The sequence below is a fragment of the Rhinolophus sinicus genome, linkage group LG05, assembly GCF_036562045.2.
Source record: "Rhinolophus sinicus isolate RSC01 linkage group LG05, ASM3656204v1, whole genome shotgun sequence".
Taxonomy (NCBI): domain Eukaryota; kingdom Metazoa; phylum Chordata; class Mammalia; order Chiroptera; family Rhinolophidae; genus Rhinolophus; species Rhinolophus sinicus.
In genome coordinates, this window is record NC_133755.1 from 184,272,347 (window position 1) to 184,399,208 (window position 126,862).

Genomic DNA, 126,862 nt, shown 5'->3' on the forward strand with positions numbered 1-126,862 from the left:
TGTGACAATGAGGAAGGTGGTAGGAGGCAGGAGCAGGTAAGGAGGGACACAGTCCTGTGTGTTCCTACAGGTGACACGTGCAGACTCGCACTCCACCAAACAAGGCCTCCCTCATTTCTGTCTGTCCCCCACCATCCTGCACCACCCACTGCTTGGTGATCCTGCTGCGTTGGGACCATGTGAACCCTGGGGACTTCTCGTGCGTCACTCGCCTCCCTTCCCTCCCTGGGTCGAAGGAATTTGGCTTTGAGGAACAGAAAGCCACTTCACATTGCTTTTTCATCCTAACTGAAATGCCCCAATACAGGACGTTTTCCCTTGCAAATATTCCCTTTTTAATATTGCATGTGACGACTTTTTATGCCAAAGTTTTTTCTACACTTCTAAGGGCTGAAATTCATGTCTAACAAATCCATTCTACAGCTTAGAGCACTTGTGCTGACCCTCTCCACAGAGGAGCAGCTCACACTGCAGGTGTCTGTTTGAGACCAGACGTACCTCCTTCCCTCACAATCAGGACACTGGTTGCCGCCTGAGAGCAACCTGGGAAACCCACTAGTCCCATCAGAAACATGGCAGGTCACTTCCTTAAAAGTGCGACTCCACGTCTGGCACACGCACTGCATGCAGTCTGCACTGCCACCCGCGTCCGTGGTTTCTAAACTAGGGTGTCACCTGGGTTCAGATGTCAAGCCAAGTGGCAGAAAGCCTCAGTTTCCAATTCTGTATCCAGAGCTAAGACTTCAGTACACCGTGAATGTTCCTGTAAAGTACTCAGGGCTACAAGCAGACATTTCCCTTCTATTCCAACCATTTTAAAGTTCAAGTTATCTTAAACATTTACTAACTTTTTGTTGATATTGATTTGATAAGGATAGAGGTGAAAAACAGTGCATTCACAGGCACAGACAAAGCTGTCAGAGAGGAAACTGGCAGAAGCCAGAACTGAGAAGGACGTAACATTCCAGGTCCTCACGCACACACACTTCAACCGTCAATGACCAGGGCACATTTATACACAGTTCGAGAAATCACATTGAAGGGGAGGCTTCCGGGGTTGGTTGCGCCTTGACTGAAATGGACGCTCCCCCACAGTTGCAGGCATTCTCCTCTCCTCGGGGACCCAGGCCCATGCTGTTAGTGACATAAACATCATCACTGTTCCTCTGTGTGCTCCCCAAAAGGAGGAGCCTGACACTCGTGTTGCAATCCATGTAAAAGGCCGTCTCGTGCCAGCTTCTTCAGGGACCCCACTCTGTTTCTGGTGGCTTCTTTGAGATCATAAGCTGCAGAATACAGACTCAGCAAGTGGCAGGTGTGGGCAGCAGATGTGTCCTTGAGACACAAGAAGAACGAGAAAGAGGGTGCGTTGTTTTCAAGGCTCGTTAGCAAGAAAACAAGGGCAGTAAAATGACGCAGGTCGCATGAGTGACCTAAAATGCAAATACCTGTTTATTTGAGCAAATGAATGTGATTCTAGGTGTTCAGGGAAAAACTGCTAATACTGTGTGTGGACACATTTCATCTTTAAGAAGATTGTCCCCAAAAATCATCCGAATGACAAGGCGTGGAGTCATCAGAGTGTTTGAGTCCACACCTGAGCGCCAGGCGCCACCTTCAACAGAAACACACTCTGCGTCCCGTGCATGAGGCCCGCTCACCTCACTTTTCTTGGGTTCCTTCGAAATGCTGGTCTTCACCTTGACGTTTCCAGACATGCAGCTGCTCGTCAGGAAAACAAACCGTGGCTTCCCTCCAGCTTTCTGCAAAGTTCACAGGTTGAGAAGACACCAGCTGTCCGTCGCTCTGTCTGCTGGGTGCCAAGTGCCCATCCCCACAGCACATGCTGATGTGGCCACATGACCAGGTGCTTGTTAGAATAAAACTGCAACAATGATAGAATCCACTCAGATAAAATCCACGTTTGGCTTCACGTTATGGTCCGAACCTACTGGTGACACTGATAAGCGTGAACAGCAGAATAAATCTGCTTTCGTGATCAGCGTCCTTACACACTTTTACGTGTGTCCCTCTGAGCACGTGTGTGTGCTTTCACGTGTGCTAAGAGCCCCTCTAGATCAAGCACAAAGCATGGGTGGATGTGGTGAGGACAAAAGCTGACTGGCCGTGTGCTCTCTGGCTCAGTTTCAGGGAACACAGACATTGAACAAATAAGTACGCGAATCAACTAGGCACCAGGAAAGCTGCTGGGAGGCCATCGTCACACAGGGGCAGGTGGCCCCGTCCAGGAGGTGCAGAGAGGGCTTCCAAATGGCTAGATTTTTTCAAGCACTTGGCTGCAGTGACAGCAGAGCGTCCCAGAGGCCACATGGAGGTTTTGGAACTGGGGAGGGTAGAGCGTCATGTGCCAATGGCCAGTGTGGCTAGAGATAAAGGGACAGTGAGGATGGACGACAACACAAAATGAGGCCAAAAGAGAGTCAGGAGCCAGATTACGCAAAGACCTGACAGACCAAGTTAAGGGTTTTGAGGTTTTTGGTAAAAGCAGAGTTCATAGTCACGTGGGCGCCTGGCCAGGGCGGGCAGAGCCCCGATCTGGACCAAACCACTGAGCTTCACGACCCACTTGATTTGTTGGGTTTCTGATCTGGGCATGCGTGTGCAAACAGGAAAGCTCCCAAAACGCACGGCGCTGCAGGTGCCACGCAACAGGCACAGCGGTCACTTAGGTCAGCGAGCGGTTCCTCTTACTGCTTCTGCTCATGCAATGTTTCCCAGGAGACAGTGGCCCACCGAGCCTGCCCTGAGCCCACCAGCAGCAGCAGCAGCCCTCCTTGGTCCGGCCACACCCCACTCGCCACCACGCAAATCCCAGAGGTAACATTGTCTCATCTACAATGTCAGAAATTTTCTCTAAAAGTCAAGGAATCTCTTTAGTTTTCCTGAACAATAACAACCTCTCACCTCTCAGAAATGTAACTATGCTGTAACATCATTAAAATATCCATCAGTGTTTACATTTCTGCAGTTGAAGCAAAGCATTTTCTTTAACTGCCATGTCTCTTCTGATCTATAATTCCCCCCACCCTTTCCTGCTTCGGGGTTCACAAACAAGAAATTGGCAACGCAGCTGCTGCTGTTCCCTGCTTAAAGGAAGGAGATGTGCTGGGAATAGGCCTGAAGAGAACGCAGCGACGGCCGGACCTGAGGCGCCCGGAGGGGCAGGCGGCAGACGAGGGACCCTGCCCAGACCTGGGACGATCTGAGCATCACAGTGACCATGGCACGGCCTGGGGCCCATGAGCAGTTCAGGGCTCTACACTGTACGGAAAGGGCTGCACTCATCCTTACTGGAGAGTGCCATCGATACTCACAGGAGAGAAGACGGCCTTCACAGCCTTGTGACTATGAGAATCCTTTGTACTATTCTTGCACCATTTCTGCAAGTTCACAATTACGTGTAAATGGAACGTTAAAGGGGGGGGAATCTAAGGAACAGGATGTGTGCCTCTGCGTCCTCACTGCTGTCACCGAAGTCCCAGGAATTTGGAGCCTAGGGCTGATGGGACCAAGGGGGCCGGGCCGCCCCCCTCCAGCCAGCTTGGGGTCCCCAGGGGCCAGGGCGCTGCTCAGAACTAGGAAACCCTGCGCAACAGCCCTGCTCCCGGCAGAGGACCTGAGATTTTTTTTTTTTTAATTTATTGGGGTGACAATTGTTAGTAAAGTTACATAGATTTCAGGTGTACAATTCTGTATTACATCATCTATAAATCCCATTGTGTGTTCACCACCCAGAGTCAGTTCTCCTTCCATCACCATATATTTGATCCCCTTTACCCTCATCTCCCACCCCCACCCCCCTCCCCCCTTACCCTCTGGTAACCACTAAACTATTGTCTGTGTCTATGAGTTTTTGTTTCTCATTTGTTTGTCTTGTTCTTTTGTTGTTTTTGGTTTATATTCCACATATCAGTGAAATCATATGGTTCTCTGCTTTTTCTGTCTGACTTATTTCGCTCAGCATTACACTCTCAAGATCCATCCATGTTGTCACAAATGTTCCTATATCATCTTTTCTTACCGCCGAATAGTATTCCATTGTGTATATACCACAACTTCTTTATCCATTCATCTATCGAAGGACATTTTGGTTGTTTCCATAGGACCTGTGATTTTAACTCATCGTTTTAGGTGCTGCTGTGCTTCCCCCTCGCTCCTGGTGGCACCTGGGACAGTGTGCCCACAGACTGACCATGCTGGGCACTGCCTGGCACGAGGAGTCGTAGCTGGTACTACAGTGCCCGTGTCTTTCTCTGGCTTGTCTTGAGGGGCATGCCTGGATTTCCTGCGCAAATGACAGAAACCCTGAAAGCGGAGGGACCAGCTGACGAAACGTCAGATTAAAACATCAGTGACAGAAGGGACTTGTGGAACTTCATCCAACGGAGCGCTGGGAATTCCCACGCTGCCTGTTTTAAGTCTTGGTCTGCTCCTTACGCAGTTACTTGCTTGCCCCGGATGAATGAAGCGTTTACTCCCTGATTTCACAAGAAGGCTGGAGAGATGAAAGTGAGATTACCTGTAAGAACGTTGAGGTTCTTTGTCTTCCACACAATGAACTGGACAAGAATCCCAGCATGCTCTGTATTCCTAAAAATAGATGAGCCACTTAATTTATAACCCAAGTCAGGTCACTTCTGAAAGGAAAAAGACGTTATTAGCAGGCTAACAAGTGTGAGCTGGCACAAGGTCACCCTCTGCCAGACCCTGGACAAACACTGGCGACTCCCTTGGTTGTTCTAGAACGTGCTGCGACACCCGTTCCAGGGAGCAGGGCACAGGCTGAGGACGCGGGCACTTCAGAAGCCCTGCCACTGGAGTCCTTCCCGGGGCTGACCAACCGCTGGGGTCCTTGTCTTGAGGTCAGAGGGCTCAGGGCAGACTGGGCTGTGTCCCTCACAGAAGCTCAGCAGTGTCCTGGGCTTCGCATGTGCCCTCTGCCCCCTTACCTGACGTGGTTTTGTTGGTCTCTGCGGTCCGTCATTTATACACACAGGGTGGGCGTGAGCCTGCTCAGCACCCTCGTGCCTGGCTCTCCTCCCCAGGAAGATTCCAGAATTTCTGACTGTACAATAAGGACCAGTGCAATGACCTCGTCACGGTCACTGGGGCACGTCCCTGTCTGCCTCCCTCCAACCCTGGAACTAAACCGCCTTTCCCAATATGGACCTGTCTGTGGTCTTAGAGCTGGCAGCCGGTGCCGAGCCTTTGAAGCCAGCAAACGGCACCAGCAAGGCAGTCTATTAAATGCCATCTTGTCCTCAAGCAGGAGCCAAGGTTCTTACAAATACTGCTTAATGTGTAGTGGGGTCCGGACCCAGACTGCCTACTTTCCATGTTCACTCTGCCCCCACGAGCCCGAGCCAGGAAGTCACCTTTCCAAGCCTGTTTCCTGAACTGCAACACGGGGTGATGACGACACTCCCAGGGGACTGCCACCAGGACTAATGAGACGACGCGTGGACAGAGGTTAATGTGGCACCTGGCACGTCGCAAGCACTCAGTGTTTTCTCACTACTGCGATCTATCCTGCCACAGCCATACTCGAACCGGAACACAACTAACTCTTCAGAATTATCTGGCAATAAACCCATGAGCCACCAGTGAACCAGTGTTACTACTTTGAGACAAAAGTCCTTGCCAGGGTGGCACAGGGCTCCTGGTGGGCCTCTGACCGGCTCAGAGGGAAGCTGCCAGGCTCCGAGGTTCTCGGTCACCCCTGTTCACAGGGGCCCAGCCACCCTGAAACCCGGCCTGCTTCTGAAGTTGTCCCCACGGTGACCGTGGGAGGGTCTCCGAGGGCACAGCAGCCAGGCAAGTTGCTGTTCATCAACCCAATGAAACCAGGCAGAGGCGGTAAAAATGGAAAATCAGAGGCCATGTCTGTCCTTGGGGGCCTCCTACGAGTGAGTGAGCACACCTCACCTTGTCATTCGTAATATTTATTCTGGAAAAATATTTTAAAAAGGAATTTCTTCATTAACAAAACTGTAAAAAACTCAAATAACATTTGCACAATATTCCATAAATACATTTATATACAAAAAATATAGTCACATAGACCCGAAGTGCCTTTGTACATATTTACCAAAAATTTAAATTATAAAAAATGAACATCACAAAATACTCAAGCTTTACAGATATCATGAAAAATATTTTTACAAGTCCAAAAAAATAACACACATTTTTTTCCACCTAGAAAAAAACACATTTTAGTATCAAAAAGGACGATCAAGGCAGTGTTTGTGATTCTAATTCAAGAAAGACTGGCTCATAAGAATCCAAAATATACACTTCAGACAGTGCATGCTTCTTATGCAGTAATCAAGTCCATTCATTTAAATATATATTTTTAAAAGCAACTGTCCATAGTGCAATGGAGACGTCACAAAAGGCCGTGCCACCGGCACCCTCGAACACCGCCGAGCCCGCAGCCCGCTCGTGGGCAGGCCCTGGCCAGCCGGGAAGAGACCAGCTCGCTCGGGACCCAGGTCCTCAGCAGCAGTCCGTGAGGGTCTCCCTCTTCCTTTCAGCAGCATTCGTTGGGGCATATATCCTTGGAATTTTATTTAAGAGAAACGGGAATTTTGCCATATCACTTCCACGCTACACCTAGAGGGGCCAACAGACAGAACGGGGGTCAGCTCGGCATGGAGGCAGCACGGGGACCCCTGCCGCCGCGCCCGCCGACTGACCTCAGTTGCGATGACGCACTCGTCCTTGTCCTCTGATATGACGTACACCGACTGGTACTTGGTGTCTTTTGAAGTGGAATACACGGAGTCCGGCCTTTTTCTTTCCGATGCTTCTCTACTAAAAGGACAATAAACCACAGTAAACACGTGGAACATGATTTAATAGGAAAATGACCCGAGCCTGGAGGAGGACACCCGCTGCCCAGCTGGGCCCAGCCCACGGGACCCCGAGCTGTGGGGATGCCCTCCCAGCCAGCCCCAGCACGCACCCCCTGAGTGTCGGGGTGCCAGTCTCCTCCCCTGCGGAGCCCTGCAGCTGGCACTTGGTCGCCCGCTCGCTGACGGTGGCGTCGCCCTGGAGCCCGTGCGCGAGGTTACAGTCCGTGCCTGGGTAGCGGGTCTTGAGGCCATTCTTGCTGGCGCCCTGGTCCCCGTGGAAGTCCACCTTCTTATTGGTGTTCTTGACGTGCGTGGCCCCAACGACGCTGACACAGGTGTCCTTCTCGCGCTGGCAGTTGGCCAGGTTGTTCATGGTTTCCGTCTCGCCTCGGCGGGGCTCGGCGGGGAGCCGGCCCTTGTGCAGCCGCAGCCGCACGCAGACGCCCAGAGCGGCACAGCCCAGCAGCAGCACAAGCACCAGGACCACGCCCGCGCACACGGCGGCCCAGGGCAGCGGCCCAGCCGGGCCGTCCACGTACTTCTCACTGAGGTCCACCCGCACGGAGCCCGATGGCGGCGCGGGGAGCAGGAACTGGCAGTTGGGGCCCCCGTAGCCCCGCGCGCACTCGCACAGGTAGCGGCGGTCCCTGTCGTGGCAGGTGGCCCCGTTGTGGCAGGGTGCATGCTCACACCTGCTGACTGGGGCGCTGCAGTTCCTGCCTGTGTACCCGGGGGGGCAGGTGCAGAAGAAACCGTTCACGCCATCCCGACAGGTGCCCCCATTGGCACACGGAGAGGACGCACACTCATCCATGTTGTCATCGCACTGCCTTCCCGAGAAGCCGGCTGGGCAGCGGCACAGGTAGGTGTCGCCCAGGTCCACACACTGTGCACCTGGAAACAGGACGTGAGTAGTCAGTTGCTTGTCACTCGCAAACGGACCGAGGCACCTGCTGGCTGTCTGCCACTGCATCACACACGAGACGCAAGGACAAACCAGACAGCCTGTGGCCTCACGGCAGCCGTAGTTTAAGGCGCCGAGTTCTCCCAGTGCCAGTGACCCACCAGGGAGCCTGGCCCGGCTCTGTGACTGTCAACAACAGGGCACTCGGGCTGGACGCACACTGTGCAGACGCTGGGCCTGCATCACGGCCCCCGCATAGCAACCCCTCAAAGGGCCCCATTCACGGAGAAGGAAACTGAGGCTGAGGATAGGAGCCACCAAGGGAAGAGCAGGGACTGGACATAGAGAACAAGAAGGCAAGAAAGAAAGACAGAGGGGCCCACGTCCCTCCAGGGCCAAGCCCACTGAAGCGCCAGCCATGCTGCCCCTCTACAATGACTCGTCCAAGGCCACTGTCACAGACAGAGCCTGACCCTCAGGACGGTTGCCTCCTGCACACAGGGAGAGCAGGGCTGAAGGGACTCTATGCATGGAAGTTTCCTTGATCACCATGTGGAACCGTGATGCTCCAGAAGCTTCCAGGACGCTCAGGCCTGTCTGGTTCCCTGCCCTGCCCCTGTTAATTGGCTCAGGGCACCCCACCACTCCAGTGGCAGGAGGCCTGTCATGAGACTGCAGTTTCTTACACGCAGCACACCAGACGGCTGTGTTTGGGTGACAGCAGAGCTGGGCTTTCCTCCAAAACCAGAGTGGCGGGAATATCCCTTGAGTGCGGTCTACAGAAGTAGGGCCCACTCTCAGGCACTGAGGAGCCATAGGCCTTAAGCAAGTCGTGTCACCTCTGCGCCTTAGGCGTTCCCTGTAGAGCCTGAGACTAAACGCCTGCCTTTCTTGCTCCCAGGAGGTCCAAGCCCAAGGACTAAACCCGCACAGAGTTCCTGGCTGTGCAAACGGAAGGGCTCGAGGAGCCCAGGGCCTCTTGCTTGGTCTGAAACTGAGCATGCGTGCTCCTGAAGGCCCTGTCACAGCGCTGAGCACAGGAGAGCTGGCAGAGGGCCGTCCTTACCATGAGAGCAGGGAGAGGAGCTGCAGGAGTCCACTGTCTTCTCACAGTTAAAGCCGGAGAAGCCTGCCAGGCAGCGGCAGGTGTACCCGCCCTCAGGGTTGTCTGAGCACCGCCCCCCATTGAAGCAAGGGCCATCTGCACACGCCATGGCACTCAGCTCGCAGAGCCTGCCGTAGAAGCCAGGTGGGCAGGTGCAGGAGTAGCTGTTCTCAAGGTCCTGTGATGGAGAAGACCAGAAAGCTGCCAATGTTGCTCCAAGAGACCCTGGTGGTCTGTGTGCGTGCCAAACCCGCGCCCAGACTCACCACGCAGCTCCCTCCGTTCCTGCAGGGGCTGGCACTGCACTCATCAGTCTCGGCCTCGCAGTTGGCCCCCGTGTATCCAGGCCGACAGGAGCATGTGTAGCTGCCCTGGCCCGTATTGGTGCACGTGGCCCCATTTCTGCAGGGCTTGTGGTGCGTGCAATAGTTCAGGTCTGGGAGGGTGGATAAGGGAGCAGGAGGGAAGCCCAGGTCAGAGTCAGGAAGATGGCACCTCCCCGTGACAAAGCCAGGGAAGCCGAGGGCTGCGTGGAAAGGGACAGGAGGCTTACCCTGGTTGCAGAAAAGGCCCCCCCAGCCTTCCTGGCAGTTGCACTGCCAGGGCTGCTGACAGGTACCATGGAGACAGCCTGGGTACCGAATGCACTGGTCACAGTACCGGCCCTGCCAGCCCACTCTGCACCTTAGGACAGAGCAGGACAGTCAGAGGGGCATGGACATTCCTGGGTTCATGGCACATTTCCCACTCACAAGAAACCGTTCCAGCACTGCTGGCAGGAGCGCGACATTGAATCTCTGCGGGTGCTCCCATGGGCCTGACTCAGGCAGCCTTTCCAGAGGCTGCGCAGGGGATGCTCGTGTGCCACTGAGTTGGAGAACCATTGAACTAAACGCCCTCATTTCTGTGCCAGCTCTTTAACCAGCTATCCGTAAGTTCTGACAACTACGGAGCAGAGGTGAGCGACAACCTGTGACCTTATACATTTCCATGTATTTATTAAATAGAAGCGTCAGAATAACAGCCCCCGCCAGCTAGTCTTACCCAAATTTTTCAAATGATCGCCTAGAGATGCTTTACAAATGCACTAGGTGTAAAAGCTTAATGAGAAGAAGGAAAAAAGTGACTTCTGCAAACTTACTTGCATTCCCCCGGCTTGTCACAAAACCCATGCTGTTCATCACATCCTGGCAAGCAGATTGCTACAGCAAAGAGAAAGCAAAGGGTCAAGCCCCAGCACCTCCCAGGCGGCCAGGGGCCGCTGCGTGTGGCTGGGACACAGCCCAGCTGAGCTCCTGTCTGCCTGTGGCTGCCCTGTCCTGCCTGGTAACTGGACTTTACTCAGCCAGACATGGGCATTCTTCTTAACACAGCGGCTCAAGCACAAAAGAGCTCGGAAGCCCCCACCCCCACCATCCCCTTTCTTCTAAGAGAGGTCAGAAGTCCTTCCCCCTCCTCCTCCCCCACTTCCCAATTCTATGCACAAAGCTGCACCTCTTAATACCCAGAAAGTGTGTGAGTAGATAAGGGTGGACAGCTGGTCTGCAGAGGACCAGGGCAAGACAGCTGCTCTATTGTCTGTTCTCTCCCAGCAGCTGCCCCAGTGCAACAATACCGGGCCCTCAGCCCCACGCCCCCACTGCACACACACCCCTAGCGTGTACACCACGCACGCACGCACGCACGCACACACGCGCGCCCTTTCCGCCAATCGGAGCGGGCGGGGTCCCTGCTGCCTGTGCAGGGACAGAGCTAATGGGTGGCACGTGCGAGCTGGGGGCGGGGAGCGACTCCAGTGTTTGAACAAGAAGAAAAAAGTTTGAGTTTATGGCTGCCCCACGGTGAAGAAGAGGGAGGACGGTGAGGATGGGAGCAGGCTGGCGGCCGGGCCTGCTGGCTGGCTGCCTGCCCTGGTTATGAAACTCATTAACAAGCCGTTTCCACAAGTTTTAAGACAACAGAGCCACTCAGGCCAAGGCCGAGCTCCAAGTGGAGAGCTAGGCGACAACGCTGACAGTGGTGGCTCCCCTTTCCCCCCCACCCCCCCCAGGTACAGAGGGACACTGAGAAAGCGCCTCCAGGGTCCAGGGCAGGACCCAGGAGCTCCAGGGTTTGTGGGGAGCTCAGGACCCACCCAGTTTGACTGCAGGGAAATTGGACACCCAGGTGTGCAGGGCAGCAGTGAGGATGGGCAGGCCAGAGAGGCCTACTGGGGTCCAGCTGAGCCAGGGCCAGAAGCCAGCAGGGTCCTCCCAGCCCCCACCCCCGCCTGGCTTCCTGTGTCCTCAGAGCAGCTGCCAGGGCTGCCTGGACAGTAGCAGGGCAGGTAGGGCCTAGGTCACTCTGGTGAAGGTATTCCTTTCCCAGCAAGGTGCTGTGTGAGTCTGCACACAGGCAGACGGACGCAGTGCCCACAACTGGGCAGGGGGGCCCTCCCCACGTGGAACTTGCACACCCAGGCCTCCACCCCCATCCTCCTGTGTCCACAGCCCCCACGAGTGGCAACCTCACAGTGTGTGTGCATCACATGTGACATTTACAAATGCACGTGCTCTGATAAGAGGCCAAGCACACCAACTCGAGAGAGAACATTGAGCACTTTCCGCCGAGATGCCATCCCAGCAGAGAACTTGGTGTAGAGCAGCCCCACACGCACAAACTGCTCTGTCCCTCCCTTCCTTCCTCCCCTCCCACTCCCTCAGGCTTACTTCCTGACCCCTGGCCTGTCCCCAAACCCTCCCTGATTAAGAAGGACAGCTTCCCACAGCGGAAGTTGAAACATCAGCATTGACCCCAAAGGACAACTGGACGACTGGGGTCTGAGCAGGTCTCTCCAGCTCCCTAGCTTCGGTTTCCCCACCAGAATACATCCGGAGTGCTACAATCCCAGGATCCCAGCTCCTAGGATACTCCCCTGCTCACTGGGAAGTGGGTAAACCGAGGGAGGCAGCCTCCCCTCCATGGAACCCACCTTCCGTGCAGTACTGGCCTTTCCAGCCAGGGTTACAGACTTTCTCCCCTCTCTCCCCACAGGTGAAGTGGCCGAAGGCATCATCTCGGGGGCGACAGAAGACGGAGCAGCCTTCCCCATAATAGTGCTCGTCACACACGAAGCGGTAGGAATACTTGAGGTCTGTGCGGCCGCTGCTGTGCAGGTCCTGAGACCACTCCTCACCCACCGTCAGGTGCCTCTGCGTGGCCAGGCGGCTGATGAGTCTCTCGGGGTTTTCTGTAGGCAGAGGGCACTGCAGTTGGTTCTCACACAGAAGTCGGAGGCTTGGGACGTGGGCATGGGAGGAGGCGGACGCACATTACAAGAAAAGGAGGCCCGGGCCCTGGACCCTGACCCCCAGAGGGAGACGCACAATGAACGGTGCAGGAATTGGTTTCTGGGGAACTACAGAGTCAAACTCGTGCTAACTGGGGGCAGTTGACAGAGTTTCCGCGATTCCTGGCTTGTTTTTACCTGTTGCGAGGTCATCGGGAGAGTCCGTGTGCAGAGCTTCGATGATCAGAGAGAAGGTGCCCTGGGGGGAGGGGGAACACAAGATAAACTGAAAATGTTTCTTAAAGATCCAAAGCATTGGGAACGAGTCAGTGATGGCCTGGTGGCCGCACAGCTGTGTGCGCAGTACATCCTGGGGAGTGTCTCCCTACATCTGTCCCGTTTCACTTTCCTCAAGGAAATGGAAGAACTTTTAAAACAGTGATTTCCTGAAGTGTTTTTCAGCCTGTTATTACAGGATATCACCTTAAAAAAAAATAGACTGCGCGGGAGCAGGCGGGGCTGGAGGGGCTGCCATCAGTCTCCAGGGGGGCGACCAGGCTGCGAGGCTGACGGTACAGCCGGCCCATCTAGGAGCAGGGGACCAGGATCTTCCCACAGACGGGGCTCATTCCACTTGGGGGCTGGGTACAGAGGCCGGATACGGAAATGTCCCGGGTCCTCGCCTCGCTGCCTCACCCTGCCCCGGCTGTCACCCTTCTGCCGGCGAAGACTCTATGCCCAGGCCTGGCCCTCGGGCCGCAGCCTCGTAGACCGCGCGCCCACCTGCCCGGGCCCCCAGCCCCGCGCGCGCAGGGGCGGCGCTCACCGGCCAGGTGAAGCCCAACGGGAAGCGGATGGGGTTGCTGAAGGCGGGGTCGGCGCCCGCACCGTCGGGCAGGCTGAAGGAGTCGACGCCCAGCACCGGCGTGACGGCGCTGCCGTAGGTGCAGGGCGGTTCGGGGGACACGCTGGCCTGGTAGTGCTTGAGGCACACGCGGAAGAAGGTCCTGCAGGCGCACGGCGGCGGCCCTGCGCCCCCGCGGCAGCAGTTGCGATTCCCCAGCAGCCCCTTCTTGTTGACGAACTCCTGCAGCTTCAGCTCGAACACCCCCGAGCTCCAGACCTGCGGGGCAGGACGCGGCGTGAGCGCGCGGCCAGGCCGGGAGGGGCGGGGGCTTCGGGGCTCGGAGTCGTCGCTGCCGGGGTTCACTTTCGCTTGACAGTCTGCACCGCCCGTCCTGCTCTCCGCCGCCTGTGCCCCGAGCCCTGCCCCGGGCGAGGCCCGCGCTGGGTCCCCTACTTTACACCACAGGACTCCAGGGTACCCCGCTGACAGCCTACCTGGCAGCAGGGCCCCAGGGTCCCCACCTGACAACTTACCTGGCACAGCAGGGCCGAGACCACGGCGAGAGCCAGGGCGCACCGGCGGCCCATGGTGCACCACTTGACGCGCTCGCTGTCCCGGCGTCTCCCCTTTTTCTCTTCTTGAAACCGCAGGAGACGCGAGCGGGATGGATGTGCGCCAAGGAGCGTGGGCAGAAGAAGGCCGAGCTCTGCCGGGGCTGGGACGCCCAGGGCTCCTTTCTTCCAGAGTCCGTCCCAGCTCTGTCCAGGCCGAGGCTCTTTAGATCCGCCTCTCGGCGGCTGAGGGCAGCTCTGGGGATGCAAGGAACCGGGCTGGCTCCGAGAGCGCTCCTGCAGCGGCAACTTTCGGTTTTCCTCCTCTTTCTTTCAATCCACGAGTAGGTAAGGGTCGTCTGCTTCCTGGTTTTGTCTTAAGCTTCTTCGCAGGAAAAGGGGTGGGGGGAGAAAGCGGCCAGAGATATTCAGCTTAATTCCCAAATTGCTGCAGAGGCTCCTCCGAGTCCAGTTAAAAGGCGCGGTCTGGAAATCCACGGGCGCGGCGATAATCCAGGGCCGGCGGTGCGCGGACCGGGTCGGGTCACTCGGCTCCAGGAACACCTTGGGCCCTTAGTCTCTCCTGTGCCACCGCAGAAATACGTGTCGTTCCGATTCGTGTCAGCCCCCGGCCAGTGCCATCCAAGTAAACACGCGCGGAGCTGAGGCGGGTCGTGGGAGGAGGCTCTGCACGCGGCGGCGGGTGCTCCGCAGCGATCCGCCCTGCCGCCGGGTCCAGCGGGTGCGCGCCGAGGGTCTGGCTCTCGCCGGCGCCGCGCCCTTATATTCCGCCGGCCGCCCGCATGGCTAATGAGATGCAAATGAGCAGCCCCCCAATCTGGCGAGAGCTGTCACAAAGGAGCCACTTTTCCAAACCCTCCGCTCAATGGATCGCCAAATGGTCAGTGAGCTGTAAAATGTGCAACCCTCCTCCCCGCCCCCACTCCTCCCCGCCCCCGGCCCTCCCCCAGCGCCCGCCCCCAGCCCCCCCTTCCTCCCTCTCAACACAAAACGCACTCATTTACATTCCTGCAAAATGTTCACCGCAAGAATCCCCTCTGCTCCCGACGCTGGTGCCACCCCCCCTCTGCTCCCTCCCAGGCCACAGGCTCGCGGAGGCCCACTGGGACACGCGGGCGGCGCGGCGCCTCCCGCCCGCGGAGCGCAGCCGGACTTGTGCGCTGGACGCGGTCGGGGAGACTGTCCCGGCCGCGGCGCCCGCCCACCGTCTTCTCGCGTCCGTGTCCCGGGGCTTCGGGAGCTGCAGGGGGCGAAGTTAGAGGCCCGGGTCCAGTGAGCCGCCTTCTGCCCGGCAGCCTCTTCCTAAAGAGTCTGCGGGGCCGGGGGCCGATGGGATCCGGGCAGGCGCGAGCAGTGGGCAGGGTGGCGGGAGCGCAGCGGCAGTTTCGGGAAGTTTGGGAAGGTCTGACACCGACCCACCCCCGGAGAGGACGGCGACTCTGCGTCTAGGAACGCAGAGCGCGCGCGCAGGGCGGGGCCGGGGGCCGGGGGCCGGCTCGGCGCCCTCGGGAACCCGGGTGTCCCCGCTGCCGCTGGGGGTGGGGGCGGGGGGCGGGGTCCGGGTAGCGTGTCCCCCCACCCCGGAGATCCTGACGCCTTTAACTACTGCCTCCTCCCGTCCCGGGCGATTCTCGGCTACCGCCACCTTTCCTGGGTCTCTGGCCCCTCTCTCCTGGGTATTCCCCCTCGGCCTCCCTCCGCTTGGTAAAAAGTGAGTTTGGTGTGCGTCGCTCGCGTGGCTGTCATTAAGGCCGCCTGTTATTGTGCGAGGCTGATCAGTGGCTCTTTGTGCGCTCAGCTGTATGGTAATACAGACCGCACCTGCTCCGGCACAACGCCGAGAGAAAGAGCCCCCTCCGCGCGCCGCGGCCTCTGCGACAATGTCCGGCACATGTTCCAAGGACCTGCACCCGGACCCCCAGCCGCAACCTTTACACGACCATCACCTTATTAGGTTTTTACGCGTCCGTCAGAGCTAGAACTTTTGTCTTCATTTTTTAAAAAGGAAATGAGTTTATTGGGAGGATCGGGAACACACGTATCACACAATGAATTATCTAAATTGCTCTCATGCTTGCGGGCGCGAGGCGGAGTTAAGGCACAGACTCCTGCTCTAGCACCCAGCTCCGTACACACACACACACACACACACACACACACACACACACACCCCCTACGGTGGCTTTATCCGCACGGAAGGTGTCAATGTTGGAGTAGGTGTCACTTGGGTGGCTGCACAGCCCGCTGGTCACAGTGGCCTCACTGTAGGTGCTATGTCCCACTTGTCGGTGGGAACAGGCACCATCCTGGCAAAACGGGGCTTTCATTGCAGCAGATGTCAGATCACAAAGTGTCACATAATGCACAGGGAGAGGGAAAATCCTAAATGCAAGTAAAACTGCTGCAAACAGCAACCTAGAAACCACGTGGTGACATCGTCCCCCGCGGTCCTTCCAGCTGTTAGCCGGAGCCCTGATGCTCAGATCCCCAATCCCCCTAAAGTTTCGGGACCTACAGATACAGCACTCCAGGTCCCGCTCCACCCCACCTCCAACCCCCACACTGCCACCCCTGCTGCCTCATAGAGAAGCAAAGATTTAATCGGAAGTACCTTGCATTGAGGTTTCAGGCTGAGGTGAGAAAGGCAGGCTTGGACCCCACCAGGACCCCTGCTGTTTGCTTGGGAACAAATGGAGGGTTCAGAAGCTGCTGGCCCCCAGGACAGAGAGGTCCCAGCCTGGCCGCCCGTTGGGGACTTGGTGAGGACACTGCATTACCCTGGCAGCCGTGAATCCTAATTTAATCTTGCCACCTAGTGTCAGCATCCTTTTTTCACTGCATCCATGTTTCCTCTGAAAGCCAGTTTCTGAGAACTCTGCAGTCTACAGCAAGGAAACTAGGGTGTGTGTGTGTGTGTGTGTGTGTGACCGGTGGGTGGGGGTGAGGCTTCCAGGAGCAGGGAGATGGAGAGGAGGAAAGGAATGTGAGTGTTAAGATCCTCTTTGCCTCTGACACTGAGAGTAGAGTCAGTAAGAAATGAAATATCAGGAACCTTTTAATTAGAAAATGGAAGTGGAAAACGGGCTCATTTGAATGCCTGTTTAGAAAACTAGAAATAAAAAAGTTCCATGCGCAAGGGCTTAAACCTGGGGGGCGGAGGGACTTGCCTCAAATCTTTAACAAACCCCCCTCAGTATCAAGTATTTGTTAAATTGACATGGCACAGATTTCTCGATTACAGCGGCACAGTGGAACTGAAAGGCATCGTAAAATCCATCAGAATCCTGCCCAAAGCGCTCATTCTTTTCCCACTTAATTTATGCCACGCGATTCTGTATTGGGGAAGTCAAGCAGAACGCGCCTTTCTCCTCCCTCCTCCTCTCCTCCTCTCCTCCTTCTCCTCCTGCTCCTCGCCTCCTCTCCTGCTCCTGCTGCCCCCACCCCCTCCCTGTCTCCCACTCCACGGAGGTTCCTCTCCCCCTCTCCCTTTCAAAGCTGAGCTAAGGGGAGACTGTTTAACTTCAGTGTTTCTATAGGAGCCTGTTGTAGTTTAACTCCTGCACACCAGTAGCCGAGATGAACAAAGGAGAGACTCGAGGTCCAACTATTCACCCTTTCTTTGCACTTTAATTTTCATTGATTGAGAAGACAAGGGGAGCCCTTAGGGATTCAGGCTGAAGGGGGATGACACGCCTTTAGACGCCATCAGCCCCCTAGCCAGCCATCTGCTCCGAACCAAATGGCGTTTTTTCACTCCCGAACTGCATGTCTCTATACTCCCGCAACTCAGCGCTCCAAACCCCTTGAATGCAGGAGGGAGCTGAAGCCACAGGATGCTGAACAGACGGCCCTGTGCTGGCCCCCCCAATACCCCTCCCCACACACCATAAATCCTCACCTTGTTCATTAGGCAAAAGCAGGAAACTTTCTTTTAAATACTTTTTGATGTCTCCTCAAATTCACTGTACAAAGTGAGGCTCATTAGGGCTGAGAAGGTACCCAATACATCAGGCCCAGGAGTGCAGAGGGGCTGAGGGAGTCGGTGCCTGGTGGCGGTTTGTTGCTGCCTGGTATGCACAGCTCACAGCCAAATTCCCACAGTGGCGAGGGCAGGCTCGGGGCCACCGCACAACCACAGCTGGGTTCTGTGTGCTAGACACCCTGAGACGTTACCAACCATGTTGTTAGGCCACGTTATCGAGTCAAATGTGCCCATCCTCAGCAGTGTGAGCCTGCGACTGTGGTCCCCAAGTCCTGTGTCAACCCCCTTCGCCCAAAGCAAGGTCGTTCTCAAGGTGTGTGTGTGGTGCTGGCTGTGGGTGGGGGCGGAGGGTCTGGGCAGATTGCAATAAACAATGCCCAGAATAGGCTTCCGACTCTAAGCCAGCCACAGGTTCAGTTTTCTGTGTAAACAAGTCTGGAGACTTGAGTGGGGTTTGTGTTTTCATAGACCAACTGAATACTGTATACCCAACAGAGAGGTTCTCTTATTCCCAAGAAGAATTAGGGTCCTTGTTCAGAACAACAAAATAAAAAACTTCCAGGCAGCAAATCTGGTGTTGATCAAACATGCCAGCTTACTTGAAAAAAAGGCAGAGGAGGAGGAGGAGGGGGCCCTGGAGCTGATTAATTAGTATGAGCGTCACATCTCCCACCAACACACCCTCCTGCCTGTCCTCCATCAGCCACCGTTTTGGAATCTTAAAGCGGTTAACAGAGCGGAGGAATTGACGTGCTTGCTGTGAACGTAGGAAGCCAGACTCCAAGGGTGAAACGCGACGTATCTGCGATATACACATTACGGATATTTCTTTACTTCTTAAGAACCAAGACAAACGGACATTTACAAGACACACTGACCCAAAGGTATATACAGATGTGCTTGCATTTGAGCTAGGTCTGCCTCTCTGGTTGAACAAGCATTCCGTCCGGAGTCCTCCGTACATCCACAGCCGGAAGAGAAGAGGGCGGATCCGGCTTATATTTAGATACTGGGGGCTTCCCTCTGCGGGGCGCCCTCGCCCTCCCGACGGCAGCCCCACCGCGACCCCGGCCCAGCAGGTTCTAGTGAGCGGAGGGTGTGGTGACAGGAGGACAGAAACCCCGGAGAGAAGCAGTGGGCTCTGACAGCTTCTCCTAAGCCTTCCCCCCCTAACCGCACGCCGGCCGCTGGAGACCCCGTGAGTGGATGGTGGCCCGATTTCCCTGTGGGGCAGGGTCATGGCGTGTCCCATAACCTCTCGTTTTTTTCAAGGAACCAGCAGCGGTGGCAAGGGAAGGATGGAATGCCCCAACCCCATGTGGTTTATTTTGTTGTTTGCGATGCGGTACATTTGTGTCACCGCCACCTATGCGGGTGCGCGGAGTGGGAGGTGAAGGGCGCAGGTCTGCGGAACGTTGCAAAGGCATGTGCGGATTTGCATGAGAAAGGGCGGGTCGCGTGGCTCCGGCGCGGCCGGGGCAGAGGACGGCTCGGCCCCTCCTCCCGCGCCCCCACTGCTCCCTGCCCCCTACTCCTCCAGTACCTCCCCTCCCCCCGCCTCCTCCACGGCGGCCGCCGCTCCCCAAACCGCGGATCATCTGCTCGGGGCTGCGCGCCCATCTCCATGACAAAGCGCGTGTTTACCTGGCCCCGGCCCCGGCGGGCGCGCCTTTGTCCCGGATCAGATGACCGCGCAGCTGCTCCGCTGCGCGCTCCCCCCCCCCGCCCCCCAGCGGCCCCTCGGACCTTTCCAGGATAGAACGTGCCGAGCTCGGCAGGGGGCACTAGGTAGAGGCTGCTGCCGACCCAACCTTGGGCAGCGGCGCTCCGGAGGGCTTCCTGGAGGCGGTGGTGACGCTTGCTCTGAGGGGCGTCTGTGTGATGCCGGGGAGGGCCAGGTCGTCGGGGAGGTGCGGCAGATCACCCCTCGCCTCTAGGGGCCTCCGGGGGGTCGCATGCCCACGCACCCCTGAGGCTGGGGAGGGGATCCAGATTCAGCACTGTGGGCACCCGAGGGGCGGGTGCACGTACTGTCCGCGGGTGGGCAGCGGAGCCTTTGTTCACTGGCAAGGGGCGCGCCCCTGGAGCCCCAGGCCCCCGTTTAGGGACGCACGGCGGGGTCATCTGCATCAGTGTTCGGACCTTGAAATCTCAGGCCTGTGACTTTGTACGACAATGGAGGAGGAAGAGAAAGGGTGTGGAAGGGCGACGCGCGGCAGGCCTTCCCCGAGGCCTCGCTGTCCGGGATGCGCCCCACCCGGGAGGTCGCGGGCACCTGTCGCCCAGTCCCCGAGCGGCCGGTCAATCTCCCGGCCGGCCCCCCAAGGCTCTGAAACGCAGTCACCCCGGAGACGCCGCGCCCCTGGCCCTAACCCGGTGCGCGGTGCTTGGACCCCGCCCTCCCCGCGGAGTGTCCCTGCTGGACCCCAGGAGCCCCGGGTGAGGCGGAGCTTTCTACGACGCTGTCCTTTCCTGGCCTCCCCACCTCCTCTTTTCTGTGAGCGTCTGCCCGGGGAAGAACAGATGTGGGCACCTGCGGTGACAGGCTGCATATGTTCCATCCTATTCACAGGCATTCAGACGCGGCCACAATGGGCGGCCTTTGTGCGCGCACTCACTAAATAGATTAATCTGCGCTCCCCAGAGCACCGGGCTGTTTAATTTTTCACGAGCAATAACATCTGATCTAATCCTCAAATCGGCTCCCCAAAGCCTGCCCTCCCGCCCTCCTTTTTTTCTCTTTCTCCCCACCCCCTCTCCCGAAAAACGTGTGAAGCTATTCAACCTTCCACCTGTTGCCTGCTGAACTGGGCGTGGGTTCTTGCAGCATCTGATGTGGGTTGGGGCTGGGGGTGGGGTGGGTGGGTGGAGGCGACTGTGGGGGCCGCGGTTGAGCCACATGGGCAGAGCTGGGCATGTTTATCAGCAAAGTAAACACAAAGTGGGAGTGCGGCTCCCCAAATGTTGTGCAAACAAAAAACGATAATTATTAAACAGCTTCCAGAGCAGCCCAGCACACCCATCCCTTCTGTGTAAGCACCTTCAAAAATGTCCATAAAGTTCCCATTTATCTTTTTGTTTATTAAACTCTAGTGGTTTTTATAAACACTGGTCAATAGGCCACACAGCCAAAAGGTAACATAAATCTTAGATGTAAGACTTAGATTTTTTAAGCAATTTTGTTGCATGACTCTTTCATCTTAGCATCCCTTAGTCTGTTTTGATTTGTTTTCAGCCACAATGAGTTCTTTAGTGCCATTGTGGGTGTCACAATGCAGACGGACATCAGGCTGTGAATGAAGACAGAGGCAGTTTAAACAAACCCAGCTCTTTCTTCCCTTTGCGTCCATTGTAATATGAATGGGCCTTCTGCGTTTGGCTGCTAGGAGACGGGGCTTTGCAAAGCCCTGCTCCAGTAAATGGGCTGGAGAGAAAGGGACCCCAATAAACAGCCTAAGTATTGGAGAAAAACAGAGGGCACAAATTTAGGCAAATGGTTTTCACCTTCGGCTCAACATAATTTCTTCATCTCAAAATGTAAGACCTACCTTCTAACGCTGCTGCATTCCTTGCTGTTCAACAGTTTCCTTCTTGTCATTTTAACTCTTACTCCCTGCCCTCCGCCACCTCCCAGGGAACAGAATAGGGACAGCACTGGCTTACCATCAAAATTTGTTTTCAAAATGCTATTAATATTTTCTTTAAGGAAAATTGGAGCAGGGCAGGGGCTGTTTGTCATTCACTACGTACGGAGAGTTGTAAAGTGCTTTCAAAATGGACACACTGGGCTGTTGCCAGGTAAGTGGGGGTGTGCTTGGTGAGTCTGGATTTTTCAGGAACGATCACAAGCTATGAATTGTTTCAGTGGCACTTGGAACTGTTCCCGTTAACGTTGGTAGGTTAACTGAGGCAAGAAATGTAGCTGTTTTCAGGTTCTTAAGGACCCAGCGATAGTGTTTCTCAGTGGCTAGAACTAAGTCACAGGCCAGTGCTGAACCAACCACAGCCCAGCAAGCCCAGATCTCCTTCTGGAGATCATCCTTCACAACTGGGGCTAGCGTGGGTTCCAGCTGCCCCAAGCGCGTGGCGGCGAGAAGGCCCCTTCATATACTGGTTTGTTCATCCACTCACTGGTCATAGGGGCTGGAGGTCCAACATGAAATTAGAGCTGCTTTTGTAACCACAGAACCAGCTCAAACCAGTCCTATCCTGTTTCTAACAAGACCCAGAAACAAAGTCCACCCCACCTACAAATGTCACTCATGAGTGACACCTGGGAGCCCTTAACTGCTCCCCCCGCAGAACCAAAGGACCAGGATGTGACCAGGACCTGACCTGCAGAACCCTTTCTGAAGCAAAGGGCCATTGTCTAGAAGGACCCGGTGCTGAAACCCCTTAAAATCCCGCTGAACCCTGGGCTAGTGAGAGGGACCCAAGCCCTGCCTCCTGTCTCATGCCAATGGACCCCCAAATAAAAGCTTTTTTCTCAAAAGCCGATGTCCTGGTATGGGCAGTGAGCCCTTGCTCTAACACTTTCTGCCACTATGTAAATTATACAATGAGTAAAGAAGTCTTACCTGCTCTTTTATTTTCAGAAAGAGTTTGTGTGGGATTAATGTCTTCCTTAAATGCTTGAGAGAATTCATCAGTGTGTCCAACTGTGTCTGGACTTTCCTTTGTTGGAAGGTGTTTACTTGCAAATTTAATATAATAAATAAATATAGGAATACTCAGATGTTTGAGTTTTTCTTTGGTCAGGTTTGGTTATTTGTATGGCTCAAGGAATTTCTGCATCTCATCTAAAGTTGTTCAAATAGTCTCCTTTTAACCTTCGGTTTAAGTAAAACTGTGATACCCTCTTCCATCATTAGTAAGGGTAATCTGTGTCTTCTCTCTTTTTCTTGTGGTCAGTATCAGTTTTATTGATTTTGTCAAAGAACCAGCCTTTTGTTTCATTGGTTTTTCTCTGCTAATCTAGGCAGAAAATCAGGGCAGTCATTGGGTTTATCTCATTGTTCCCCTTCTTTCAAGGTTCTCCATCTTTCACTTCTTGTTGTCTCCTGTCTGAAAATAGTAAAACCATATATTTTTATTTAGTTTTCTAGTTGTTTAGAGTGGAAGGACGAGTTTTGTAGGAATTATTCCCTCATGGACGGAAGCTGAAACAGACTTTCAGCTGCAAGTAACAGAAAACCCTAATTCAATACTCTTAACTGTAAAGAAATTCAGTTCAGCCTTTAAATAAAATAATGAAAATATACCGTCTTCTAGAACCCATGGAATTAGGAGGTGGAGTGGTGTTACTTTTTGGCTCCACCACCCGCCAAGGCACAAGGTGCCCTCCCTCTCTCTGCTCTTCCATGCTTGGCTGGGGTCTTCAGCCATGGGTTAGCCCCCTTGCCCGGCTGCCTGACTCCTGCAGGGCCCCACGGCACAGACAGACATAGGATGGTGAGGAGAGGAAGAGGGACGTTTTCTTTCTATGTGACGCCTTTAATCAGCAGTTAAAACACTTCAGGAATATTAAATGTGAATCAAACATGTACAAGTCAGTATGTTTATATGGTTGTGGCTTTTTTCTTTCCCAAGTTTTGGATGGTGAACTATTATTATTCAAGTAAAATCTAGGGCCCATGTGGTCGCAGCATTCAAAGAAATTCGGTCCAGCATTCAAATAAAATTAAAACTGATTCCAAACAAACCTTGAAGGCTACTTAAAGGATCAGTTTGTTACCAAGAAAACTGTCCCAATGGCTGTCCTTTCCCAGAACTCATTTCACACTTCATGTTTCTGTTCTCTCACAGTAGAGGTGAAGTCTTCTCTTTAACAGTTTACTCTCCCTTAATTCCCAACTTCTCCCTACTTTCAACCTAGTTTTTCTTTTCTTCCTTTCTTACCTTCCCTATTTTTCCCTTTTATGTAAATTCTCCATCTCGTTTTTTTAGGTTTTCCCCAAACCGATACATCTGATGTGCACTGTAGGGCACGGGCAGGTCTGTGCGTGGTGCAGGAGGAGGCAGGGCAAGGGCCGGGAGCAAGCACACGTAGTTTTTATTTTCTGCTCCTGTTACACTGACTTCTACGTACAACTTGTCTTTTCGTCTCCCAGGAAAGAGATGTGGAAGTAATCTTTGGTTTCTCCTTTCCTTCATTGTAGTGTATTGTAGCCATAAAAAAATTTTAAAAGCCTTTAGGGTTTAGACAGATTTGGGTTTCAGTAACAATTGTGCCACGTACACCACTTGTACAAGTTACTTAACCAGTTTTTAAAACTTTAATTTAAAATTTTCGCTTTTATTAAGTAGTGTACTTACAGATTTTAAAATTCAAATAGTATTTCTGGATTTATAACAAAAAAATGTCAATTTCACATACCACACATCCCCACTCACACGCCCTTCCTCTCTGTTTCACTTAGTGTCTAATGCTTTGTCTTTCTTTTTCAGGTGTGTATCTTGTCTGTGGGCTTCCTCACTCTAGAAGATGAGGATTTAACTCTGCCACCTGATTTCATAGACACTGGAGGGGTCAAAGGAAAATAACTTTCCTCCCACCCTTGAGTTCTTCCTGCTAATAATCTAATTAACACGAGCCAGATTAACAGGAGAAAATGCCCAAAGTTTATTATGATGTACGCGCGGGGGTGCCATGAGACCTGACATGGCGCATTGGCAAGTTGAGGTTCATATGCCATTTTGGACAAAGGAGAAGTAGGCAGCAGTCTGGGATTTCAAAGACAAAGCAGAGGAGAAAGAGCAAACACGTGGTAAACAAATTCTTGCTGGGCCACCCAGAAACAATGGGGCACAGAGGGGAGTTCAGCAGGCAGGCTCTGCTAGCTTCCTCCCTGTCTGCCACATCCAGTAGGTATTATGCTGCTAAGGTGATGGTCTCTCCTTTAAGCAGGTTTTTCTATCTGAATTCCTTTTAAGCAGGTCAAGGGGGAGGGTCAAAGGTGCTTTGTGAGTATTTTTTGTCTTAATAACCAGCTTAAAATCAATATCCCCAAAAGCATATTTTGGACAAAATTTGGTCCCGCTCAACATGTTTATAAACACATTTAAGATCATCTCCCAGTTTCCAAAAATAGTAACGGCATCCTTTTAGAATAAATTACCATTCACTGTTTACCTTATTAAAATTATGTAATCCTAATTATTCATAGCTGAGGCACATGCTCTGATTACATTCTGTTTTTTGTACAACGTTTTGTCTTTCCTGGATTCAACAATGGCCTAAATTTATTTGCTTAATGACTTTCCTATGTGTCTATTACTTAGTCACCAAACTGCAGATCTTTTAAAATATTCAAACCCATCAGCTATTTGATGTGTAACTCTTGTTGCTGCAGACATGTATCCAGGGATCTCCTGCTCCAATCTAGGTGGTCTCTAGCTTTTGTCCTGGGACACCCCTCTTCTTTCTTACTTGGAGTCCTGCTCTCTAGGTCCCAAATATTCCTTTCTTGACTTCTTAATTTTGGAGAATATCCTCCAGTGTGTTTCTGAAATAATGTACTTGGTAGATAATATTTTTGAGCTGCATATCTGAACATATCTTTACCCTCACACTTAACTAATATTTTGATTGAGAGTAGAATTCCATGTTAAAATTATTTTCTTCAGAATTTTGAAGTTAGTGCTCTATGAATCTCAGCTTCCTGAGATTCTATTGAGAATTTCCATGTTGTTCTAATGTGATCCTTAAATGTGACCCTTTTATTTTTTCTGATGGAAACTTTTTAAGATTTTTTTTCTTTATCCCTGAAATTTTGTGATAATGTGCCTTGGCATGCCGAGCACTTGCTGTGCCCTTTTAATATGAGAACATGTCTTTTAGATCTAGGAAGTTTTCTTGAATTATTTCTTGCGTAATGTCCTCCTTTTCATTTTCTGTTCTTTCCTGTAAATTCCTATTTTTCAGATGTCAAACTTCTTAATCTTCTAATCGTCTTATGTTTTCTCTTTCTCCATCTTGTTCTGTTATCTGAGTTACCAAATTTATCTTCTGTTATCAATTTTTAAATTGAAGTTATTGCTTTCTGAATTTTCAAGAGCTTTCTTATTTTCTGAATTTTTTTTATATACCTTTCTCTTATGGGTGTAATATTATATTTAGAGACTGTAAATAATAAAGTTTTTTAGAACTGTTTTTCCCTCCTACTTCCTGTTGTTTTCCCTTTTTTTCTGCCTGCCTTCCTCAAATGTCTGTTGATCCTTGGTCATCTGTGTATATTTAGGAGAGAGGCAGAAATGCTTCTTGGAAGCTCTGTGGGATGGATGAGGACTGCCAAGTGGTAGGACTCACATTAAGGCAATTAGAAGGGTTTTGGGCAGCCGCCTCACTCCGCCTCCACTACTGTCTGTCAGTGTGAACCTCCTACTCCGGAAGTCCCAGGGTCCGCCCTACACCACCTGAGTTCCTACTTCCATCTCTTTGCTAGGCTTGCTTTCTGGAAGCCCTACCTTTTCTGATCCTGTCTCAGATCCCACCCTTCCTTCCGAGCTCATCTGGCACATTACTTGCTTACCGCCTTCTTCGTTCGCACATTATAAGCCTTACCCTGTGCTTTGCTTGTTTTCTCAATTTAATGTCTGGTTCCCCAATCACAACGTGAGCTAAAACTAGAGACCATTTCACACACTTCTTGCTGTAACCCTACGGCACCCAGCCAGTAATAGGTGCTCAGCACTGTTGATTTCACTTAGGAAAAAATATCAACAGGAAATGAAAGCCTTCTGTGTGAAATGGAGAGATTACTTCCCAAACTGTTTAATACATATGGTGTCACTTCAATTTGGTAATTCTTTTTGAGTGTTTGATCTGTCATCTGCTTTGCAAGAGACTCTGAAAGGAGCAATATTTGATCATTTTACTTCCCTGACCAAAGTCTCTTGCTCTCTGGGGCTTACAGCGGTCCTGAGGTAGGTTGTGTAAAGATGGGTTTGGGGATGCATCTTAAATAGCTTGGTACTATTAATAATTGAAGTTTGTCAATAATTTACTTAAAAAATAAATTAGATTGGTTTTCTCTTGGCTACTAAAATGCTCTCTTGGTTGTACAGAGCAGATAAGGCGTTGCAGATAAGAGGAATGGGGATTGAGAAGGCTGCCTTGTCTCCGGGCTCAAAGGAGCATGTCCTGAATGTGAATTTCACTCATCTTAAAGCAACTTCAGAAATATGGTCGCGATGGTGGCTTCGACTCCAAACTCCTTCGATAAGCCAGAGACCCAGCACGATCAGGCGATGCTGTTCAGCCAGTTTTATCGGCCTCTGCTCCCTCGTGTATACACCCAGTCACTGAAGCTCCTCCAAGGCATCTTGCTTCCTCGCTGGAACTCGGACACCCCACTGCAGAGCACGCCCGCCCCTTAGAAAACGTGGTCTCCAGAGGAATTATGACCTGCTCACGTTGGCTCCTAACCAACGGCTCCTACGGGAGAAGCGCTCCGCTCTACCCTCGGAAGCGTATCGGGGAAGCACCGTGACCTTCCAGCTTTACGGAAGAGGAAGCCCAGGGGCAGAGGTTAAACAACTTGCCCAAGGTCACACGGCCGGCGAGCGCACCCCCAGCTCGGTGCTCCCAGCGCCCGGCCACGCCCCCCGCGGACGTGGGCTCGGACGCACTGAGAGCCCTTCAGCTGGCCAGGGGCTGAGGAGGCTGGACACTCAGTGCTTGCGCAGAACCGCGGCATCAGGGGTCCCCACCTGCCCACCAATTCATCCGGCAGCGCAGGCCCCGCAGTGAACGGTGGAAGGGGCGGCGCCCCACCAGCGCGTGCTGGAAGCTGGGACGGCTTGACGCCGACCTCCGCTGCACCGCGCGGTTTCCCAGGCAACGGGCGCCGCGCCTGCGCAACTCGCTCCTCGGCGCCTGCGCGGCTCGACGCTACCCCAGCGCCTGCGTGTCTCGCTCCTCCTCCCGCAGGGCTGTGCGTCGAACGGAAGCTCCCCCAGCGGAAGCGGAAGTGCGCCGGTGGCTACGGCGGGGCCGAGGGAGGTGCGGGCGCTCCTCCGGCTGTGCTGGCGCATCTCTAGGTAGGGCCGGGCCTGCGGAGTCGGCGCCGTCCGGGTGCCTCTCTCGGCGCGTCGGCCTTGGCTCCGCTGGCTGCGCTCGCGGTTTTGCGCCGTCTCGGCCGCCCGGCCGTGAGCCCTGTGGGGGGTCTCCGGGGCCCGGGTGCGAGCCCCTGCGGCCCTGCCCGCCCTCAGCGCCGCAGTCATGCTCCTGGGCGTGGGACTCGCCCCTCCCCGCCTTTCCGCTCCCGGGCCTGTCGGTCCTGTCAGCTCCCGACCCCGCTCTGTGCTCCCTGCCCTCTACTCGGCGTCGTCCTCCCTTGACATGTTTGCGGGCTCGGGTCAGCTCGGTTGCCCTCCGCTGCCCGGCTCTTCCGTTCATCACCCAGAGAGGCGGCCGTTGACCTCTGCACTTGGCGTGTCAGAACTGTGCCGTTGCCCCCGGTCACCTCCGGCTGTCGTGCACGCAGCCCCGCGCCCAGCAAGTGCTAGGGCCTCGGAGAGAAAGAGGAAAGGGTGGGCTCGCTGCCGGCAACGAGCTCCGACAGTGACAGTGGGGTGACGGGTATCTGGGGGGTGCCTTGTCCAAGACGGCCAGGGAGTTTCTGTGCAGGAGGGGGTTTGAGCAGAGTTTGGGAGGGAAACGGGCTAGAGGCCTTTCGTTTCTGCAGAGAGAACAGTGCTCAGATGGGAGATTAGAGCCTCTGGCATATTCGGGGAGAGATGGGGCATGGCAGGAAGCTACAGAGAGTGCGGAAGGAGGGAAACTTGGAAGTGGCAGTGGAGAGAGTGGAGGTGAGTGTGATGGGAAGCAGTGGAGTGCAGGCATCCCTGTAGCCTCCGTGTTTGGTGCTGCAGCGTCTGAGCAGGTGGTCACACCCAGAGAAGCGCACAGGGGAGCAAGTCTGGAGGGCAGGCCCCTCACTGCTCATCCCCTGAATGTAGTAAGTTGTTTGCAGCAGTGCCTGGTGTCCCCTTTCGTTTTGTCCTCTGCCTGTTGTGAATCACAGCTTTCCGGCTACGTGTGCTCTCTGGCCTGCCCTGTCTGCAGCTGGCTGGTGGGAGGTGGCCACAGCCTTCTCACATCTTCTCTGTTTTGATTCCCCCCACCCCCCCACCCCATCTCAGCTCCGCCATAGTGGAAACGTTTCCTCTGACCTTGCCACTCCTTTTGTCGTTCTGCTTTCCTTACCAGTTGTGTCCATGAAAAGCACTGACAATACTGTCACCACTTGGTCATACTGTCCCATAGCTGTGTCAGGTCCCTCAGTGGTAATCTCTTCTTGACCACGTCACTTCCCAGTTTCTTGGTGTAATTTCTAACCATCTAACCTCCAGACATATGGAAGTCTCTTGCCTGCAAACCACTAACTGAGAAGACTGCAGTGGGTGACATCTGAGGACACGTGTGCTTTTTAGTATTCTCAGGTTCTACCCCACCCCTGAACCTGAGTTCTGGGTGTCATTTATGGGGCAGAATTACTGTAAAGCCGATGCAGTTCAGGCATCAGGTTCCTCACTTTCACGGGCCTCTTCCAAGTCCCTGGGAAGAACCTCAGTGGTCTTCTGTTTATAATTAGGTTTTTTGGTGTGTTTTTTTAAAGAGGGACCTTGAATCATAAGTTTCAGGCTCTACACAACTTGGATTGCTACGGAATTGGCCATTTGTCCTATCCTGCTGTTTTGGTTTTGTGTTCTTGTCCTTGAGACTCCTCCCTTCCCCACCTGGGACTCCTTGTGTGTGCTTGTTGCTGAGGCTGAGAGAGAAAATAGGAATGAATGGTGCTGTCGGATTCCTGCTGCAACCTGGTTTAGTTCGCTCTCCGGTTAGGGAGGGACATGGCAGAGACCTGCAGCTCAGCACAGGCACCTCTGCGACAATGCACGCCGTTACGTCACTGCTGGGGTGTCCCGTCCTTCAAGGAAAGGTCAATGGTCAGAAGGAAAGTCCTCTTAGTTGAGACCATAAAAGCAAGTGTTATCTCCGTGGAAACTAAGGTTATACACTGGAAATGCAGAGGAATTAATTGCCTTCTTTATTAGTTTGAAAATGAGGCAACCCTTATGCTATCAATTATTTCTATAGCACTTTTAACATGTATAAGTGACTGTTTTAACTTGCTTTTAGACATCTGTTTCTTTGAGAGGTGTGCTGTTGGAAAAGATTCAGAGATTTAAAATGTTACTTAAGGTTTAAATTATTTATATACATACAATAAGATATTTCTAAGAGATTTTATAAGTAGTTTAAAATCCACATAATTGAGAAGTAAGTCATTAGGTTATTTTTACGAATAAGGAAATTAATGATATACAAAGAGATTAAATGATTTGTCTTCAGTCGGACAGTAAATCAGGGCCATTGTGAGGCAAGAGACCCAGTTCCTGAGCACCCTTTTCTTTTAAACAAATATTACTCAGTAAGGAGGAATCCATTTAAGTCAGGGCTCACTACGGAGCTCTGACTATACCATGGGCCAAATTACATCCTTCAGCATATCTGTCTGGCTACACGCATCCACATAGGTATGCTGGGCTTTATAAACGTCAGTAGGCGTGCTGTCCCCATTAGTACTGTAGCCCAGTGAACTCAGTACGGATTTATGTAAGCTATTGTGAAGTCACTTAGAATAAAATCATTGCCAGCCATGGCAATGGGAAAGTCTTTTTGAACAGCAGAGTTTTCTGGGTAGTTTAATTTTGAGGTTTTGCTCATTAAGCACGCACATCTCCCATTTAGGATGAAATCTTTCCAAAATATATGATTTCCATGGCTTTCTTAATAGAATGTGCTGAGTGATGTAAAGTTTCTGTAATCTCAATAAAGGTTGTAAACATACTTTGCTACATTGTGATGTAAGCAGTGTCAGTGCTGTAGAAGCATAGACAGCTGTTTCCCTGTTATTTGTTTGGAGTTTTTATGTCTTTCAGCTTTTTTTGTTTATTTGTTTTCCTGTCCTTTCCGTAGGTTGGCTGTCAGCCATTTTTTCCACTGACAGGCAGTATGCCTGCCTCAAGGGCTCTTCCATACTTGCTCTGCTGTGGGCTTAGGGGTAGTTAGAACTGGATAGAGACTAGTCCATAGATGGTAAGTCAGAGCCTGAAGAAGTCTCCTGCGAGTAAATCGTTTTAGCTTTAACTCATGAGTTTCAAACTTTCTGTTGGATTCGTATCCTGAATTCTGGATAAATGAAGCAAACCTTTTTACAGGTGTGCACACATTTGCCTCCTTTGATCAGCGACAGTGTTTTCACATCATGCTTCACAGACCTAGAAGGGGTTTTGTCGCCCTGCATTGGGTGGGACAGGCCCAGGGCCCAGCGTTTTGCGTTGCTCCTTCAGTCCTGGGACTGGGGGAATCTCCAGGAAAGGTAATCTTTGGACTTAGTTCAGCATTGAGTGATCTGATCCCTCTGAAATGCAGCAGTGTCAGGTGGGCTGTGGCCCAGTGAAAGGAGCACAGGCTTTGGAGGGGGGAAGGTTCGGGTTCCAATCCCAGTGTTACTGTCACTGTTTGCCACTGTTTGCAGCCTCAGGCAGGTGGTTGAAGGCAGCACACCTGCTGGAGCGTGCCTTTTCCAGTGTTGTCTGAACAAAACTGATAAGGGGCTGTGGGACTAGAGGACCTGTTTCCTGTGTGCTTTCTGGTGAAAAAAGTAGTGGTGGTCTTTGCATAAAGTTCTGGAACAGAAAAACGTTTTAAAGTGTATAGTTTGATGTGTTTTGACATGCCATGTTTCCCCAAAAATAAGGCTGGGTCTTATATTAATTTTTGCTCCAAAAGACGCATTAGGGCTGATGTTCAGGGGATGTCATCCTGAAAAATCATGCTAGGGCTTATTTTCAGGGCAACACGGTATGTGTACACGCCCCCACATTCTCCTTTTTTGACGGCGCTGAGCCTTTGCTGCCGTCTTTAGAGATTCAGGTCTCGGACAGGACTTTGTTTTGTTCGCTGTTGTGCCCCCAACTGATGGCAGGAGGCCTGAAGCACTAGGTGAATATTTATGCAGCGGATGTGACAATGTACATCTCATGCCTTCCGTTCATTGGGATGGGGTGGGGCAGCAGAGGGTCGTCTGCCCTCCTTTGTCTTTTGCAGTAGGAAATGGGGTTCTTCCAGAACTGGAGGGGTGTTGGATAGTGGGCAGCCAGAAAACCGGCGTCCACGACAGCCCCTCGTGTATCTCGTCTTGCCTGCCTCCACACCTTCTCCACGACGTAGGCAGGGCAGTGTTTCTAAAATGCACGTTGTGAAACAACTCGAACGTCACTGGATTTCCCTTTGGATGAAGTGTAAACACGTGTGTGTGGTTTGCAAGCCCCTTTGCCGTCTGGCCCTGCCTATTGCAGCCTCATCTCCTCGCTCTTCCCTTAGAGCAGAGGTTCTAGCACACATAGGGTTTGGCTTTGTTACTTCAATTTTCCATGTTTGAGGAACACATTTATAATGTACATAAAGTTGCAGGTTAAACTATGTAATAGAACAGATACTTGAAGCATCTTAGAAACATCCATTTAATAATAAAAAAGACACTTTAGGGACTTTTAAAAAAATGCATCTCTTACTACTCTTGCTTCATGCCTCCCGCCCGGTCTCCCATTTCTACCTGACTTGCCTGCCTTTCTTGCCTTTTCATCGTCTCACTCGGACAGCTGTCGTGGATCCAGGATGTGGGCCGCGACTCCCGCTGAAGGGTCCCCACTCTCTCTGCCCTTCTCTGTCCTACTCTTCTGCCCTCGTGCTTGTTGCTTGCGGGATGTTTTCCTGCTGCAGTGTAAGCCGCTAGCGGGCAGGGCCCTGTCTGTGTTGTTCATCGCTTAGTGTCGCTGTGGTGACTGACGCGAAGCTGCTTACTGACTGAGTAGACCAAGTTTATGTTCACATAAAATTACCCTGGTATTGTTGAGGAGAAATGGATGTTAGAGTTACAGCTGTAGATGGGCAGACTATTGGACAAAAGTTACCAGGATGTGTTTTTACTTTGACTCCGCAGTTTCACGCCTCAGATTTATCCCAAGAAAACCATCCAAGATGTGATCAGAGATTTTTATACACAGATGTGATTCACATTCTTACTTCTTGGCATGCAGTATTGGAAATAGTCTAAGTACTCAACAGTAGGGTCAAATAATTCATTTTACACCCACATTGTGCGTCCGTTAAAATGACACCATACGAGGTTAACAATGATTTGGAAATATGTTCATAAAAAATTAATATACAAAATAGATCATAGAAAAGATCCCAATTTTTAAAACCAATAATAAAAAAGTATAAGTATGTACTCTAAGATATTTATTGTAGCCATTATTTTTGGAAGGTGAGATTATCAGTAGTTTTGTTCTTTGTTCTGTCTATGAATTTTCTGCAAAGAACATGGCTACCTTTTTAATCAGCAAAAAAATTTTATAAATAAATATATTCCCAATATTAAAGAGTGATCTAGCTTATGAAAATCCTTAGTAAACCCTTGCTAACATTTATATGGCTTTGTTTTAAATGTTTAGATAAATTAAGAATTTTGGCTGGTGCTGGGCAGATTTTACTAAACTTTAGGCAACTGATAAGTGTTATATGAATAAATTTATAATCTAAATGACATTGCATCACAGCAGTTTATAGAGTAGGTCTTAGGAAGCATTTTGCTGATAAGAAAGTAAGTTGCTCAGAGTTTCACTGCTAGAAAGTGGAGGTTAGAGTTTGAACTCAGCAGTTTTGTTCGAGAGATTTCCTTTTGTCGTCAGCCTGCCCAGCAGCTGCCCTTCTCCCAGCACACAGCTGGAAGAGGTGCTCCTGCCGTGTTGTGACTCTTGGTCATGGCCACACTGCCCTGCAGGCTCCTCCAGGCCATCCGGGTCTGGATTTCTAAACCCAGGCATATAAAGTACGTCGCAATAGCCACAGGCTTCATTAAAGAAGAAATTATTCTGAAACGTAGAACAGTGAGGAACACTTTATTCCAGACTGCTGCTGTGTGGAGCTAGAGGGGAGTCACCTCGAATGTCCAAAGACAGGATTTATGGCTACAGGCGGCGTGAGGGGCTGTGAGAATCAGGGTGGGGCTGTGGGTTTTGATCAGATATCGAGGGGGGGATTCTCTGAACTGACCCAGCAGGACTGCTGACACTGGCCTCTGCGGGGACCAGCTGGCCCTGAGGTCGAGGCCTCGTGGAGAATAGGGCTCAGGAGCCTGGGTGGCGTTTGCTCCAGGACGGCGTCTCTGTCAGTGTTGGATGAGTCCTGCGTGCAGGTCTCTGAAGCACGGAGACACACCCAGGTGGGCCACCCTTAATTTACTGACTTACCTGGTTGTTCGCGCGTCTGTCACAACTCAGTAGACATGGAGCAAACACTGTGCTTTGTGCTGGCGTGGGACAGACCTTTGGGATTCTGTGTCTGGGGTCCCTGTGGATTTCTCTTGGGTGGGGTCAGGGGGAGAAAAGGAGAGGAGAGTGGCCTTCAGATACCAGCATCAGGGGACCTCACCGCAGGCCCTGGCGCCGCCAGCACTACCAGTGAAAGAACAGACAATTCCCTGAGACTTGGAAATGAAGTGCGGAACAGAAAGTGGGTCTGCGTGTTTTGTCCCTGTCGTCCTGGACCGTTGTTTAACAAATTCACCCAACATTATTCAACTTTCTAATAGGATGAGCCTCTCTCTTTTCTGTTCACTCCTGCTCAGAGCCCACACACTGCGATGTTACACGTTAATCCCTAGATTTTTGTCTTGTAGACAGAGCACTTCTGTCTGATGAGGATAAACCCAAAGGTATGGTTTTGTTGCTCCGTGGACATGGAGCTGCTTGTCTCTGACTGAGAAAACTGTACTGTGGTCAACTCCAGCTGGTCAAGCCCCTGACTCAGCGTCCCCAGGCTCCCTCGTCAGTGTGTGTGTGCAGGGGTGACGGCCTGCCACCCCTGGGGCGCTGGGTGTGTGCTAAGGTGGCCACACTGCTGGTCCTGCTGGCCCTGCAAACGCTGCCTCCATGGGAAGTGTCCCCTGGCTGTCTGCGTCCTTTGTCCTTGTGTCCACACTGACTGCACGTGGCGTCTCTGACCCGTCCTGTCAGTGACAGGTAGGGTTGATAGGTTTTTGCCAAGCGAGGCATACCGCTCGCTTCATTTCTCTGTCCATGCAGAGATTGTGAATAAAGGAGCTTCTGGACTTCTGTCCACTTCCTCGTGTACTGGTGACCCAATATGTTGGGATTTGTGTGGCTGTGAGTAGAAGGAAGCCCTTCCTAGGAGCGAGGCCGCCTCCAGCACAGCACCTCCCCTGTGTGCCTGCAGCCGCTCCTTCATGAAATGTCCTGCACTGACGCTGTTGCCAAACCAGCTTGTCAGCGGCTCGAGGTCCGGACAGGACTTCTTGTATGTGTCCTTTCCCCTCATCTGGTGTCTACAGACTCGTTGATTCCTGATTTCTCTGTACAGCTGCACTGTGATGCCTCCATTTATTCACTCATTCACAAATACTGGGCCCCTTGCATGCCACGCACTGCAGGTGTTGGGGTTATGGCAGTGACATCATCTGCTCTGGAGAGGCTCATTGATTGGAGGGATTCCCAGCCTGTGCTCGGGTACTAAGATTCCTAGCGAATGAGATAGAACTTTTCTTTCTTTCTAATGAAAATTTCCTTATAATTTGCAGGTAGAGTAGATGAAATTATATATGTATGTAATTATCTTAAAAAGTACCTAAAGATAGAGAATGAAAACCTCAGTATATGTTCTCAGCAATAAAGGGCTTAAAAACAAAGAAGTGTTTAAAAAGGTAGTATCCACAAAAATGATCTGTTTAAGCATTAGTTTTCCCACATGCTAACTGCAGTAAGGCAGGGGGAGCGCTGGGCATTTCGAGGAGCTGAACTACCTGAAGGCGTCCTCTAACGTCACAAGTGCCCAAATCTTTGCCTCTCAAACTTTGCTTTGTAAACGTCATAGACGAGAACATTGTAGGTGACATCCCTGAGGTAATTTGTGATTCAAAATGTGAGAAACTGGCTGTGTGGAAGACAGGAAAAACCAGTGTGTGTTTCGTTAAAATAATGAGCTTTTCACTCCTGGGTGAGGAAGGAGGGAAAACATTGGAATAAAATCAGGCAGAGTTGAGCCTGACTTCTTGTAAAATAGATGAGAGTGTTTTGAGAATCCCAGTGTTGTCACTTGCAGTTTTAATAGAAAAATGCTTGAAACAAAAGTCCCTTTTTGTTGGTGAGGGAAGGCAGCCAACCATATGTGACAGAGCTGCCAATGGGGCCTCATTGGGGGGCGGGGCTGGAGGCAGGTTCTGTTGCGCCCAGAGCACCCAGAGCCAGTGGGCGGCTCCCAGGGCGGCTGGGGCTTGCTGGGAACCCATGCTCAGCACCCAGCCTGGGGCCCAGTGAAAGGAGTGGAGTGTCCTCAGTGCGGAAACTGAGGCAGACGCCAAGTTTTAAGGCTTGCTTTTGCTTCGCTTATCAGCAAGCCTGCTTTTTTCAAAGTGTCAACCTAGAGAGAGGTTGTGAAGTCTGAGCCTTCTGACCCCCCCTTCTTTTGTTCTTAGCGCCCCCTTTCCAAACCTGTGCCTTCTTACCTACCATGTTGGAACATCCTGCGGAGAAGTACACGCAGCCGTCAGAGGCACAGGGTCTGTGCCCAGAGGTCCGAGCGGTAGGACCACCTCGTAGTGGCGATAATCATTTTATGAAGTCCGGTTTCTGCTTCAGAACTCACATCCCTTGGTAAATGTTCCCAAGAGAAATGCACCGCTAGTAATCCCATGTTTCCCCGAAAATAAGACCAGCTCTCATATTAAGGTTTCCTCCAAAAGACACAGGGTTTATGTTCAGGGGATGTCATCCTGAAAAATCATGCTAGGGCTTCTTTTCCGATTAGGTCTTATTTTCAGGGGAACATGGTAGCTGTGCAGTGTTTGGGGTGTATGGATCTGTGCACTCTGTTAGGTTTAATAACTTAATAAGCAGGACTTCCCGAAATTTCAGCATAAACGTGCTGCATATGTCCACTCAATTTTTATATGGTTTTCATAATAATGGCTATTAAACAGATAACTTGAAATTGTGCTGATAGGGGCCACTGCCCATTAACAGGCAGTAAATTCTTAAGTGATAGATAACCCTGTGATGGTGCCTTTTCTCAATCTGGTAATTTATTTAGTTTCTTCATTTGTGAAATGCAGCTTGTAGATTTTTACCTGTCATGGCTGTTAGAAAGATGGCAGATCTTTTGTATCGAGCGCCCAGCGTGTGTGGGGGGAGCTCACTGCCGTTCGAGAGCTGTGACTGATGGCCTCTGCCCCTGAGGCATGGCTTGCTGCTCTCCGTCCTAAGCCTACGATGGACACACCATGTGTTCTTGTGTTGCTCTCTGAGTAATAAGGGTTTTTGTTTTGTTTTATCAAAGGACCCTAAGTCCTGACGACTCTTAAAGAAAACCAAAGTGAAAGGGATAAACCGTGAAAGTAATAGATGTCACTTGGGACTTTTGTGACCTTCGCAGATGTTATTACCTACTCGAACAATGTCTGATGTCACCTCTATTATATACAAGGACAGCTCACTTATTGTGAAGTACTCTGCTTAGGTTTTTTCAAATTTCGAATTCTAGCTCTGTGAACCATGTTGTATGTTTTATATTTTAGAGTGGGCAGTTTTCCATTCAAAGTCAGTTATTCCCCACCTCAGATGTTACAAATACAAACGTTTGTCATTATGAATTTTCATGTACCATGCTATGTTTGATCCGAGGTTGGGGACCCGCACTGGCAGGGGGCCGACGTAAGGTACAGGTAGATTTCCAAGTGTGCGGCTGTTCGGTGCCCACGCTGTTCAAGGGTGCACCGTAGTTTTCTTTGTAATGCCTTTATTGGGGCGTGCTTGCCATACAGTAAAGTGCACATGGTTATAATGTACAGTTTAACAAGGTGTAGCTCGTGTTCACTGAGACCATCACCATAAGCAAGGTAATGAACAGACCCATCACCTCAGAAGTTTCCACTTTGTAAATCCCGCCCTCCCACCTGCTCACACCCAGGGCACCACTGACGTACTCTCTGTCACTACAAATGAGCTCAACTCACAGTGAACTAGAATCTTTATATCAATATAACCATACAGTGTGCGCTCTTTTTTGGTCTGGCTTCTTGCGCTCTTCAAAATTAGTTTGAGAAGCATCCAGGTTGCATGTACCAGTTTATGTTTTAGGCTTTCAAAATTAACTTCTAGTTGAGTTCCTACATGGGAAATATTACTTCTTTGAAAACTGTTCATCTGGTTTTGAAATTAGTTGAGAAATCTGTTGAATAATAGTCTTTGTGAAAATCTTAAAAGATGCTACACTGTGTTGTCCTTGTGAAAATTCAAAGTTCCTCATGCGTTTTCATTGAAAACGCTTTATACTCCCGACCAGCACATCGTGTTAACATGTCACGTTGGTGACCAGGGGTTTTTTGGAAATAGAGAATAAGTATTAAGTATTGTCTTATGCTTGCTTTGTAAGGTGCCACATCTCTGCTGATAATGCCGTAATGACTACTCTATTTTCCTTTCCAGGTCCTTTCCAGGAGTGCAGTTATGGGGGTGAGAGGCTTACAGGGGTTTGTGGCGAGTACCTGCCCACAGGTATGCACCGTAGTCAATTTGAAAGAGCTGGCCGAGCGCCACCGGAGCAAGCACCCTGGCTGCATGCCCACCATCGTGGTGGACGCCATGTGCTGCCTCAGGTACTGGTACACTCCCGAGTCGTGGGTTTGCGGCGGCCAGTGGAGAGAGTACTTTGCTGCTTTGCGAGAATTTGTTAAAACCTTTGCAGCTGTTGGCATCAAGTTGATATTCTTCTTTGATGGCATGGTGGAGCAGGATAAGAGAGACGTGTGGGTGAAACGAAGACTCAAGAACAACAGGGAGATCGCCAAGGTTTTCCATTACATCAAGTCCCACAGGAAGCAGCCCGGCAGACACATGTTCTTCATCCCCTCGGGGCTGGCCATATTTACGCGGTTTGCTTTGAAGGCCTTGGGTCAGGACACTCTGTGTTCGTTACAGGAGGCCGACTATGAGGTAGCCTCCTATGGCCTCCAGAATAACTGTCTTGGGATTCTCGGAGAAGACACCGACTACTTAATTTATGATACCTGTCCCTACTTTTCAATTAGCGAGCTCTGTCTGGACAGTCTCGACACCGTCATGCTCTGTAGACAGAAGCTCTGTGAGAGTCTGGGCCTCGGCCTAGCAGACCTTCCTCTCTTGGCCTGCTTGCTTGGCAATGACATAGTCCCGGACGGCGTGTTTGAAAGCTTCCGGTACAAGTGCTTGTCTTCCTATACCTCTGTGAAGGAGAACTTGGACAAGAAAGGGAGCACTATCTCAGCTGTAGCACACCACATAGCTAAAGTTCTTCGCTTACACCAAGGTGAGAAAAAGCTAGAAGAGATGTTACCTTTGGGACCAAACAAAGCTCTTTTTTATAAAGGGGTGACATCGTATCTTTTGCCAGGACAGACATCTCCGTGGATTTTCCAAAAACCCAAAGGTATAGCAACTTTGCACAAGCAGGTGGTATCCATGAGTTCAGACCCTGAATCCAAGCAAGAAATTCCTGTGTGTACAGATCCTGACTCTAACCAAGAAAGTCCTATGTGTATAGACCCTGTATCCAACCAAGAAGTTCCTGTGTGTACAGACCCTGAAATTAAACAAGAAGACCCCATGAATATGGAGCCTGAAATCAAACAGCAAGTAACCATGGTTTCAGACACTGAAATCTTAAAGGTACGTAGACATGCCCACCAGAATCTAATATATTAGGGTTGAAAATGTACCCATCGAGGGACTGGAGTCAGTGCATCCTGCCTGTCTGCAGCGGTGAAGGCACTGTGGGGACACAGACCAGGGTTCCGGGAGTTTAGTTTCATGTGACAATCCGTGAAAACTCACATTATAAAGTATGTGTGACACTGTTACAGAAGAGAGCTCTGGGAATTTGAAGGAGAGTGATCACTGTGGGTTAAGGTGCAGACAGAAGTTCGCGGAGGAGTGGAACTGGGGCCAGACCTTAATGGGGGCCGACATTGACTTTGAACAGGCAGTGACTGGTGGTGGGGGCACGGCGGGCGCAGAGTGTGGGGTCTGTGTCACTTTGGGCACAGTGGTCAGACAGTGGACTGGAACATGGGATTTGAGGGAGGAAGTAGGGAGAAAAATTGGGAAAAGGTAGACTGCATCCAGATTGTGAAGACTATTAAATACCACACCAAGAATTTGGACTTAGTTCTGAAAGTAATGGAGAGGCCTTGAGGGGTTTTGACAGGAGGGCCATGGTTTAACCACTTCTGTGTGAGGTCCTGTGCTATGTGCTTTACATGTATTATGCCATTTAATCCTGGTGTAACAGGAAAGATACATGTCCACATCCCTCAACAAGTTCAAAAGCAAACTCATTACCCAGAAACCTGTTACTGTTCCTGGCATCGTGAGCGTCGCCGTCTTTCATCTAGTTATGTACATAAGTTACAAAGCTAGGAATTAGCTGTCCCATTTTACATAACCCATCTCTCCCAGTCTTGTTATGTTTACCTGTCGACTTCCCACTGCAGATTGAGCCGTCCTTTGTCTGGCCTGCACACTGTACCCTTGCAGTCGGTCTGTGACACATGTAGGAAGAAAGCCACATTTGCATTTCATTCTCTGAGGACCGAACACTAGTCTCTGTGGGGCCATGGCGCACCCTGACCTAGCCACTCCCACGTCTCTGCTTGCTCTGGAAAGCTGTCCTGCCCTTCTGCTAGTCTCTTCTGTCACAGCTGGGTAGTCACACCCTCAGAAGCCCGAGGACCCACCCTGTCTGTGGTGCCTGCTGGTGAGTGTGCCTGACATTTGTAGCACATGCCCGTTGGGATTTCGTGTTTGATTAATGTCTCACTGCCAAACCCCTTGTGCCTGTCACACTGTCTGTGTCATAGTAGCTGCTCCTTGGATCCTGAGTGCATATTTGTTCCTTGTCTTGCAGCTGTAGATTTGCTCGTTCGTGACTTCTTCCTCCCTCTGTACAGCTGTAAGGAGTCTGCTACCCTGAAAAGCCCTTCACCTCTCTCTGTTACATGCGTTATAGCAGATAAGCTAATTTGTTACACAGAAAATTATCGTGAAAAGTTGAATGTGATACATGCATTAGAGCTATCAGTGGTAAAGTACTGAGGAGTTGAGGAAAATGTTTGACCTTGAAGTGTATTCTTATATGCTTCAGAGAGGAAAAAGTATGTGGGTTGGAAATTGGAGGAAGGATAGACTTGGAACTCCAAGTGTTGGCAGGTGGTAGGAAACAGGGAGTGCAGCCTGGGAGAAAGGTCGGGTAGTGACAAAGAATTACAGACGCCTGAGGAGATTCCATGCTCAGAGTTGGGAAAATCAAAAGGCGTGTGGAGATGGACAGAGAAGAGCTAAATCGGGACTTTCTTAAATATTTTTAGTTCCGTTATGTAGGTTGGCTGTAGGAATAGTGGGTGTAGAAATAGATGGACCAGGAGGAGATGACCATCCAGTAATGCATCCTTATGCAGATTCTGCAATTATCCTGTTGTCCTCACGTCACCTCCTCAGCCTCATGCAGCTCTGCTGCCAGATGCACTTGTGTCCTTCTCACATGGGGACACAGGTGTGAAAGGTTAAGTCACACAGGAAGTACTTGGCAGACCCTGCAGTGTGAACCCAAGCCTTGACTGCACGTTTGACTCAGGCAGACCACACCCACCTTCCCTGTGGGTCTGGAAGCTCCTTGGCCCCCACAGGCCCAGACGGTGGGATCAGTAGTCAGAGAGCTGGAGCCAGACTGGAGGAACCTGTAAGGAGGGCTTCAGAGGTGGTGTCAAAGGTAGACCGCGAAGCCTGAAGGACAAGGTCGGGAAAGGCACACGGGCGCCCTGTGTCTGCAGATGGCCGTGTGCGGCAGCCAGCCCGGTGCTCGTAGGGAAGGAACACGGCAGCGCGGGGTGCTCCTTCCAGTCTCATCCGCCCGACGGCCCAGCTCACTCCCATCTCCCACGGGGCCTCACACGTGTCCTCTCCGGGCCCCGCTCTTGTCCTGAACCCTGGCTGGCATTCACCCACCGACGACCCACCTGTGGCCTTCGCTGTTTCAGTGGGCACCCCGGCCCATTTCCTATAAGGACAGTGCCGACAGATTGGTCAGCCCACAAGGGGCAGTGCGTGGACTGGGCAAGAACTGAGGACATAGTTTTATACTCACCGAGGAGGTATTACTGGACATCTTTGAGCACGGGTGTGGTGCCACCCGGTATGTGTTACTGCAGAGAACGAACTAGTCTAATCCCACATAAAAGACCAAAGAGCTAGAAATGGGAAAGGGCCATGGAAGCAGGCAGGGGGCGCAAACTCCAGGCCAGTTTGGCAACAAGATGAACACAGGTCAGTCTGGCTGTGGAGGTGACGGGATCCAACAGTTAGAAACACGCTAGGTCCGGCTACCGCGTGGGAGATGGGCATCGGAAGTCCCACTCCCGCGCTGCTGGAAGAGTTCCCCGCGTGTGCTCACCTCCTGCAGGTGGGAGGTGGGCTGGGCCAGCAGGGGGCAGCCCCACAGCAAAGGGGCAGGACCCTGTCGTGAGCAGACGGAAGGCCCCGGGCTGCCCCGTACCACACAGGTGACCGGCTGGGGACTGGGGCAGTTAGGTTGGCAGCGAGGGCTTGGTGGCCTTGGAGACTGATTGTACCGGGCCTGGCTGCAGCCCCCACTGCAGGGGTCTGGGAAGGTGCCTGGGGTGAAGCAGGTGGGGTCTGGGCACGCGTGGCCTGCCCCAGAAGACCGACAGTGGGTGGGCCTGTCTGCAGACGAGGGTGCCATGTGCTCACACAGTGACGTTTATTGAATTTAATTATATCTTTGAAAATAATTTTGAAGTTTCCTAAGTTCCCCTTGTTTTTCCTTAAAATTTTTTGCAAATAGCCGTATCAAATAGGTAACCAAAATTATAGCATGTGTGTATTTTGACCACACATGGGCACCCTAGAAACCAGCAATTAACCCTAGGCATACCCCACTACCTGATACCTGCCTTTCCTCCGTGGTTTACATAATGTTGGGTAAACTGAATTATTAATAGCTTTAGAATTTTGAGATGAGGTGAATAAGGGTTTTCCAAGTATGGACTGCTGTATATCTACAGCCACAGGCACAGATAAAAGGCACTAGGCGATACTGAACTAATTAATGGATTAAAATGATAGTTTAGAGAATTTGTCTGGAAACGCTTTGTACACCCAGACAAGAGTGTTACTTCTCAAATTGTGTACAGTTGCCAAAATTTAGATTTCTTGGTAGGGTAACTATAATTTATTATAACTTTCTAGATAAATTTGTCAGAATATCAACTCTCTTGAAATGAAAAGAATCCGAAATGGAAGAGGGAAAAGGAAAATAAAGTAGAAGGTGTTCTTCCTTAAAAGGATCGTAAAATACATGCCTGTCACACGTGTGGTAGGTCCTGTGTCAGAAGGGGCACATGGGAAATCGATCACGTCTGATGATCTCCAGTGGGTTAGAGTATCAAGTAATCATTCTTTAAAATCTTTTCTACAGCCTTGCAGACCTGAAAGCGGCCAGCCTGTCTGCTGTCTGGATTTAAAGAAATGTTGGCAATGGCAGACATTGTGGGAGAGCCTTGCCTTGTAATAACAGTTAGCACTGACCCTGTGCTGTGTGCCTGGCCGCGTGTTAGGTGCAGTTCATATGTTACCTCACTGAGTCCTCAATAGTGTTGTGAGGTTGGCACTTTTATTAAACCTATTTTACACATGAAGAAAGTGATTCAGACTCAAGTCTCCCATAATGAATGAACTTAACTGGAACTACTTAAGTATGTATAAATAATGAGACAGCCTGAGTCACAGAATTTTGCTATTCCACGTTATCCTAATACCACATTTTAAATGCCTTTAGCTGTGGGCTGTTTGGGTTTAAATTTTGAAAAGCAATTTTGAACAGGAATTAATTTTCTCCTGCAGTGATAAGAATGATCAGGAAAATCAAAGCTGTATGTAGGTTATGGTAGCCCTTCCGATTCTGAGTATTTAAAGAGAAAGTGGCATCAGTTTACATCGTGTCTGGTCTCCTACCATGTGCCAAGGCTGCTGACATTGCCAGGCAGAAACCTGTCAGTGTTCAGCACACGTTTCACTCAGTAGGGCAGAGACAGGTGCTTGAGTGAGCTACCGTTTCTACTCTCGGGGGTTCCATTTGGTGGGGGTCAGACAGGGTAACAGTGTTGGGTCCGTGTGAGTGGAGCGTCATGAGGCAGGGGGAGGTGAGTTCTGGGAGAGGAGGAGAGGGTTTATGGACAGGTGACACTGGGGTGAGCCTCAAAAGGAAGAGGCTTGTGACGTGGGAGGCTGGGAGGGGCTGGAAGGGACAAGTGTTGCAGAGCACAGGTGGCGGCGGGGAGGGTTGCGCCTGAGGAACCTGGAGGGTGTGCCGTGTGATCAGCCCACGGCAGTTTCTATGAGGACGCGATGGTTGTGCGGGAAAAGGGGAGGCGCTGTGAGGTGGGGTCTTGAGTGAAAATCAGGGCGAAGGATTTGTGGAGGCCGTTCAGATGCTTCGAGGACGGTAGTGATTGCCTCAGTGTGTGCCAGAAGGCAGCTTGGGTTGGAGAAGGGAGAGGTGGGGTGGGGCTCAGCTAGAGGTTTTTGTGGCTTTGTTTCTCTCAGAAGGATGAAATGACGAGACACTAGAGATCAGCTCGCCAGGTCAGCTGGGTGGTTGGAGACTGGGGGTGCGGCGGGGGGCATATTCAACTCTTGGAGCCTAGAAGCCCAGAAGAAGGGAAGCAGAAATGCCACCTCCACGTCCTGAGTTTGAGTGACAATTGTTCCGTTTCCAAGTGCCTTGAAAAACACTGGCATGTGATGTAAAGGTGTCGGCTGTTCAGTTTGCAGGCTGCGGTTTTGGTTTTGTTTTCGAGGAGAAACTCTTGTGTTTCACTGTTGAGCAGATTGCCAGGATGCGCCACGTCCAGGGGGAAAGCTACCTGGTGTACAACATCCTGACCAGTGGGGAGATCGAATGCAGCAACACCCTGGAGGACGCACTGGACCAGGCTCTGCCCAGTCAGGCCTTCGTGTACCGCCCCGTGAGACAGCGTGTCTACTCCCTCCTGCTCGGGAGCGGCCAAGGTGAGGGTCCCGGACGGCGCCATCTGGGCCAAGTTGTGACTGACTGGCCAGACCAAGGCGCATGCATCCTTTCAGGGCACAGATACAGCTAAACAGGGTTGGTTTCTCTGAAATCTGAAAGTGAGGGTACCGCTGCCGTGTGTACAAAGTTAGGTAAATGCCACAGGACGTCTCCATCTGATCAGCAAGCAGCCTGTTGGTTCCTTACAGGAAGAGTAGTTTGTTTCTATAAAATGTTATATTTTTACGTGCTTTTTAAAAAATGTGAAAACCCTCTCCTCCTGTAGGAGTGTAGGGTGTGTTTATTATTAGAAGACAGTGTCAGTTTACTCTCCCTCAAACTGTGATTTTCATAAAAGAATTGTAGAAAATCCAGTACTTCATATTTTAAATTAAAAACAGAATTTTCCTTAGGCTTTCGTAATGAAGTCTGTGCATGTTCCCGTCTGTATTCCATTGCGCAGTAGCAGCGAGTGTGTCGGGAGGACCTTTATTTAACACCACGTGTGCAGTTAGTCAGGACTATAACCCTCTGAGGGGCAGGAGAAGACGCTTTGCAGTAGGCAACTGGTGCTTACTGCGTTTAGTGACCTCTGAGGTCAGGCCTTGCTCACTGAGGCAGGCTGACTGCACCGCCATGGTCGGATGGGAGAGGGCTCGGATGAGAAATGGGTTTATATCATGAGAAAGAAGCTGATTTACAAACAGAAACGAAAGGACCTATGTAATCTACTTTGGGACCAAATATTGTCTGAATGATTTCTTTTTCTCTTTGGTCTTATGTGGCTCTGCCTGTATTCTTTCTGAACATGAATGATTGCACATTGATTAAGACTAAAAAAATACATCTTCATCATGAGAAACATTTTACATCAGAGAATAAAATTTGCCTGGAATTGTTTATAGAGCACAGCTGACCTTAGCAACTCAGGGGTAGGGGCACTGGCCCCTGATTCAGTCAGAAGCCCGTGTATAACTGCCTTCATCCTCCACACCCACTGATCCCCAACTGTGGCTCAAAATACACTGGACCCTGGAAAACGGGTTTGATCTGCGCAGGTCCACTTACTAAAACCCGGGAATAACTGGACCTCGTGCTGCTCAGTCAAATGTATTTTCTCAACTGAGGTTAAAATGCATGAGGTGCACTAACTTGAATTCCATACTTTGTTAATGCACTTTACTTCAGTCATGTAGGTGACCTCAGTAGGTAACCATAGTAACAGGAAGACTCACTCTAAGTGAACTTGTCTTCATAAGTGATCTTTCCTTTTTTTTTTCTCAACGTTTTGGTTTTGTGATGAAGTTTACAGTATTAGGATGTGAAAATAAAATGCTTCTATTGCTGGTTTATTTATGGTACTGATGAGACATATTCTACGTTGTTTGAGTGGCTTATTCTTATGTGTGTGCTTGAACGTTAAATACCCTCTACGATGGAGCATAGCCTTCCATAAATATTAGCAACATTAATAAGGCTGTTCAGGTCTTGTACCATCTCCTGTTGACTTGTCCTTGGTTCTTGAGGGAAGAGTGTTGAAATATTCAGATGTTGTTGTGATTTTTATTTATATGTTCAGTTCTGTTAGTGTTTGCTTCAAATAGTTTGGAAGTTCTGTTCTTATGTGCATGTATATTGAGGATTATGGTGTTTCTTAATGAAATGTCTCTTTTAAGAGTATGAGATGTCCCTTTGAAAAAACCTAGTAATATTTCTTGTCTTCAAGTTGGCTTTGTCAGACACCAATATAAGCACTCCAGTTTTCTTAGGTTAGTATTTACATGCTGTATCTTTTTTCTGTCCTTTCACTTTTAAACTAGTTCTTTATATTTAAAGTGCACCTCTTTTACGCAGCATGTCACCTGACAAGCACATCCTCTGATCAAAAACATCTGTCTTTCAACTGGCGTGTTTAGACCATTTACAGATAAAGTTACTATTGACATGCTTGGGTTTTACATCTTCTATTTTGCACTTCGCTCTGGTCCCCCCCCCCCCCCCCCCAATTTTATCCTCTTCTGATTTCTTTTGGATCAGTTGAAAAATTTTTAGTATTTTGTTTCATATCCTCTGTGGGATTGTTAAATTTGTTCTTTTTTTAGTGGTTGCTCTAGGGTTTATGATACTCATTTTTAAAGGATCACAACCTGCCTTCAGATAGTAGCATATTGTGTTATGTGTGATGTAAAACCTACAACAGTGCACTTTCGTTGTGTCCATTATTTTTGTTACTGTTGCTTTATGTCTCCTGCATATTTTTAAAACTTTTGGAGTTCCATAGTACATTGAGTTCCATGTCGTTGAGGCCACACAGTTTCCGCCAAAGATGACTATATAATAAAACACAATACAAAGCAGGAAATTGACACTGCAGTGCTCTTAACTAGGCTGCAGACCTTGCTCACTTCACATTCTTTCACTTGTGTGTGTGCATCGTTCTGTGCAGTTTTGTCCCATGTCAAGACGCAGCACAGCCCCTCACCACCAAGGAGCTCCCTCATACTGGCCCATTGTCCTTCCCTCTGATGACCACTTGTCTGTCCTCCATCCCTGGATTTTGGTCTGGTTCGAGACTTGCATAAATGGAAACAGATATGTTCTTTTGAGATTATGCATGTATCTTAGACTCCATAATACACAATTCTTATTTTTTCTTTAGACGAGGGGTTTGCAGGCTTTTTCTGTGATGGGCCAGATGATAATAAACATTTTAGGCTTTGAGGTCCCCCACAGTCTCTGTAACAAATACTGAGCCCTGCTGCTGGAGTGCAGACGTGGCCGCAGACGGTATGTCGGTGATGGAGTGTGGCTGTGTGCTAATACAGCTTTATCTAGTTTTCCCATGTCACCAAATTTGAATTTGATATTATCTCCCTGTATCACAGAATATTCTTTTGATAATTTTTCCAGTCATTTAAAATAATATGAAAGGCATTATTAGGTTTCAGACTGGATTAAAACGAACAGGCCACATTTGGCCCATGGGCTGTAATTTTCCAGCCCTTCCTCTAAGCAGTCAGTTGTCTTTTAAGGAATTAATAAATGAGAAAGTCCTCTACATGCTACACAATTTCTGGTGTTCTTAATTTCTTTGTTCTGAGATCCAAGCTTTTCATCTTTAGTTTCTTCATCTGAAGAACTTATTTTTACATTTCTTGTGACGCTCATTTTAGTTCCATGAGTTGTATTTCCTGAAAATATCTTTAAGAAGTGTAATTTTGCTGGATGTAGAATTTGGGGTATTTTTCTGTTCAACACTTTAAAAATGTCATTATGTAGCCTCTGGCTTGTGTTGTTTCTCATGCGATGACAGTAGTCCTTCTTACTGTTCCCCGTATGTAATGAGTGTTTTTCTCAGGCTGTCGATAAGATTTTTCTCTCGATCACTGGTTTTCAGCAGTTTGTTTAAGCTGAGCTTGGGAGTGGCTTATACTTTGTTCATTCTGCTTGGGAGTCTAGAGCTTCTCAGATCTGTGAGTTTATGTTTCCTATCAAATTTGAAAAAAAGTTGAGCGTTATTTCATCAGATACTGTTTTCTGTCTTCATCTCTCCCACCTCTCACTCTGGGCCTCCAATTACTCGTATGTGGTTTGTACCTCATCGTGTCCCTCAGGCACTGAGGCTGCTTTTAGCCTATTTTCTCTCTGTGCTTCACCTTGGGCAGTTCCTGCTGCTGTTTTCAAGTTCAGTGAGCCTTTCTTCCCTCCCGCCCCCAATCCGCTGGTAACCCACCCAGTGAAATCATCATTTCAGATACTGTTTTTTAATCTTCTGTTTCTGTCTTCCCTGTCTTCATAAGTTTTTAAATTTATCCACGGTAGCTGTTTTCAAGTCTTTCTCTACTAATTCCTTCTTTCCTGTCATTTCTGGGCCTGTGTCTGTTTATTGACTTTTCAGCTCACAATGGGTCCATATGGTCCTGCTTATGTGTTCTCATGTGCAGTATTTCATGATCGTCTGCTGGAAGGTTTTGGCTGCTATCAAGAGTATTGAGTTTTGGTCTTTCCTGCTCCTTTAGGGCTTGCCTCAAGCTTTATTGGTGGGGGTGAGGGTGGGTTCTGTAGGAACTTTGATTCGAGAGCTAGTGTGGCCCCACTCCTGAGGCCTGGCCTTCCTACACTGTCACCTGAGTGCCAGCCAAGTGTTTAATGAGGGCTCTGCACATTGGCTGCTGGGACCCTGCTGGCAGGCCCCAGTGGTTGGTCAGCAGGGCTCCCCTGTGGTCATCTTGCCCAGCCTGAGTCTTACCCTGGCTGGACGTGTAGTCCTCAGCGCACAGCGCCAGCTCTCTGGGGCTCTGCCCTGGGGTCACCGCTGCCATGACAGCCTGGCCCTGCAGGCTCTCCGACATTCTCCCTGGGCTGTGGTGCACAGTACCTCTGGGCAGAAACTTGGGGTGAAGACTGTGCAATGTGAGGGTGCATTGGCTTCAACAGTTTGTCCAGATGGCGAGTTACTGATGGTGGGTGGACAGGTGGGCAGCCCCGCCCCACGTCGGCCAGGCCCTGCAGTGCTCTTGCCCTCTAGGTGCTGACAAAGGGAAGCATTAGTGCGACTCCTGTTCCTTTCTTGGTGACGTTTTTTCTCTTGAAAAGTTTTAGATTATTCTTTATCCTTTATGTTCACAAATTTTCCTCCCCTTCATTATCTCTGTTTTCTGTTACAGGCACTGCTAAGAGATGGGTGTTGGACTTCCGGGGTTGATACTCTGTGTTGCTTCATCTTCCAATTCCTGGTTGTTTTTCCCTACATTATGGAAACATTGCTCCACTCTCTCTCTACTCTGTGGACAAATTGTCCTCTCTCCTTCCTCTGTCCATCGAGACCACTGTCCTGTTGCCCTGGGGGAGCCCACCCCTGCTCTCCTCTGCACAGTTGGTCCCTGCTGGACCCTGGGTGTGGTGAGAGCTCCGCCCTCCCCTCCTGGCTCTTGCTGTCTGCCAACCTCCGTGTGTGGCAGTCCTCGGAGCTGGGCTTGCCTCTTGTGCCTAGGCTCTCATTCACTTGTATTGCTTTAAAAACTGTCCGTATTGACCAATGCAGCATGTATTTCTCTGGCTCAGGCCATTCTTATCAATTCTGTGCATCCTGCCAACCCTTGAAAACGAACTCCTCCACGTCCCTCCTCACCCCATGTCCTATCGGACGGTACCGTGTGCTTTTCACCCTTAGGCCACCACAGCTGGTGCACGTGTTTTCACATGGTCACTGTCTGCTGGGCTGTGGCTGAGCTGGCTGGGGCTGTCCAGGTGGCATTTTACCACACTGAGGTGATCGATACATGTTTGTTGAGTGTATGTTTTAAGTGCCACTTTTCCAGGAGTTTTTGCATTTAGCGAGGCATTCCTTAGAAAACAACAAGTCTGAAGCTTGAATTTCACGTGCAGGAGGGCGAGAGATGATGGTCTCTCCAGTCTCAGCAGGTGTAACGGGCAGGAAGAGCCCGCTCATTTAAAGTGCGTGTGACATCTGAGGTGCCTTGAACTGCACAGTTTGGACTCTCAGCCCAGAGCCAGGCCATGAACCTGTGCGCTGTGGGTCACAGCCAGAGCCCCAGGCCCTGATCGATGCCTTGATACTTCAGGCCTGGTGATGTGGATGACCGTCTGATTGGACTCTCCAGTCCGTCTGCTCATGAGGCGTAGCAGGTTGGTTTCGCTCCTGCAGGCTTTCCTAGTTGACTGCATGGTGTTTGGATGGCCAGGCGTGGGGATAGCCCTGAAATCCTCCGCCCTCAGCCCGCACAGGGTGCCCATTCTCACCTCTGTGTCTGATCTGTAGTCTCCCTAATGATCATCGCAGCTTAAGTCACTGTGGAACCTTGTGAATTTGAGGAAATAGAAGAAACTCAGAAGCTGCGAAGGCAGGACCTGTGCTGTCCTTGACGCCTCAGCAGCTAACAGTGTTGGAGACAGCCCCCTGCGGCAGCCGTCCTGCTCCTGGCCACCTTCCCTCACTTTCACCCAGTGACCGTTCTGGGGCTCCCCATGGTATTGGGGAGCCTGATGGTCCCGTGACGGGGTCGTCAGCCCTGCCACTGAACAGTCGCTGACCAGTCGGTGAGGTGCCTTTGCAGAGTGCCTACTGCCACCAGCATTTTGAAATCCTTGGTGTTGACCTAAAAGGTAGCTTGTCTTCAAAAATATTCACAAGAATAGGGAGTTACTCTATTTTTAAGGGCTAAGGACACAACAATTACAGGTTAAATAGCAGGATAAAAATGTTACAGAGCCACCATATTACAAACGTATTGTTTAAAAAGTCTGGAGGGGCCGGCCCGGTGGCTCAGGCGGTTGGAGCTCCGTGCTCCTAACGCCAAAGGCTGCCGGTTCGATTCCCACATGGGCCAGTGGGCTCTCAACCACAAGGTTGCTGGTTCGATTCCTTGAGTCCCACAGGGATGGTGGGCAGCGCCCCCTGCAATTTAACAACGGCAACTGGACCTGGAGCTGTGCTGCACCCTCCACAACTAAGATTGAAAGAACAACAACTTGACTTAGGAAAAGTCCTGAAAGTACACACTGTTCCCCAATAAAATCCTGTTCCCCTCCCCCCCAAAAAAAGGGGGATCGTTACCAACCTGAAAATCGCAGTAACTGTGAGGTTAAAATCCACGGTGCTTCTCCTTTCTCTTCCCCTGCAGTGCAGCCCTCCAGACCTGTGGGAGGAGTCAGCCCTTGGGGGTTTGTGTCACGTCCAGTCCGAGGTGTGGACCGCCGCACACCCTGCTCCCAGGAAAGGGTCTTAGTTACACGCAGGAGCCTTCACAGTGGGGTCATGGGTGTCCTTTGTGCCTGGCAGGCAGGTTGGTGGTATTTCTCCGTTTTCATGTGTAAAGTCGTACGTAGTGAACGGAAGACTAGCAGACAGCTTCTGCTCGAGTGTTTCCTTTGCTTTCTGAGCTCAGCCCAGTACACTGAACGTCCCAGTGAGAAAACCAGCCTTTTCCTTCAGGAATCGCCAAACCCAGTTTCCTCTTCTGCTTTTCTTGCTGTGTAGGCATTTAAGATTATTTCCTTGTAATTCAGACAGACCAAATTATTGCAGACGTTTCTGCTATAGTTCAAAAGTGCATGCCAGGTTAAAACCTCAGCAGTGATTCATTTCCCCAGAGAATGGGCCGAGCTCTGGGATTTTCCAGCAAAATGTGTTCATTTTTATCTTAAGGAGGTCTCAGGTGACATGAACCCCTAGTTGTGGGTTTGAAGGAGCAGGGAGTTGTGACTACGTGTGTAGAAGGGATAATCTGGATTAAAAGTGGAAATGGTGCCATCTGAATATTTAGGTGTAGATGAGATGTTCCCAGACTACCAAACGTACCCTGTTTCCCCGAAAATAAGACCTAGCTGGCCCATCAGCTCTAATGCATCTTTTGGAGCAAAAATTACTATAAGACCCGGTATTACATTACATTTATTATTATTTATTATACTTATTATATTGTATCATATTATATTATACCCGGTCTTATAGTAGAATAAGACCGGGTCTTAACATTGATTTTTGCTCTAAAAGACACATTAGAGCTGATGGTCCAGCTATGTCTTATTTTCGGGGAAAACATGGTAGTCTCTGTGAATGTTGCCATTTTCTAGCCTCTGGACGCCGCTCTTCTGACCTTCCTGTGATAGTAGAAGGCATGTCGAGGTCTGTTAAGTCACCTGTCCCCACTGGTCAGTGACCTGCTCCCAGTTCCGACTTCACACCCCTTTACCTGCCTCCACCTTAGAGAAAGTACTTGTTGAAAATCCTTTCCTGCGTCCTTCCCACAGTGTCAAAGAAATCTCACTTAGGGAGGGGAAGTTCCCATCAGTAGACCTGATTGCTTTCACCTCTGGCCAGTCAGTGTCACTCCCAGAGATTAAGAGTTTCATGTCCAGACTGTGTGTCATAAACAGGGTGAGCTCTCATTCTGGGGACATAAGTCTTGTTCTGTGTCCAGATTGTGCGGTCAGCGAAACTCATCGCATGCAGGTCATTGTGCAGTGGAGGTACCAGTGCCTGAGCCGGCGGGACGGGAAGGAGGTGTGAGCCCAGTGCCTGTGTGAGACGTGGCCTCAGAGGGGGAGGGTCCAGACCATGGAAGGCCGTTTGCAAATGTGGAGGTGACAGAAGCCATGGTGAGGGCAAGAGCCTCGTGAGCTGCAGCCGTGGCTGTTGGGCCCTGGGGACGGCGTTTGGTGCACCCGCCAGAACTGTGCTCCAGACTCTGGGAGGCCCAGACATGTTCAAGTGTGTTGGTGCTTGTGCCGCAGACCCGGGGAGGATGCCGGAGGGAGAGCCAGGCAGTGGAACGGCCAAGGGCGGTTCTCCGAGGGCTGTACTTTTATTCTGGCACCGTGGGCAGCCGTTGGGGGGGGGGGTGTCTTAATTAGAGCAACCTGGCAAAATTTTTATTTACAAGACAAAACAAAACAAAACCCTGTAGCCCCAGTTTGCTTGGAGAATGACTTGGATGGACATGAGACTGAACGTGAGATGTGACCTCTGGCTGGCCCAGCAAGAGTGGTGACAGAGCCAGAAGGGGGCTGGGCAGGGTGCAGAGTTGCAGGGAGGGAGGACAGGCTGTGTGGCAGCTGAGGGAGGGGGGCGTGCGGCAGGGCTACAGGGGCTGGACAGAAAGTAGCCCGGTGGCTCCAGGGCAGGTCAACTGGGAACGTGTTCCTTCCACCTTCACCTCGCTGGGAAGCTGCAGCGCAGAGTCCAGCTGGACGTTTGCAGCAGCCAACAGCCCAGCAGCATTCAGAGCTACCGTGGTTCTCTGTTGCCGCCAGCTTTTTGAATTGTCTCACGTGATACTAGTCTCGATAGTAACATAAAATGGTGAATTTCAGGCCAGAAAGGACTGTCATGTCCTTACTTTTCCATGACTGTTTTCTGGAGCAATGTGAGGTGGGAAGCAAGGGGGGCGGGACACTGGGGATCCCCCAGGGGGGATTGTACCCCAGATTCCTGTTTCTGTACCCAGGCTATCCTGCCCCTCCCCCCACCAGGCTGCTGTTCTCATTGGAATAAACAGATGGCCCTTGATTGCAGGGTAGGGGCCAACTCTCGGATGCCCGAGGTCCCCGTCAGTGACCCTGGGTGTGGGAACTCATGTGCTTGCCGCCTTGAGCTGTCCCGGCAGAGTGGGCCCGTTACACCGTTAGGCTGCTGATGAATGTTGGTACCCACGCACATCACTGACCCTGCTGTCTCTCTCAGATGGCGCCAGCAGCTGCCCCACTGTCCGGGAGTGGTTTGTGTACTCTGGGAACCCGCTGAGGCATCCAGACCTCGTCAGGCCTCTGCCGATGAACATTCCAGGTACGACAGCCTTCGTTAGGTAAGCATTAATGCTCTACCATCTGAGACCGCCCGACAGTAGATTCACTGCGGGAACATGGTTTTTCAGAAGTGCACAGGTACTCATTTCTGTGTCAGCCCTGGGCCCAAGGGAGGGAACTTACCTGCTATGGTTCTGAGACAGCGCAGGAGAAGCCGGCAGGCAGGCTGCTGGCCGAGGCCGGACCCCAGGGTCTGACACACGCAGTAGCGGGATTGGGTTCTTGACATTCTGCTTAATGTCAGCTCTTCTTCCTGTACCAAGCTGACAACACGAGAGGGGAGATAAAGGAAAGTTATTTTAACGGGAAAAGTAAGTTTCCTTTTTATGAGCGGTATCTTGAAACATGTAATGAGAGGGAAGGAATAAGAGGTTTGTCCAAAAATCAGCTGAAGTAAATCCTTTCTTTCTTTGGGGTCGTAATATCCCTTGAAAAAGGTCAAGAATTTATGACCTTAGAGGATAGTGTGTTACATGGAGACAGTTAAAGGAGAGGGGGTCGGGTTAGAGTTTATTTTTAGTAGCCTTGTCACTGTTTCAGAGAACAAATATTTTTCTAAGATTTGGGTAGTCCGTCTTTGTAGGTGTGAAATTTTCTCGTGTGGCTGTTATTTTCCATCACACAGCCTGTAATCCACCAAAGGAGGATTAGAGCACTGCAGAGTCTCTTTGTAAATGGGATTGTGTTGGGGGAGAAGTTGATGAAAGTTACAGACTGTGTTCCCGTATTCTCTCAGTCGGTGATGTTGTGCTCGACCCTGAAAAGGTGCTTAACACAAACACAAATCCAGGTGAATTGACACTTGTTTTTACAGCAGGAAGTATTTTTAAAGGATAACCAAAATAATTTTCAGAAATGTTTTGTTATGTATGTAATTTCCATCTTGTAATGTCTTTCCGAAAATACTATGGAAAGGGACTAAATGGTTTCCTTGGTGGCTCGAATCAGTTTGTCTGTTCATCATGTGAGTGCGTGTTGAAGGCGACTTGTAGGATGTCTGGATGTCCTAGGACGTCAAGTGACCATCAGAGCGTGTGCTGCTGGGGCTCGGCGGCCGCGGGGCTGTGCGCACCAGGCTGTCCTGACTCGGCTTTGGGAGCCCGATCTGTGCGCAGAAGCCATGTTTGAAAGGGCCCGCATCCCCGCACTGGCACCCTGGGGATGTGACTTTGATGAGTGACTGCTTACGTGTATGTGAGCAGTGGCACGGACATGGCGGGGCCTCCCTGTCCATCTGCTCACCCAGACACTCCTACCAAGTTACGTGAGGAGGTTTTGAAGCCCATGGGTTTTAGATGTGATGCTACATTAGTTGGTGACCTGGCAACCAGAGCACTTGCTTATTTAGTCTGTGGTATTCTCTGAAACATCTCTGAAACATCTCCCACAGAGCTTTGGGAGAAATGTATGGGGCACGTGTGTGCGAGTGTGTGCATGTATGTGTGCCTGTGTGTGCACGTATTGTGTGCACACTTGCATGTGTGTGCCTGTGTGCACGCGCATGCATGTATATCTGGGATGGGCCCAAGAACATGCATTTCTAGCAAGTCCCCAGGTGACACTGTGGCTGTTGATCTGGTAAGAGATACAGCGAGAGAAAGTCCAGTCCAGCCCCCAGTTCCACAGCTCGCTCACCAGCCTGTGCTCCCTTCGTGTGGCCGCCTGTGCAGGCTGAGCACTGAAGCTGTCCCCTCCCGTGGGCTGCAGCCTGCCATCCTGTAAAATGGTGTCACGTCCTGCTGCAGTGGAGAAGCTGTAGGCTGGAGCCCCCTTCTTGCCCAGGCCATGTGTGTCCTGCTCACCTTTGAGGTCCACGTCTTCTTCCCGCTTCTTGCCTCCCCCTGCAGCCTGAGCCATCTTGCAGGCACAGAGCTGAGCACAGCATTCTCCTGGATAAGTTCCGTCCTTCCCAGCACTCTTAGGGAGGGGCCTTGGTACCGATACCTCCGCCCCTGGAGCTCCCCCTTTGTTGGCTGTTCCCGTGTCCCGCCCGTGGTGGCCCTGTGCCCACATTTAGTCCTCTGCTGTGAGCCTTGGCGTGCTCTGGGGCACACTCCCGCTTTGTGCCAGTGTGCTGTCCCTGAGGGCAGGTGTTAGTCTCTGGTCCCTGCCATGATGGCCGGCGTGTGGGAGTCCCTGGGGGCAGGTGCTGGGGGACAGCTGCTTGGACGTGGGGTAGACGGCAGCAGGGAGGACAGTGGGAAGCGTGCTGTCCGATGCCAATGCTGCCCCTCCCAGTCCCAGAAGAAATCTCTTCATTGAGCAAATGAGCAAGGGGATTTTAATAATTCAGACATGCTCGTATATATAAAACAAGCAAAACACGAAAAATTTTATTTTAGGAATTTTTTTGCATAATCCTTCCAGAGACGTGCTTCCCAGAGCGTGGGGCTTACAGACGACCTGTCTCCAGATCTGCAGGCACCACACCTACGTACAGAACCCAGGAATATGCATTCTGTGCAGCGGGTCCTTTGTGCACTGACGTCTGGGAGCCGCGGGTCTCGGGCTGGGAGAGCACAGTGAGGGGCGAGGTGGCCGTGGGGTGGTCGTGACCCCGCTCGCACCCAGGGCAGTGCCTGTGTGGTGATGTCTGAACAGCTCCTTAGCTACAGGGTATGGCACAGGAAGTGGGGGTGCCTCGCCCCCCTCGGCACAGGAGGGAGAGGGTTTCCATGCAGCACATACACGCTGGCCTGTGAGGGCTTCTTTGTGAACCAAGTTGCTCCATGGTGCTTACCGTCCAGTCCTAAAGCTTCAAAGCCCAAGGCTGTCAGGAAGGGAAGCAGCTCGTGTCCCTTGTTCTTTGAGGGGGTTTCTGCAGGAGGCACGTGAAACTTGCTAGTGCAAAGCATGAAGGTGACGAGACTTCTTTTCCCACCTAGGGGGGACACCTAGTTTGAATCTGCTGTGGCTGAACCAAGAGCTGGGAACTCAAGCCCTGCGCATGGACACGCTCCTGGCCTGTTTCGACCTCTTGTCCTCGCGGGAAGAGCTGCAGGCAGTCGAGATGCCCTTCCAGGCGCTGTGCTGCCTCCTGACCTACCTGTTCGTGCAGGTAACCCTGCTCCTTTTGGCCTGCCTGTCGTACGTGCTCTGGGGCGCAGCCACGGCCAGGCCCCGCGTCACCTGTGTGCGCTGCTGCTCCCATGAGCACTAACCCTCTGAAATGCTCTAACCCAGAGTCCCATGTTGGAGAGGCCTGGCTGCTGTCTGTACTGCACCCACATGTGACAGAGGCTCGGGAACCTTGCAGGTGAAGGAACCTGCTTTCGCTCTGCTTCTGCTTCCCAAGTGGTTCGTCCCCTGTCCCATCCCCTGCTCGGGTCCCCCGTCACTGCTTGGGTGCTTGTTTCTGCCCCTGGGGTCCCGGGTGAGGGTGAGACGGTCTAGCTCTGCATTCGGGCTGAACAGCCTGTCATCCCCGCCTTCCCTTCTGGGCACATGGCTGCCACTTTCCTCAGCCACAGTTGTTCATTCACCCGGCTGACAGATTTTACTAAGCACTTACCTTCACGTTCCGCCCTGAGAGTGGGTAATGGCTGCCTCCTGGGGTAACTGGAGACGCGCGTGGTGGGGCACCATCAGCACCCTGCAGAAGTGCCGGTGATGTGTCCACAAGGGTCACCGCCATCGTTGTCGTCAGTGTCCTCCTCAGCCATCAGCCACACGTGCACGCAGCTCTAGGGTCTTGTCACCAACCCTCAACGAGTGGGACAGTTGCTTTGTCATTCATTTTGCACTTAGTTTTTCTATGGAAATTGCACAAACCGAGAAAAGAGGCGCCTTGCAGCAGTTTCCCATGAACGTGGAAGTTAGTGTCTGGACCCTCAGGACGAGCAGGGCCTAACATGCCTTCCAGCCCCTTCACTCCCCTCCTAGCTTGTTGTTTTAGAATGATGTCATAACAACAGTGACAGAAAGTCCCTTGCAGCCAGTCGTCTGTTTCTTTAGCCCCTTTGGACTTTCTCTAACCCTCTCAGCCCTCGTCCGCCCTGAACGAAGTCGTGTGATTCTGATTTTCAGACGTGAGTTCACCTTACAAATTATTGGCTGTCCTTAAGAAACTTACTTCACTATAGAATTACATTTCGAGGGAACCTTACACTGACTTCCTTTGTCAGTGCCCTCTTCGCTCTGCCATTCTACAGCCAGTGCTGCATTTCCCGCGTTGTAAACGTGGGCACGTGACTCTTAGGGGTTCTGTCCCTCATGACTGGTCGCATAGGCAGTGGTGTAAACTTAGTTTTCCCTTTACTGCTTTGAGTGGAATGTTTCTTTATTTGCACCAGACTTAGCAAAGTAGGGACTAACAGGGTGGCAGGAGTGTGTGACATTTCAGTATAAAGGTGCATTTCCTTTGAGACTGTTCACAGGTACACAGGTGTACGTGTGGCCAGCATTTCCCGTGGGCAGCAGTCTCGGCGCTGAGCTGGGCCGGCTGGTGGTGGGCGCTGAGCCTGCATTGGCACTTGGGCGTGCGCCCTGCGTGGTCTATTCCACCTCGTGGTCACACAGCACAGCTCTGCTCACTCGTCATTTGTGCAGGTGGCGGTCAGCTCGGGAACCCCCTTCCCACAGAGACAGCCCAGGTTGCAGAACGTGCTGTCCTCTCCTGCCTGTGGAGCCAGCGGGAGGGACAGTGCACTTGGCGTCACCTCTAAGTGACCTTAATGGCAGGCAGCATGAAGCCGACTGCGTTGCTTTCACTTCAGGGGACACTCGTGAACTTTTCTAACTGGAAAACAGGTGGACACGGCAGCGGTGTCCCTTAGGTTAAGAAGTGAGTGTATCCTTGTTCACAGGGATAATTGTTCTCTCAGGATAAGTCTAAAAAGGTGCACTTATAAATTCTTACACTTTTATACGCTTATGCTTACACTAGATGTTTTATGTGTAAGACGGGATAAGACCACATATGTTCAGTGTACAAACCTGCACAGAAACTAAATGCTCTTGTTTCATCTGACCTCTAGTTAACAATTTTTTATTAAAGACTCATCTGAGAGGATTCTCTGGAAGGGAGAGGTTACGTCCTAGAATGTGCACGTTTTAGAAACAGTCTGGAGTGGAGCAGACCCCTTATCAGTAGTGTCCGTCTCCTGGAATTCTAAAAAGTGCGTACCCAGGACTGGCACTGGGTGTGTTGCAGATGTCACCACAGATGGCGCCCAGTCTGAGACGGGCGTCGTGTGACAGACACGACGTACGAGCCCGTGATTCTCTTCCCACGGTTGACAGTTTCACATCAGCCTCTTCGGAGCTTGCCGGTGGCGAGCGGAGTCCCCTGCCTGCGTTCCTGTGTAAACGCAGGGCACCGCGGCCGGGCTTTGGGAAGTGCTCTGCGGGTCTTGCCGCTGCAGTCCGGCACCTTTCTTCTTGTTGTGAGTGCTGCACATTTGTAGATGTTCCATTGTCCCCTGAAATAACTGTGGGTGTCGTTTCTACAAAGGGAACTGCAGTGGCTGAAGCGGTGCCGGCCGTTAGTGTGCCGCTCGGGCCCCGCGCTGCTAGTCTCTGTCTCCCCAGGGCGTACTCGGCATTCTTACTGTGGCCGTGGGGGTTTCCAGCGGCGGCACCTCAGTGGGAAAGTGCCTGGTCCTTTGAGGGGACACGCGGTGGGGAGGCAGCATCACAGTGTACCCCAGCTCTGTCTTGTTGGCTCTCGGGCCCCCTCCTTACTCGTTTACTTAAGACCTGTCTTTTTGTTTCTGTCACTTTCGTTAGAGCTTTGGATTCCACAAAGGATTGGTGGGGTCTCATGTTTCAGGGATCCCGGTTGCCTTTAAACTGATTTTCGAGGACTCAGGTGTCACCTGGGGCTGGCCGAGTGGCTATGCACCCCAGCCCTGACCACCAGCTCAGGCTACTGGTCGTGCTCTCTGTCTGCACACTCCGGAACCTCAGCTTTGGAAATTGTCCTTGACAGTGATCACCTGCCAGGCACTGGAACTTTCCACATTGCTGGAGAGGCACGAGGCTCCTCTGTCCAACGCGGCCCCGGGCAGGGTGCAGAGCTGCACCCCAGGGACTGGAGGTGGGAGATGAGGCCTCAGTCGCCTGCACTGTCCGCTTGTCTGCTGCTGGAGCTGGGAAGGCGCCGTGTGAGAGCCTGCTGGGTCCTCTTGCCCAGGGCCACAAGTGCTAACGCCGGGCTCTGCCTCTCTCCCTTCCAGGTGGACACACTGTGCCTGGAGGACCTGCATGCTTTCATCGCCCAGGCCTTGTGCCTGCAAGGAAAGTCAGCCATGCAACTTGAGGCCCTGCAGGTACTGACGTGACTGACGGACTGTCACTGTCCTGAGGGCAGCCGGCCCGACCCCGGGGGTCAGCGTTCGAGCCGGCCCTTGTTTTCTGCTCGTGGTAGCAGTGGTGTGGTCCGTCTCGCCAGCAGCTGAGTCCGAGTCCTGCCACGTTAGCGAAAGCTATAAAAGAGGACAGACCGTGCCCTCTCCGTGGCAGTGGCCACCCTACGTTGTCGTGAGCAGCTGGACCAAACCTGCTCTTGTACCAGCGCGGCCTTGTGACACGTTTGAGAGCGGGATCCTCGCTGCGTCTCGGGGTTCTGGTCATTGGAGAGAGCAGCTTATTTGGCTTCTTATAAACCTGTCGCCCACGTTAGGGGTGCGAGTGCCCCGTCCTGCCCGCTTCGCCCAGGGCCTAGTCTCCCAGGCCGTGTCGGCTCTCCGGGGTGGCAGTGTCACCCCCGGCGCCTGGCTTGCATGGGTTTTCATGTGGGAGTGTTTGGTGATGGTTATGCGCCATCTCTGGAGGCCTGCATCCGGTGCGGTGTCACTCAGACATGGCCCCGCGTGAACGCTTACCCTGACGTCACAAAGTGGCCTCGCAGGCCTCCCGCTTGCTGGCGGGTACCTTCCCAGTGATCAGCTCCTTCCAGCAAGAGTGGGACCTATGCCATTGTCGCTAACCGTTGGCTCCTTCCACGTAATGTAACGGTGTAGCTGGTTCTGCACGTGGAAATGGGCCCAGCGACCGCCAGAGTCGTGTGCAAAGTGTTTTCAAAGAGGATGGAAGCTTTTCTGCTGTTTTGTTGTTAATGGTTTTAATTTAAAAAGTAGAGTTGACATACAGTATTACACTAGCTTCAGGTGCACAGTGCAGTGGCTGAGGCTGTTGGTCACCAGTCGTCAGTCAGCCACTCGCAGCAGCTCACGCCAACCTTCAGCTGCTCACGGCAGCCCAGCTCCAGGGTGAGCTGTTGTTCACAATCTTAGCTGTAAAGGGCACAGCTCACTGGCCCTTGTGGGAATCGAACTGGCGGCCTTTGGTGTTAGGAGCAGGGCGCTTCAACCGCCTGAGTCACTGGGCTGGCCCAGAGTTTTCTGAGTTCTTTATAGATTTTTGGATATTAATCCCTTATCAGATGTATCATTAGCAATATGTTCACCCATTCAGTTGGCTGTTTTTTCATTTTGTTGATTGTTTCTTTTGCTGTGCAAAAACTTTGATTTTATGTAGTCCCAGTTGTTTATTTTTTCTTTTTTTGTCGTTGCTCAAGGAGACATATCCAAAAGAATATTGCTAAGACCAATGTCAGAGTTTCCTGCCTGTATTTTCTTTTAGGAGTTTTGTGGTTTCAGGTCTTACATTTAAGTCTTTAATCCATTTTAAGTTTATTCTTGTATCAGGTGTAAGATGGTGGTCTAGTTTCATTTTTTCCCCCATGTATTTGTCCAGTTTTCCCAGCACCGTCTATTGAAGAGACTGTTCATTCTTGCCTCATTTGTCAGATTTAATGGACCACATACACATAGGTTTATTTCTGGGCTTTGTATTCAGGTCTATTGATCTGTGTGTTTTGTTTTGTGGCAGTACCGTGCTGATTTGATTATTGTAGCTTTGTAATATAGTTGGAAATCAGGGAGCATGATACCTCCAATTTTGTTCTTCTTTCTCAAGACTGCCGTGGCTGCTCGAGGTCTTTTATGGTTCCATATAAATTTGAAGATTATTTTTTTCAAGTTCTGTGAAGAATGCCATTGGTATTTTGACATGGATTGCATTGACTCTATAGATTGCGTGGGGTAGTATGGACATTTTAACGATGTTAATTCTTCCTATCCACGAGTACGGTATGTGCTTCCATTTATTTGTATCTTTTTCAGTTTCTTTCTTCAGTGTCGTATAATTTTCCAAGTACAGGTCTTTTACCTCCTTGGTTAAATTTAATCCTAGGTAATTTTTTTTGATATTGTCGTAAATGGGATTGTTTTCTTAATTTGTCTTTCTGATAGTTCAGTATTGGTATATAAAAATGCAACCGATTTCTGAATATTAATTTTGTATCCTGCTATTTTACTGAATTTATTTATCAATTCTAATACTTTCTTTTGGTGGAATCTTTAAGCAAACTTTTTTTTTTTAAGGACACAGCTCACAGTGGCCCATGCAGGGATCGAACCAACAACCTTGGTGCTACCAGCACCATGTTCTAACCAGCTGAGCTAACCCGCCACCCCATTGCCGGGATCTTTAGCATTCTCTCTATATATGGTATCACGTCATCTGCAAATAATGAGTTTTACTTCTTCCTTTCCAATTTGGATGCCTTGTATTTCATTTTCTTGTCTGATTGCTGTGGCGATCAGAATTTCCAATACTATGTTGAATAAAGTGGTGAAAGTGGACATCCTTGTTTTGTTCCTGATCTTAGGGAAAACACTTTTAGCTTCTTACCATTCAGTATTATTTTAGCTGTGGGTTTGTTGTATATGGCCTTTATTATGCTGAGGCATGTTCCTTCTGTGCCCACTTTATGTCTATTAATACAATCACATGGTTTAAATCCTTCATTTTGTTTATGTGGTGTATCACCATAATTGATTTATTGGTATTCAACGAACCTTGCATACCAGGAATAAATCCCCCTTGATCGTGGTGTATGATCATTTTAACGTATTGCTGAATTTGGTTTGCTAATATTTTGATGAGGATTTTTGCATCAATGTTCAAAAGGGATATTGGCCTATAATTTTACTTTTTTGTGATGTCTTTATACAGTTTTAGAATTCGGGTAACAGTGGCCTCATAGAATGAGCTTGGGAGCCTTCCCTCCTCTGAAGTTTTTGGAGTGGTTTAAGAAGAATAGATATTAATTCTCCTTTGAATGTTTGGTGAAAGTCACCTGTGAATCCATCCAGTCTAAGACTTTGGTGGGAGTTTTTTGATGAATGATTCGGTTTTGTTAGTAGTAATCAGTCAGTTAAGATTTTCTGTTTCTTCATGATTCAGCCTTGGAAGACTGCATGTTTCTAGGAATTTATGCATTTCTTCTAGGTTTTCCAGTTTGTTAGTATATAGTTGTTCGTAGTATTCTCTTATAATCCTTTGTGTTTATGTGGTGTTGGTTGTCACTTCTGATTTTATTTATTTGGGTTCTCTTTTTTGATGAGTCTAACCAAAGGTTTATCAATTTTGTTTATCTTTTCAAAGAACCAGCTCTTACCTTCATTGTTCTTTTCTGATTTTTTTTTTAAGCATCTGTTTTATTTATTTGTGCTCTGCTCCTTATTATTTTCTTCCTTCTACACACTTTGGCTTTGTTCTTTTAGTAGTTCCTTTACGTGTAATGTTAGACTGTTTATTTGACATTTTTCTTGTTTCTTGAAGTTGGCCTTGAATTTCCCCCTATAATTGCTTTTGCTGTGACCCATAGATTTTGAATCATTGTGTTTCCTTTTTCATTTGTCACAAGAAATTTTTTTTATTTTCTCCTGGATTTTTCATTAACTCAATTGTTTTGTAGCATGTTATTTAGCCTCCACGTGTTTGTGTGTTTTTAATTTTTCTTATTGTTGTTTATTTCTAGTTTCATACCATTGTGATCAGAGAAGATTCTTGATATGATTTCAGTCTTATTAAATTCACTGAGACTTGTTTTGTGGCCTAACATGTGGTCTTCCTGGAAAATGTTCCATGTGCACTTGGAAAGAATGTTTATTCTGATGTTTTTAGGTGGAACGTTTTGTTAATATTTGTTAAGTCCACCTGCTCTAATGTGTCACTTAAGATCGCTGTTTTCTGGTTGATTTTCTGTCTGGATGATCTGTCTGTTGCTGTGAATGGGATGCTAAGATCCCCTCCCCTCCTACGATAGTGTCACTCTCCATCTCTCCCTTCATGTCTGTTCATACTTGCTTCATGTGCTTAGGTGCTGCAGTGCTTGGTGAGTCAGGGCCCCAGTGCTCCGTGAGTCGGGGCCCCAGTGCTAGGTGAGTCGGGGCCCAGTGCTCCGTGAGTCGGGGCCCAGTGCCCGGTGAGTCGGGGCCCAGTGCCCGGTGAGTCGGGGCCCAGTGCTCGGTGAGTCTGGGCCCCGTGCTCCGTGAGTCGGGGCCCCAGTGCTCCGTGAGTCGACCCAGTGCCCGGTGAGTCGGGGCCCAGTGCTCCGTGAGTCGGGGCCCAGTGCCCGGTGAGTCGGGGCTGCAGCACATCCTCTTGTTGGGCCCAGTGCCCGGGGAGTCGGGGCTGCAGCACATCCTCTTGTTGGGCCCGGGGAGTCGGGGCTGCAGCACATCCTCTTGTTGGGCCCAGTGCCCGGGGAGTCGGGGCTGCAGCACATCCTCTTGTTGGGCCCGGGGAGTTGGGGCTGCAGCACATCCTCTTGTTGGGCCCAGTGCCCGGTGAGTCGGGGCCCAGTGCTCCGTGAGTCGGGGCCCAGTGCTCCGTGAGTCGGGGCCCAGTGCCCGGGGAGTCGGGGCCCAGTGCCCGGGGAGTCGGGGCCCAGTGCCCGGGGAGTCGGGGCCCAGTGCTCGGTGAGTCGGGGCTGCAGCACATCCTCTTGTTGGGCCCAGTGCCCAGGGAGTCGGGGCTGCAGCACATCCTCTTGTTGGGCCCAGTGCCCGGGGAGTCGGGGCTGCAGCACATCCTCTTGTTGGGCCCAGTGCCCGGGGAGTCGGGGCTGCAGCACATCCTCTTGTTGGGCCCAGTGCCCGGGGAGTCGGGGCTGCAGCACATCCTCTTGTTGGGCCCAGTGCCCGGGGAGTCGGGGCTGCAGCACATCCTCTTGTTGGGCCCAGTGCCCGGTGAGTCGGGGCTGCAGCACATCCTCTTGTTGGGCCCAGTGCCCGGGGAGTCGGGGCTGCAGCACATCCTCTTGTTGGGCCCAGTGCCCGGGGAGTCGGGGCTGCAGCACATCCTCTTGTTGGGCCCAGTGCCCGGTGAGTCGGGGCTGCAGCACATCCTCTTGTTGGGCGCATCCCTTCGTCAGTGTCGAGCACCCTCCTGTGTCTCGTTACAGTCTTTGTTTTTAAGTGTATTTTGTCTGGTATAAGTCTTGCTACTGCAGCTTTCTTTTCATTTCCATTTGTATGAAGTATCTCTTTGAGGATGGAGGTTTTTAACTAGACGTAGTGCATAAATCCCAGGACCCCCCCAGTGGACGCCTGAAACCGTGGATGGTACCGCACCTCGTATAAACTTTTTTCCTACACATACATACTTTTCACTTAAAAGAAGTATTTTTCTTTGGCATATTCAAATTGCCAGTGTCGCTGCTCTTGGCGCTTGGGGCCATTATCAACACTAACAACCGGGACTCGCTCTTAGAACTGTGTTGTCAGGTGGTTTCATTGTGGTGCGAACGTCACAGAGGCACTTACACGTACCTCGGTAGTCTTCCCACCGCACACCTGGGCTAGATGGCACAGCCTGTTTCTCCTGGGCTACCAGCGGTGCTGCCTATCACTGCACTGAATGCTGTGGGCAGTTGTAACACGGTGGTAAGTATTTATGTATTTAACCACACCTAACGATAGAAAAGGTCCAGTAAAGATATGGTATAAACACTAAACAATGGTACACCTGTGAATGGAGCCTGCGGACTGGGAGTTGGTCTGGGTGAGGCAGTGAGTGGAGAATGGGTGTGACGGCCCAGGACATGACTGCACGTGGCTGGATATGACTGGGGACTACATCAACACTGTCCCACAGGCCCGCCCCCTGCTTCCTTCCGAAGGGTCAGACATAGGACCTGGACTGTGTCCGTGCTGCTCCATGAACGAGGATGTGTGCTCATTGATTGGCAATACAGAGAACAGACTGGCTGTGTGAGGTGTAGGTCACCATGACAGTGGCCGTCAGGAGGGAGTGACAGGTGCCTGGCGATCAGTAGGAATCAGAAACCAAGATGGAGAGATGAAGGAACAGAAGAGACGCATGGTGCTGTGGTTTGGGCTATGGCATGTTGGAGCAGCAGTTAGATGAAAGAACTTTGTGGTAGGAAGTGTGCATGAAAAAGAAGGGTGTTTAATGGGGAGTCTCAGGGACTCAGGACTCCACAGTTTGACGTTGTACATTGTTTGGGGATGGGCTGCCCTGGCTGACTGTGCACGTAACTGCCCAGTCCTGAGGAGCTGTGATGACCGGGAATCTCTTGCCACGCCCCACAGACAGTGCTGCCATCGGAGAAAACATTCCTCCTGAGCTGCACACCTTCCGTTTCTCACAGGAGTGTGTCTTCATTACAGTGTGTGTTACCGCGGTCGGATATGCAGTCCCTCATGGGCTGAAATGTCATCACACGGTGCCTGACTATAAAGTCAGGGTTACCTGAACACAAGCCTGAGACACCACGACAGTCAGTCCCAAGTGCCTAATGGGCGGAGCGTCTGCAGCGTGGGGACGCAGGACAAGGAGATGGCTCACGTCCTGGGAGGATGGAACGGGATGACATGAATTCATCTCCTTCCTCAGAGCATGACAAAGTGTTTATTGCTGGAGTTTTCCATCTAATAGTTTCCGACTGCAGTTGACCATGGGTAACTGAAACCGCATGAAGCAAATCTGTGGATAACAGGGGGATGTCTGTATTCTGATTTTAAAAAAAGCCAGCCTAATTTTATAACACACGGGTGGGCACACAGATGACAAGAGACACTAGTGCATTGAGATAGCTCACGCATGAAGAACCGAGCGTGTGACGTGTTACAGCCATTCTTTTCCGCTTGGAGCTTTGTCATGTCTCAGAGCTGGTTGTGTTTGCTGCTCACGTCTGTAACTGTCCGTGTGTGCTCAGCTTACAGCTCTGGAGGACATGCGTGTTCTCTGCTCTGTCAGCAGCTCACATTTGCTCATACAGCCCATGTGAAAACACATGGACACGTGCACATGCTTGCAGAGGAATAGATGGCATTGGTGTTGGAATCTGCACTTCAGAGGGAAAGTCATTTAAATGTGAGCTGACGGGAGTGCTGGCCTTGCCTGTGCCTTTCCGCCTTGTTATCTCTGAAATTTGAGTTTAGGTTGACTTAGCAAATAGTAGTTTTAGTCCATATAAGTACCATTTTACAAACTGCTAATAGACCCCAGTAAATGAATCTCATTAGCATGTAAACACCACCCAGTTGAGCTGTTTGCTGTTAAATATTGACTGTGAGGCTCTGAGCCGTTGGAACTGGTTTTTCTGGTTTCTGTGCCCCCATCTCCATTAGCTCTGCAGGAAGCACTCAGCTTTTCCTTGTCCTTCTTCCCAAACATCTCAAATCCTGTTTCCAAAACACATGCTGCTTTCCCATATTAATTTCACTTGTAAGACCATACCTTTTAGCCACCTGCTCCCAGGCTGTTCTCAGAGCCCCGTGTGGGGTCAGCCTTCTGCCCCGTTGACTCGCCTCCTAGGACGTCCCCTGAATTCCAGTCCTGGGGAAGAATTGTTGGAAGGTGACGTCAAAGCATCAGGGTGTCACCGTGGCACAGCCTGTGGGAGGGCTGTTTTCCACCAAGCCCCACTTGGCCTAAACTAGCCGTGTTCTGTCTGTAAGTAACTTGGAATGGGTCCCGGTCAGCACACTGTTCACAGGCCCCAGCCTCTCCGCTGCTTCCAAGATGTCTGCAGCCCTGAATCCTCCTCCATCAAACTTGTTGAGGAGAAAGGCAATGTATCGTCTAAACCATTTATTATAGTTAGAAAAATAAAGTAAGGCAAACATGGCTGAGAAATACTTTTAAACATATTCTGGGAAATAAAAATGTTGCAGCCACAACACTTTTAAGTATTATCTTCTGCCTCCCAGCCCCCAGGACGCACAGGAAAGCCCCTCTGATGTGCTGGTTCCTTCTGGGCGCAGACGCCTTGCTGGGGAGGGACCAAATGTGGCAGTTGCTGAATCTGCAGGGATGAGCCCCAGCGCCAACTTGAGCTGGTGTCCCATGTGCCATTGTGTCCCCAGCTCTCCCTGGGTTTTTACCCGCTGACAGTTACAGGAGGGAAAGAGAACCATACGTAGGAAACTGAATTCATGTCTATAAAGCTTCATGTTTTAAAAGTGCTCCTGAAGTACTGATGTCACCCCCTGTCCTGTGACCCCTAGGACTGCAGAACTGGTTGCATTTCCTCCCTGCACCCCTCAAAGGCTTGCTCCTTGGCATCCAACCCGTGTGCCGCTGTGGTTACGTGCTTGATTATTTGGGGCTGAGCAACGAGGTCAGTTGTTTGTAAATTGTGAGGGAGCAGAGTGAGTCCTGTATATTTGGGAAAAGCAGAGTGACCTGCTCTGGGACAGCTCGCTAGCACTGGTGGTTGGTTATACCAATGGAACCAGGGGGCACCGAAGACCCACCCATGTGCCATGACCTGTGCACGCAGCCTGGCGAGGGTTAGAAAGCTGCTGCTTGTGGTCTAGGCCTTTCTGCTACAGCACTGGCTGTCCCACCATGTGTGCGCCCGCTGCGTGGCTGTGGCACAAGCTGTCCCGCCGTGTGCTCGCCCGCTGCGTGGCTGTGGCACAGGCTGTCCCGCCGTGTGTGTGCCCGCTGTGTGGCTGTGACTGTAGTCTGTGCGATGTTTCCACATCACACTAGACAACTCACTGTGGACTGTCTGTATCGTACACGACACGTGGACAACAGGGTCTCACAGAGCGAAAGCCCTGTGAATTCCATTCCTTTTAGAGTGGGAGCTGGCAGATCATAGCTCTGAGCATTGTGCATTGTTCTTAACAGGTGGGGTGGGCACCTGGTGAGCTACTTTTGCTCACAGGGCAGTCCCCCGCATATGTGCAGTCAGACACTTGCCCCGTGTTCCACCGTGAGTCTGGTAAGGCAAGTAACACAGAAGACAATCATTGTCCTTGTAAACAAGCATGACACGATGAAGTAGAATCAGCACATTGCCTTGTACAGACCCTTCTGCAGAGAATACGCACGTCAGTGAAAGGTCTGGATTGTCCCAATGTCAGGTCCTGCTTTTGCTACTGTAGCAGGTAAGATGGAGGAGATTGGGTGACAAGTCCATGGGACCCTGTCTACTACCTTTGCAGCTTCCTGTGAACCATTTCCAAATAAAAAGTTTAAAAACAGACTCAAACCACCACTGTTGCCTCCCAGACAGACACTTGAGATGAAAGGACACCAAGGTGTGCAGTGACAAGGGCGGTGAAAGACATGCTGTGCCGTTACCACCTTGGGAAAGCTGGGGACGCATTGGAAGAAGTGGGCTGCGGCTGAGTTGTTACTAGAGGAAAAAGGGACCTGTTGTAATGATGGTGAGCCCACTCTGGTATGTCATGAATCTCTGAATCTAAAGGAGCACACACAGCTTCTAGAATAAATAAAACGAAATTTGACAGAGTTGAGAAGACAAGTAGTCACGTCCACATTCTTGGTGAGGTCAGCCAGCGCGGCCAGTGGGCCAGATCTGGCCGTGGCCTGGTTTTGTACAGTCTGCAAGCTAAGAATGAGCTCTTAGAATTTCAGTCAGTTTCCCACGTGTACCTGAAAACTGTCCGTAACTCGGTGTGGTTTGTCCGTGCTGATTAGACCCGGCCTTTGCCTGCGCTGTCATACTATACCCTTAGTGATGCCTGTGGGCTCATTGTCTCGGGAACGGGTAGAGGTCTCAGCTGCTTCTGTGCCGGGCCAGGGAGGACGCAGTTTATGCTTTGCTGCATAGTCTTTTTTCAAAACAACCCTTCAAAATGATACCAAGCCTACAAAGACAAGACAAGAAATGAAAATTACATGCCTTTCTGTGTCATGAAATAAATTCAAAACTTTCAGACAAAATTCTAACAAATAAACTGATAATACTGGTGACTGCAGGTTTATTATTGGAATACAACGTTGATTTAACATTTGAAAACCTATGCGATTCACATTATGAACACAATAAATGAGAAAAAGCATATGGTTTACTTAATGGATACAGAGAAAGTATTCGTTTACATTCAGCTCATGGGAAGACAGCTCAACAAACGAGGGCCAGAAGGGAACATCCTCCTTCTAAGAGTGTCTCCAGAAACCCACGGTGGGGACCAGACAGAACAGTGCACAGTGGGAGTGCGTCCAGGGGAGTGGCGGTGAATCAGGTGTCTCGGTCCAGCTCGACTGTGTGGACCCCCTTCTGCTGAACTGCACGTTCCTGCCAGAACAGAAGTCAGAAGGAAGAAATTGAAGCTGCAGGATTTGAAAGAAAGAAGGAAACTGTCAGTATTAGCAGATGACATGAATGTGTACATGGAAATCCACATCTACAGAAAAGCATTGATCACCATGCAGATTTAACGGAGCCTTGGATCAGTGAGTTGGTGGTGATGTCTTCTGACACAGGAGCAGCCCGAGGGCAGGCACAGGTCCCTGAGGAGACAGGGAGCAGGTCCAGTCTTCATGAATTAGGGTCACCTCAGCCCTGGAGCCTGTTCCGTGGTTGCTTTTCTAAATGACTGTTTGGGAGACCATTGAAGAAGCAGTGCTACACACATACGTTCAGCCTTAGACTAACTCTGGGATAATCCCAGTTCACAATCCATTTCCTAAAGTGATCGGGGTTTTTTTTATTTTAATCAGTGAAGTGAAACCTTCCTTGTAAAGGACATAGAGGGGCACTTTCCCCGATTTATTTCGGTTTTATGCATGACATTAGACACGCAACGACACCTGACAGCCGTGGTTTAGTTTCAGCAACAGATAAACTAGAGAACAGCTTGCATTGTTCTTACCTCGTTGACAGAATCGTGGCCACTTGGCTTTGTGTGTGGTCAATAAGCCAAGAATTTCGGAAGCCTGTGGCACACGAAAGGTGACGGTTCTCAGCGTGGCTGGAACCCTGTCTGGGTACGAACAGTAAGAATGTCTGACATCAGGTAGATTTGGCACAAAAAGAAGAATTTCATGTTGGGATGACCTTCCTAATTTGTAACAGTTGTCAGCCCTGTGGGATAATAAGCCATTTTATTCCCAGACGATGAATAATCATTTAAAATGGTGTGTTTAGAATACTTAGGACAGCGCGGTGCGTGTTCACAGTGCAGCGAGGCTTTCGGCACCTCCAGTGAGGCTCTTGGCATCTCTTCCTTTACTTTTAAAGAACAATTGTCAGAGGAGAATGCCCAGGCGACACCCCGGCCACACTTTTCTCCCTGAGTGCTTTGGTGTGGGGACGGGACAGGGACAGGTGCGTCTGGTGAGCAGCTTGGAGGTCGTCCACACACGGCAGGGGTGGGATGTGTGCTGTGGGCGATGGGTCACAGTGCATGGGGGCCCTGGGCCAGCCCCTGTCCCCGCGGCCTACACCCCAGCGTGTGCCGGCACGTGCACAGGTGTGTGCCCTTCACCTGTCTGTGTCTGCTTTCCAGCTCGACTGTGTGGACCCCCGAGCCGTGCAGCTGGGCGCCCTGCTGGTCCGCGGCCTCACCATGGTGGTGCTGGTCAACAGCGTATGCGGCTGGCCCTTGAGGGTCGGCGACTTCATGCCCTGGAATGTGTTCGACGGGAAGCTTTTCCACGAGAAGTACCTGCAGTCAGAGAAGGGGTGCGCCGTGGAAGTCCTCGTGGAGCAGAATGTGAGTTCTCTCAGCATCGCGCGTTCCCACCATCTCGGGTTTGAAATCTGGCTCGAAGGCAGCGTGAAACGCAGGCCTGCCTGCTGCCTTCTGGTCACTGGGCCTGGAAAAGAGCCATGCTGCTAAAACGTTCGTGGAGGGGGCACATTTACCCGGCCTTGGGTGCTGGCACAGGTCACACTCAGGCTGCTGCCCACACGCCCACACCTCTGCTCGAGACAGGACAGCCTGTTCCAAAAGCCAGAGCACACGCTCCAGCACGAGGTTTCTTCCAGAACACTCCATGGTGCCCGAGGCCCCAGATGTGCCCCCGGATGATGGAGGCCGGCAGTGCCCAGCCTGGCATAGGCCTCCCAAGCGCCATCAACCCCTGAATGAAGTGCAGCTGGCCTGCAGGTCTGCCCCTCCCCCTCAGCAATGTGACAGTTCATTACTTGGAAATGTCCCCGATGGCTGGCAGTCCAGTTGGGGACATTGCCTGCTGTTCCCTCCCTGTAAGTCCAGGCTGCGTGGTTCCTGGAAGGCCCCCCAGGGAGGCCTCGGTGGGCTTGCACGCTCGCGTGCGTGCGACAGGCTCAGGGCTCGGCCTTTAAGGGCACGCCGCTAGCTTCCAGGCAGGTAGAAAGGACTTGGCGGCTGCCGTGGTTACCTCTCTCACACAGAGCGGGCGTCGTGGGAATCTGAGTGTTGAGAATTCAGAGGCACACGGCAGCCGCAGGACAGTGACAAGGAGGAGCAGTGGTCTTCGGCTTTGGCTGGTCACCAGTGAGCTGACGGAGGTTGATAAGCCTCTGAACCACCGGTCGTGGGCCTCGTTTCCTTCCTGTCCCTAGCTCCTGACCAGGCAGACAGGACGGACTGTTCAGTAGTAAAACACAGCAGGGAGAGCGTCCCCTCCTCCATTCCATGTAGCCATTCCCACGTGACTGATACCTGACAACGAAGCATGGAAATGGTGACGTGTTACAGGCACAGGCTTCTGAGGTGAGGTCATGTGGTGTGACCTGCGTCACGTAGATCTTGATGACTTGGAGAAGTCGTTGACCTACAGAAGAGAGACGCCAGGACTCAGGACATGGTTTCCTGGGGCCTGTCGTCAGGTCCCAGTGCTGAGGGAGGGAAGCTGCCCCACCTTCACCCCGGGCGCGTGGAGAGCATGGTGCCCGCGCTGACACAAGTCTGTTTGCAGAGGTCCCGGCTCAGCACGTTTCACAGCCTCAAGTCCGTCGTGTGCAAGGCTTGCCTGAGGGAGGACAGGCACATCGTCAGCCGGCAGCAGTGGCGACCACACCACTCAGGTGGGCAGCGGGCATGACTGGCTGCTCCGTGCGGCCCATGGTCAAGAATGACGGGCTGAAGGGACCAAAGCCAGGGGGTGCCACCAGCAGCTTGTGTTTAGGTCCCTTTAGGGAGAAACCTCAGAGGGCTCATGAGTTAATTGCAAAGTTAACTCTTCTCTGGGTGCAGGCCCAGTGATGCTTGGGTAATGTTTGTTTATTTGACAGACGTCTGGGTTTATTTTTTCTCATAATAAAAGTGTATTATGAAAAATTAGACTGTGGAGAAAGTACTTGAAGAGGAAATGCAAATAACCTTTTGTTCTGTCACCCAGAGGTAACTGTCGATGGGTGATGCGTTTGGCAGTGAGTGTCTGCTTCTGTCCCACTGGGTCCCCCGTGCAGCTGTGTGTCCCCTTCTACACTGGCACTCACCCACAGCCCAGCCAAGGTCACGCTGACGGGGCCCCCACGCTCTGGCCCTCGCACCACACACACCCTGTTTGCCTAATGGCTCCCCGCTTTGAGCTTTGGTGGCTTCCATTTTTCTCATTATACAGACTGCATTTGTGTTCGTTATTTCTTTCAAATCGAGTACCGCAGTTTACAGAATTATCATCGAATCCTACAGTGATGTTGCTTGTTTCCTAAAAGCCTTTGCATCACTTCATACGTTCACCCTGTGATGAAGAGTTCTCTTTCATGTTACCCTGGACAGCATGTAAAAGTTTGTTTCTTAGCTAATTCGACAGATGAAAAGGCATACCTCATCAGTTGGCTGCATCTGTTTATCAGTGAATTAGGACCTCTTCTTTATCAGCAAATTTATTTTGATCAGTATTTCCCGGCCTCATTAAGATCTGTACCTGTAAGATTTAGGAGCAGCCCCATTTTTTTCCCGATGGAGTAAGAGAACCCACCCCAACTTCCCACCCACCACACTGTCTTCTGCAGACCTGTTTGGCATCTGCCTTGCCACCAGGTGCCAGGCGTGAGGTCCGACCACAGGGACTTGCAGGCAGTGAGGACAGCTCTTTGTCCCCAGGCCCTAGTAGGGACAGACTTCCCCCAGCCCTGTCCTTTTACTCCCTCTTAACTCTCTCCTACCAGCTGTAGATACGCAGAATGTGAGACCCCAGAGCAAAAGTTTATTCCCTGCAGAATAAATGTGCAGCTTTCCCTCCACAGTGCCTGCTCCCTGAACTGGTTGGCAGCCTGTCACTGGAGCAGTCACCCTGCAGGCTCCATCTGCAGTGGGATTGTTAAGAGAGCAGGGACACGGTGCTGGGACCTCACAGATGGCTGTTCTGAGCCAGCAGCCGGCACTGGGATTCTGATGCCTGAAGCTCCCTCTGCATTTCAGAGGGCAGGCACCCCCACTGGGCCTAAGGGGACTGCATGTGTGACAAGCCTGTAAGGACAGCATGGCTTCAGAGTTGTCATGTGTTTCCGTTTAACGCTGTAGGATGGTGACTTTTAATCTTTACAAGAAAGTATGTTTGATTGCTTTCTAACGAAGCACACTGACAGATGGGTGGGATTTGGTGATCTTGTCATATTCGAGTTAACAAAGAAAACTGTGTTTCGAGAGAGATGATGAGTCGATCTCCATGATTGGGAAACTTCCTTTTTTCCCTTGACTTCATCATTTCTTTACAAATACAGCTGATGCTGTCTGGTTCGCACCCTTTGTTTTGCAGAAGGAAAACTTAGGCCCCATGTGGTGGGTCCCCGTGAACTAGCAGGGTGCTTCTAAAAGCACATTCAGTCTGACCTCGGGAGGCCTTCTGGTGTTAAACTCCGGCACATGGGTAGAGGGGTAGGATTTAGGGCTTTAGGAGAGGGAATGTGAGAGGAAGAAAGTTGGGTATGATGCAAGCGTAGGGAATTGGGACGACAGCATCTGGGTCTGGCGCACAAAGTCCTGCACATGGGTGGCGGGTGCGTTGGTCAGGGCCCTCCTGGTGGCCAGCGGTGTGGGGCCGTCCTCTCCAGGGAGGCAGAGCCAGTCAGAACTCACCGTGAGGCCACTGCATGCAGGGGACCGAGCAGAAGGCCCGTGTCCTCAGCCTGCCCCTCCCATCGCCAGCATGGTCCCTGGGCACACATCCCAGTGCAGCCCTCACCCCCGCCCAGCCTCACTGGCATGGGCCCCTACACCTGCGTTTTGCATGGGCTTTCCCTGAAATTCAAAGACACCAGAAGTTTAAAAATGCCAGCCCAGTGCCACCTTGCTGCAGTGTTACACACAGCGTGTCGTTTGGGGTTAGGCACGCGGTAGCTTGCTGACACGCTGACCTCCTGTCCCCACAGGGCAGTGGGAGAGACAGGGATCCAGCTCCCACAGGACGAGCTCCGGGTATAGCCGGTCTGGCCAAGGACAGCACTGGAGAGACCAGGGGCCAGGTAAGAGGGCGCCAGGCCCCCCACCACCCCCAGGGTGCTGCGTGGCTCGTGTCTGCTTCCGACACAGGTTATGTGCTTGCAGGTGAATAAACAGGTGAGCCACCGATAGGTCTCGTGCCGTCCTTCGTGAAGTAGAGACAAAGCGTCTGCCTGCCCCTTGCTGATTCATTTATTTCCTGTCTGTTCAGGCATCTGCTCAAGACTGTTTTTATAATGTAATGACTGTTTTTTACCTCTGCAACCTCTAAAGTGGGTGGTCGTTTCACAAGTCGCCCACGTTGCCACGGACACCCCAGCAGCACTGTGCGTCCTGGTCTGTGTCTGAGTGCCCTTACGGCCATCATGGGGCTGGTGTCCAGGGCCTGCGTCCAGGTGTGTGCGGCCCCGCCCATCACCCAGCCGAGTGCCAAGTTGTCCTGGGATCTCAGCGCGTGTCCAGAGTCCACTGAGCAGCAGTGAGGACCAGGGCTCGTGATGAGGTTTCTGAAGTGCCACCCCTGGGGGAGAGAAGCCACATAAGTCCCCATGTGCAGTCACCTTAGGGGTCCCTCTGAAACACCAGATCAGGCCGCCAGTTGTGCCTGGAGCCCCCAGGGGTCTGAGTGACACACGTAGTGACACGCCCCGTCCTTGGCTCTAGTCACTGTCAGCATGGGCACCACTCCCACTTGATGCCAGCTGAGCCGGGGCTGCTCGTGCTGGGTCAGTAACCGAGATGAGGGCTCTGCCTTCCCCCACGTATCACGTGTATGTGCATTGTTTGAATTTGGAAGGTTGCCTGGATTACGATACAGGGAGCCAGAAAGGGACAGGGTGTGTGTGTGGACCTAGGATCTCACGGTGACACCCAGGGCCGCAGGGTCGCTGCCTCTGCCCTGAGTGTTGGGAGTGGGCACTCTGGGTGGAGTCCCATTCGACACCCTTAGTTCTCACCTGTGCTCCGCGTGTCACACGGAGGGCCCGTCGGTCACTGCTGCCCTCAGGAGTCCACGTGTGGCCAGCAGTGCCGCCGTCCAGGGCTCCCCGGTGCCTTGGGGGCCCACAGCCATGGACAGTGCTTTCATCCACCCACCAGACTGCCAACCTCTGGTTGGGCAGTGAAATTGCTTGGGGCGGCTTGGGGACCACCCCAAATTTCTCACTCTTCAAGGCTGACAGGCCTTCTTCAGGTGAACCAGAGAAAGAAAAATCTGGAGCCAAGCTCGTGGCCTGAATGGTGGAGCTGGTGGCCCCTCCCCCACCCTCCCTGGTGTTTTATGTGAGGGTCCTTGAAAAGGTGTCTGACAGGGTGACATGTGAGCACAGGCCTGAGGAGGGAGGGAGCAGCTGTGAGGCATCTGCAGGAAGGACAGGGGGCAGCAGGAGCAGGCCTGGCCTCAGGCTCTCGGAAGAACTGCCTTTCCTCCAGGGGACACGCTCCGTGGCACCACCAGCGTGCCCTGAGCTGGCAGGCCTTCATCGGGCTGTGATGAGGTACAGGGGTGTTGAGGGGATGGGCTTACAGTGCAGTGGGGCCCCAGCCTCCTGGCCAGAGGCTGAGGCTCAGAACGCCCCGCCAGCCCAGGAAAGCAGAGTGAGGGCCTGGGGACCCCAATGGAGTCTTGTAGGCCGCAGAACCCACCTGGGCTTCCTGGGTGAACAAGAAAGGCTGCCCCTAGCTGTCCTCTTGCTGTCGGTGTCCCCACGCAGGACCTGGTTGTGGTGGCAAATGGTGACCTTGGCTTCCTCCTCCCCCCTGGGTCTCAGGACGCCGGGAGAAATGAACTGATGCAGCGTCCAGCTGGGGAGGGCTGCAGGCTGCCGCTGGCACAGGCTGGGCAGGACGTGGGTTATGCCTAGCTGCACACCCATATGGACCCTGGGTCCCCTGCACACCTGCTGAATGAATCGTCTCGCATCGGGCATCTGGTCTCGGGGATCCTGCCAGCCCCAGTGCTGTGCTCTGATTCTGTTCCTTCGTGCTGAGCTCCGCCACCTTTGCCTGGGCCACGTCGGGCTGTACCTGTCAGGACCCCTGAGGTGCTGAGGTTGTCGTTACTTGTCACACTTGCTGTGCCTGAGGCAGCCTGCGACGGCTTCTGACGGGCAGACAGCGTCTTGGGCCCGTGGCCTGCCCGCCCAGAGAACACAGGCCCATTCTCACTCCTCAGCCCAGCCGTGGGGGGTTATCGGGCTCCCCACACGGCCTTCCCGAGACCCGAGAGAAAGAGTTAGTGTAGTGAGTGTTGGGTGCAACTGACAACCCTCGTTTCTTAAATCTTGTACCCTGGCATTAATCCTGACATAGCTCTTAATACTTGAAAGAGGACTGCTTCAGAGTTTTTTCTATTAAAAAGCGAACAATGTCAATTGTACCACAGTAAAGCTGTTTTTGTTTTTGTTTTTCTAATTTTATTGGGGAATATTGGGGGACAGTGTGCTTCTCCAGGGCCCATTGCCTCCAAGTCCAGTTGCCATTTCCAATCTTTAGCTGAAGGTTGCGCAGCCCACCATCCCATGTGGGAATTGAACCATGTGGGAATTTTGTTGAGAGCTCGCGCTCTAACCAACTGAGCCATCCGGCTGCCCCTCCGGAAGCTCAGCCGCAGCTCGTTGTCTTCAATCTAGCTGTGGAGGGTGCAGCTCACCGGCCCATTTGGGAATAGAACCGGCAACCCTGTTGTTCAGAGCTCGTGCTCCAACCAACTGAGCCATCCGGCTGCCCCAGTAAAACTGTTTTTTAAAAAAAATTTAAAAAGCATGCAAGCCAAAGCCTAACTGTGTGGGCTGACTGTGTCCTTCTGGCCATTGGCTGAACAGCCCAGTGAGGCCTTGTGCTCGGACACCCAGTGTCCCCAGGGCATAGCCAGCAAGCCCAGCACAGGGGACGATGTCATGAATGTCTGCTGAGTCTTCGCATAGGTGATGGCAGAGGTCATGGGGACACGTTGAAATTGGAGAAGGGAACCTGTTTTCTTTGGATCGATAGTAAATGAAGAGGTTCCTTCAAAATCTGTTGGCAGAGATTTGTGTCTGGAAATTTCTCCTCGTGTACATTTAAAAAATAGTGATTCTTCTTCCTGCTGGAGCCTAGAAGCCCACAGTCATCCCTGGTGGCCTCCCGCAGGCCCCTTCCGTGACACTCTGCTGTCGCAGCTGCGTGGCTGCTGACCTGGCAGAGGCCCAGATGCCACCTGGTTTCTCACATCCTACATGTGACTGGTCCTCAGGGCAGGTGGGGTCAGGCTGAGAGCCCTTCAGGCTGTGCTCTCGACCATCTGACGGTGAAAAGAAAGCAGTGGGCGGCCACACGTTTGGGGGTGAGCAGGCTGGACCAGGAGGACAGTGCCGAGCTGAGGGGCAGGGTGGGGCTCTGACCACGGTGCTGGGGGGTTTCAGGTTCCCGGGAGGGATGGTTCCGGGAAGTAACTGAGGCTGGGGGGCAGGATGTGTGTGTGTGTGTCTGTGAGGCTGTCACCTCGTGTGTGTGTGGTGTGTGTGTATGAGGCTGTCACCCCGTGTGTGTGAATGTGTCTAAGGCTGTCACCCCATGTGTGTGTGGGTGGTGTGTGTGTGTGTGTATGTAAGGCTGTCACCCGCAGGAGCCCAGACCTGGCCTTGCCACGGGCATGGACTGAGGAGCTGGGTCTGAGCTGCCAAGGAGACAGGAAACTCCAGCTGGGCTGTGTTCTTTCTGACTCCTTTCAGCTTCAAACAGGCCTGGGAAGAGTTAGGACCGAATCGCGAAGAAGCTGGAGCATCTGTGGCAGCAGCGAGCTGCAAGCGTGTTTTGGGGGTCAGCTGGCTCTCAGGCACAGCAGCGCACAGAACAGGGGCCTCCCGCCACTCCCGGTGACGTTTCCTCCGTGAGCTCTGGGCCCTGCACAGCCTGTTATGTTCAGCGTCATACCCCACTGCCCAGCACCGAGCACGTCACAGGCTGGGATCGCAGTGCAGGCGGGGCACACACACCATCCAGGGGGCCCCAGGGCCCGTGCCAAGCCTGGGACATACCCAGCGTTTTTCTTATAAATTTAGTACATACAAATGTAACTCCCGGTCAGCACACCTCCTTTCTGACAGACATGCTGTGCGACCCCGTTCACACCTGTAAGTGGGGCATCAGGTGCTCAGCCTGCAGTCGTTCTCACAGACGGAAGCTATGACAGCCGTGGCCGCTGCAGACACACGGGCAGGTGCTCCGGGCCTGTGCATTGTCGCCAGCGGCGCTGACCAGCAAGTCCAGGCTGGTCCTGTCTTGGGAGTCACCGAGCGGCGAGAGCAGTCAGACCCCCGGTTCTCACTTCGCTGCCAGCTAGTGATGGAGTGGAGCGGGTTTGCTGTATCCACACTCACACGTCAGCTGTTGTGACCTCCCCACAGAAACCGTTTCTCCCTCCGGCTGCTCCATTTCAGGAACAACTTGGAGCTCTAAGGGTTGTTTGCAGGCCGGGGGCCCGGCCGGACAAGCACCTTCCCCTCTTCTGTTCTGGTCACTTAAAGGCAGAAAATCCGTAACTCCTGGGCAGCTAGAGCTCGAGACTGCTCACCGCTGTGCGCGCGTTGGAAATGCAGGTCTTTGAAGGACACCCCTGCTCTGGCGGGCAGGCCAACGTCCTCACACATGGGTCACACACAGGTCAGGACGTGTCGTGTGAGTGTTAGGGCTGAGACAGTGGCCCCCAGGAGCCCTCAGGTGAAGGCTGAATTGGGGTCTGATCGATGAACGAGGGCGGAATGTGGGCGGGAGGAGCTCAGGGTCTCGAGGACGCGCGAGCACAGTCTCTGGCTCACGTGGAGAGGCATCCGTGCAAGCACTGTGGGTCGTGTAGATGTTTGCTAGTTTCAGGTGTTTCTGTATAAAATGTGTCTTGTGCACGCACACTGGTGGACACGCACACACACACACACACCTTCTGTTAGGGCTGCAACACTTTCTGGGTCAGGGAATCCACTTTCTCACTTTGAATCACCGTGAGTGGGTCATGTCATCTATACTGAGCCAGCACATGTTTTGGTGGGTTCTGTCCACCTTGGAGCAGCCCTTGCAGTATTTTTGGAGACACTGAAGCAGCCTAGTAGGACGTTGTCTCTATTTTCAGTACAGAACTAACCGGCAAAATTGTTTGTTATTGAAAAACTGAAAATGCCTCAGAGTGAGAGTTCAGTTACTGCCCCAAATGGGGACGTCCCCAGGGGCCCTCACTGCTGGTGTGAGCCTGGCTTCCTGAGGTGCTGCACATCAAAGCCTCCTGAGGTGCCAACACGGCACCCCTTCCTTCTGGGTGAGAAGTGACGTGTCACATTCCACAGTCAGTAGCTACAAACTTGCCTGTGATTTCTGCAGCTTGTCACATCCAGTGGTGATTCCCCAGAGGAGGCCGGGCTGTTGTGACAGTGCTGTGATCACCTGTGATAACAAGGGTGGGCCTGGAAACTTCATTCTGGCCATTGCTGTGACCCGGGGAGCCTCACTTCTGGGAGAGGTGTGAGCAGCAGGGACCAGGCTTTATGGGCAGAGCACCATTTGTACTTGCAGGGTGGTTCTTTCCTGACCTCCCAACGTGCCCTGTCGGCCCCAGGGAAGGGCATTCAGCCCCAGCTGGACAAAGAGCCCCGTGGTCTTTTTCGTACTTGGTGCAGTGTCCCCCTGAGCTGAGCTGTGGACGGGGAAGCTCCATTTGCAGGCCGATGGTGGCAGTGACGGTATAGGGGTGCGGCCCCGTGTAGGGGGGGAGGCTGCTGACGGGAGCAGTTCATGCACCGTGCTACCTCTGAACTAACTGCTCCCACTGTAATGGGGCAGGCAGCTCAGTGTGCTGTTCTGTGGATCTTACAGAAATGTAACTTGTTCGTTTCCCGGTCTGTTTACTGCAGGAAGCAGGCAGCACGCGCCTGAGCGGTGGAAAAGACACTCGCCCTCTTCTGGGTAAGCCCACTTCGGTGTCCAGAGTGAGTCCACGGTCAGAGGCTGCACTACACGTAACACTGACATCACACGCCAGACTTGAAAAGAATTAGACGTTAAATCTGCTAACAGGCTAAGTTCACTTGCCCCCTCCAGAGAAGTGTGGTAGAAAAAGATGAGTGGGGACATGAGACCTTGGCGTTGCCTGCTTCAGAGGGAAGTGAGGGAACCACAGTGTCTTATCTGTGAGGCGAGAGGGGCCGAGGGGACTGGCCCGGCTTTGTACAAAAAGGAAAACAGCCTTTGCAGTGGCTTTCCCCTCGGCACATTCAAAAGCTTTTGTGGCTTCTCTTCAGAGGTTGTGCCTGATGCCATGGGCACCAGCACTTGTTGCCGTCACCTGTCACCTGTGCAGAGGAGGGCTGCTTGGGTCTCCAGTCGGGGTGTCCCGACATCCGGGCCTTCCTAAGGAGAGCCAGGCTGTGTGGCTGGTGCCGTCCGACAGCTGTAGCACCCCAACAGTTGTTTCCTAGTTACAAACTCTAAGCAGAGTGAGCGTCCCAGCTCTGCCGTCTTTCAGCCCTCAGAAGTGCCTGTACAGAAAAGGAGGGAACGCTGTTCTCCTCCCCTTCCCGGAGGGAGTGAACTCTGTGTGGTGGTTCTGCCTGGGGGTCCTGACAAAGTGTGTGACTCGTGTCTTTTTCTGTCGTGTCATCCCCTCATTTGATTTTCGCCATGCTCCAGCTCAGTGTTTCTCACTGCAGTGCGCGTGCAGACAGGCCTGGGTGTGGGCAGACTGGAAGCCCGTAGGGATGGGTGAGGGGAGGGCAGAAGCGGAGTGTCCGGAAGCCTGCGTTCCACAGTCAGTAGCTACACAGCCAGAAGCCATGTTTCCACGACTGAGAAGCGTGTCTGTGGCTCTTTGTGAGCCCTGAAGACTCGATTTTAAAAAACACTTAAAATGAATCCAAGTTCAGAGTAATAATCTTTTCATGAAAGAATGTTCAGATAATCCAAGAACTGAAATTTTAAGCCCAGTAACCTCTGGGGTATTCATTCTGGAAAGACATCTAGGTTAGAAGTTGAAAGCCAGGCCCTTCCTTAGCAGGTGGCTCCCTTACGCCTGGAGAGCTGGGGTGACGACCAGGCTCCCTTCCGGGCCACACTCCAGGACTCGTGATCCCCAGCTCTCAGAGATGCTCACCCTTGTCCCCCAGAAGACGGGCCCTTTAAAACAACGTACACCCTGAACATTCATAGGCTAGACTGTACACTTGCCCGTGAATCAGCCTGACTCAGCTCAGGTACGCATAGCCCCAGGCTTCGTCTTGCCTTAAAACCCGTCCATCTAGTGTTTACCAGAAAAGGGATCTTCTCCAGATAGTTTGGGCCATTTGGATAAATCCCCACGTCCTGCAGCTCCTCCTTAAGGGCACTTAACAGGTCTTACTACTTCCCATGCGGGTCTTGTGGGACCTACAACTTTGTTTCCCAGCTTTGACATGGGTTTTTTCATTCCTCTGAGGAGTGTTTCCTGTCTAAATAGTGACATTCTATTCCTTTCATTTGAGACCACTGCTGCTTCTAAAAGTTTTGTTTCCTTGCTCCTTTTCTCATTTGTACAACTTGAAATAAATTCCTCATCCTTTAAATTATAAATCCTCCCCCCATGGAAACCATTTCCCTTCAGATATTGAAGTTCCAGCTTGTCACTAAGACCTTTGTGTTCAGTCAGCTTAACTGGGCCACTGAGATGGTATGATCTTCACGTTTAAGAAACAATTGTAGTGAACTTTTGTAATCTTGATGTTTTTTTAAGTTATCTCTGCAGTCAAGTGTTCGGATGAAATTTCCTTATATCAAGTTTAAAATGAAAATAAAATACTACTCAAAATTAAACATAATTTCACATTTCTTTGATCACTTAGAGGACATTCCCCCATCCAGTGTGCTTGATCTTTGTGAAGAAGGATGTTGAATTTTGTCACACCTTTTGCTGTGTGTGCTCAGATGATCACGACTTTTCTACTTCACGTCTTTGACGTGATGAGTCACGTTCAGTGACCTGGGCCTGCACATGTTGAACCATCCTGCTTCCCAGGGATACGTCTTCACTGATCATGTGGGATGGTCCTTTTGACGTGCTGTTGAATTCGTGTTGCTATTGTAGTATTTTGTGGAAGATTTTCGCTTCTTTGTTTATCAGGTTTATTGGCCTGTAATTTTTTTAAAGTGTCCTTGTCTGGCTTTGGTGTCAGGGTACTGCTGGCCGCGTAGTAGAATGAGTTTGGAAGTGTTTCTTCCCCTTCAGTTTTTTTGAAAGATTTTGAGAAGGTTTGGCATTAATTCTTTAAGTGGTTGGTACAATTCACCAGTTAAACCATCTGGTCCTGGAATTTTGCTTTCAGGATGTTTTTGATTTCTGATTCAAACTCCTTTCTCATTGATTGGTCTGTTCAGATTGTCTATTTCTTTGTGATTCAGTCTTGGAAGGTTGTGTTTCTAGGAATTTTTTCATTTCTTCTAGGTTATCCAATTGTTGGTGTATAATAACGTGTTTCCTCGAAAATAAGACCTAGCCAGAACATCAGCCCTAATGCATCTTTTGGAGCAAAAATTAATATAAGACCCGATCTTACATAATATAAAATATAGTATAATATAATATAATATAACATAAAACCGGGTCTTATATTAATTTTTTCTCCAGAAGACACATTAGAGCTGATGGTCCGGCTAGGTCTTATTTTCGGGGAAACACGGTATTTGATGAGTGAAAGAGAAAATTTCCTAAGAAAGGAGTAAGGAACTAAAACATCTGAACAGACCATTCACCATGGAAAACCTGAAAGGGACTCACTGCCCTTCCCCCAAGCAGAGGGCTTGACAAATAAGTTTTGCCAAACTTTGAGTAATTCCCTATTACAGAGAAGGGCCAGTCTGAGCTAGGCTGCATGGTCCTTCAGGCACAAGGAAGAACCTTGCAGAAAGGGACCTTCGTCTTCAGAGACTCTGAGGTGGCGTGAACTTGCTGTCGCAGGAGCGAGGTGGGGCACAGGCTGGGCCCGTCCTGGGAGGTGGGCTTTATTTGGGGTGCTCTCTTGGACCACTGGTAGTCCCGCGAGTGACGTATGACCTTTAGTTGTTTTCCATTCAGACTCTGGCCATGGCTGGCTCTCCACAGTAGCTTAGCCTTCAGTATGTCACTTGTGTGTTGCTCCCAATGTGACTTCTCCTATTTTAGTCCTTTGTAGGAATTTTTTCCCCCTGAACTTTTTTTTTGGTCTTCATATTCTGAAATTTCAAAAGAATTGTTTGTGTGAGGGTTTCATTTTACCATCCATTCTGCTTGGCATCGTGTGGTCCTTTGTCCATCCCCCTAAGATCTGAGGGTTTTCTTATAAGGGTTACAGGCTGGCTCCTGGAGGAACCCTTGTTACATCTAGAAGGGTCCGAGTGTGTCTTTCTTGTCCTCTTGCATGTTTTCTGTCCTTCTGTTTCAACACTGTCTCCTGCAGAAATTCCTCAGCTTGATTTCCAGCCTGCTGATTCTTTCAGAATTTGAAGTGTAGTTTCTGTCAGAGGAAACATCACTCCCTTCCCCTAGGCTGTTTTCAGCAGATTAATCCCCTCTTTCCAGAAGCACCTATTTACATTTTCAACATTTCAGATGGGTATTTGCTAATTATCTGTGTTTCTTCTGTTTTAGTAATTACCTATCAAGTTAAGGAATTTGCTCTTTTGCCCCCAGGAAGCTGGGACCCCGTTGCGTCTCCAGTCTGGGGGGCAGTGGTTTGCTCTGCGTGCTCCCTTCCCATACGGATCCAAGAAGAGATGTTGATTCTTCAGTCTGTTCAGCCTTTTCCTTGTTAGGACAGAGTGGTGACTTCAAGCTCCTTCCATGCAGAACTGGAAATCAGGAGTCCCCACAGCATTTGTTTTTTCCTAGACTTACTGACTCTTGTTTTTGCTTGTGAGTTTGATTAGTTTTCTGTGTATATTTATCATAATTCAACTTGAGATTCTCCCCCAGTTCTCCCATCTCCTTTCAGTGCATTCGTGCGATGGGCATCTCATTGGTTACACTTTCTGGTCAGTACCCCCTGCACTCACCTCGCCCGGCCCTGACTGGGTGCTCTCTCGGCCACCTCCCAGCTGTCACCCTTGTCACCACCTTCGAATCTTTACACCTCTCTCTCCTATTGGATTTCTGAATCCTGTATCTTCTTTCTTGGTTTATCCTCTTATCCTGAGAAAAAGGGCATAAATCTTTGAGGCCTTGCAGGTCGGAAAATCTTTTTATCTTTTAATTGAAAGTTTACCAAGTTACGGAATTCTAAGTTGAAAACAGTTTCTTCTAGAATTTTGTAGACTGCTCCATTGCCTCCTGGCTTCCACTGTGTCCCAGGTAAGAATCTGCTATTTTTCTGATTCTTGATCTTTTGTATGAACGTTTCTTTTTGTCTCTGGATGTTTGTAGGGTCCTCTCTGTACCTGAAATTTCATGATAGGTCCTGAGTGTCACCCATGGTGCTGGACGGTCAGTGTGGCCTCAAGTCCGGCATCAAATCACACGTGTTCTGGCAACTGACATGTGTTCTAGACAGACAGCACAGGACGCTCTCGGCTCTTTTCTGGCCCTCAGCTCTATCACCGTGCCGTGCGCTCTCGGCTTCCAGCTATCTCACCTGAGTGCACGTCCACTTGTGTATACTGAGGCTTCGCTCCCATCCTGTGTTCAGAGAGGACAGTGTGGACGTGAGGACAGTGTGGACGTTCCTCCCTCGTGAGCCACCTGCTTATTTCGCCTCTTTCCTGTAGCTCCTCTGCTCCACAGCCACATCCATCAGCCCCTCCCTTCTCCCGTCAGCAGGTGGTTCCCTCGGGTCAGCATCATGGAAGCTTCGGCGCCCATGTTCTGCCGTCGTCGGCGTGTTGCCATTCTTGCTTCAGCTCTCCATGTCTTTTCCTTTGCTGACTTAACAGATTTCACCTTGCGAAGAGAGAAACTGAGGCACATGAAATCTGAATTAAGAGTTGATTTCTGCACAAATCCATGCGATGGGGCAGCAGCAAACTGGCAGTGGTGAGGAGCGCTCCCCCGAACTACTGGCCGGAGAGGCCCTTGGGGAGGAGGCGGGAGCCCAGCAGGAGGCCTCGCGGCTGCCACCCAGGCAGCGGGCTGTTTGTGCTTGCTTGGCCCTGGGCTTTGGCTTGGGAACCTTCAGGCTTTGACAGACTGAGGTTTTCGTTTGCTTGCATAGGCTGCTGAGGCATGAAAGCCACTGACTGCAGTGTAATGGCCCCCGTGTAATTAACCTAACAACCTCTAGACTGAGCCTGCACCTCTGGCCTCAGACGAGGAAGGAAGGTGGTGGGCGTGCGCGTCTGCTTGGCAAGGCCTTAGCCGATGGGCCCCCAGGCCGGGTCCCAGCACCCCAGCCCCGCCTGTGTGCACCACCGGCCCCAGCAGGAGCTTCCAGAGGGGTCCCCACTCGGGCAGCTGGGGGCAGCCCAGCCACGCAGGCCATCACAATGGCCCTGTCCCCTGTACCCATCTGCCCCGTGGATGGTGACTCAGAGCTAATTCTCATCTTGCAGACGGAACTCTCCTTGGGCGGTTTCTGTGGTCATTTTCTTCCTTTTATTTTTCCTACTCTCTGTCACTTGTCCACTGGTTAGACTCTTCTGACGTCTTTGTGTCCTTTAGCTTTACTTTGTGGGAAATGTCCCCAATTTTATCTTCCACCTTTTCTAGTAGTTCTTTAATTTCACTGTTTTTAAATTCTGAGAACTCAGAAGGTTTCTTTTTTTATAGCAGTCGTCTTTGTTTTGCGATTGCAGCATCTTCTCTTACAACAGGGAAATTAATTGCACCAGTGATGTTTGGTTTTGTTTTCTCTTCCTCCTTCGTAGGTGGTTCTTCCAAGTTTCTTTCTCTGTGTGCTTGTTTCCATTTTGGATTTTCTTCCTCAGACGCCTGGTAACTCTTGGGCGCTCACGCGTGTGGCAGGAAGCCTGTGCCCAGCTTCAGTGCGGGTCCTTGGCGAGCTGTGGCACTGCCATCCTTCACTTTTTATCTCAGGCGGGTCCGTTTCCTTAGAGGACAGTCAGCACAGAGGGGAAGGTGACTTAAGAAAATCTGAAGAAGGTCTAAGTGACCATTTGAAACTAGGGGTGCAGGAGGCAGTGAGAAATGCCTTAGAATGACTGCGGGCTCCTGACTAGAGCTGTTAGGATTTTAGTACCATCGACTTGGGTGGGAGATTCAAGAGGCGAAGAACATGAAGCAGGCAGTAATGTTGAGGTGCGTTGCCTGAGGCGCCCAGACTTTGGAAGACTGAGGTTCAGGTTCTGCTCTGCCGCTGCTGTGGGCCTGGCCTCGGGCAGTGCACCTGGCTTCTCCATGCTCTGCCTTCTTGGACCATCACCTCCCCGAGTGACAGTAAATGATGGAATGTTTATGTACACACAGCATTTTGCAAGTACACACACAGTGAGCACACGCTGCGTCACATCCGCAGTGGTGGGAGTGGCTGTGGTCAGAGGGGCCCAGGAACGTAAGCTGAGAGTCATGGCAGGGAACCAGGACCAGATGCTGGCACCAGAGCCACACCACGTGATGTCGCAGAGCTGGCGGTAACGTGCTGAGCTGCGCAGGGAGGAGCAGTTTCCCGTTTCGTACACATGGGAATGACACGCCACGTAGGGACGACACAGACTGAGGCCACAGGGCTCAGCCCGCAATAAGCACCGGTGAGTGCGCCCAGGCCAGGCGGACGTGACCTCTGGTTTCAGCAAGTAGGTCAATAGTGACGACCACAGTGCGGCTCTCGGTAAAGGAACTCCCCAATGGCCGTGGAGACCCCTCAGCTCCTTCTGGAACTTGGCCGGACGTCCCCCAGCTTCCTTTCCAGTTGTACAGGTCAGCTGCACATACACACACATGCACAGACATGCACAAATGGGCACATGGGCGTATACACACATGAACATGCACACACACCTGTGCACACTCACACGTCCTCAGGTTTGACTGCCTCACTCACGGCACTGCAGCTGACAGGTGCCTCTCGTCTCCACAGCTCACCCTCCACATGCCCTTGTCCCTCCTCCTGGGGACTTGTCCTCAGCAGGAGGAGCAGGCGGCGTTGACACTCACGCTCCCAGGGGTGGCTTGGCTTGTGGGTGACCAGGAGACTCACGATCGCTTGTGTTCTAGGTGGTCCAGCTGATGCTCTGCAGGGACGGGACAGACAGCTGACAGCGCTTAGAAAACCCGGAGCCAAGTGTCAGGTCAACACACCCTGCTCATCTTCAGTTAACACACAGAAGGCCCTGCATTTCACGCGTGTCCAGCACCCGCTCCAGGTGTGTTCAAGCCATAAACTGGGTGTGCTGTATGTTACACTCCTTTCCACAGACGGCAGTGAGGACGCAGTAGACTTCAGGACCACGGCTTTACCGCCACACAAGGATCCTCTCCGATGTGGACGGTGGTGAATGTTGACGTCCATGGGGACGTGTTTCAGGAAGACAGTGAAGAAGCAAAGACGCCCTCCTGTGCTCGGCAGGGACCTCTGGGGGCTGGGGCCATTCTAACTCCCGGTTGGCATGACGAGCCTGGAGGAGACCTGCGTCCACATGTTGCCGACTGACACAGAGTGTCTTCTAACAGCTGTCTTTGAGTTCATTACAGTTAAGTTAAAAGTATACTTTCCCAGCAAGTTATCTTCTCTCGGGGTTGGCCCAGGCCACTGATGAACGAGGACCCTGGTAAAAGTTTACTGCTCCATGCACGTCACTAGTGTTCCTCACGTCACAGCTCTTAGGTTTGGATTCCGTGTTTAAATTTGTCAAAAATGCCACTTGGTCACGAGTTCAGAGTTTCCCACTGGAAAGTGGAAGTGACTGTTGGCGGTTGCCGTTTTGCTTCTAGGCGTTTAGCCAGCCCCTCCTCATTTCAGTGAGGCGCGTGCAGGCACCAGGTGGCTGTGTTCAGCGGCCGTGCCTGCTGGCTGCTCCAGGAGGAGCCCACTCCTGCGGCCCCGGAAGCCGCTGCACAGACAGCAGGCTGGCTTTGGCATCTCCCTTTTATGTTACGACAGTGATCTGTAATACACATTTGTGGTCTGCAGCCAAATATAAATGATTAGTCTGCTGTTACCAATGAGAAAACTGACTTCTTTGCTCCTGTTTTTTGTTTGGACCTATCGTTAAATTCCTAGAGCTGGACAGAAGCTGGGGATCTAACCTAGGCCTCAGGTACCGGGCGAGACCCAGAGAGGTCACCTGGGACTCTGGTGACACAGGTCCTGGTTCTGGCCGGTCCCTGGGCCGCCACCTCCTGCTTTGTGCCCTGGTGTCGTCATCTTCATTCGCTGGGTTTGCTTCAGCTCAGGGTTTCTCAGGTGTGAGTCGTGTACACCCGTGAAAGGAAAAACAAGTGGTGGTTTTTTGCCCATGTGGATTTATTGTTGTTACTCTGCTATTACAATATGTACAAACATGCATTGATTCCTTATGCTAGCACGTTCTTAGTACAACTTTCAGTCCCAGACGTCATGTACGTGAAATGAAAAGTCATGAAACAGTGTTGGGATCACAGTCCACACGAGGTCTCAGCTCAGTGGACTGACCAGCGGTCTGTGCTTTGGATGGGGCAGTGGCTGCAGTGCCAGCCCACAAAGGGACACACGAGGCCTTGAGGGCAGCCCAGCGTGTGGGTGATGTGGGACAGGGCACCGGCCACAGCCCCCTCTCGGGACCCTCCCTGTCCCTCTCACCCTGTGGTGACGGGAGTCCACAGCCACGGGCCCCTTTCTTGAACCAGCAGGGCATGTGGTGTGGCACCTGCGCGCTCCGTGCATGGCCGCCCCACACGGCGAGTCTTCTCTGGGTACTTGGTTTCTAGAGGGACTCCCACCTTCCCGTGTTGTTGGAATTTTTGCAACAAGGATAACTCCATGTGTTGTGTAACTGAAAGTAAAATGGGTGGCCAGTGACAGTGCTCATGTCTCATGTAACGTGCATTTTTTTAGAGCACTAATCTCTAGGATTTAATAAGTCACATTTTCTTTAGGTTTTAGCACCTACGAGGTTGGCTATTTCATTTTTTCCATCCTTTGAACTTTTTAAAATTTCAAGCTCTTTCAGGCACCTCCCACAATTTAGGAAGGAAAATAAGTAGGGAGGCACCAGTATGTCCTGATTGTCACATAAAAGAAAACAATGCAAAAGGAGAACAAAGTGTCTGTCGTGTGGGTGGCGGGCCCATCCTCCATTGCACGCTGTTGACATACCAGCGTGTTGTTTGTGCTTATTTATTTCCCCTGTTGAGTGCACTGCGCCTTGTGTGTTGTCCGGCTTCCCTACCATGGAGTCGTATCTGCTTCGGGAAGAGACGGCTGCTGCTGCGCTTACCGCACTGTCCTCAGCGGAAAGAGGACCCTGTGCAGTGACCTGGGAAGCTGCACCTCTGGGAGGACAGGGGCCCGGCATGCTCGGTGTCGGGGAGCCCCCCCGGGCTCTGGCGTCTGTAATCCCTTCTTCGATGGCAAGTTAAGCACCTGTGGTGCCTGTGTCAGGCTGCTGCCTCAGTTTCTTGAGCGGACGCTGCCACGTGCCTCTTCTCCCTTGGCGCACATCTCCCGAGTGCTCTTGGTGACACATTCAGAAAAGCCAGGATGGCAGCTCGCTTTGCCAAACTAACCGTGGGATTTAGTCAAATGATGGCAGAATCGGCCAGCAGTTGGCAAACATTTTAGTTGCTTTTTTGCCCTCATGCTGAGCCAAGTGCACAGGAAGGCACTAGATTATTAGAAGCATCACCCATCCAAATCCCTCTCAGCCTCGGGTACCGTCCCAGGGCTTTTCCCCAGTGAGCCTCCCTGTCACCTGCCACTGGGCCTCACCTGCCTGCAGAAGCAGCCCTGGGGGGGGCGGGGGAGCAGTGAAAGCCAGCTGACTTTGGTAGTGCCAGCTCTGTTAAATGTCAGATAAAAATGAAGGCAGCTTTACCTTCTCTATTTGATGAGCCAACTGAACTAGAAAGAACAGCAGCAGCAGCCTGATCCTTAGGTCTTTGTGATTTCCCCAAAAAACCTCTGCCTGGGGAGGCAGAGGCGACGAGAGCCCGCAGTGCTGTGGATTCTTCCCGGAGGTCGGTGTCCAGACACGCAGAAACGCTGGCATTTTCCCAGCGACCCTTCAGGCACCCAGCTGAGCATGTTAGTCTCCCAGGTTAGAACTGCAGAGTAAGGGTGACACAGCCCCGCCTGTGACTTGAAAGGCACGAGCGCTCACGGGCCACTAACCGTAGCTGCACATTTGGCACATTTAGCCTTAATCTGTGATGGAGTGACCTCATTAAGGGCCATTGAATATTAGTAAAGTTTTTAATAAAACTGAATAAAGTAATGCAGGAAAGAAATCTCTTCCAGGAAGATTTGTTGACTATTGGTTTTCTCGCTGGCTTTTTCTAGTTTCATTGTCTTCTAATCCCATTTTATGAGACAAATTTAGTACCAAGAGGGAACCTGTCCAAGATTTGTTTCTTGGCATTCATTCAGCCTCTTCATCAACCTTGGCATTAACATCTGATTTAGAAGTTTGTGTAAAATGGCTTGAATTATACTCTTCTTGATCCCTGTAGCTGTTAAAATACAGGGAAAGCAGATAATTCTATTAAGTTAAGCCACCAATCTGTCTATTGAATCAAACGCTTCAAGCCACAGCTCTTATCCAAATCAAGATAAAAGCCTGTCAAGTGCGAAGAGATACCAAAGAGTCTGAGCCACAGAAATAAGGCTTGTGGATTCATTCTCCAGCCAGTTCCATCCATGTGTCCCAGAGAGCTCTGTGACAAACCACTGTGTGGTTGAGTGAAGGGGACACGTGAGTTCAGTGTGAAAGGGAAATTGTCTAATAACATCACAGTTGACCCTAGAAGAAGCCAGTTCTGAGGAGCAGTGGCTGAAGGAATAATTACTCAGCAATACTCTTTATGTCCTAAAGCAGCGTCACCATTTTATAGTTAATAGAATTTTGTTCCATTCTGAAAAGGTTTTACCCAAGAGTCATACTCTTTTTTTCCCCCCCTCAGAAACACTCTTCCTTTGCTGTTTTCTGGGATTTAGCCTGTTTCCGTCTAACAATCTGGCCTTCTTGCCAAGTCTTGAAGCTGATTTAAGATAGAATTTATCAGGATGGTGTGAAGTGAGTTCAGCTCTTGGCGCCTCATAAAAATGTTCACAGCACATTATCATGAGCTAGTGGTTGAACTAAATATTTCTGAGCTTGTGTAGGTAAATGTCGTCAAAACTCCTCGTTATGTTTGGGTACTGAAGGATTTATAAGAAGCCTCAGATCGTTTATACAATAAACCACCCTTGCAGTTGTGGATTCTAAAGGCAGAAATTACACGTTCGTAGAAAATGTGGCTCTTACTCAATTCAGGTTATCTCTTCGGATCACTTCTCATTCTTTAACACTTAAAAATTATTAAAGACTCCAGGTTACTGTATTGAAACTTAAAAATGAAGGAAAAACTCGTTTTTTGAAAAGTACGCCAACTATCATGCTAACTTATACAAATAGCCCCATATTTTTTTAAAAAAGAGTGAGAAGACAGTACTGTTTCACACATTAGCAGATCTAGTTACTGTCTGGTTTTGTAGGACAGCTGGACCCTCGCGTGCTTCCACATTCACTGGTGGAAAGTGCTGTTTCGCTGACGTGAGGAAACGCAGCTCTGCCCACCTGGCTGGAGGGCGCGGCCCCCAGCAGCCTTTTCGGGGACCTGCGCCTGTTCCCCGGTCGCCCCCTGGGAACCCACAGCTGCGCTTCTCCGATTGCACGTGGGACCTGTGTCAGGTCGCTGCCCCTCCGCACTGGGCATGGGTTTGCTCCTATGTACCATTTGTAACGTGCGGTTGTCCTCTGGGATACACTGGTGCAGAGTCATCTTCTACCTGGCATTTAACAGCAGCAGGACATCGCCACCCGTCTCACCGAGGAACCTGGGAAGCCTGGAGTCGCTGTGGCCCATGGAAGGGCCCCAAACCCTAATTTTCCTTGACAGCTCAGATTTCATTACTGGTAACAAAACTAATCGTTTTCCTTGAAGTGACAATTTCGGAGCCTCTGGAAAAGGGGACGAGAGATGGGGCCGGGTTTTAGCCGTGTGTTCGATGCTTTTAAAAAGGCGTCGGGAAAATACGCACCAAGCTAACGCGGGTGCCTGGGTAGCACGTTCGGGAAGTGCCCCGAGCTGTCCGCACGTTTCAGGTGCAGTGTTTTGTGACACAGGAACTGAAAGTTCGCAGAGGTGGGGAACCCGGAAGCCCTGCAACCTGCCCAGGAAGCAGGGCCAGGGACACCGGTGTCCCTCACCCTCCAGTTAGTGCCTGAGACCCACGTGCCTGAGCCGGGAAGGGCGGGTCGGAGGGAAAGAGCACGCTGACGTGATGACGTAAAGGGTCACGGGGCGTTGACGCAGCGTGCGTGCGCACGTGCACAGACGGCAGGTGTGCGGCGCTGGGGGGCGGGCGTCGAGGAAGGAGCCTGCGAGCCGAGCCCGGTTCCCTCGAGGATCTGGGCTTGAATGTGCCGTTAGAGATGTTTATGAGCAATGACTGTGGTAGTGGATGGAGGGGAGCAGTGGCTGCGCAGATGTCGTCGGCTCACCTGTTCCTGCAGAAAATCGGTGTGTGTGATGCTAGATGCTGGAAAGGTGAGCTACTGGGAGGGCACTTGCCTTGGACAGCGAGGCCTGGGTGGGAGTGGGGAGGCGGGGCCTGCAGTGGGCGGGACTCAACTGCGTGGGAGTGGGGAGGCGGGGCCTGCAGTGGGCGGGACTCAACTGGGTGGGAGTGGGGGGCGGGACTCAACTGGGTGGGAGTGGGGAGGCGGGGCCTGCAGTGGGCGGGACTCAACTGGGTGGGAGTGGGGGGCGGGACTCAACTGGGTGGGAGTGGGGAGGCGGGGCCTGCAGTGGACGGTACCCTCCTGCGCCTGAGCCACCTGACACGTGTGCAAGCGTCCTAGTCTGATGGGTAAAATCATCTCCTTAAAACATGGTTTTCAGAGTTGTGACGTTAGCTAGCGGTTTGGGTTTGGGCCTGCAAGGTGCTGGGGAGTGGGCCTCCTGGTTCTTTCTGCGAATTTCTCCCCAGTCCAGATACCTGCCCCACAGGTCTGAGCAGCCTCAGGGCAAAGGGCAGGGACAGCAGGCAGGCTCCAGGTAGGTTCTAGAAAAATACGAAAAATGTCAAATAACAATGGATAGAAATCTCAATTGTAAAAGTCCTAGAAATGAAAAACTAAATGAACTTTCATTCTTCCCCAAAGAGCAACCATCCTGTGACATTTCCGTTTCTTTTGTTGTTTTCTCTTTGCCTTCATGGTGATGTTGGGTTGGAATGTGCCACCACTCGAACTCAGGCAATTGATTAAAAAATACCCAATGTCAAACATTTCTGCAGATAAGTTCATTGTTGGAAAAGCAGATCACTCACAGCCAGACCTGAAGCCTGTAGTTTCACCTTCATGCTCACTGGTGTTTTCTAGCCATTGTTCCACCGTCTTTGGAGAAGTCACCACCGACTGAACAGCTAAAGGTGGTTAGAAAGAAATGGAGGAATCAGCGAGTCTGAGAACCGCAAACTGGGGGATGGGGAGTGGACAGCGTGCCTGGAGGGCAGTGGCTCAGTAGCTGTCTTTCTGGTTGTCACATGCATGGGAGCCAGGACGTGGGCCAGCCCACTGGATGGCTGGCTCAGCTCAATGCACTGTCGTTAGGATGAGCCTCAGGGTGTGGGAGTCCCTCCCTGTCAACCTGTGTGTGGAGGACACTGCTGGGGGGGTGCTCCAGCACCCGTGTGTCCTGTGCAGCCTGACCCCACAGTGGCGTTCTCTGGGTCAGCACCCACTCATGCCAGCTGGCGTTTGCTAAGAGAAGTGAGCTGATTTTAACGCTAGCCTAGAAAACCCACAATTGGGGTTTTAGTGCTCTGCCAAGTAATGTAACACATTCCAAAGTGGGTGAGGTGTGACGGTTGGGAACGCTGCCTCCTGGGACCCACATCCCTGCCTTCACCGCAGGTCACCTCCTCTTCAGACACCACTAGCTCAAGTTGGTGAGTTCGGGGTCAGCCTTGCCCCACATACCACAGGCTCCCAGGTGCCAGGCTTCTGCCTGTGCAGCCCCCTCCCTGCCTGGCACAGCTCCTGGCACATCCCTGGTAATTTGAAAAGAGCACTGAGTGAAAGAGTCCATGATGCCTGGAGTTGAGCTGTACAGGTAACCAGGATGGCCTTGCCGAGAGCTCGGCCCAGCTGTCAGCAGCTGTGCCCCTGACCCAGTATCTGCCAGATTGCCCCACTGGTTGATGGAAGTTGTTCTCTGCACTTCCGCCGGGACAGTAGGGAATTTGTCTTTTCATTGTTTCCTCATGGAAAAGATCGTGAGAAGCCATCAGCAAAAGACTCAGAGGAAGAACTTTATACAGGAAAGAAGGTAAGTGAACCAGCTCGTCTTCCTGAATCTCAGGCAGGAACCCATCAAATGAGCATTGTAACAAAGTGAGCCTGCCTAGAGCTTTCATCCACTTTCCTTAAACTTCTACTAAAGTCTCAAACAAAACAATTTTCTTTGTGATGGCCATTTTCATTTCAGTGTCATTCTTCTTCATTTATTTACACCATTTTATGTCAGTCTTTTAACTGAACCTGAAGCTTTTTAAAACAGACTCCTCGGCAGCTACAGGGTTCCTGGAACCTGTTCAGTCATTTGTTCACTCATTCACGTTTATTGAGCAACTACTGTGTGCCCAGTGCTGAGGCTACAGGAAGTGACAGTCCCACTGTCAAGGAGCTCCGGGGCCAAACCGCCGAGGTATTCGTTAGAGTTGGGACAGCATCGTGAAGGTGCATTCGTTTGCAGTGATGTGGCTCATAGGGTGGTACAGAAACAGTTCAGGAACATGCAAGTCACCCTGAAATTTAGGGCTGTGGCATTTGTTATTAAAGACAAACAGGAGTATGTTATGCTCTGGAACAAAGAAGGCTCACTGCGCTTTGTTTTTGTCTTAATGTGTGAACTGTGTCCAAGGACATCTGCTCAGTCAGCCTGTACCGAGCACCCAGCGTGTGCCATGCACGCCCTCGCCCCACGTCGGAATCAGGACCAGTGTTGGACTTTATTGTCATGGAAAATGCCAAGGTCCAAACAAGAAGAAAAGTCATCAGATAAAGGTGTTCCATTCTGAGCTGCAGAAGACTTTAAATGTTAAGAAACTCGATGGAGAAAATGTGACATTTCCCACATGTCAAGCCATGACTAAACCCGGAAACTCCCCTCCACCCTGATGTGGAGAAACCCACTGGAGGTCCCGGTCACAGCAGCCCACTGTCCATCCACATTGGCATCCAAATGGCCTGGATGGAGTCAGCAGGGTGAGCAGGCTGGGTGGGGGCATTCTCAGGTGGCCTCTGGGATGACCCAAACATGGTCTCACGCCTGTGTGCTGCTGTCCTGGAGGGCTCCCTGGAGGTGGTTGCACAGCTGGGGGGGTGGAGGTTGCTTGGCATTTGAGATGCTCAGCTGTGAAATGACCGAGGTACTCTCCAAAGGCCCCACGGTGACAGTGTGGAAGACAAGGAACCAGAAAGCCACCTGCATGTAGCCTCCTGGCAGGCTGGGAAGACAGAGACAGATAGAGAGAATCTAGAAGATAAATCGTCATGCACACACACACCGTGAAATCACTGGCTTTTCCTTAAAGTCTTAGAAAACTCATCAGCGCCAGATGCAGTTGACTCCAGATGAAACGCTTGGGTTGACAGTCTGGTGCTGCGGGTTTGGTTTTCCAACTGCACTCTGAGAGAAGGAACATGCTCTGCCCACCTTTGCAGAGTGCAGTCACACTAACGCCATGCAGTGTCAGCTAATTAATGCAGTGAGATGGGCAGGGTAAGAACCGTTCCCCAGCGTTTAGGCTGGAGGAGGCGGGGCCCTCCACCCGTCCTGCACCTCCCAGGGTCCTTGCACACCGTCACCTCCAGAGAGCCCTGCCCACTGACGTGTCAGTGATAATGGTGAGGCCCGGGGGAATCCGGGATGTGGGGCCGTGGTCCCTGGAATGCCACTTTCCTCACAGTTTTTATCTGTAAAATGTACTCAGTTTCACACATCGTTTCCTGGAAAACCCTTGCAGATGGATGGGGAGTGGTGGCTTCGTCTCTTTGGATGTTGCTGTAGTTGTGGGCCCTGCGACTCAGGTTCAGGGCTGTGGTCTAGGCGGGCGGTGAGGAGGTGGATGTTTGAACACAAGTGGCCTGAGAGAAAACACACACGAGACCATCCCCAGACTCCTTAGCTGTCCCTGTTGTCCCTCTGCCCACATGGCACTGGCAGGGGCCCCAGGGCACCCACAGAGCATGTGGGCATTTGTTTTTAAACAAATTGTGTCTGTCCCTCTGGTCAGTGGAGGCTGCTCTTCTGTGCTTTGTTGTGGGAGGACAGCTATTGCACCTCTACCTGGTCAGTGAGCGGCAGGATGACTTGCGCCATATTTGACCTGGAGGCAGAGTTTGGACGGCACGTCCTTGGGCTCCCTGGCAGGACTGGGTGCACCAGTCCCAGTGGGAAGTTCTGGGCCCCTTCCCCAGAGGGACAGAGTCCGGGCCGTGGTCTGCGATGGCACTAAGTGCAGTGAGTGTGGCATCGTCCACACAAACAGGCCGAGGACAGAGACTGAGGGGGCAGGTGCACTCTGGCCGCCCAGCTCAACCCAGAGCAGCTCCCAGGGGCAGAGAGGGCCCGGGGCACATGTTAGCCCGCTGGACTGTCCACAGAAATGTGTGCCCTCCTTGGCCGCCGCAGAGCCCCAGAGCAAGGCTGTCCTCCCAGCCCTGAGGACACAGGCCTGCCCATTGCCCAGTGACCAGGAGCACTGCCTTCCGGAGAACTGCCCGCATGCTGGCCTCTTGGTGACAACACCTGCCTGGGGAAGCCTGAGGCGTCTGCAGGGTCTGGGCGCAGTAAATGCTCCTTAAGAGGCAGCTGCTGTGACACAGCTGGCAGTTACCAACCTCATGGCCAGGCCCTTCTGTGGGCCCTGGTGTGGCTGATACTTAAACCTCATTTCAAGGAGTCAAATGAAATTCAGAGTATTTACAAATGAGGCTGTGGCCTGAGACGGAGTGAATCACTGGGTCCTGCACACCAGCAACCATCCGGTGGGGACGTGAGCCACCGACCTTGAGTCTGAAGTCCGTTTCGTCCCTGGGACCTGTCTCTGCCCCACCCCCACCCACGGAACGCTGAAGGAAACATTTCATTCTCCTTCACCCCATACAGGGGAACCCCATGATTTAGGGCCTTCGGGAGACCGTCATTAGAGCCCAGACTGGCTTTGTGCCTCTGAAGTTGCCCAGCGTTGCCCTGTGGTTTCAGTGGCGCCCTGGACCGCAAGGAGTGTCCCTCTCCTCCCTGTCGGGTGCTGAGCAGCCCTGCTAATCCCTGCGGCCCGTGACAACGCAGCGCCAACGAGCGGCAGAGAAGGAAATGTCAGGTTCCGGCGTCCTGCCCACCCTCCATCTGTGCCCACGTCGGGGCTCACGGAGCATATGCTGCCTGTTGCTCACTGACCATCTGCTCCTGAGCTGATGAAGTGTCCCCGTTACCGTGGAGACAGAGCCCTTGATTGGCGGTGGCACCACAAACATTCCGTACTCAGGTTTCACTTTTATCTGTGCTCTGGAATGGGGCTGAGGGACAGGAGGCGTGGGCTGGGGGAGGGGAGGCAGCAGGAGAAGGGGAACAGGTTTTGGGGGTCAGGTTCCCTCACGTCTTCCTTCTAGTCCCCCAACTGCTGGCCTGGCCCCTCCACACAGTTCAGAGCACGCACAGTTAGGAGTTTCACTGACCAATCAGAGAGCGGGGTGGGGGCTTGTTTCTGCTTGCCTGTCCCCCCCACCACACACACACACACACACACACACACTCCAGGGGAACGTTCTAGAATCCCAGGGTGATGTCTGAGGGCTGAGCCTTTACCCCCAGAGAGCTCCAGCTGGCCCTGACGGCACCCTGCAGCGGGAACCTCTGCCCCCATGCAGTTTGGGGAGCTCATTTGATGGGAACCAGTTGGGTCTGGGTATCGCTGGTTAGGGGTCCACGTTGCTCCCAGGGGTTCCAGGAGCCCCCCCCCCCCGGGGCTATGCAGCCCTTGGAGAGTCCCGTTGTTTCCGACTTGAATTGAAAAAGCTGCAAGGCGTCAGGGTGTACCCCAGCAGTCACCAGAGGGGGCAGAGCGCCCGCCATGTGCTGAAAGGTCAGGCACAGGTGGCAGAGGCGTCCGGACCCCCAGCAGACCCCTGGCTTGGGAATGAGCGTCTGGAGCAAAACTAAACTTTTGTTATTTGGGGTTTTTTTGAGCCCTAAATTGAGTGAAAGTCTGGGTTGCATGTGTGTCCCCCTGCCTCTCCCAGTCTCAGCCTGGTGACCAGCGTCGTGGGAGTGCACACGCGGCCCGTGGGCCAGGGCTGCGTCTGTCTGGGGTGGGACGGGCTGTGTGCCCGAAGTTGCTCTGCAGCTCAGGACACTCTCTCGCACACGCATGGTGCATGGAGGCCTTGCTGTGGGTGAGCTGTGTCCACAGCGACCGCCCCCCGCCCCCGAGCGTGTCCCCTCCCCTCCCAGAAAAAAAGGTTCTGATCGCCCTGCACGTGTTATCGAAGTAATGGGACCACCTGGCGTAGGCACAGGGGACCAGGCAGGAGGGCGAAGCACGGGGTCTGCTCTGGGGCCCACTCGGTGCTACTTGTGGCCAGTCCCTGGGTGTGGGCCCAGTGCGGTGACACGGAGCACCTCGGCATCCAATGTGTGTCCAGTGCCCCTGAAGGACTGCATGGGGGCAGCCCCTCACGCCCACATGCTGGCAGAGGAAAGAGGGCCCAGGCCGCCACAGCGCTCTCTGCCAGTGGGTGCCAGTGGCCCCCAAAATTTCACTAAATCAGCTTTAAAGGTCCATTTGTGGCATTAGAAAGTGATCTCCCCCGTTCACAGGCTAGGATGTCATTGTTGTGGTCCCAGTTGTCAGCACAGCCTCTCCTGAGCTGAGCAGTGGCCCCCAGCTGCCGCCTCCAGACTGCCTTTCAAAACTCTGCTGCTGGGGCTTCTCCCAGACCCACCCTGCTGTGCGTGTCCAGCGGCCCAGCCTTTCCCAACAGGCAAGTCCTCGTTTTATAGAATTCTAAGCTCCATAAAGCAGGCACTGTGTTGCTTATTAAATCACATTTTCTGGTGTCATTCATTATTGTGACTTTTGAGCATAAGATAGTGTTATTTAAATAAAACTGAAGTCTGGGCTTCAAACAGCTTCCAAATGAACCAACAAACATGCTGGGCACCAAATGGATTTAAGAGTAAAACTCCTACTACCGTGTTTCCCCGAAAATAAGACCTAGCTGAATCATCAGCTCTAGTGCATCTTTTGGAGCAAAAATTAGTGTGAGACCCGGTCTTATTTTAATATAAGACTTGGTCTTTATAATATAATATATAATATTATATAATACCAAGTCATATTAATTCTTGCTCCAAAAGACACATTAGAGCTGATGGTCTGGCTAGGTCTTATTTTCGGGGAAACACGGTATTAGACTTTATTATCTCAACTGAGGTTAAAATAGAATTTCCTCACATCTCAGTTTCTTCTAACGTGCAACAGGTGCACATAAAAGACCTACTTCCAGGGTGAAGACTGGAAAATGCTGATTGCCCGCTGTGCTGTTTCAGTCTGTTCCAGCAGCATGTAAACTTGCAAACAGAAACCCCATTTCTTATGAAGTAAGCATAACATTAGCACAGAAGAGATCAGTAGGAAGAAAACGACCAACTAATATATAAATAGCAATGGGGAATCCTAAATCATTAGCAAACAGAACCAGCAGTGTGTTAAAAGGATTCTATATTGTGACAAAGTTTGTTTTTTTTCAGTGAAGAATGGCTCAATATTAGGTCTGTTGATCCAAATTACCATTTAATGGAGCAAAAGAGAAAAATACTCCTGTAGATGCTGAGAAACATGGGAAGAATTTTAGCATCCATTCTGTTTTTAAAATGCTCCAAACCATCTCCTTCTTCCCGCGCTGCCACGAAACCAGGGTCCACATGAAGGGGTGACCGCCTGGCCGCTGGCCACTCGTTTTGCATCCATCAGGCGCCCCCTGTGAGGCCACACGGGGGCGCTGTGGAGGGCGGGGCGCTGCTGCCTGCCATGCCCATGGGCCCCAGAGTGGTCCTGGAAACCGGTGGGCTCAGTAGCTGAGCCCGGAGCCCAAACAAGGGACAGCGTCCCCAACGTGGGGCCACATTAAGCGTGGAGGGGACCCGGAGGCCGCTGCTTAGCCAGGAAAGAGCAAGCCAGGGTGGCCCTTGATTTCTTTGTAGTAAAGGCTGGAGCTGGGGTCACACCCCAGCGACATGGCCTCACCGCAAAGGCAAAGCGACACGCTGCCCCCTCGGTCGGACTCACCCTGGAAGCGCGCCCGCCCCGCCCTCGCCCTCGCGGCGCTGGACCAAGGGCACGTGGGGTCCGGAGTCGCCTGGATCGAATTCATCACCCTCGTGCAGTTGGACTCAGCTCTGCTTGGCTTTTTCTGGGCCAGGCACTTGGGGGTGATTTCAAGTCCATTCCTGACATGTCAGCGTGGGGGGGGGGGGGTTCTCCCCGTGGATTAAGTCCCAGCGGAAACCAGCCCAGGCTGCCCATCCCTCAGCCACAGAAACTCCCGAACTGCACTTCCTGGTCACTTTCTGGAGGCAGCGCGGCGGCGCGGTCGCGGTGCGAGGTCCCTGAGCAGATCCTCACACCGTCCTCAGCGCAAGCCGGGCGCTGGTGCAGAGCCCGTGGGTGTGTGCGACAAGCCCTGGGGAAAGACGTGGACGTGAGGTGTCTGGTGGAACCAAGTCACCCTGACCATAACTGAAGGGATCTGGAACTAGGGACACAGGTTGAAAATTCTCCAGGTCTGAGAACCGCTTGATGCACATTTTGGGGAAATGCTCACACATCCCCTTCCCAGTATCACATCACATTCCTGACACCTGCTGGCACCAGGTGCACCCAAGAGGGCCACAGAGAGGAAGTGCAGAGCGAGGGGTTGCCAGGGGGCCACCATGTGCAGTTTTTCTTGGGGGCTCTGAGCCGAAACCTGTTTCTGGCGACCAGGTTGGCAGTAGTTCTCACTGTCACTTTGTCCTGGAACTGTGGTACCCTTGGGCTCTGCTCACCGGCTCTGAGGAGTCCTCCCCGCCCCCTTCCTGGTCTGACCCTCTCGCTCCCCCACAAGCCCACACAAGTTTCTCAGGTGTGTTCTCACAGATCTGAAAAGAAACGGCAGGCACTTTTTTAATGAGTGTATTTGAGCACAAACGGATGACAGTTGAGGAGAAGCCAGGTCTCTAATGCTTCAAAACGGGCAGACGAAAGAAAGTGCCCTTTTGTATTTCGGAATGTCTGTAACACGCAGAAAGCCACAGCCCCGCAAATGAGCCGCGTCCCATTTCCTCCCAGGTGCCTTGTTTCACTGGCGGGAGCCCAGGGCTGTGACCAGAGGGCAAGCGTTGGCTCTGGAAGCTGCCATCCCAGCAGCTGTGCAGGGACATCCATGAGTCACCAGCCGTGCATCAGGGCCAAATCCAGTGCCTACTACCTGACCCAGTTTGGGGTTTGCCTAGGGATAGGTGTTCTGTTTGGGCTGTGTGATTATGATTGTGACTTTGTAAACTTTCTGGGTTAAATGAAACACATGCTTTTCAATATTCATCTTTATAAACAGGAGGAGGGGCTGTGCTGTGATTGTGAGCAGCCAAGTGTGCACATGGGGATGCGGGAACAGTGTCCAAGTGTCCCGGCCTTGGCCGAGTGCCGCCCAGCCGCTTGTCCCTGTTCCCCAGTCCCCTCCCTCCCTGTCCCAGCCTTTTCCTGTGTCTCATGCTGAGGGAGCGTCCTCCCCCCAAGGCTGAGCTCTCTGTGCTTCCTGCGGAAGGCCCAGAATCCCTGGGGCCTGTGGTCCCATGAGCTGACACATCTGCACTCTGTCCCCTTAACACACATGTGCATTCACACACACCACACATGTGTGCACCGCACACACATCCCGAAGCCCACATGCACACACCACACACGTACGGCAGTCTGCACACATATGTGCACACATATGCAGACACACGTACACACACCCCACATGCACATGTATACCACATGGCCATGCACACAGCACACATAACATGGTCGACTTGTGCACACACAACACACCTGTACACATGAGGCCTGCACACACGTGCACACACCCTGCATCCACAGCTGGACCAGCGTCCTGCACTGTGGTCCCCGCTGTGGTCAGCGCCACTCCCACATTGCTTCTGTTTCAAGCCCTGTCTCGGTCTTGGCTGCAGAACTTCCTCCCTGCAAGCGTTCCCAGTGCACGGCGCCTCCGTGTCCGAGCTGGACCCCTGGAATCTTCCTCTCCTGCTCAGTGCCCGCTCAGTGCCCGTGTTGGGAGTCTGTGGCTCCAGGTGCCCTCGCCGATGGATCGGTCACAATTCGCCGAGTGGACCCTCTGGCTGAGGCCTCTCAGCCAAGCAAGGGGTGGGCTCCCGCAGATAAGGGACACCCACTTCAGAGGGCACTTGTCAGGGGAGGAGACAGCAGAGGCGGGGGTTTCAATCACAGATATCCCTTGTGGCTTGGCTGGGTCTCAGGGCTGAGCCCCCACTGCCTGGGCCCACAGTCTGTCCCCATGCAGCACACACGGTTCCTCCAGCCCCACAAGGGGGAGGCAGACACTGCCTCTGTCAGAACCAGCACGGGGGCGGACAGGTGGCCCAGTTGGTTAGAGCAAGAGCTCTGTGCATTGGGACTGCCGGTTCGATTCCCACATGGGCCAGTGAGCTGCGCCCTCTGCAACTAAAATGAAGTCAGTGAGATGCCGCTGAGCTCCTGAATGGCTCGGTTGGAGCGCGGGCTCTCAACCACAAGGTTGCCGGTTGGACTCTTCGACTCCCTCAAGGGATGATGGGCTCTGCCCCCTGCAACTAAGATTCAAAACAGGGTGCCTTGAGCTGAGCTGCTGCTGAGCTCCCGGCCTGCTGAATGGGTTGGAGGGCCATCCTCTCAGCCACAAAGTTGCCAGTTCGACTCCCACAAGGGATGGTGGGCTGTGCCTCCTGCAGCAACTGGAGGTGGAGTGAGCTGCACCCTCCACAACTAAGATTGAAAGGACAACAACTTGACTTGGAAAAGTCCTGGAAGTACACACTGTTCCCCAATAAAGTCCTGTTCCCCTTCCCCAGTAAAATCTTAAAAAAAAAAAAAAAAAAAAGAACCAGCTCCAGAATCAAAAGTCACCTGTGGGAGGGGCCCGGGGTGGTTTGGACACTGGCTCTGTGACCGTAGACAAGTTACCCTCTCTGAGCATCACTTCACTTTCCTCAGCTGGGGGGAGTCCTAGGGCTCGTGCAGACACAGGACCCCACACAAACCCCCAGGCACAGGACCAGAAGCTGGTGTCACTGGAGGTCGCACGGAGACCTGGCGGCGCAGCGCACTCAGCCCTGTGAGGACGAAGCTTTGCCATCACAGCAGCGACCAGGGGCGTTCGCATCGGCAGCCTGGCAACAAGCACCTTCGTGAGCACCTCGCCCTGCCAGGGTCATGCTCAGGGTGGTGACACCTGCCACGCCCTGAACACCGCCATGCAGTGGCCTTCTGTCTGCCCCAAACTCCATCAGACCACAGGGCCTTCAGGGCTTCCGCCAGCCCCGCTTACAGCGGGAATGGAATTCGTACATGGAAGACACAGCACAATTTGCAGATATTGTGGACAGCACAGTGGCCTTCGCGTGTGTGGCTGTTTGTACACGCGTGGCTCCCAGCAGCCCTTCTCCCCAGGACACATGGGTGTGCCCACTGGCACAAGTACATCCAGTTTTCATTCAGAGCTTCCCCAGGCAGGCGTGGGGTCATGGCTTGCCTTGTCCCACTTCTCAGCCCCTAAGCTCTGGGGGCCACCGTGACACCTCCACCCATCCCTCTTCTTCAGGAGTCCCCATGATTTGGGGGAAGGCAATGGCAGAGGGGACGTGAGGCTGTGTGCACTGATGCCTGTTGGGCGGCCTGTCACCACCCAGCTCTGCTTGTCCCAAGCAGAAGACAGAGGGTGGCAAGGCCAGGTGACATCCTCCTGCCCACCTGTGGGTCCCTTGCAGACCAGGGGCAGTCCCTCCATCTTGTTTATAGGTGAGGAGCTGAGCCAGGCTCTGGAAAGCAGAGATTTGGCTGAACTTTGAGGGAGGGGTGGGGGCTCTGGCTGGACCACCGCTATGTGGGCACTCATCCTGCCCTCAGCCACCTGAACGACACCCACCCACCCCGAGTGTGCCCACTCAGCCACTTGCTTTCTTCCAACAAGACCAGGTCTGGGACTTTTGCCCGGAATGGGGCAATCGTGAGCGCTCAGCTCAGCCTCCTTCGGCCTCCTCTCCTGGAGCAATTTTGTTGGACTACACTTAAAGCCTTGACACCACGTCAGTGGCCCTCAGACCTGGGCCCCACCCAGAGTCCAGGACCAGCTGGGCCTGAAAACCTGCACTTGAACAAGGTCTGAGGGGCTGCTGGTGCTGCTGGCCAGCAACCACGCTGCGAGAACCCAAGACACGTTGCTGATGACACTGGGCGGCACTCGAGAGCTCGTTGAAGGCCAGGGCACCTCAGCCCAGCGAAACCCCAGGGCGGAAGGCAGCCGTTTGGCTGACCCACTGCTCAGACCTGCATGTACGCACCACCTGGGACCCTGCTCCAGCAGGTCTGTGATGCAGCAGCGTATGGGCAACACAGCTGAACACCCCCCGCCCTCCCTCCCACCCCGCACCACCGTCTCATCCTGCCAGCAATTGAGCAAGGGTGGCAGCTGCGCGCATTTGCCCCCACCAGGTCCCCACCAGAGCCGTGTTTCTTGTTTTCTAGCCTTCAGTCGCCTCCTGGGCCCTGCAGCTGACGGACACGCAGCTGGACTTCCCACCTTCGAGATCACCAGGCAGATGCTGAGCACACCCCACCCGGGAGGTGTGGGGACAGCCTTTGAAGCGGCCGCCCCGCAGCTCTGTCCCAGGACATCAGTCAGAGGGTGGGAGCTGGGTGGGATCACACCTTGTGATGGTTCCAGGATCAAGGGAGAGAATCACAGATCTGCATACACTCAGAGGAAGGGGAGACTCTATAGCCCAGGGCAGCTGGTGTCCTAGGGCTGGGCTGGCCTTTGGCAGTTGAGAAAGGTCAGCTGCGGCCACCAAGAGTGGGGACCTCAGCACCCCCTCCCACGCTCAGGGGCCTGTGTGTAGCTTCAGTGACACAAAGGCTCAGGGTCCCAGGCACCACTGGGGGCCAGTTTGGGTCATTCCTGTGGAACCTCTGCAAAGCCACTTCTGATCACGGGAGTTGGTGGGAGCAAGTTCCGGGGTCTCCAACCCCAGCCGGGGGTGTGTACAGCCAATCCCCAGTCACTTTAGCCCTCACCCGTCATTCACAAAGCCACATCCGGCCCAGCCATGCATCACAACTGATTTCAGCATCCGTGCACTGCGCACGGCAGCCCAAACGAGCCAATCGAAGCAGCCATGTTGCACCCTGAAGCACTCGATGGGGCTAAGGCTAAGGTGCAGCCAGAAGCTGCTGGAAGGACACCCAGCCATCCTGCTCCCGTCACGCAGACGCCCCCGCTTGGTCTGGACTGTGAGAGCCCCCAGTGATTGGCTGGGGTGTGCACTGGGTGAGGAGGGTGGCAAGTACACCACAAACGTCCTGGGAAGGTGTTAACACAGGCCCGCCTTGTCCCTAGGGGTGGTCAGAGTACCGCCTTCTAGAAGGTTTTGAGGCGTCGTCTCCAACACACCTGTTTCTGCACGGTGAGTGCCCTGGGGCTACAGCCTGGAGGCCTGTGTGCAGCCAGCTGCTGCCACCTGCATGCAGGGCCCAAGGCCCAGGAGTGAGGCCCCCGGCTGGGCACCCAACATGCCTTTAGCCCACTTTGCAGATCAGAAAACTGAGCTCTGGGAAGCAAGCCGTGAGCCCCAGGTCACGATGACCCAGTTCTGGCTGGTTTCTAGTGGGTCTCAGCAGTGCCTTGGCCCTCACCTACGAGGGGTGACCGAGGCAGAATCCCAGCGGAGGGCCCGGCACAGCAAACACCCGTGAGCCAACCGAGCCCCCAGAACAGCGTCCAGCACATGCCCCCCTGCATCCAGCCTCAGGCCACCAGGTGGCACAGCCCCCCAACCAGGGGCCACCTGCACACCTGACACTTTGGGACAGTGAGTGTGGGCTTCCCAAGAAACAAAAGCAGTGACCTCCCAGGTCCCACTCTGGTGGGTTTGGGCCACATGCAGGCCCCGGCTGAGGGTCCAGTTAGATTTCTGGGCTCGTCTCTTGAATGTGGTCCATCTGGGCCTCATGCGGAAAACAGACCCTGGCTAGACCGAGCTGCAGCTGAGCCGGGTCCCAGAATGCTGGAACTTGCCCAGCCACTGGGAGTCACGTGTCCAAGGCAGGACGGCAAAAAACAGTGAGGTTGGAGGCTGAGAGCAGTGGGGGGAAGGGGGAGGGGGGTGGAGGCTGGTGTTCTCGGAAACCCCAGCCTCAAGAAAACAAGACAGACAGAGAAGCTCTCCAACCGTACTCCTACTGTCCCACCTTTCCTCTTCTTGAGCTGAGTGGCAAGGACACAGCAAGTATTTCAGTGTCCCTACTGGCTGTGGTTTTCAGGGCCCCAGAGAACCATTCACTTTGCCCCGATCCAAACTAGTAGCAGTCTATTGTTGAAGCTCACTTCCTTTTTTTTCTGGCTTTTGCAGAAATGAACGCGTTGGCACAGAAACGCTGAGGAATCCCACACGGTGCCCAGGCTCCTGACCCCTCCCCACCAGGACGCAGAGGCGATGGTGACCACAGGTGGTGTCTGGAGGCCGCAAATCCAAGGGAACTACTGAGCACACAGGGCCCATGAGGCCGGCAGTGTTTATTATGCTAAGCTTCTTAGACAAATAGCTATTAGACATATAAAACGGTTAAATACGTACAAATCCCTGTACCAAATGGCATCGAATGATGAGAAGCTGACAGCACTGCTGCACAATTTAATCTATGGCATTTGCATGAGCTCATCAGCTGAGAGGCTGCCACCCCACTGCTGTACAACCACAGGACAGGAGGGGCCTGGCCCAACACTAAGACCTGCAGCAAAAGTCCCAGCAGGCCCGGGAGTTCGAGAAAACTACTCTCAGCGACAACCAAAGAAATGCTCAGTTACCCTCTGAGGAAAGCACAGCACGCACCACACCCAGCACTAGCTGGGAATCACGTATTTGTCGAAGGGTTAGATGAAGGATAGAACATTTGTATTTCAGTGTAACTTTTACTGTATAATCAAAGAGACCCAAACTCCACGGTGACACCTGGCCCAGGGCTGTTCCCGCCTCTGTTCACGGCTCCTGTGATAGTCCCAATGTGAGCGTGAGCAGCCAACACCAGAGGTGTAGGCAGGGGCTTCCTGGTGCTGAAATAGCCCTGGGGCTCCTATACACCCAGCAGCCCCTCCTTCCTCTCCCTTTGCCCAGGAGGCTGTGCGGCCCCTCCCCTGGGGATCTGGAGACGCTGTCCACTGGATCGGTATTGGGGTTCAAGCAGTAGGGGTTCACGTTCTCTAGGCCTGGCCCTGAGATGGGGAGCAGAGAAACTGGGCAGTTATGGCCTCCAAAAAGGAAGAGACACTGACAGGAACCTAGGACCACGTTCAGGCTGGGAAGTGAAGGAAACAGTCAGCGAGGGCAGGGGACAACCCAGGGCCTGGCAGCTGCAGGCGCTCCACTGGGAGGGGTGACTGCTGCTGGACAGAGAGCAAGCGTGGGTCCCCAGGGACACGGCGGTGCCCCCAGCTCGGGAGGCCTAATAGGACCTGGGGGTCCCCACAGGACTGTCTGCCCAGCAGCTCAGCCACTGGGAACCTCACCAAACCTCACGTCCCTCGCCCCTCCTCCCAGGGCGCTGAGGTCCCTGTGAGAAGCAGAATGTCTCGAGACACGCTTCCACACGTGTCCTTCGGAAGGTCACACATGACCCACAGCCTGGCTAGGGTGCCAGCCCCGTCTGCATCCAGTGACTGAGGCCTGGGGCCCAGCCAGCCAGGGCCACATACACCCGATTCCCAGGACAGTCCTGCAGAGCAGCCACCTTGCCCACAGCTGCAGCACCCTCACCCCCAGAAGATGGGGGGGGGGGGCTGCCCTGGTGGTGCAGGTGTAGGTGGCACCAAGACGTGTGGGCACGTGCACAGAGACCCAGGAACAGTGTGGGGGCCAGCAGCTTTGAGTTCAGGCAGATACGTGGCCTTTCTCAGTGTGTGAACTGGCAGGAATGCCCCAAATAAGCTTTAGGGGCTTCCCTCTGAGACCCCCCCAGTGCTAAGATGCCTGAGCAAGGCGATGGGGGTGTGCTGAGACCCCTTTGTAGCAGCCAGGGTGATGGCGCCATGCCGTGGGACCACCCAGAAAAGCGGGATAAGGGGACTCAGCCCAGCTCGTGCTGCTCAGGGGACAGGACAACAGGGAACAGCCTCAGTGGAGCGTGGGGGTGGCTTTGAAGCGCATGGAGCAGTGGTGCGGTTGCCACTGTGGGTACCTCAGGGACTGACTGCTCGCTCAGTGGGACAAATGCACCGAGAGAGGGGACGCAGTGAGTCCGACCAAGGTGCTTGTCCCAGAATCGTCGGGTGCCCCAGTGCACTTCCAGGAACCTGTCCCATGGCCGCCCACCCACTGTACCCAGGATTGTGTTCTCACCACTCACCTCTCCCTGGTCCCCCAAATGCACAGACCGCAGACCAGCACGGCTGGCCGTGAGCTCTCCGTCAGGCCTCAAGACGGGTTTGCAGCAAGGAAGCCAGGAAGATGCCGAGAAGGGCCTCAGAAATTCTGCAAAGGCAAGAAATCCAAATCCAGGCACATTTAAGTATCACAGAGAATTTTGATGTTAGCTTTCGCAACATCCAGTAACAAGACTTCTGGTGCTTTAATGATGATAGGATTTAAACTGAACCAGACACAGAGCCACATGAAGACACGCTTCACAGAGGGACGTCCTTTCGAAATAAAATAGAGCCTTGCCTTTGTTTTTCGCGTCACCTGGTTCCATCTTTTATGACTATTTACTATGGCGTCAACGTACACGCAGAGCTCCATGGATTGTTCCATTTGTGTTTGCCTGTGTCCGTCACAGAGACACAGCACATTCTCAGCACCCCAGAAGGCTGCCCACACTGTTTACTGAAAGAGAGAGAGAAAAATGTAAGTGAGCGAAGATACCATCTCCCCAAAACATAAGGAATTTTAAATGACCCATGTGTCGTGTCACTAGCAAAATCCACAGGAAGCCATGAATGGTGCCACACATGGGTGGGGAGGTGAGGAAAACCAACACCCACCCCCGCGCTGGACATGGTAGAAAAGTTCAGGCCAAACAGCACCTGTGCAGGTGTGTGGTTCCCCAAAGCCCCCACCCACCCCAGGTGAGATGCACACATGCAAACACTCACGTGCACTCATGTGCAGACACGTGCATACTAGACGTGCACACACACGTGCATGCATTCACGTTGTACACGTGCAGACTCACATATGCACTTTTACATGCACATACACATCTTCCCTCCAGGAGGGCAGAATCAGTGCATCCATCGGGCTGGTTGTCAGGTGAAAACAAAGAGTGTTTCAAACATGGAGGCAGCTTGTCTGAGCACAGCTGAGGTTCAAGGCCTCCTATCCCATCAGCCCCTCAGCTGCTTCTTTCCACAACCTCCATGTCCCAGCCTCTGTTGGGCTGCCCAGCGCCCGTTACCCCTGCCCAGCTTGTGTGACACAGACAAGGACCGGTCTTCACACGTTTTGTGTGTCAAATAAGTAATAAGAACAAAGCTAGTAGGCGAGCAATAGCTACGGGCATTTCCTGAGCACCTGCTAAGTGTGAGGCTCCTGTGTGGCATGCGCAGTGGTGGGGACGTGAAGAGATAGGTCTCCGCAAAGAGGCCCAAAAGGGCAGCCAGTCGGGTCCCCACCACGATGGCATCCCAGCTGCTCACGGACCTCTCCCACTTAGTATTTGGCTTCCATGCCAGGACTGGGACCCGGCGTCTGGGGCGTCTGGGAGAAGAGGCAGGGGTTGGGCCTAGCAATGCAGGCGGCCTGAACATCAGGCAGGGCTGCCCATGGGCACGCCGAAGGGAAGGGGTGGAGGGACACCAACGTTGCAAAGCGTGAGCCGGCCCAGTGGCTCAGGCGGTTGGAGCTCCATGCTCCAAACACCAAAGGCTGCCAGTTCGATTCCCACGTGGGCCAGTGGGCTCTCAACCACAAGGGTTCAATTCCTCAACTCCCGCAGGGATGGTGGGCTCCACCTCCTGCAACTGACAACGGCAACTGGACCTGGAGCTGAGCTGCGCCCTCCACAACTAAGACTGAAAGGACAACAACTTGACTTGGAAAAAGTCCTGAAAGTACACACTGTTCCCCAATAAAATCTTTAAAACAAAACAAAAAACCCAGCAAAACTCTTAGGGTCGTGGGCGTGGCTCTCCCTGCCTCCTGATGGCACCTGCAGTGTGTCCCTACCTCACCACCTCTACACGTGGGCTTTTGCTCAGAGGAGAAACGAGTTCCCAGTAACCAATGGTCTGGAGGGGGACAGGTATCAGCATCCCCCCATCTCGACCCTGCCCCCAGCCCCAGGGAGGAGGAGCTGGGGTAGGTGCCAACCAAAGCCTCTGTGCCTCGCATCCCTGGTGTTTACAGAAGTGGAACCAAGTTAGGAATCAGTTGGGGGTGGGGCTACGTTGCAGGAAATGGGGTCACAAAAGGGGAGGTGAGAGCAGGCAGGCTTCTGAGGACCCAGGGCTCTCCAGCAGCCATCTGTCCCAGTGTCCCTCTCCTGGCTCACACAGCCCTCACGAGCGGGACCACAGTGCAGGCTGGCTCCATTCACGCCTTTGGGAACTGAAGCCATCAGCACGTTGGCTGAGAAATGGGGCTTCTCACCTTCTTTCTCCCTGAGCTACAAACCAACCTGACAGTGTCTGAGATCAAAGGGCCAGGCCCTCCCCACTCCTGCCTAGTCCCAGACCCGCCCCCAGGAACTCGCAGCTTGGGGCTGGGGGCCATGAGTGGATGACTGAGCTGGGTGGCAACCCCTGCAAAGGTGGGTGATGTGAACTTTCAGCAATGGTCTCAGCAGCCACCTCCAGGTAATAGCTTTCCTGCACCACAGAAGGTTTTCTGGAATTTGCTTTCCAGTGGGTCCTTTTCACAGGACCTTGGCTTGAGGCTGCTTTCCACAAACTGTGAAGGATCTCCAGAGCCCCCAGTATGTCCCTCCCCAGGGGCTGGTCTTGAGTTCAGAGTCTTGCCTAGCGGTGCTTTGCCAGGAGCCAGAACTTGAACAGGAGAGAGAGAAAAAGGACACATTGGGCGCACAGCTGCAGATGCGTTGGCTGCATGACGTGGAAACGCTGTGTCGCAGATGCAAGATCCACACACAATTCTGTAGACACCAGTGTTCTGAACTTCCCCCCCTGTCTGCTGGCTTTGTGCTGACTAGAGCAAGCAAACTGGCCACTGGAGCCTGCAGCTGTGGCCCCTGGTCTATGTGAAATGACAGCACTCACTCAGAAAAGTCTCCAAAACATGTCCCAAGCGTGTGCCCCAAGGGTGTCTGACCCTGCAGGTGGGCTGCTGTCCTGACATACGTGGTGCTCAATAAATGCGCATACATGGTGCTCAATAAATGCGCTGAGCAAATGAGCTGATGCTTGATATAACAATTCCCGTGATGTAGGCTGATATGGAACAGTGACAGTTGGGAACAGCTCAAATGATGGATGACCGGTTGTCTCTAAGCTTAGTGAATGTTTTGCCATCATGTCTGAATCGCTGGGCCATGGGTCCCACAAACTCAGAGTCAGTCTTTACACTGCGTCCCTACAACAAGCAGAATGCCGATCACTATCGTCTGCCTGGGCCCCGTGGCGCAAACTCAGTAAAAACACCATTTTGGGAACAGCTTGATTTCTGAGGATGAGAATTTTCCCAATGACCACTGGCATGAACTAGGGGGTAGTTGTCAATAGAAAACTCTTCCTAGAACAGACAACATTCTCCTCAAAATTTGCCAACACGAAAAACACGTACACCAAATCGCTGGTTTCTGAGTTTTTCTATCTAAACCCTGACTCACGGCCACATCGTTTGCCCTTCCATCCTGGCTCAGCAGGGCCTGAGGATTCCAGCAAGTCCAACATTAGTGATGGGCAGAGTGCCCCAACAGGCACACTGATGGCTCTGCGCGTCTCTCAGCCCCAGTGCCGTGTGGGGGTCTCCTCGGACCCCAAGCAGGCCCTTGTCCTGTGCTCTGTGTTTCCTGGGCACCCGGCACAGTGCTGCACTCACAGTAGGTTCGCGAACTGTTCCTGCAAGAGATGAATGAGAGGATTAATGAGCGTGAAGAGGGCCACCCTGGGCCGGGCCCCTTGACTGATTCTGTCAGCAGAGCGGGCCGTGACCAGGACACAGCTGTCCCTCTGTGCTAAAACGAGACCAGGACTCATTCCGTATCCGTCCCCAACAGCTGCCAGGCGGCAGAGGCCTTTGGTCCCTGTGCCGCGAGCCAGATCCAAGCAGTTGGTCGACGCAGGTTAAGACTTTCCTATCCTGTTACGAGTTCCCAGGCTATCCGGTTCCCCTTCCTCCTTTTGGGGACAACTTTGCTGTGAGCAGAAACCTCTTCCCCTCCTCCCCATGCTGCTCCTCCACTTGCCAGAGGCTCCCAGACCAACTAGAGGGGTCTGGCCTGCGGACGCCTTAGCAGAGGCCGGCGGCGGACCAGCGCCTGCCGACAGACATGCCGGCCCACAGCTGCCCCACTGAACGCCCGTGCTGTGGGCAGGGCCGCGGGGACCCACTTCCCCGCCCAGCAGCAGGAAAGGCCCGAGAGGAGGGGGCTAGAGCAACCCAGGCCTCGGGCTCCGGCTCCCACCGGGCCCAGGACCCCCACTCACACCTGCCCCTCAGGAGGGCCCTGACGACGGGCGCCAGCTGTGTGCCCAGCGCCTTCCCCTCCGATCCTGGTCCTCTTCCCGTGGGGACTTGGAGCCCCACATAGAGCGGTGACATGGGTGGGACTCAGCCAATGGTGGCCGACCCCTGGGTGTACCCTCCCTCCAGCCCCAGGCTGGAGGAGCCCGGCCTTCACCCTCCACTTGTCACTCCTGTAGGAGTGACGGTCCTGGCGGGGCCTTCGCAGGTCAGGAACCCCCATTTCCTCACTTAAAAAGGGCAAATAATTTCAACAAGCGACACTGTAACTACTGTTGTGGAATTGACTGGAGAAGTGCTCGGACACTGAGGCACGACCAGAGTGCCACTTATTGTCACCACGCTGTCGCCACGCGCACCCGGCGTGCGTCCACGTGCAATTCCATGTGTTAAACACTGGATTTGGTCCCAAATCCTCATAATTCAGGGGAGTCTCTCTCACGGGTTTTCAGAATTACGCGGGGAAACACCTTCATCTGAGACGTGAGAAAGAGAGAAGCAGGTGCTGCTCGACTCGGGCGTTTTCTCTCACCTGCGCTTTGTTCTCGCTCACACGGTCCGTCCGCGTGGACGCCTGACTCTCGGTGACAACGCTGGGGCGCAGTGCGGCTCAGTCCCGCTGTCCCGCCACCAACCCGGCAGCGGCGCTGAGTGCAAGGCGCCCAGGGCGCAGCCAGTGCCGTCCGCCGCCCCTCGTCACCCCGGCACCCACCCCACTGCCCTCAGGTCCCCGCAGCCCCAGGGGCGCAGCACCACCATCCTGCGCTCGCGTCAGCTGTGCCCGCGCCCGCGCCCCGTTCACACAGGCCAGGGCAGGCGGCAGCGGGGCCCGGACACGCTCTGGTCCGGGAGGCTGCAGCACAGGTCGCCTGCTTCCTGTCCTGGGGGCAGCGCGCCACGCGTCACCCCCACGTCAGCAGGGCCTGCGACGGAGCCCAGCGCGCGGCTCAAGAAACAGGCCGCGCGGCAGGGCAGCCGGGCAGCCAGCACCGTCACAGGCACGCGGCGCAAGGACGCACGCACACGCACACGCACGCACGGCGCACGCACACGCACACGCACACGCACGCACGGCGCACGCGCGCACCACGCGTGCACGGACACGCAAACACGTGCACATGCGCACGATGAGGGCCGCGCGGGGTGGGCCGGAGGGCGTTTCTCCCCGAGTTGTAGCCGGAGTTCCCTGGACTCACTATTGGGAAGAGCTGTTCAGTTTCTAGTCGCTGCGTCTGACTGTCCTGGTGTCACTTAGCTGGGGAGCCCGCAGGTCCCCACGAGTCACCCTTTGTTGCGACCGTGCAGGACCTGGGACGCAGGGCTTGAGCAGAAGCCGGGGCGCTGCCACCGCGTCCCGAGCCGGGCCTGCGGGGCGTCTGCGACTGTCCCGCGTTCTCACCCCACGCCCAGGCCTGCGCCCTCCGGCGCCCAGACACCCGAGCCCCGCACTGACGCCCGCCCGCGCCCCACCCGGGGCCTGAGGCGGCGCCACGCAGGCTAACCCGACGGCCCGTGTGCCCCAGCCAGTGGCCATCGGCCGAGGGCACTTCCAGTGGCAGGAAGGGACTATTGACTTCTTTCCCCCGCCCCAGAATTCCTGGAAACACAGGCCACTCCTGTCCACAAAGCTCTTTTAAGAGTAAAACCGGCAGAAGGTCCACATCACACACACCAAACTGAACACGGGGACCCCGGAAGCCACTGTGGAGCCCCCACCTGCAAAGCCAGTCACCAGGCTCGCAGGCGACACCTTCGTCCAGTGTCCAGCTTCTCTGGGCGGGCGCTGCAGGCCCTGATTCTCATCCTGTCCCAGCTCGGTGGCGTCCTCTGTCCCCGAAGCTGACCAGACATCTGCAGACGTGACTGAAGCCACAGCCCGCCTCCCGAGCCCGCCTGTGATTCCTGGAAGGCGTTGCTGATGGCCCCACCGTCTGGGAGTCACAAGTCACCTGCAGCAGCAGCTCCTGGCCAGCGTCCCCCAGAGGCAACGCGGGCCAGACGGGCCAGGCAGCTCCTTTGCCCCCGTGTGTGGGCCTCTCTGTGAACATGGCAGCATCTGACCGTCTTTCCACCCAGTTGTCAGAACCCCTTTCCAACCATGTGGTGAATTAATGAGTCTCATTTCCAGGCACAGAGTCTTCCGAAACCTTTTTGCTTAAAAGGTCTTTCTAAGAATCAGGGGAAAAAAATTAAACTATGAACCCATTTACAGATCATTCATGCTTAAAATTTCTTATCATGTGTTAAAATAGTTGCAAAGAATATTGTTTCTGGCCTATAGTAAAACTTTACGTGGTTTTCATTCCTAGAGGTGTAATATTTGAGGAAACTATTCAGGTAGAGTTTTGTGATAGCAGCGCTCTATTACAACTCCAGAGTTAAATGTCAAAAATCCCATTATAATGTATTCTCAAAAATAGTGTGAAATTCTGTCAGTTGACATCAATTTGGACTTCCTTCAATTAAAAAAAAAAAATAGGAAGCCTGCTTTCTTCTGATTTGTATTTAGCCATTAAATACCAGAAGAGGTAGCAAATGTCCATTCATTCTACCTGTTACTCTTTCACTTAAGGCGCCTGGTGTCCCAACCATGGTTCTGTGGGCGTGAGGTGGGGCTCGGGCATCTGTTTGGCTGGCACAGATGGTGGCAAAGGCCACGTGACCCAGACCCTCTGGAAGCAGAAGCACCAGCTCCCCCACCAGCCTGTAGGAGGTGTCCGGTGGTTTCTGGGATTTCAAGCTGGAGTGTGTCCCACTTTCATGTCAGTGACCCTGGAAGCACCCATCCCCTGGGTTAAATAGTTTTCTATTTAAACTGGCTCAAACAGATGTGGATGTCCCCAACTGAACTGACACTCCAAACACTCTGTATTCGCCCTGGTCAGGCCTATCGTCGTGCGTACGCTGGAGGTGATAGGCCATAGAGGTTAAGATAGCCACCAGCTAACAAATCAACCTGTGGACCTCGATTTTCCTTAGCTATAAAATGCGATGTTAGGCGGAATGACTGAATATGAACTCGGCTCATGAGTGTTCACTCCCACTCTGTCCCTTCCTGGGGGCAGAGGAGGGGATGGCGGGGCTGGGGATGGCACACGGCGCGCCCAAGTACGCTCACAGAGGTTGGGCTGGCTGTCATTTGCTTGGACCAGTGAGAGCCTGCCATCTGAGCCGGGCCAGACCTTGCCTGGTCCCCAGATGAGACACCTGAGGGGCGCCTCCCCACTGCCCCTGCCTGAAGCAGAGCCGACCCCAGCGACCCACACACTGAGTGAGAAATGACACTTACTGGGGAGGCTTGCTACACAGTGATCAGAATGACAGCTGGCTGACACCTCCAAGGACTGTTTTTGGAATGAAACAGGGAAATTTACACCGTGCTTCAGCCATCCCACAGTCAGCACTCAACTGCTATTCATAGCAACGTCACAGTCCAGTTTCCAGGGGTTCTGCAGTGTAGCCGTTTGCTTGTACTCCCTTTCTCCCAGGTTCTTCCTATCTCCTTTACCAAGCTCAGGGCTGCCCGCAGGACCTGGTGACAGAGCCACGCTCTGGACAGCCCCACCCTCCATGTCCACCCCTGGCCCCACTCCCACGATGCACACTGATTGTGCCGACACCAGGCATGGAGGGGACCCCTGACCACTATGTGAGCTCTGTTGCATTTGATGGGGGGGCTCTCCCAGGAAGGTGTGGACCCACCCTCTTGGGGCTGCCAGCCCTAGCCCCTGCCACAGCCCTGTGGAGGCTTCCCAGGTCACCTGGGTCACCACCTCCACCCCTTCCTTCCTCTCTCTCTCTCTCTCTCTCTCTCTCTCTCTCTCTCTCTCTCTCTCCCCCTCTTCCCTGGCCACCCGTCACTAAATTTATTTATTTGTTTACTTGCTCAGTTCTCCCAATGCCCAGCTGCTCAGGCTGCTCAGGCTGGATGCCCAGCCAAGCCCCATGACCGTGACCAAGCACGGGGAATGTCCTCCACGCCAGCACGCGCCCGCCCTCTGCAGACCCCGCTGCGAGGTTTAATGAACAGATACCACGCTCTCTCCCACGCCGAGCTGCCCCCTCCCTCCAGGGGCAGTTGCTCTGTTTGCTGTTGGCCTGTGGTAACCGACACAGGAGCATGCAGCCTCAGTCCGTCTGGACCAGAGCTCCTCTCTGTCTTTGGCAATCTGACCGCAGCCACGACATTTTCGAACGTGTAGTTGGGTTTCGTTCACTTTCTTCCTTTCAAATCCGCCCCCAGCTTTTCCAGGAACAAGGGCATTCTGTACGAGCTCCTGAATCTCTCTGAGCCAGTTTCCTCATTGACCAACAAGGGAAGTTATATTCCTCCAGGGTGGTCCTGATACTGAACCCAACCATGCTATGGGAGGCAGTGTGTTCCCCTCCTGCAAACCCCGAGTGCCCCTCCTCTCCCTTCTCCTTGCTGTGTCTTTCTCTGCCTCCCCCCTCTCCCTGCCTGTAGATCTCTCTCTCTCTGTCTCTGTCTCTCTATCTCTTTGTCACTCTCTGTCTCTTTTTCTCTAGTTGTCTCTGTCTCTGTTTTTCTGTCTCTGTCTCTGCCTTGCACCCCTACCAGCCATGCCTCCCCCCTCTCCAGCACCGGGCTGGACGTGCAGAAGACGCTCAGAGGAGCCCCTGCAGTGTCACTGCTCTTCTGAAGTCACTCCCAGTAAGGGCAGGCGGCCTTGGAATCAGCCCTTGGCTGAGAGGCAGAAGGCCCAGGGGGCTGATGGAGAATGAAGGGGACAGCCAGCTTCTCTGCAGGAGTTGGAACTGGAGACAGACAGAAAGGGCTGAGCAGCTGGTAGCGGGAACAGAAGCCAAAAGGCACAGAGAGCAGGAAGAGCACTGGGCAAGGGCAGGCGTGGAGGTGCTGCTGCCCAGGGGCTGGGGTCACCATCCAGCCTCCTGTGTGAACGCCCACTGTGCGAATGAACGCAGGCGCCCGGATGCCCACGACTCATCCCACCGGCACCCCAAGATCCCGGGCCATGTGTCCCTCTACAGTGTGAACGAGCCCAGGGCCCCGGTGAGGGTCCGCGTGCTGTGCACACAACTTCGTTGCTGATGTTTCTCTTCCCTTCAGCCACACACTGACCAGCTGAGATACAGACTCCATGCAGTGGCGAGCCTTGGCTCTTTTGGGTGAGTGAGTCCCTTCACTGCAACCTTCCATGTCAGCCTGATGCCAGAAGCCCAAGCCTAGACAGAAACGGAGGCCACTGAAAAGCAGAGATTTGATGTACACATATTTCTTCTCACTGCAGAAGGCTGGTGTGTGGGGACCTCAGGAAGGCTGGTGACCAGCACTGAGCAAATGGACCCCACTGTCAGAGTACTTTTTCCTCCTTGGTTTTTCATCAGGAAGAAATTAGAAATTGTACCAAGAAGCCTCTCCCACCCCCTTGGCAACAATTCAATCATCCATGCCCTGCACACCACTCAAAAGTGATGCTTTCTTTCTACACACAGAGTCCCCAGCACATAGAAGCGGCATCAGAGCCTCCCCGCCCTCAGGAGGGACTTCAGGGGCTAAGCTGCACATTTTGCACCCTCTCAGCTCTCTGTCCCTTGACCAATGACCTACAGACTCAAGAAGAGGCTGGACACTCCCAACAGGAACCCCCTGAAGGGCCCCGAGGCTGTCCCTGAGTCTACGGGCACTCAAGGAGGCAAAGGGAGCACAGAGAGGAAGCAGAAAAGGGAAATTATTGTGTAAAAATCAATCTGGACTTAGACCCTACACCTCTTAAAAGTGACTTGAAACAGATTGTAGATCTAAATGTAAAACATGAAACTTCAACTTCTAGAAGAAAACATAGGAGCAAATCTAGGTGACCTTGTGATTTGCAATGAGTTTTCAGATACATCACCAAATATGTGGTCTATGAAAGAAAAGTGTGCTAAGTGGGACTTTATTACAATTAAAAACTGCTCTGTGAACGACACTGTTAAAAGAGTACAAATCAGGCCATGGATCGGGAGAAAATATTTACAAAACATATCTGATAAAGGACTTGTATCTAAAAGATAGAAAAATAACCTCTTAAAACTGAACAATAAGAAACAAATAACAAAATAGTCTAATGTTCTGAACAAGACACCTTAGCAAAGAAGATTTACACGGATGTCAAGTGAGCACATAAGATGCTGACATCACGTGACATCAGGGAATTACAAGTTAAAACAATAATAAAATACCACCACACTCGGCTTCTCACATGTGGCTGCTCAGCTCAGTGTTTGAGTGTCGTCCCCACCTGGCAGCTGGCATCCTCGAGAGAGTGAGCAAGGAGGACACACTGCTTTTTATGACTTGCTTTTGGAAGAGACACACCTTCACCTTCTCTGCACAAGACGTGAATTACTATATCCTGCCATGCTCAGGACACAGCTTGACCACAACCCATGAGAAAGTCTGAATGGGGGCCACCCAGAGAACCGCACATGGAGACTGCGAGAAAACTTGATTCAACACCACTCAGCTTTAGGGCATCGATTATGTACCAATGGATAACTAATAAATCCACCTTTATCAACCTATGCCTACGATCATGTGGAAATTTAGCATAGATGCCACCTCCCCTCAGTGTCACAGGAAGTCACGGCTGTGGCAGAGACTGCCTGTTTGCAAGCTCGTGTCCCCTTCCTCCATGCTCAGAGTTAAGCTGCACCTCCCACCCTGCCTTCACCTAGACGGAGGTAATTATGCCCCCTCCAAACCTGGGTCAGGAAAGTTCCCATGTGGTAGGCTATGTCTGAACTGTGTCCCTCCCAAAATTCCTGTGTTGAATCCCCACCCCCACCCCTTTGTGATGCTGGTTGGAGGTGGTGCCCTTGGGGGAGATTAGGGTGACATGAGGTTGTGAGGGTGGGACCCCCATGACAAGATTAGCGCCCTTATGAGAAAAGACCCAAGAGAACTGCCCGCCCACCAACCAGCTTGCATGTGAAGACGAGAAGGTGGCCGTCTGCCAGCCAGGAGGAGCCGTCACCAGGACCCACGCTGCTGGCACCGTGACCTCAAACATCCACTCTCCAGATGGCGAGAAATACATGCCTGTTATCCAAGCCGGGTCTGTGGTGTCCTGCGCTGGGGGCCTGACCTCCCTAATGGGTTTCACTTTTCCCATCTGCCAGCCAGAAAGAGGGACCCAGGACAACTTTGTGGACCACACGTAGAAGGTGTCACAACCCCCAGTAGCTTGGGTGCCCACAAGACCACATGGAACAGGGCCCCTTGGCTACAGCCACCTATCGGGATGCTTGTTATGAACGTCACATGAGTGAAAAGAAACTGCTGTGCTAAAGACACGGGGATTTCAGGATGCGTTTGTCACAGCAGCTAGTGTTGCCTCTGCTTTGCTGACAGTGCAAAACCACAGTCTCGTCACTTCATTCCACTCAACTGTCGCTCCGCCTGTCACCCAGAAAACAAGGGGATGACGGCCACTGAGGGCAGCCTGTGTTCCAGCACCAAGCACTCTGGCGCTGCAGATGAGCCCAGGGCTGAGACATGGGGGCATCGGTTTGAAGTTGATGGGTACCACCAGATATGCCACCAGGTCACTCGTGCTTGTTTGCTCACAGGAGGGAAGGTCGCTTTGCAGTGACACCTTTGCCACGTCAGAGTGAAGGCACATGACAGTTTCTCTGACAGTGACCAGGTGGAATCTTTCTGCTTCCTCTTTCTCTGAAAGATAGTGGCCTCTTCCTGACTGGATCGGGGCCATGAGTACGTGCTCCGATACCCCCCGGGGCATCTCTTCAGACCATGTGGCCGCGAAGGCCCAGCAGCGAGCGCCTGCTCACGAGGGTCCCAGTGGTCCGCAGACCCGTCTGTCCTGCAGCCCAAGCCAGGTGGGTAAGAACGGTTACCTGATGTGAGTGCTTCAGTGTCCTCGTCTTCGCAGCAGGGGCAGTGACAGCACTGACCTCAAAGGACACTGTGGAGATGGCCAGACAGCCATGCGTAGTGCACAGCACAGCAGTCCCGTCCACAGCGGTCACTGATCAACTGCTGTGATGTCACGATTATGATGTGGGGAGGGGCTACTGACCCCACCAGGAACGAAGGCCTCAGGCTCCGGGAAGGGTCCTGAGCGCCACCCTGTCTCCCACACGAGCCTCTTCAGCTGGGTGGTGGCCTGGCTGCCCCAGGCCTGGCTCCAGCTCTCCGTCCTGGCCGCCTCTGAGCTCTGGACTGTGACAGGATAACCGCCCTGCCCCTGGCCGCTGCCCCCAAGGGGACAGGGCTCTGCAAGGCTCACTCTCTTACCAGATGAGACTGCTGAGTACAGGTAAATGGGGCTGGCCTACAGGGATTTGTGGGGACATGTCTGCCTCCCCGGTGCTACACCACTGCTCGTCCGTCCGTGTCTGGCCCAGGGTGACTGCCGAGCAAGACAACAGTTTCCTGTCTGTTGCTTCCATGTAACTTCATGTTCATGACAGAATCACAGTCTCCTCAATACCCATGCTGTCTGAGGAGCTGAGGTGCAGGGACCTAAGAAGTCAGTCCCACGTCACAGGCCATGTAGCACAGGGCCAGGCGCGGGGCCAAGGAGATGCAGCCCTGCCCTCCTGGCTGCAGGCAACAAGGGACCAACAGATGTGTGTAACGGGCCAGGTGTTGGCGAAGCAGGACACCAGGGTACAGGTGGGAGGTGACATGTCAGAGCCTCAGGAAATGAGGGAACAAGTCACACGGCAATGTGGGGATGATCCCCCAGCAGAGGACTGAGTCCTGGTGGCACCAAGCAGCAAAGCACCAGGCCACTCCCGTCCTCCCCACCATTCAAGCAGGGCGTCCCACAGCCTGTGCAGTCCCCGCTGGAAAGGGGTGCCTCTGTATAGCCTGCTATCAGGGGCCTCCTGTCCCCTGGGCAGGCCTGGATGCGGCCGCTGCTGGGGTGGGAGCCCGCCCTCCTTGCTGGCGCAGTTCTCTGAGCACCCCACTATTTCTGACAGCCCAGGGAGCACCAAAGCTCCCACCAAATGGGGCCAGGGGCCACCCGTGCTCCATACACACAGGGTGTAGGACTGAAAGCTTCCTGGGCTCCGGCGGGAAACATGCAGCACACTAGAGGGTGACAGGCAGAGGCTCGGAGACCCCGACAGCACAGGGAGCCAGGGTCTGTGACCCTTGCTGCCAAGCCCTCCCTGGGTTCCCCAACATCACCTTATCACATTCGGCATATTGGAGTCACCAGAAAACATGGCATCACAGTAAGTCTCTAGTGGCCACATTCTTTAGACAAATGTTTTCCTCTTAAACAAGGTCAATTATTAAAGAATCTAAAAAACAGACGGTCTTGCACACATGGCTTGTTGAGGCTTAAAATGGTTTCTTCCACTGGGGATGGCTTTTGGGGTCTTCACCGGAAAACAGAGCAAAGTTAATACCTGGAGAGAAGGCTCTCCTGCACCGATTGTTCAAATGACAGTGGTGCCATGCTGTGTTTGTTGTGCTGTGTTTTGTGTTGTAGTGTGTATGTTGTCTTGGGTTGTGCTTTGTGTCTGGTGTGTTTGTTGTGTTGGTTTGTGTGTTGTATGTCATGTTTGTTGTTTTCTGTGTTGTTTTGTGTATCTGTTGTGTTGTGTTTGGCTCCCTTGCCTCTGTTTCTGCAGAGTGGGCATCTCCACTCTCCTGCCTAGGAAATGGGCCCGTTAAAGGGGTTGCAGTAGGACGGGCGTGACAGGGCACGCACTGTGCAGTGTAGACGTGTGGTGCAGAGCACACGGGACACACCAGCTCGTGCGGCGGATTTTGGACAGAGACAGAGGAGTGGAGAAGAGCCAAGAAGGACAGAGTATGAGAGGCGTCTCTGCCACGGGGCCACGGGCCCCAGTAGCTCCCAGAATTACGCCACAGCCACTCTCCTGCAACCTCTTTGCTTTCACAGGCTGAGAACAACGTCTATTCATAGCTCTTAATTTTTTTTTTTCTTAAAAACTAGTTCGGATTAGCAAAAAAGAAGAAAAAACATAATCCTACCAACATCAGCCACTTTCAATACTTTTATGTTTTTTTCCACTGTTTTCTGTGTGTTGTTTTCCTGAACATGATATTATATTGTTAAAAAAAAAAAGTAAATCAAACCAACATGCTGTTTTTAACTAAATTTTTAAATCTAATTGTGACTATGAGGCACCAATCAGAAAAGTGGTCCCACTCGTAGCAGGAGCCCATGAGTCCAAGTTACCGAAGCTGAGTAACTGCAGACCTGCCTTCACCTGTGTTTCAGATATTCGGAAACACTTCTGAATCTAAATATTCTACATTACAAAAAGAAAGAATACATCACAGATAAGATTTAGTATATGTCACTTTAAAGATTTCTCATATAAATCTGTTTGCAAATCAGAAATCAGTCCTTGAAGGATGAGCTCAGTTTTATGCTCTGAACATACGGTCACCACGTAATGCTTGGTCATTCACAGAATTTTGCACGTATAGAATTTTCACTGCAGAGCAGAGGCAAGTGAGAGTGGCCAGTCCCAAATCTCAGGGCTGTTTGCAGCAAAGTGACCCCAAGAAACCTTAGAGAGTGGCCAGACGCTAGAGGCCAGCTCTCAGAAGGCCACCAGGGGCCACCGCAGGCAGGGGAGCCATGCAGGAAGGGGATCGGGCAGGGTCCCAAGCTAGGTGCCCTTGCCTTCTGGGGTGGCTGTGGTCGCAAAGCATGGGGACAAATGCGGGATTTGGCGCCCAGGTGCTGCTTGGCACCCACTCAGGTTCCTCAAACTCCCCAGCACAGAACCCTGTTATTTCCCACCTGACCCCCACTGACCCCCCTGTGCTGGGGGCTGTGTTTTGCAACAATGAATTCTTCCAGAACCAAAGACATGGACAGCTATCAGCTGAGATTCTATTCAAGCAACCGATAAATCATGTTAACAAACATTCACTAAGCAACAACGGTAGACAGGGACTTAGAGCCAGGGCTGCAAAGGAGGCGAGGTGCCTGCACTCCAGGACATCCGGAGATGAGGCAAACCAGGAATCACTGCAGAGGGCAGGGCAGTAGGTTAGGAGACGGGGAGGTGGGGCCACGTGACAGTGGGGAGCACACGTGAGGCTTGGTCCTACTGACTGCTGCACTGAGGTTAACATGTGCTGGGCCTGGGCCCCACGCTGACACACGTCACCTCACTCCTCACCATGAGGAAGCCCTGAGGTCACCCTCACTTTACAGAAGAGGAGACTGGCTTCGCCTGAGGCTACGGGCAGTAAGTGACGGCACTGGACCCCAGAGCTCAAAGCTCTGTATCTTTGGGCAACAGGCAGCCTGGTGTGGCCAGAAAGGAGGGTGTGGGAAGAGAGGGCAGGTGCCCGGGTCCTGCGAAGCAATGCAGAGCTGGCCACATCCACGCAGTCACAGCTGGCCTGACATGGGTGACAGGCGACACAGTGAGCCAGAGGAGGGCGCCTGGGAACTGGCTGCACAGCTGTCCTGCACACGCCAAGAAACGGACAAGCCTGAGTCCTTGGACCCTATTTCACATTAGTGCCCAATACGTGCTCGATTTTCCAAAATACTGCCCCTGGGCCCTCCCTCCAGTCTGATGCCTGGGGACACACAGAACTAACTGCACACCCTGGTCTTCTTGGCAATCACGCCCACCTAGACTTTCCTTGAAGTCTGGCTAGTGCAACCTGCTGGCACACCACTTGTCATAGCTGCACTGCTGTGAAGGAAGGATGATGGCAGTGGCCCAGCCAGGTCATTCACCACATTTGCATGGAACCCTCTTCCTACAGAAGAAGTTTGTGTTGGAACATAGCCACAGAGAAAATGGGGACAAACTTTGCCTTTGCTGGACGACTCTTTGAGATGGACTCTGCTCCTCCCAGAAACTGCTGCAACTCGGGCAACATGGAGTCCCCCACAAGATACCCACTGAAGGTGACACTGGCAATAAAGCGACACCCTGGATGTGGCTGCACCTCCCCATGGCACAGTCACAGTTGATGTGACTTGTCACATTCCCACCTAACCCAGGTCATAGAGGCAAACTTGAATATGGCTTTAGTGTTCGGGAGCCAAGGGAGAACCATGAGCCCAGGGAAGAACGAGGTGCTCAACGGTGGCACAAACAGACTATAAATGGGTTTGCAAAGGGCCCACACAGGCCGTGGGCTGATTCACGGCGGGCCAGTAAGGGCAGCGCAGGCCAGCAGGCTATTCTGAGGTCAGGCTG

The 126,862-nt window shown here is 52.5% G+C and overlaps 2 protein-coding genes across 8 annotated transcripts; one reads left to right on the plus strand and one right to left on the minus strand.

Moving 5' to 3' along the window:
* Nucleotides 1–5,947: 5,947 nt before the first annotated feature.
* DLL1 (delta like canonical Notch ligand 1) lies at nucleotides 5,948–14,482 on the minus strand. 2 transcript variants are annotated; one of them, XM_019712650.2, is made up of 11 exons: nucleotides 13,533–14,482; nucleotides 12,979–13,275; nucleotides 12,351–12,411; nucleotides 11,856–12,113; nucleotides 10,026–10,086; nucleotides 9,438–9,568; nucleotides 9,151–9,320; nucleotides 8,846–9,062; nucleotides 6,986–7,769; nucleotides 6,717–6,831; nucleotides 5,948–6,633 (listed from the first exon to the last, which is right to left on the minus strand). In XM_019712650.2, exons 1-11 carry the CDS (start codon nucleotides 13,584–13,586, stop codon nucleotides 6,628–6,630), a joined length of 2,154 nt encoding a protein of 717 aa, XP_019568209.2. In that variant the 5' UTR covers nucleotides 13,587–14,482; the 3' UTR covers nucleotides 5,948–6,627. The 2 variants fall into 2 exon arrangements, with proteins under 2 accessions (XP_019568209.2, XP_019568208.2); XM_019712649.2 differs by having other exon boundaries at nucleotides 6,717–6,834.
* Nucleotides 14,483–27,152: 12,670 nt separating this feature from the next.
* FAM120B (family with sequence similarity 120 member B) lies at nucleotides 27,153–89,977 on the plus strand. 6 transcript variants are annotated; one of them, XM_019712645.2, is made up of 12 exons: nucleotides 27,168–27,594; nucleotides 36,120–36,297; nucleotides 38,128–39,345; nucleotides 44,580–44,760; nucleotides 53,967–54,068; nucleotides 56,974–57,146; nucleotides 60,265–60,357; nucleotides 71,677–71,883; nucleotides 73,073–73,181; nucleotides 75,474–75,566; nucleotides 81,423–81,474; nucleotides 88,676–89,977. In XM_019712645.2, exons 3-12 carry the CDS (start codon nucleotides 38,149–38,151, stop codon nucleotides 88,686–88,688), a joined length of 2,220 nt encoding a protein of 739 aa, XP_019568204.2. In that variant the 5' UTR covers nucleotides 27,168–27,594; nucleotides 36,120–36,297; nucleotides 38,128–38,148; the 3' UTR covers nucleotides 88,689–89,977. The 6 variants fall into 6 exon arrangements, with proteins under 6 accessions (XP_019568206.2, XP_019568205.2, XP_019568204.2 ...); XM_019712644.2 differs by lacking the exon at nucleotides 36,120–36,297 and having other exon boundaries at nucleotides 27,170–27,594; XM_019712646.2 differs by lacking the exons at nucleotides 36,120–36,297; nucleotides 60,265–60,357 and having other exon boundaries at nucleotides 27,166–27,594.
* Nucleotides 89,978–126,862: the final 36,885 nt, after the last annotated feature.

Bases quoted from the DNA above. Each gene is read 5' to 3' on its own strand.
- DLL1 (XM_019712649.2), bottom strand. From the start codon at position 13,586: ATGGGCCGCCGGTGCGCCCTGGCTCTCGCCGTGGTCTCGGCCCTGCTG. The intron at 9,569-10,025 runs GTAAGTTTGCAG...CTCTGTCCTAAG, and splicing joins GACAAGCCGGGGGAATGCAA to GTGCAGAGTGGGCTGGCAGG. The intron at 9,321-9,437 runs GTAAGCCTCCTG...CCACCCTCCCAG, and splicing joins GGGCCTTTTCTGCAACCAGG to ACCTGAACTATTGCACGCAC.
- FAM120B (XM_019712645.2), top strand. From the start codon at position 38,149: ATGGGGGTGAGAGGCTTACAGGGGTTTGTGGCGAGTACCTGCCCACAG. The intron at 44,761-53,966 runs GTGAGGGTCCCG...TGTCTCTCTCAG, and splicing joins CCTGCTCGGGAGCGGCCAAG to ATGGCGCCAGCAGCTGCCCC. The intron at 60,358-71,676 runs GTACTGACGTGA...TCTGCTTTCCAG, and splicing joins TGCAACTTGAGGCCCTGCAG to CTCGACTGTGTGGACCCCCG.